Source organism: Cervus elaphus, chromosome 2 (genome assembly GCF_910594005.1).
Source record: "Cervus elaphus chromosome 2, mCerEla1.1, whole genome shotgun sequence".
NCBI lineage: Eukaryota > Metazoa > Chordata > Mammalia > Artiodactyla > Cervidae > Cervus > Cervus elaphus.
The window spans coordinates 27,884,126-28,028,304 of NC_057816.1; the positions used below are offsets into that span (position 1 = coordinate 27,884,126).

Sequence of the window (144,179 nt, forward strand, 5' to 3'; positions counted from 1 at the left end):
AGATGGGAATACCAGACCTCCTGACCTGCCTCTTGAGAAACCTGTATGCAGGTCAGGAAGCAACAGTTAGAACTCGACATGGAACAACAGACTGGTTCCAAATAGGAAAAGGAGTATGTCAAGGCTGTATATCATCACCCTACTTATTTAACTTTTATGCAGAGTACATCATGAGAAATGCGGGGCTGGAGGAAGCACAATCTGGAATCAAGATTGCCAGGAGAAATGTCAATAACCTCAGATATGCAAATGACACCACCCTTATGGCAGATAGTGAAGAAGAACTAAAGAGCCTCTTAATGAAAGTGAAAGAGGAGAGTGAAAAAGTTGGCGTAAAGCTCAGCCTTCAGAAAACTAAGATCATGGCATCTGGTCCCATCACCTCATGGGAAATAGATGGGCAAACAGTGGAAACAGTGTCAGACTTTATTTTTGGGGGCTCCAAAATCACTGCAGATGGTGACTGCAGCCATGAAATTAAAAGACGTTTACTCCTTGGAAGGAAAGTTATGATCAACCTAGACAGCATATTAAAAAGCAGAGACATTACTTTGCCAACAAAGATCTGTCTAGTCAAGGCTATGGTTTTTCCAGTGGTCATGTATGGATGTGAGAGTTGTACTATAAAGAAAGCTGAGCACCAAAGAAATGATGCTTTTGAACTGTGGTGTTGGAGAAGACTCTTGAGAGTCCCTTGGACTGCAAGGAGATCCAACCAGTCCATCCTAAAGGAGATCAGTCCTGGGTGTTCATTGGAAGGGCTGATGTTGAAGCTGAAACTCCAATACTTTGACCACCTGATGTGAAGAGCTGACTCATTTGAAAAGACCCTGATGCTGGGAAAGATTGAAGGCAGGAGGAGAAAGGGATGACAGAGGATGAGATGGTTGGATGGCATCACCGACACAATGGACACGGGTTTGGGTGGACTCTGGGAGCTGGTGATGGACAGGGAGGCCTGGTGTACTGCGGTTCATGGGGTCGCAAAGAGTTGGACATGACTGAGCGACTGAACTGAACTGAACTGAAGTTCTAGGACTTGGTTTTACTGAAACTCGAGTGTATGATTAACTCTGCATCAAGTTCCCTGACTAGGAGAGTTTGCCTGCTCGATGTGAGGCTAACCCAACAGCTGTTTACCCTAACCGACTGTCTGGTTTGCCTCGTATTGAGCAAGTTCCTGGAGACATAAGATTTTCAGTGGCAAACCGTGAACACCCTGGCCAAACCAAGTTGTACGTCTCTCTACCTCACCACTGTTGAGAATCAGTCACCACTGCAGGCCAAATCTGTTTCATTTCCTCCCTCAGTTGCATTAATGAAAGAGGTGCCAAAAGAACAACACAAAGAGGTTGTTGATACTTTAACCTGGTAACCTGGTAACCCGTGGGCACGTGTGCCCTAACTGATGTCTTACATTTCACATGGGGAATCAAGTCTCTTTTGAGGGAGGAGCAAGAAGGGAGGTGAAGCAAAGGAAGCAGGAGTTCTCCTTTAAATATCAGTTCAGTTCAGTTCAGTTCAGTCACTCAGTTGTGTCCAACTCTTTGCAACCCCATGAACTGCAGCACGCCAGACCTCCCTGTCCATCACCAACTCCCGGAGTCCACCCAAAGCCATGTGCATCAAGTTGGTGATGCCATCCAGCCATCTCATCCTCTGTCGTCCCCTTCTCCTCCTGCCTCCAATCCGTCCCAGCATCAGGGTCTTTTCCAATGAGTCAACTCTTCGCATGGGGCGGCCAAAGTATTGGAGTTTCAGCTTCAACAAATACATCTAAAAGTAGTGTATGTTTATAAATGAAACCATTTTTGTCTATATTCAGATATCATTCCCAGTTATTAAGCCCTGTTTTTTACTAAAAGAGAGAGAGAATCCATGTTTCCTGAGTCATTATACAAACAAAAGCCAGCATTGCAGTCTTACCTGTAGAGGATAATAGAACTGTGAAGTTGAAACTCAGCAGAAAAGATAAATCCTCAATGCCCTTCTTTTTTAAAAAAATTTTCTTTCTCACTTTATTTATTTATGTATTTTTTGTCTGGGCTTGGTCTTTGTTGCTTTGCATAGACTTTCTCTAGTTGCAGCAAGCAGGGCCCACCCTCAAGCTGCTGTGTGGAGGCCCCTCACTGCAGTGGATTCTCTTGTTGCAGAGCACAGACTCTAGGCATGTGGGCCTCAGTAGTTTTGGCACATAGGCTTAGTTGATCCTCAGCATGTGGCATCTTCCCAGACCAGGGATCGAACCCGTGTCTCCTGCACTGACAGGCGGATTCTCATCCTCTGAGCCACCAGGGAAGTCTTTCAATGCCCTTTTAGTCCCAGATTTGCCTGATGCTGCATCTTATCCTTCAGTGAAATAGTAGGTGAGCCAAGCACAGGGGAAAGAGGTCTGATACCTGTGGCATAGATCTAGCTTTGAATTCTGAATCCAAAATACCAAATTGCAGCGTGACCCTTGTCAAATCACCTAATCTCTCTTCTCCGCAGATTCATCATTTGTGAATTAAGCTATTTGAGCTAAATAATCTTTAATTTCTAAAAATATGTGCCCCACCCACCCCAAAAAAGTCATTTTTTTCAGTTTCCTCTATTTAAGGAAATATAAAATGACCTCAGGAAACAAACTGTCAGCCCCTCTAACCTCCAGAGAAAACTGAAAACCTGTATGATTCCTGATTCATTTTAAAAAGAAACTGACAATTCCACCAGCATTTCAAACCAGGTCAGTCTGATGGCAAAGGTGTATCACGAAATTATCTCCTCTGCTGTATAGGCAAGATGGACATAGCTACTACTTGCTCTTCAACGGGCGTGGTTATTCTATGAAGAGCGATATATTCTTAGGATAGTGAATAATTTTCTTTTTAATACTGAAGCTGCTTTTTATGTCCATACAATATTGGTTTTCCTCCCCTAAACTGTACAGAAGCACAGTAAAAGCTGCGAATTCCTGATGACTTTCTCTCCCTTCTCACACGACAGCATTGTCGCCTCCAGACACACTTCACCTGTTACGGACCTGGACTTAGCTGATCTTTTTTCACTGCCCTCCTGTCCTTGTCCATCTCCAAAAGACCACCCTGGGGCTAGAAACAAATTGGATTCTATGAACCTTTTTTTTTTTTGTTTTGAATTCTTGTTTTAATGGGATTGTAAAGGTTATAATGGAGGAAATTATTTGGGGCAGTGGTGTTAGGCACCTCTTCCCTTGGGCTTTCTACCTCGTTTGGTTAGAGAAAATCTCTAATAAGGACAAGGTCACTGGAACATATTAAATTGCTACGCTGTTCTGTGGCACAGGTTGAATTCTTAGATTTGACCAATAACCTGTCTCATTCATCCAGTGTTCATCCTCAACTAGATGCCAGGAACTGAAAATAATATTAATACTAAGCAGCAGTGTTTAGGCACTTGAATGTACCAGGTACAATGAACCGTGTTTTACATACAGGATTTCATTTGATCCATACAATTGCTTCATTCAAGTAATGCTATTAGAGCCATTTCATATGAGGAAACCGAGGCTTAAGCAGATTAAGGGACTTACTCAAGGAAGAAGAGGTAGGATTCATCCCAGGTATTCTGAGTCCGTATCAAACCAAAGAGAGTTCTCATTCCCACAGAGCATATACCTCCATGGGGAGCCAGCTACTAAAGTTTAATTGGCTAAAGTACATTCAATTACTATTTGATCATAATAATTAACCAGTCATTACACAATTGTGATCAAGAATGAGAAAGGGGATTGAGGACTATTAGAGTCTATGGAAATGTCAGAGAACACCCCTGAAGTGACACTTAAGTTGAGGCACAACTATTTAGAAGGAGTTAGTTAAGTAAAAAGCGTGAAGGTTGGTGAGCTTTCCAGATGAAGGGATCCATCCTGTAAAAGTAAAAATAAATAAGTAAAGGAAGAAGCCAACATTTATTGACTGATTCAAAACAATTAGACTATACTAAGTCCTTTATAAGACTTATCTGTTTTAATCCACATAGAAACATTTTAAGGTGGATATTATTTATCCTTATTTCACACAGAAGCTGAAACTTGTCATGGGTTGAACAGTGTTTCCACAAAACTCACTACTCAAACTTTGGAAGGTGACCTTATTTGGATCTTAAGATGAAATCATTCTGGATTTGGGCTGAGCCCTAAATCCAATGGCTGATGTTTTTGTAATAAGAGAGGACACGGAGACACAGAGAAGAAGGGAAAGGAAAGAGAGAGCACAGATTTGAGGAGCACATCTATCCTCTTCGTTGTTTAGTCATAAGTCGTATTCAACTCTTTGTGACCCCACGGACTGTAGCACTCGTTGTTTCCCTGTCCTTCACTACCTCCCAGAATTTTCACAACTCATGTGCATTGAGTCAGTGATGCGATCCAACCATCTTACCCTCTGCCACCCCCGTAAACACTAGGAACTAGCCAAGATATGAGGCCATTTTCCCCTCACAGGCAATCGGTGCTGACACTTTGAATTTGGACTTTGAGCCTCCTAAACAGTGAGAGAGTCAATTTCTGTTACTTTAGGCCACTCAATACGTGGTAATCATTTATGGCAGCCCAAGAGAAATAATGCAATACTCTGCCATATGGGAGCCTAGTAATAAAGTTTAGGAGGATTTATTTGTTTATTCAGCCTTGTTCACTGTTAATACTGTTTATCAGATATTTTGACATGAATTATGAAAGGTGCACCTGATGCAAATATGGGATCCCCTTTCAAAGACTGCAAAGCAGGAGCTGATAGGTGTCATATAAAAGTATAGATTAATGATAATAATAGTAATAATCACTCTCATGTATTAAATACATGTACCAGGCACTGTGAGTGATTACTTACATACATTATTTAATTTAACATGCAAAAGGTATATATAACTAATTGCATTCAGCAGATAAAGAAACTGAAGCATGATGAAGTTTAATTACCTTCTTCAGGGTTGTATATTTTTGCCAATGTCAGGGTGGGATCTCAATTTCCAGTGAGAGGATAAAGAAAGGAACTTACAGAGAGTACAAGCCATCAGCAGAAGCTTCTCCCAGGTCTTCAGATCTATGCTGTAGATGCCACCACTTATATCCTGGGTCATGAATGATGAGTGATGTTGGGCGTTGATGAATGAAAGGCAAGCAAAAGGACGTTGTGGGCATTAACAGTGAGCATAAAGGCAGAAAAACAGAAAATGGGCCTTTTGTTAATAACAGAGTGCTCCACTTTGTTGGGATGTGTGGTATACTGAAAAAGAAACATGGAAATTGATTTGGAATGGTAGATTCAGACCAGTTGTTGACCTATGAGCAAATGTCAGGAGAAGCTGGGAAATTATTCTTTGAAGAGACTGAAGTTCAGAAGGATTGTGCCAAGCCAAGCAGAATGATCCGATTGCTGCTTCAGGGAGATGAATCCCACAGGAGTGTGAAAAACAGACTGGCGACTGGCAGAGACCGGTGACCAGAGAACCATTTAGGAGCCAAATGTTCTAAGAGAGAGAGGGACAAAATGCATTCACATTCCTCAGAAAGCAACTCTTAGGCCGAACCCCAACTGCTCTTTTATTTGAAAACACCTGTTGAGACTTTCTGTGCTACCCAAGTAGGGATCCATATGAAAATGTCTAAGAGTCACATCATAACTTAACAGGAAACTTGTCTGGAGTGCTTGCTATCCTGCAGATGAAGGAGGAGGATTCTCCTTCTCAAATTTCTTGCAGCAGGAATATTCATAAGGGGCTTTCAAATACCTGTTACCTCTACAAAAGGAAATAAGTGATAGTGTTTACAGCATAAATCTGAAGACCTGGGAGAAGCTTCTGCTGATGGTTTGTATGATTATTGTCACTGAAAATCTGGCTGACATCAGCATCATCTCCTCTAGGAAAACTGGCTGTGGGGCTGGGCTGAAGTTTGCTGCTGCTGCCAGAGCCACTTTTTATTGCTGGCCACTTTGCTTCTGGAAACTTCACTAGTCAGATCCAGGGAGCCTTCCAGGAGCCATGCCTTCTAGTGGTTATTGATCCCAGGATTGACCACTACCGTCTTACAGAGCTGTCTCATGTTAACCTCCTTGCCATCATGCTATGTCAGACTCTGCACTTGGCAAACATGTCATCCTCTACAACAGTGGGTCTGATGTGATGGACACTGGCCCAGGAAGTTCTGCGCATGTGTGGAACCATGTGAGCACCCATGAGAGAGCATATCTCATCTCCACGTCTACAGAATCCTGAAGAGATTGAAAAGGAAGCAGAAGCTGCTGCTGGAAAGGCTGTGACCAGGAGGAATTTCAGGGTGAGTGTACCGCTTCAGCACCTCGGTTCACTGCACTTACAGCTCATCGTGAGGTTGGGCTCCCTAGGTGGCCTAGTGGTCAAGAATCTGCCCGCCAATGCAGGAGACACAGGAAACGCGAGCTTGATCCCTGGGTTGGGAAGATCCCCTTGAGGAGGTCGTGGCAACCCACCCCAGGATTCTTGACTGGGAAGTTCCATGGACAGAAGAACCTGCTGGGGTACAGTCTGTGGGGTCGCAGAGTTGGACACAACTGAAGCAACTTAGCATGCGTGTGTGCACAACCTGAGGTTACAGACCAGTCTGAAACCGCGGGCACTCTCTGTGTCCAGGGCAGACAGCAGGGCTGAGCCCCCGACAGGGGCTGGGCTGGAACTCCCACTGCTCAGGCCCTGAACGGGTAGGAATGACCACTGAGTGGTCTTCAGCTCTTCCTCCATGGGCTCCACACACAAAAAATGGAATACAGTTAGCTGAAAATATTCAATGATAAAAAGAAAAAACAAGGACCAGATTCCCTCCTAGAGCATTTAGAAGTATGCAGCCCAGCTGGCAGCTTGAATTTAGCTTCCTAAGGACTGTGTCTGACTTCTACAGAACTCTAAGATAAGATATTTCTGTTGTTTTAAGCCACTAAGATGTGTTCACTTATTACCACAGCAACAGGAAATGAAAACAGATAGTAAACTGAAAAAAAAAAAAAAAAGCCAAGATATTTGTGGGTAGTATTAGGATCTAGAGTGAAGAAAAAATTTGGAAGGATACTATGACAGTGAACCACTGAAAAGATTATAAAACCTGACCTGTATTCTTGTATGTAAGTGAAAGAATGATTAATAGTTAAGATGGAGATGAAAAGGTGGGCTTCATAAGAGAGGCAACACTAACATTCTTCATGAGCTCATCTAATCCTGATCTGAATGAGGACATTTAGAGCTGGTATAAGCTCAGACACTAAACTTTTTTCTGTGATGAATATTGTGGTTTTTTTCTATGCCTGAAAAAGAGAAACATGGGCCTGCTTAAAGTTTTACACAATAAAGGAAGGGTTTTTTTTTTTTTTTAATTTAGACTTTTTGTAAGAGAAGTTTAAGGTTCATGGCAAAATGAAGGAGAATTATATAGAGATCTCCCATATACTCCCTGCCCCCAATATGCGTAGCCTCCCCAATATCCACATTCCCCACCAGAGTGGTACATTTGTTAGAATTGATGAACCAACATTGGCACATTATAATCACTCAGTCTGTGTAGTTTCTTTAGGGTTTGTCCTCAGTCTCCTATATTCTATAGGTTTGGACAAATGTATAATGACTTGTATCCATCAATATGATATCATATTGTCACCGCCCTAAAAATCCTCTGTGCTTCAACTATTCACCCCTTCCCCACAAATCCACTCTGACCCTCATAACCAACGGCAACCATTGATGTTTTTACTGTCTTCATAATTTTGCCTTTTTCAGAATGTCATATAATTTAATTGCAGAAGGAAATGGCAACCCACTCCAGTGTTCTTGTCTGGAGAATCCCAGGGACGGTGGAGCCTGGTGGGCTGCTATCTACAGGGTCGCACAGAGTCCGACATGACTGAAGTGACTTAGCAGCAGCAGCAGCATATAGTTTAATACAATTTGAATCATACGGTCTGTAGCCTTTTCAGACTGACTTCTTTCACTTAGTTATAGTCATTTAATATGCCTCTCAAGTGGTAAAGATTCCACCTGCCACTGCAAGAGACACAAGAGATGTGGGTTTGATCCCTGCATCAGAAAGATCCCTTGGAGTAGTCAATAGCAACCCACTCCAGTATTCTTCCTTGGAAAATTGCATGGACAGAGGAGCCTAAAGGGCTACAGTTCATTGGGTCGCAAAGAGTTGGACATGACTGAGCCACTGAACATGCACACACATGTATATGTCTTTTTATGGCTTGATAGCTCATGTATGTTTAGTACTAAATAATATTACATTGACATAAATAATATTCCACAGTTTATTTATCCATTTACCTACTGAAGGACATCTTGATAACTTCCAAGTTCTGGTAATTATGAATCAGCTCAGTTCAGTTTAGTAGCTCAGTCGTGTCCGACTCTGCGACCCCACGGACCACAGCAAGCCAGGCCTCACTGTCCATCACCAACTGCTGGAGTTTACTCAAACTCATGTCTATTGCGTCGGTGGTGCCATCCAACCATCTAATCCTCTGTCATCCCCTTCTCCTCCTTCCTTCAATATTTCCCAGCATCAGGGTCTTTTCCAATGAGTCAGTTCTTTGCATCTGGTGGCCAAAGTATTGGAGTTTCAGCTTCAACATCAGTCCTTCCAATGAACACCCAGGACTGATCTCCTTTAGGATGGACTGGTTGGATCTCCTTGCAGTCCAAGGGACTCTCAAGAGTCTTCTCCAATACCACAGTTCAAAAGCATCAATTCTTCAGCGCTCAGCTTTCTTTATAGTCCAAATCTCACATCCATACATGACTACTGGAAAAACCATAGCCTTGACTAGACAGACATTTGTTGGCAAAGTAATGTCTCTGCTTGGTCATAACTTTCCTTCCAAGGAGTAACCATCTTTTTATTTCATGGCTGCAGTCACCATCTGCAGTGATTTTGGAGCCCCCAAAAATAAGTCAGCCACTGTTTCCCCATCTATTTGCCAAGAAGTGATTGGACCAGATGCCAAGATCTTAGTTTTCTGAATGTTGAGCTTTAAGTCAATTTTTTCACTCTCCTCTTTCACTTTCATCAAGAGGTTCTTTAGTTCTTCTTCACTTTCTGCCATAAGGGTGGTATCATCAGCATAGCTGAGGTTATTGATATTTCTCCCGGCAATCGTGATTCCAGCTTGTGCTTCCTCCAGCCCAGCGATTCTCATGATGTACTCTGCATATCAGTTAAATAAGCAGGGTGACAATATACAGCCTTGACGCACTTCTTTTCCTATTTGCAACCAGTCTGTTGTTTCATGTCCAGTTCTGTTAGTTATGAATAAAACTGCTAAAAATGTTCAAGTGCAGGTTTTTTTTTGTGGACATAAGTTTTCAACTGAGTTTTGTTTTAAATATAAAAGGGACACAGGCTTCCAATTAAATTGGGATAATTGAACATACCATTTGTGTTCAGTTTCTCCTAGTGGCTCACTAAAATGATAATGAAAAAGTTTTTTAAAAAGCCATAAAGCCACAAGGAAAAAGAGAATGGGACACCAGGCAACAATATTTAGAAGATGTTATCAAGCTTTCAGAAGATGGAAAGCTGATGGACAAGTGGAAAGTGACCTAGAGAGTGAGGAAGGGTGATCTCCAAATGCCTTCCAGTGGAAGCCAATCAGAAGTAATCTGATTCATGCACAAAGTGAGGAAAACTTGGGAGTTGAAATGAACAGACAACTCTGAAAGCAGGGTGGTTGGATCAGGGTTAAAAACAGGTGCTCTGCTGCAGTTGTATATAAAGAGGAGTTAGACCTACCCAGACAGGCACATGAACTCACCTATCATGAAAGGATATGGAAATGTATCTCTCCCAGGTGATCATATGGTTCCAGACCTCAAGGAGAGAGGTATAACTGAGGCCTAGGGTGAGATGAGATGCCTTACTGAAATCAAATGGAAAAATGAAAGTTTTCATACTGAATAGTAAGACTCGACCTCCAGCTCCTTTCTCTATTCAGCTTCCAGATGTGTGGAAGATGTGTGATCTTTTCCAGGAAAAATCTTAGAGGAAACCAATGTAGATAAGGAGGAGGGGAAGTCATCAGGAAGATTAAATAAGAATGTTTCCTGATTTGAGGACATGAAAGACTCTGTCTCTTAGTGACAAGCACAAAGAATACAAAATGTTCTTTATTAAATTTTCCAAACAATAGAGTACCATAATGTTTCCATAGAAAGATTAAAAAAAAAAAAAACACATGCACACATACTTCTTCAGGAATCAGAATGGAATTAATCTTCCCAATGGAAACACTATAAGATGGAAGTCAATGAGACAATATGATCAAAATTATCAGGGGAAAAAATGTTATACTTAAAACTCATAGAAACAAAACTATCAATCAAGTGTGGAGGTAGAAAACGTCAACTTTCATATTTGCGGAGTTTCAAATAACAAGCTTTGTATTAAATAAATAGCAGGCCCCTATTTATATATAAACAGACTCCTATTTCAGGAAACTATGGGAGTATGTAATCCATGAAGGATGCAGGATCCAGAAAGCAAGAAGGTGACACAGAAAAGAGTTGGAAAGACCCTTCAGAATGATGGTGACCAAGGACTCCAGGTTGGCATCTATATAAAAAATCTGGAAAGCATCTGGTGTAGATTGAAGTAGAAGGACTGAAAGCTCCAGGAGAAATGTTTTCATGGAAAAGCAGAATTGATAGATTACCTCATGAGCTTGAATATATCAAGAGAAATTCATTCTCTTGGCATGCTTTGAGATAGATTAATGACAGGAATATAGAAACATAATAAAACAATGTCAACACATAAAGGGTACAGTTTTGAACACTAGGGAAAAGGAACTAGTGTATAAGAGAAAGGAAATGAAAGCAAAGTAGCCCTGTGGCTTGGCTGGAGGGGCTTGAGTTGAAATTCTAACTTTGCCATTGAACCGTGTGATCATATGAGTGTTGCTTGCTATTATTATGTTGATTGTTGTGTTAACTTTACATTTTGATTTAAATAATATCAGTGAGAGGATGGGGGATATCAAGTGTGTGCAAGTAAGAGGGAGAAAGAGAGGGAGAGATGTGAAGCAGAATTAAATTTAATTCCTCATCTTTCAAAGGAGAGTGTCAAAGGACAAGTCAAAAGTTGAAAATCAGCCAACAGCAGTGTAATGATTTTAATAGCTGACACATATAGTGCTTACTTATTCTGTATGAAGATTATCCTTTAACACACATGCACACACACGCAATCACTCATTTAATCTTCTCCATAAAAGTGGTGTCGGCTAGTAGCAAGAATTGTCAGTAGGTGAAATGGGTCAAAGATGATGGTGATGGTTTAGTCACTAAGTTGTACCAACTTAAAAAATAAAGTCACAACCTGAAAGTTAGAGAGTTGTTTCATTCAGTAGGAATGTTTAGGACTTCAAGCCTGGGAGATAGCATCTCAAGTAGCCCTGAGACACTGCTCTGAGAAGATAGGTGAAGGAGTCAAGTTATATAGAAGTTTGCAACAAAGGGGCTGATCAGTTCAGTTCAGTTCAGTCATTCAGTCGTGTCCGACTCTTTGTAACCCCATAAATCGCAGCACACCAGGCCTCCCTGTCCATCACCAACTCCCAGAGTTTACTCAAACTCACGTCCATCGAGTTGGTGATGCCATCCAGCCATCTCATCCTCTGTTGTCCCCTTCTCCTCCTGCCTTCAATCCCTCTCAGCATCAGGGTCTTTTCCAATGAATCAATTCTTCACATGAGGTGGCCAAAGTATTGGAGTTTCAGCTTCAACATCAGTCCTTCCAATGAACACCCAGGACTGATCTCCTTTAGGATGGACTGGTTGGATCTCCTTGCAGTCCAAGGGACTCTCAAGAGTCTTCTCCAACACCACAGTTCAAAAGCATCAATTTTTCAGTGCTCAGCTTTTTCGCAGTCCAACTTCACATCCATACATGACCACTGGAAAAACCATAGCCTTGACCAGATGGACTTTTGTTGGCAAAGTAATGTCTCTGCTTTTTAATATGCTATCTAGGTTGGTCATAACTTTCCTTCCAAGGAGTAAGTGTCTTTTAATTTCATGGCTGCAGTCACCATCCACAGTGATTTTGGGGCCCCCAAAAATAAAGGCTGACACTGTTTCTACTGTCTCCCCATCTATTTCCCATGAGGTGATGGGACCAGATGCCATGATCTTAGTTTTCTGAATGTTGAGCTTTAAGCCAACTTTATCACTCTTCTCTTTCACTTTCATCAAGAAGCTCTTTAGTTCTTCTTCACTTTCTGTCATAAGGGTGGTGTCATCTACATAACTGAGTTTATTGATATTTCTCCCGGCAATCGTGATTCCAGCTTGTGCTTCCTCCAGCCCAGCATTTTTCATGATGTACTCTGCATATCAGTTAAATAAGCAGGGTGACAATATACAGCCTTGACATACTCCTTTTCCTATTTGGATCCAGTCTGTTGTTCCATGTCCAGTTCTAACTGTTGCTTCCTGACCTGCATACAGGTTTCTCAAGAGGCAGGTCAGGTGGTCGGGTATTCCTATCTCTTTCAGAATTTTCCACAGTTTATTGTGATCCACACAGTCGAAGGCTTTGGCGTAGTCAATAAAGCAGAAATAGATGTTTTTCTGGAATTCTCTTGCTTTTTTGATGATCCAGCGGATATTGGCAATTTGATCTCTGGTTCCTCTGCCTTTTCTAAAACCAGCTTGAACATCTGGAAGTTCTCAGTTCACATATTGCTGAAGCCTGGCTTGGAGAATTTTGAGCATTGCTTTACTAGCATGTGAGATGAGTGCAATTGTGTGGTAGTTTGAGCATTCTTTGGGATTGCCTTTCTTAGGGATTGGAATGAAAACTGACCTTTTCCAGTCCTGTGGCCACTGCTGAGTTTTCCAAATTTGTTGACATATTGAGTGCAGCACTTTCACAGCATCATTTTCAGGATTTGAAATAGCTCAACTGGAATTCCATCACATCCACTAGCTTTGTTCGTAGTGATGCTTTCTAAGGCCCACTTGACTTCACATTCCAGGATGTCTGGCTCTAGGTGAGTGATCATACCATTGTGATTATCTGGCTTGTGAAGATCTTTTTTGTACACTTCTTCTGTGTATTCTTGCCACGTCTTCTTAGTATCTTCTGCTTCTGTTAAGTCCATACCATTTCTGTCCTTTATCAAACCCATCTTTGCCTGAAATGTTCCCTTGGTATCTCTAATTTTCTTGAAGAGATCTCTAGTCTTTCCCATTCTGTTGTTTTCCTCTATTTCTTTGCATTGATCGCTGAGGAAGGCTTTCTTATCTCTCCTGGCTATTCTTTGGAACTCTGCATTCCAATGGGAATATCGTTCCTTTTCTCCTTTGCTTTTCGCTTCTCTTCTTTTCACAGCTATTTGTAAGGCCTCCTCAGACAACCATTTTGCCTTTTTGCATTTCTTTTCCATGGAGATGGTCTTGATCCCTGTCTCCTGTACAATGTCACGAATTTCTGTCCATAGTTCATCAGGCTCTCTGTCTATCAGATCTAGTCCCTTAAATCTATTTCTCACTTCCACTGTATAGTCATAACGGATTTGATTTAGGTCATACCTGAATGGTCTAGTGGTTTTCCCTACTTTCTTCAATTTACATCTGAATTTGGCAATAAGGAGTTCATGATCTGAGCCACAGTCATCTCCTGGTCTTGTTTATGCTGACTGTATAGAGCTTCTCCATCTTTGGTTGCAAAGAATATAATCAATATGATTTTGGTGTTGACCATCTGGTGATGTCCATGTGTAGAGTCTTCTCTTGTGTTGTTGAAAGGGTGTTTGCTATGACCAGTGCATTCTCTTGGCAAAACTCTATTAGCCTTTGCCCTGCTTCATCCTGTACTCCAAGGCCAAACTTGCCTGTTACTCCAGGTGTTTCTTGACTTCCTACTTTTGCATTCCAGTCCCCTATAATGAAAAGGACATCTTTTTGGGGTGTTAGTTCTAAAAGGTCTTGTAGGTCTTCATAGAACCGTTCAACTTCAGCTTCTTCAAAGGGGCTGATAGTCAATATCAAAAGTAGAAAATGTTAGTCGCTAAGTCGTGTCCGGCTCCTTGCCACCCCCTGGCCTGTCCATGGAATTCTCTCAGCAAGAATACTGGAGTGGATTGCCATTGCCTTCTCCAGAGTATCTTCCTGACTCAGGGATTGAATCGAGATCTCCTGCATTGAAGACAGATTCTTTACCATCTGAGCTACCAGGAAAGCAGTATCAAAGAATATCAAAGATTATTGTTAATTAAGGAAAATCAGATATCTCAAGGAATTTAGCACTCTTTTGTGTATGGAAAGATCCAAGTTTCTGGGCTCACTGAAATCATTTCCTTTATAGGCATCTCAGCTCCCTGGGGCCAGCATCTGCTTTTTCACATCCCCCATCTATAGGGAGTGGCTGTAGTCTGATGGCTATTAGATGGCAGGGATTTTCCTTCCTGAATTCCTTTAGGGCTTACCGCCTCACACCAGAGGGCTGCAATCCCTAATAACTGTGACATCTTTGTTTACTGATTTTGGCAGGAAATACTCCATTACACAATCTTGTCGACTTACTGCGACCCCATGGACTCTGTGTCCATGGGATTTCCCAAGCAAGAATACTGGATTGGGTTGCCATTTCCTTCTCCAGGGCATCTTTCCAATACAGGGATCAAACCCAGGTCTCCTGCATTATAGGCAGATTCTTTAATGAAAGCTAGACTAAATATAAAATGTATAACGCATTAGAGATGTTTTTATCTTGTCTTACTTGCTATGATAGAAAAGTGCTTTAATTTCTGTTATTACCCAAATTTTGCTTCCCATGGGGTCGCAGAGTCAGACACGACTGAGCAACTGAACACAAGGATAGGAACTAATGAGCTGTTGAAAATTGCTCTCCTCTCTCCACCTACCCTCTTCTGATCTATAGACTCTGAGGCAGGAAGTGCTGTAACAAAGCTGAGTTCCACTCAAATGGGGGAAACTTCTTTTACACACAACTTGCATGTTCTGCTGCTATTTCAAGACTCATTTCAACCCTGAGGACCTTCCCCAAAGGAAAAAGAACAAGGGGCCAATGAATGGGGGTTCATTTGCTCCCAAGTCATCTCAGTCTGAAAGGAATCAGCCACTTCAGATCCACTGTTAGCTACTTCTGTCCTGAGGATGAATTCTGTATATTGTCACCCTGCTTATTTAACTTATATGCAGAGTACATCATGAGAAATGCCGGGCTGGATAAAGCCCAAGCTGGACCCAAGATTGCCTGGAGAAATATCAATAACTTCAGATATGCAGATGACACCACCCTTATGGCAGAAAGTGAAGAAGAACTAAAGAACTTCTTGATGAAAGTGAAAGAGGAGAGTGAAAAAGTTGGCTTAAAACTCAACATTCAAAAAACTAAGATCATGGCATCCGGTCCCGTCACTTCATGACAACTAGATGGGGAAACAATGGAAACAGCGACAGACTTAATTTTCTTGGGATCCAAAATCACTGCAGATGGTGACTGCAGCTGTGAAATTAAAAGATGTTTGCTTCTTGGAAGCAAAGCTATGATCAACCTCTACAGTATATTAAAAAGCAGAGACATTAGTTTGCCGACAAAGGTCTGTCTAGTCAAAGCTATGGTTTTTCCAGCAGTCATGTATGGATGTGAGAGTTGGACTATAAAAAAAGCTGAGGGCCTAAGAATTGATGCTTTTGAATTATGGTGTTGGAGAAGACTCTTGAGAGTCCCTTGGACTGCAAGGAAATCCAACCAGTCTATCCCAAAGGACATCAGTCCTGAATGTTAATTGGAAGGACTGATGCTGAGGCTGAAACTCCAATACTTTGGCCACCTGATGTGAAGAACTGACTCATTGGAAACGTCCCCAATGCTGGGAAAGATTGAAGGTGGGAAAAGTGGATGACAGAGGATGAGATGGTTGGATGGCATCACCTACTCGATGGGCATGAGTTTGAGCAAGTTCCGGGAGTTGGTGATGGACAGGGAAGCCTGGCGTGCTGCAGTCCATAGGGTCACAATGAGTCAGACACGACTAAGCAACTGAACTGAACTGAACTGACAAGGGTAGAAAAGTAAGAGTTGTTAATGAATAGCATTTTCCTTTGGCATTTTCCTTTTCTCCATTCACTAAATGAAAGTGCTAATTTTTCTTTTTAATGTCTGGGATCATGCCAGGGTTGAAACAGGAGAGTGGGCTAGGGAGAAATAAAATATACTTTTTAGAAATTAAGTTATCTTACAGAAGCAATCTCCCAATGCCATTTGAGTCCACAATTTTCAAACTGATCTAAGCAAGTGTTCTAATGATGGCTGCTGTGTACTATATCTATGTGTCTATGGGTAATTTTTCCTCAATCCCTGAGTGAGTTAAAAGTCTGATGATGAAAGGGGAAAGGAGATTATTTTTTAAAAATATTTTATTGGCTCACACACAACTATTACAGCAGTTACTTTCTGATCCTTTTGTTCTATCCTCTCTCCATATACAATTCATCATACTGTTGCCTGATAAACTTCTAAGAACATTTCTGTGCTTGATAAAATCATAATTTTTTTCCAATTATTCATAAGAAAAAAAAATCTAAATTTCTTAATTAAAATCTGAGGTCTCTGAGAGTAAGAGAGTATGTGTCTTATTTATTTCTTCTTCTGTAGTATCCAGCAAAAGATGGACCACGTAATTAAGACAGCAATATTAACAAAGATTTCATTGAATTAACTTGAAATTTAAGGCTTTCTTTTGTCTTGCCCCATTCTGCTTTTCTAATATTTTGTTCTATAATTACTCTTATATGACTCTTCTCTCTTTCTAGTGTTTTAATTTGTATTTTAAACTTCAGATTTGTGTATCCATCCTTTTTTCATTCATCCGTTTATCCACTCATAGATATTTTCAAAGATGATAAATCAAAATACTCTAAGTTGCAAGTAATGGAAAATCTAACTCCAGTTGTCTTTAGTATTAATTAAATGGCATTGGTACCGAGTCCAAGCTCCCTCTGCTCACCGCAAGATAAGTCAATGAATCTCAGATGAAGTTTTGGGTTCATTAAGGGATCTGGCTGACCCAGAAGATGGCAGGCTAGCACCTCACAATAACCATCTTGTAGCGGCTGGGTTGCCAGGTTATTTTATGAGTCAGACTTCCCTAGTGGCTCAGACGGTAAAAGCGTCTGCCTACAATGCGGAAGACCTGGGTTCAATCCCTGGGTTGGGAAGATCCCCTGGAGAAGGCAATGGCACCCCACTCCAGTACTCTTGCCTGGAAAATCCCATGGATGGAGGAGCCTGATAGGCTACAGCCCATGGGGTCACAAGGAGTCGGACACGACTGTTCACTTTCTTTCACTTTTTGGGTCAGAGATAGGGAGAAGTTGAGGAAACAAAAGACTATTCAAGGGTAAGCCTCAGACAGGGAAAGATGTTAGTTTCACTTCCTTACAGTCCTTCACTGGTGGGATGCTCAGGTTATCTCCCTGGGCAGGCCATTATGTATGCCTACAGTAACAAAAACAATGACAAAAAAAAAACAAACAGCAGGATGAGGGTAAAGTCACCGGAAGCAGATCCAGCATAAATTCAAAATGAACCCTTCCCGGTTACAGGATTCATTGACTCAAAAATTTGGAAAATCACTCTAGTCAGTCAGAGCACAATGAATGACCGAAGGTATTGACACTCAGGGTCTCAGTGAATGATCACAGTCTCTTCAATTCACACAGTAAAACCTACCCATTATGGTTCTCACCAGGCTGTGATGGTCAATCTCCTGCTAGTACTCAGTAGTTAAGTCATGTCCAGTCACTAAGTCACATCCAGTTTCAAAGTCGTGTCCAACTCCTCGCAACCCCATGGACTGCAGCCTGCCAGGCTCTTCTGTCCATGGGATTTCCCAGGCAAGAAGACTGGAGGGGGTTGTCATTTCCTTCTCTAGGGATCTTCCTGACCTAGGGATTGAACCTGTGCCTCTTATGTCTCCTTCATTGCCAGGCAGATTCTTTACCACTGAGCCACCAAAGGTATTTTTACTATTATTATAATCCCACTAGCAGGCACAAAAAATTGTGTAGATGGCACAGGATTATTCAATTATGATTTATCAGTGCCCTGCTATTCTTCGCACTACGAGAAAAACCACACATATAAATATTATTTGAAACATGTTTTCCTATTGACTTTCAAAGAATTAAAATTAACCTCCTGGTGTGTGTTCATTGCTCAGTCATGTCCGACTTTCTGAGACCCCATAGACTGCAGCCTGCCAAGGTCCTCTGTCCACTGGATGTTCCAGGCAAGAATACTGGAGTTGAAGGAGGAAACAGACAGAACAGGATCTGTCTTGAAAGCAGGACTGCATCTTGGGCCGGACTGTGGACTTTGAGCTATAAGCCCAGTATCTATGGAAACCACGCAGCAACTGGAAAACCAGGCCCCCAGAAGGAAGAGCCCCAGGGCTCCTACCTAGACTCTCAGCCGCCTAAAAGAATACCCTGATTATCTGTGTAACCGAAAAGAATCATGCATTCTATTATGCTTATTGGGGTATGACCACAGGCCTAATGATAATTGTCCACTGTTAACTACCCAAGCTTAAAGCATATGAATCACGGGTTAACTTTGATTGCATCTTTTTCTTTGTTCAGACTAGTTTCAGGAAATTTGAGGAGGTGGGTTTGGGCACGTGCAATTAGGGTATATTAGATTTTCACAAAAACCGGTCGGGGTCCTTGGCTAAGAGGAGACTCTGCCTCGGGCTGCCGGTGTAATGAACTGCACTCCACTATCTGCATTGTCCTTCTGAGTGAGTTGGTTTCCCGGAATGCGTGTCTGCAACAGAGTAGGTTGCCATTTCCTTCTCCGACCTGCTGTTAGGTTAGCCCTTTTAGCGCAAAGAAAATTATCTATTTGACCACTAGAGGGCAGCAGTTAGAAAACATTAATAGCCGCCACTGCATTTCACTCCATTTTTGTTGTTTCTTCTCCAAAATTATGACCAGAGTATGCTTACAGCAGTTAAATATTGTATATTTTAAATATTCTATACTATTAGCAAACTGTGTATTCATATATTTACTTTAGAAAGTGTCACTTTAAGTATTCTAAAAGTGAAAGCTTTTCATCTTCTGTCTCTCATAACTTAACTTAGAAAGCAGAGTGAAGAAGTCAAACTGACAATCTCTGGGTGTGTGCAGCCAAGTGGGAGATTTCAATAATGTTACATGCTTTCCTCCAAGGAATATAATATCCCATAATCTGGAATGATAATGAAAGCAAAATAGCGTCCTTATAGGAGAGAGAGATTTCAATTAGGTAATATTTCATCAGATCATAAAAATATTCCATATTATAATACTTGTCACTTAGTCTATTTATTAATCTGTAAAATACATTAAGGCAGGGTGTTCTCTATTTAGCCTGCTTCATATTGAAGTATTTCTTTTATTCTCTTTACAAGTGGCACCTCTTATTAATTTTTTCCCAATATTTTCTTACTCAATCATACCTTTTACTTTAAGAAAAAACTTTTGAGAGTTTAAATAAGCTAGTGTTTTCAAAATCCTTTTGTATTATATCCCATTGCTCTATGTATATAGTATGGGATTCAAAACAAGGAATATGTTTCTGGGATTAGAAAAGCAATAGTTGGTCTTCATTCACTTTAACACTTGGATTTTTCCAAGGTACAATGCTGTGAAAGTGAATAAGGATTTTTTTCCCTTGGGTACACAAAGAAAGAAATGGCATAAAATGTATATATCTTTCTAATGGTAAGTTATTTATAGAGAGTAAGATGCACATAGAAAAGACTAATATGTATTTTGGTAGTTAATATATATATATATACTTGATTACAGTTTACATTTATTTAAAACTTCCTACTTCCAAATTTTTAATTGGACAGACCACAGGTAAATCAAAAAATAATTCATATTAGGCCATTAAATATAGAAGTGCAGAGTACTGAGTTACGTACACAGATGTGAGTAAGACAAACTAAATTATTTCTTCTATCTCTGGCTCTCAGAAATTGCACCATAATTTATTGGTAATGTCTCTAAAGCTAACACTGCAAAGTAAAGGCAAATAAAGCTGAACTAAAAACTGTCCGCTTAAAAACCCTTAGTAAGAAAAAAGTCACAGATGAATCCTTGGGCTTATTTGCATTGTCTCAGCTTGAAAGAAGTGTGTAATTAGAATGAACATTGATTAAAGAATGCAAAGTCAAATAAAGTCATACTATAAAAAAGCTTCTCAAAGCAGTTTTCTCTTTAAGAATATGCAAGCTGTATAACCTGTATAGAAAGCTATAGACTGCACTAAGTCCTCTAGTTTCCTATACCCCAGGAAAGCACCTCGCCCACAGTGGGTGCAATATCTGTTGAGTGAATATTTGTTGATAGTAAATAGAAAATATTGCATTCAAAACAGCCTCAGAATTAGTCTCCTTGAAATATTTTTCAAAATAAATTTGCTTTAAAAACACCTTACCAGTGATTGATAGATAACATTAATTATGATAAAAAGGAAACTTATCAAACATTACTATTTAAAAAAAAACTTATAGTTATCACAACTTATTCTATTGTGAGTAAAACCATTAGCCCATTTTTACCCCCATGATTGCCATGTCATTTCTAAATCTTAACAGAGTGAAGTATAATGACTCTTTCATTAACTTAGGAATTCCCAGACAAACAAATTATTTCTAAGGACATTTAGTACTTGGTCAGACAATTGCAAACATATTGCCCACAAAGGATACTTCATATTTTTAGGTGTAGATCTTAACAAGTACCAAAAAAGAAGAAGGAGGACATGGGAAAGGAAGAGTAGAGAAGAAAAGAAGGGACTTCCCTGGTGATTAAGATTTTGTGCTCCCAATGCAGGGAGCCAGGGTTTGATCCCTAGTCAAGGTTTTCCTGGTGGCTCAAACAGTAAAGCATCTACCTGCAATGCAGGAGGCCTGGGTTCGATCCCTGGGTAGGGAAGATCCCCTGGAGAAGGAAATGGCAACCCACTCCACTACTCTTGCTTGGAAAATCCCATGGACGGAGGAGCCTGGTAGGCTATAATCCATTGGGGTCGCAAAGAGTCGGACAGGACTGAGCGACTTCACTTTCACTTTTCTTTCAGGGAATTAGATCCCACATGCTCTAACTAAGACCTGGTGCGACCAAATAAATAAACTTTTTTTTTTTTTTCCTTAAAGAAAGAAGGAGGAGAGAAAAAAGGAAGGAAGGAAAGAAAGAAAACAGTTTTAATTATTAATACATAAAGACAATTGCTTCTAAAATGATAACATATCCTTCCACCAGAGGGCAACATTTGCAAGACAGTTAAATGATCTCTCAAAAGCATTTCCTAACACAAAAATAGAAATAAATGCAAACTTAATACACTGCTATTGGGTACTATCTTATGTAAATTTTGAAGAATACAAAATTGGGTGATGATGATAATTATTTAAACAGTTGCTTATAAAACAATAATAGTAAAACACAAGTAATAAATTGACTTCTTTAAAATATAAGAAGATAGAACTTTCAGAAAGGAATATATTGCTCTATGTCATTGGACTTTTTTTTCAGTTCATTATTAGCCTTGTAACTCAAATATAATAAAAAAAATTTAGGGTAGAAGAAATGAGAAAATACTGTTCAACATCAATGAATAAATTAATGAAAAAGTCATAGAATTTTACATGTGGAAGGGATGATAGAGATTATGTGCAAGCCTTCATTTTTTACAAATAAGAAAATCAGTTTATTAAAACTAAGTAACTGATTCAAAGTTGCAGGGATGATAATCAGCAGAACCAGGATCCAAACACAGTCAGCTGATTTCACATTTCTTACTCTACACCATTGATATTCAAATTGTGATTCAGGGGTGCAGCCCTGGAAACTTGTTAGAATTGCTGCACCTCAGTCTCCACTGCAGAACTATTGAGTTAGAATATGTATTTTAAGAAGATCCTAAATGGTGAAAAACTACTGTAATCCATGCTGCTTCTTCATCACAGGTTTCATGACTTCAGGCAAATCATTAACTCTCATTTCCCTCCTCAATAAACTGGAAATAAATTAAAAAACAAAAAACTGGGAATGAAATTAGTTTGAAGAATCATTATAAAGAATAAATGAGATCATGTAAATGAAAGTCATTCATAAATTACAACACTACACACATTAGTTGTAGTCAATGAAACCTCTGTTTATTGATAACAGTGCCTGGAAAAAGGGGACAATTCTCTTAGAAGAATTGTCTAATAATGCAATTTAAGGCTAAAATTGGATGGAAGATATTAAGGGAAGGTGTCCAGAGAATGAAAGACTTTTTCAGTGTTCCTAAATTGATACCATTTGTATAACTATGAATTATTTCCTTGCATGAACTGAAAACTGGTGATATTAAGGTCACAAAGGTACATATCTAATGTTTGGATTTGGGGAGCATGCATGAAGAAAATATGTCAGATTAGTAACTAATATCTGAATATATGTCTCTTATATTGGGTTTAGCTATTAACCTAAGAATAGCCTAAATGGTAGTCTAGTAACAATTCTTGTAATTTTCACATACAACATTTTCCCCTTGTTTATGAATTTGCTCAAGATGTCCCCTCAGCTAGAATCTCTCTAAGTGTCACCATCTTTCCCCACCCAATTTCCTGGCCTGTCATCATTTTTATAGGACTAAATTTCTCTTCAAGTATTAAAACAGACAAGGAAACATCACATCCTGAAATATTTTCTGTACACTTTCACTTTCAGGCTGGGTTACTTAACTTGTCCAGTTTCACCCATAAGTAGTTGTAATTGTATTTATGTGTGTATTTCCCATACAATTTGTGAGATCTTTCAGGGAACAGTCCCAGAAACTAGTGAAGTTTTGAGCAATAAATAATTATCTTTAAAATAAATAAATTAATATTAGAAGTAATTCTGATTAAACACTTACCCTTTCATCAAGAGAATGGAGAAGAGAGCCAAATGACAGAGATTTTAATGAGGTGAATGTAATTATTTTACACTACAAACAAGGCTTTTGTGTTGGATTTGTGTCTCATATATATGAGACTCAGCAATCAGGTTTGCCAGTGATTTAGATCTCTAGTCATTTGGGCTGAAACTTAGGCAGGAATTCTTAGAAAAATCATTTTTTATATCACCGTCTTAACTTCACAGATATTTATAGGACTTCTGTTTTGTATATAATTTTCTGGAATTTCAAGATTACTGAAATCCTTAAATGAATTAAATTTAATGAATTTGGTCATGAAAGATTTGGAAAACATAGATACTTTGAAAAGCACTAGATGAGTCAAGTCCTGATGAGCTGGAAGAAGGTAGTTTGTTTGGAAGAAGATAGTTTAATGTTTCCCCCCTTGTTTTTATAGTTGATCACTTTTGGGGATGGATACTGTTTTGAGGCATTCCAGAGTTTTAGGAAAATCTTGTTTAGTATACTAATAGGAGATATATATAATATATATAAATACACATCAAAATAAGAGAAAGATGCCCCCAGTATCCTTTTCTTTATTATAATTCATAATAAAATATATTTTGATAAATGTTAAATTTAATAATAGCAGATGGCTTCAGCTACTTTTGAAACTTCAGCTATTTTTCCACTATCCATTCAGTACATGCATGTTCATTGTATTATTTGGCCTATTTGGAGAATATTCTTACATGCTTCTGTATTTAGATCCATATTTCTGAGATTTGGTACCAGAATCCCTAAGAAAAATCTACTCCCCCTGTTGGTTTAAAGAAAATTCAAGGATTTTGACTTTGAGAATGTAGTTCAAGGACAATCTGTTTTGTAACTATTTGCCTGAATTACATCTAAGAGGTTTGTGATTCATGTCAAATGCATTAATAATTAACATTAATCTTGCATAGTTTCCTCACTTGGCTTAATGAAATAGATTCATTGGTGCTGTACTTACATACCTGAGAGCAAATGTCTTTCATGAATGTCTCTGTAATTCTGCTTCAGAAGAAGATGTTACAAAATTTTAAAAAAATTATATTTGACAAGATTGTAAGTTTAAATAAATCTTTAAAATATCATCAGCGATAATTTGTTAAAAAGCACAAGGTGTAGCCACAAATGTCCTCATATATTGATATTTTAGTAGTGTGTGTGCTGAAAATTAGCTAAAAGTAAAGAAGCATACAATTCCAAGGAATTTATATTAAACTGCTTGTTTTTTATTTAACCAAGATCACTGAGGAACAATTATTCTTCTTTAAAAAAATATATATTTCTCTACTCTCTCTCTCTCCCTCTCTGCCTTCTTCTGTCTCTATTATCCCTCTTTCTTGCTTCCTCCTTCTCTTTCTTCCTTTCTACCTTTTTGTTTTCTCTTACCTATCAGGGGTTAAAGCAAAACACATGAGCAATATAATTATGCAGTTTGTGTGCATATAATTTATATTCAAGGGAGCCCAGGTGCCCCAAATTCCACAAACATAAGTAAAATATGTTGTAATCTTCCTTCCCTGAAACAGTTTGAGTTGGCATCAGCATGCTGGGTAAAATGTAGCAAACTAGAAGTAACTTGTCAATTTTTAATAAAATCTTTCTCCCTTGTAGAGCTAAATGCACCATTCTCCCTGCAAACCCTGGCGATGATGACATCTTCTCACTTGGTTTCCATAGCATCCATTCCTGAATCTCCAGTACGGTCCTTGGTCAGGGCCATCCTTCCAGTTCCCTTCCCGTAGAAAGTTGGCAACCTGACCAGCCAAAAGAAACCGCCCCTTTCCCTGAGACTTACTCTGTCCGTGGTGCTGAACCATTTTGCCAAGAGGCGCCCAGACGGGCGCTGTCAGCGGTGCTGAAAAAAATCTTCCCTGACGCTGCCCAAATCAGAACAGTGTATCTGTTATTTACTCACGTCCTCAAAGAGCAGTAAGCTTTCTCCATCTTAATTCGACTCTACCGCAGAGCAGAGTTTGCGCCGGTGTGATGGGAGGAGATCATGGGCAAGAAGGAAAAACTAACGGCAGCATCGCTCACCTGAGACCTAAGATGCTCCCATGAGTTTCAGAAGTGCTCTGCTCCTTACAGCAAAGGCACCATTTTAAAAAGTACTATTCTTTTGACTTCGTCCTTACACAAGGGTTCTGTGATATTTCCACCTGCGTTAGAAAGGCAGAGGATTTGTCAGCAACAAGGCTTTTAAAACCAAGGATTTACATTGTTTTCGAGTGGACTGACTTCCAGAACAAGGACTCATCTGCACCCGCTCAAATACCATGGCACTGCGTGCGCCCTTTGCCACCGGATCCTCCCCTTCCAATGAGACTTTCTGATTGTGTCTACCAACTCTCCTATTAGGAAACCCGTGGGTTGCATGCAGCTATTCTGTTGTATTCCCGTTCTCACTCTCCCTCCCCTTTCTCACTCTCACTCTAGCAAGAGGCACGCCGATACCATTCTGCTGAGGAGGAAAAAAAAAAAAAAACCTACAACTACCTTAAGCGATTAAGACAATATGCGCAACTCTCGCCTTTCATAGCGATCTCTGTTTAAATCTGGCAAGAGCCGACACCAAGCTTTGCAAGAATGGAGTCGGTAAAACAAAGGATTTTGACCCCGGGAAAAGAGGGGCTAAAGAATTTTGCTGGAAAATCCCTCGGCCAGATCTACAGGTAAGGGAAAGCAAACCTATGTTTGCCTGGGACTCAGCATGAAAAAAAAATCTGCAGAGCTATTTCCTTAAACCCTGGTTGCTTAGAGATTGTAATATGATCGAAAAATCTTTCTTTTTGCTCATTGCTGAAGTGAGGCTGCTCTGGAAACCTACTTATTAATTCAGGAATGTTGCACTAAATTAACTTGTCTGCTGTTTGTGTGGATGTGTGTGTGATTTTTGTTTTGGTACCTGCAGATTCTCATCCTTTCCTACTGAGGATTTATCCTTTTTACAATTGAGAAATGACCTGCACCTGTTCAAAGAGCCTTTCTTTTGTTGCTTATAGTGACACCAAATTAAATTCCTTTAATGCAGAAAAAGGAATAAAGAACACAACCACCTTAAAAAATTAATAAAATTCTGAAGAGTAGTGGCAGAAAGAAAGCTGGGTCTTAGTTTCAAAACCACTTGAGTAGAGAATCCCCCAGTGGAATCTTCCTTCTGTACTGAAGGAAGAATCAAAATATATCAATAATTGATAGTGGAAGCAGTTCCTCTTTTTAAATCTGAAACAATGTATATGTATTTTTAATTATTTGACCTCTCTTAGATGTCTATTTCTTGTGTGGGAAATATCACAGTGCTTTTAAGAAGAGCCATAATAATAACCAGCCAAATGACTTTGGAAGTATTAGAAACGATTTAAAATTTTAAATCCTCTCTGTAGTCACTGTACTAGTTATTCTATAAATTCTACAACTTTAAATCTGTTCAAGAATATGACACAAATGCACCTTTTCTTAATAATAGGAGCAAAATCAAGAAGAAAGGGCAGAAACAAAAGGAGAAACGATTCTAAGAGAGTGCTAATCTTCAAACTTGGTAAATTGAAGCCTTTGGAAATGTAAAGAAAATGACCAATGCACGTCCCAGTTTTCCCAATCTTTCCAGCTCTGGTGGGCTTCTTGTAGGCACCATCATGCACCTATGCGGCAGTAAATACTGCAAGGGCCCTGCAGTTCCACGGATGCCCTGGAAAGAGCTATTCTTTCCCAGCCCAACCGCCATCAGTGGGGAGTTCAGGTGCAGAGTTTAACTTTGCATATATGAGCATATGAAGCCAATGTGAAAAAAAAAAGATCTCATTAATGGAATTTTACTCTCCTAGAATAAATACATTGCCATATGCTCTAATGCTGGAATTAGACTTTAGGAATAAGTACTAACATAGCTGCAGATAGCTTTATGATCTAGTCCCCAGTTTATATTTTGTAGAATTTGCAAGTCTGACTTTTTTTTTTCCTGGTAGCTTCAAATTGCTTGACAGCTCTCTCCCAAGCTAGGTATTCTTGAAATTGATCTATTTTTTGCTTTCCCTGTGTGTATGAAAATGATTCTGTGTGGCAAGATACATGGTGGATTGGAAAACATCTGCAAATTGTAAACAGAGAAGTTCTTTGTTTAAATATCCATCTCAAAGGTTCACGATGTGTTACCCTTCACATTCCTCTTCTTTTTAATAGAAATTTCACGGATATACTGTGGACCAGAACAGCACTACCAGCTTCTAGTTAAACCATTCCATCACTCTACTTTCCCCTTCCCCCAAGGACAAAGCCCAAAGCGATTGGATCAGAGGGGTGAAATCTTGTGAAACACTATACAAGTTAAAAACAAAACAAAACACAAACAGAAACATAAATCTGGTATCTTCTATCTTGATGTGGGACATCTTCCCAGAGTTGATTTGGGGGCGCGTTCGTGTATCTGGGAATCGCATTGTCTTCAGAAACGGGCCCAGGACATTTTTCGGTGTTTGTAACTGAGATAGTAATGACGCAAGATTGTGAATAATTAATTATTCATGTTCTGGCAGTAGGAAGCTTTGGTGTCGGCCATATGCGGCGGAGGCCTTTGTTTCAAACTCGAGTAAAAAGAGGGAAAAGAGTAAGCTGTGTCACAGGAGAGTAAACGTTGAACTGGCATCCTGGGGTTAGAGGAACGGGAAGGGAGAGGGCGTGACGCTCCCGGAGCGTTCGCAGACCTCCGCGTGGGCGCTGGACGGGACAGGCCTTGGTCCCCGGGGGCTCCCGGGCTCAGCCGGGGACGGCATCCCGGCGTCTTCCGTCCGGGGGGGTTTAACTTAGCCAGAAAGGAAGGGGTACGCGGGTGCAGGAGTGTGCCTGGGCCCGCCGCCGCCGAGCAGCCCTCGGGAGACTGGAGGCCTTAGGAAAGCGACTCGGGTAGAGCGCTGCGGTTGGGAGGCGTCCACACAGGTGCTGAGAAGACGCCGATCGGGTCACCCTTCCTTTCCAAACTGCAGACCCTGAAAGTCAGGCCCAGGCGGTGGGTGTGAATGAATCAAGGCACTGTGGAGTGAATCCCCGAGGGAAGGGGGATTGGCTGCCAGATGATAAAATATTGAAAGTTTAAGAGATGTGGCCGCGGGGAGGGAGCCCGCGAGTCCCTGAAGTCTGGTGTGGCCCCAGCTCCCTAACTCCTGAGGATGGGGAAGGCGGTCAGGGTCCCCCGCCCCCAGATCTGACGGGTTCCGGGAGCTGGGAATGGTCCAGGCGTCAGGGGGTGCCTAACCCCCCGCGCCCTTGCCTCCCCACGCTGTGCCGCGCAGGGTGCTGGAGAAGAAGCAGGACGCCGGGGAGACCATCGAGCTGACGGAGGATGGGAAGCCCCTGGAGGTGCCTGAGAAGAAGGCGCCCCTGTGTGACTGCACGTGCTTTGGCCTGCCGCGTCGCTACATCATCGCCATCATGAGCGGCCTGGGCTTCTGCATCTCCTTCGGCATCCGCTGCAACCTGGGCGTGGCCATCGTGGACATGGTCAACAACAGCACCATCCACCGCGGGGGCAAGGTCATCAAGGAGGTACGCGACGGCTGGCCCGGGGGGGTCGCAGACCCACTTCACCTGTTTGAGCCTCGCTCTCCCCGCCGAATGCGGAGGGCGTGGTTGCCCCTTCAAGGCCCCCTCTAGCCCTGCCCTTCTAGATGGGGCCGAGGCAATGTTATCGATCCCTGTTCACGTTGGAGCACGCCGCTTCCGTTCTGTGGGTCTTCTTTTTCTCCCCAGCAATGTGGAAAATAGTACCTAGCTCAATAGTTTTTTGAGGATAGAGATTTCATACAAGGAGTTGATTCTCAATACAGTCCGCAAAATCTAAATCGAACTATTTTTCTTTTACCGGAGGAATAGAGCAGCAGATCAGTTATTATTTCCCCCCACTCCCTGCAATTCTCGCCCAACATTCTTAATCCTCACAATGAAACAAAACCGAAAAACAAATCAAAGCAACTGTGCACACATATCGACAGTTTTAGCCGAGAGGTCTTTAGGAGCCGCCCTGACTGGCGGACAAAGAGGAGCTTGACAGGCTCAGGTCAACGGGAATCCAGTCCCGCCCGCCCGCAATCTTACGCTGTGCGTTGAGTGGTGCCTAAAGAGAGGGTGGGAAGAGGTCAAAGTCAAGGTCACAGAAGCCCGCGGGTCCGGAGACTTCCTGTAAGGAGACCTGAGCGAATTTAAGTCGGGCAGAGCAAGGGCTGGGGGTTGGGATGATAAATTCGGGATGGGCTGTGGATGGGATACTGTGAGAGCTGATGGGCCCTGGGTTATTCTTGGAGATCCTGCGAAGGGCGTTTGGTTTCAGAATTTTATTCAAAGGGGCAGAAAAAGGGTCTCCAGTTTCCCACACCGAATAAGGCCTCTTTCATCTTTCCGTGCGGATAGTTAGCCCCAGGTTACTGCAAGGTTCACCTCGGATGGCAAGTCACGCTGGCGAGGGCGGAGTTAGGCCCGGACCTTCAGACACACCCCTCTCCTGCTCTTCAGATTACCCCTGAGCGCCACCTCCGTCTCCACTGACTCCCCCTGTTTCCCTGGATTTTCTGAATCTTTCTGGCCCAGGCCCATCCCCACTTTGCAGGGATCCCCACCATCCTTCCCACTAGCTCCTCCGACTTCGGCGCGTTCCATCCCAAGCTCCCCACACCCTCTTCCCCAGCCTCTTCCCAGTTGGGTTCCATTCTCCCAGCGACTCCACCGCTGCAGCCGAACAGGTCGGCCTCGGCTACATGGACCCCGGCCAGGTGTCTCTGTCCCCCGCCAGCGAACAGCATCTCCTCGCGGAGAGTCCTCATTTCCCAAACTCAAGCCCTGCCGGCTCGTCGTTCATAGAGGCGATCCGACCTGCCAGGCAGTCGTCGGGGAGCAAAGTCAAGGCGCCCAGCTTCGCTATTAATCCATTTCAAACGAGCACGGTTTTTCAGTGAAAAGAGGCGTTTCTTCTCTTTAAGAAGGTATAGATTTAATTTTGTTAGGAAACGAACATTAAGCCATCCCCACGACCAGAAGTCAGGGAGTACCTCGGGCGGCGAGGGCCTTTCGGCGGAGAACTACTGATCGTGAATTTCCAGCCCAAAGCCCTGACTAAACGATCTTCCTCCACCTGTTTGTTTTTTCCCTACTCCCATAGAAAGCCAAATTCAACTGGGACCCGGAAACCGTAGGAATGATCCACGGTTCTTTCTTTTGGGGCTATATCATCACCCAGATTCCGGGCGGCTACATCGCTTCTCGGCTGGCAGCCAACAGGTAAAGCTCCGGGGCCCGACGTGGGCGCAGAGAGGTGGGACTTACACCCCCCGAGGGGCAGCGGAAGCTGGGGGCCGGGGCGACAGCTCCGCGGGACTGGGGAACTCCTGGACGAGGTCTCCTAGTCCCCTGGAATCCACGCTCGGGGCTGGAACACGGTGCCTCCTTCCAGAATAAGGCGCCCTCAAGGATGTGGGTGCAGGTTACCGCCGCCCCCTCCCAGCGCGGGCGTAACCGGCTTCTGGTGAAATGGTCGACGTGCCCCGAGGCCTGATAGGTGCTGAGGCCGGCCGGGGAGCCGGGCCGCGGAGACGGTGCCGCCCGGTGCACAAAGGATGGGGGCGTCACTGCGCGCCGCTCCGCTCATCCCTCGGGTACCACGGCTCGGTGACCTCCCGGCAGGGCGCATCGAAAGCCCGCCCAGATGGTGCTCTGGGTCTGCCGGATTTGTTTCTATGGAGCCAGGCGGGATTTCAGGCTCCCCGGGTGCGATTCCACCTGTTAATGAGCTCGGCGGAGTAGGGGCGGGGTGGGGAAGGCGCTCAGCTGCGTCCAGCGGCCTCCAGCCTGGCTGCAGCGGTGACGGCGGCCGGGGTCCTAGCGCCAGCCCTCAAGAGTGCCCCCGCCGGCACCTGCAGAGGCACCCGGAAATGCGAGGCACGACTGATGGGGTGGGGGTGTCAAGGAGCATAGCCTGGCCCTCCGACGGTGAGAAAGAGCTTCATTTGCTTCATTGTGTGCATAATGATAGACAAGACTAAGTACTCCTTAGATCTAAGTGTTAAGCTGAGAAAGAAGAGATGCCCTGGCATTTCCTGGCATTGTTGCATAGTGGTTGGTTGGTGGTTTAGTCGCCAAGTCTTGTCGGACTCTTGCAACTCCATGGGGTTAGCCCGCTAGGCTTCTCCATCCACGGCATTTCCCAGGCAAGAATTCTGGAATGGATTGCCATCCCCTTCTCCAGGGATCTTCCCAACCCAGGGATGGAACCCGGGTCTCTCATATTGCAGGCAGATTCTTTACCCTCTGAACCAACAGGGAAGTCCATTTGCTGCATAGAGACCCCAAATAAAGATTTGGGGTCTTCTTTCAGAGCCTATACCTAGGACTTCACCTCTCTCCCTCCCCACCAAAGGTTAAGTTTTCCTGGGAAGTAATCTAGAACTGGGCACCTCTCTGGTCTTGATCTCCTCTCTGCTTCCCTAAACTGGTCTCTCATCCCTCAGGGACATCTCCCAACCCCCTTCCCTGGCTTTTGTTACCTACTGTCCCATTCAGGAGAGGAGTTTTCCTGCCCCAAATTTCTCAGTCATCTTCAAGGCCTAGGGAGAGATTCTTGGGAATTTATTTTAGGCTTAATGCCCCTAGGGTGAGGATGTTTGTCCTCAAAAATGTTAAGAAGAGAGTGCAATAGACTAGAAATAATGCCTCTTGAATACTGTCTTTACCCTAACATTGTGATGGCTAACACTCAGGCCCAACAGGATAAAAAAAAAAAAAAAAACTTTTAAAAATGGTATCAGTTTAAACTGAAAATTGTTAACTGTGTAGAGAACCCTATTTTATGGATGGATGTATTGACATAGGCAGAAAATTTAAAGGAATATTTTCTTAAATATTACTGGCAATAAATATGTTACATTTTGACTTTTCTATCCCTAATGCAGTGCCAAGAATTTTTTTCCTAAAAATATTTTCCAAAACAAAATAAACTTCCCAGAAAGATACCCCAAACATACATATATAACATATTTTTCACTTCAGTGGAAAACCATGCGTCAATTGACCAAAAAAAAAAAAAAAAGGAAACTCAATAAAAGGTGAAATAAAAATATAATGGCTATGCCTTTAAGTTTTTTTCAGAGTCAAAACCTTCAGCTTGCCAAATGTTAAAATGCTAACATTTTCCTGCCAGGAAAAAACATCAGGGATGCTTTAGCTTTCACTCTTTCTAACACCGGGAGGTCAGTAAACAGGTTTTTCTAGGTTAAAAAAAATGCAAGCTTATTGCTATCACTTGTGTCCTGTCTAGTAAAGACAAGACTGGTGCTGACTCAGGTTCTAATTTATTTGAAGATTTTCCTCAAGAGAAGATGTCCTGAAGCTTAGAATTTTTATTTCGATCCAAAACCACATTATCTTTAAGTAGATATTTAGGAGAGAGAAACATATATATTTTCATATACAATGCTTTGTGTTCTCCAAGGCTGAGAAAACAAAGTCAAAATTCATTGTAAAATATTGTGAACAGAGAAGAAAGTGAACCTGTTCACTTTTTAAGATTTTGATTATCTGCTTTATTTTTAATATTTTTAAAAATATTATTAAAAGCATACAATGAGAAATAGACACTGGAAGCCTCTTGTGAAAACAGGTTTAAAAATGTATAACATTTCCTTTTCTGATTATAAAAGTGTTACATATCAAATAGAAAAAGTATACTAGAAAGAAAGGACAATAAAATTCATACATAACTTAATCACCCAGAAACACTTTGATTGACTAGTTTGGTAAATGTCCAATTAGTCCTGTACATGCTACATAGAATTTTATCTTAGAAGACTTTTTTTTAACATAAAGTTTTAGAAATTTTTTAAATTGGCTTGAAAGATATATGTTTCCATTTTCAAAACAGCAAAAGCAACACAGCAAGACCAATTTTCCACCTATAAGCATTGTGCACCCATTCTGCCTTCCCTACAGACCATTTAATAATAGAACAAGCTTTCCCTTGAGTGGGATGCTGGGGACAGAGTCCTTTCCCTCTTGGTGTAAAAAAAGCTCTCTTTGGAAGTGTTTGCCGTCACTGTTGTGGGTGGAACTGGAATAGAGGAACTGACTCGTGTGGAGACAGCTCCCCTAGAGAGAAGGGCTTCTGGTTACACCTCCTGGCACATTTCTCAATGAAAAACAAACAACAGTGATTTGGCTTCTCCATTTTATGAATTAAGCAAAAACAGCCCCACTCTTGGTCAGAATACAGATTTCTTGGTTCTTTTTCTGGTCTAATTCTCAGTATTCTTGTTTTCCTGCTCAATGAGAAGAGGAGATAGGGGAGTTGTGGGGGGAAGGAAACTGGGTCTCCAGGAAAGCTCCTGAATCATTATTTTCTTTACCTTTCCTTAAAGGGCTATTGCACACCCTGGACAGGAGAATTTAGTCAACTCCCTCTACAGAGGGCTTTAAAGTGGGGAATCAAAGGAAGATTTCTTACAAAATCTGTACTATTTTTCGCTGAGAAGATATTTAATACAGTGATTAAAAAGTACTGGGGGGAAATCAATTTTGTCTTTAAACAATAAGACCGTAGGGCTTATGGTAACTCAAATGCAAATGTGAAATTACTAAAAGCTATCTTGATCTTGCATTTAGAGAGTGATGAGGAGCCTGGTCAATGACTTAATGGAAGAAACAACAAAATTTTTGCAAAGGCATAACCAAAGAAGGTCAGATTTATCAAAGAAAGTTTGGTCAACATTATGTTTTTAGTGGATGATGTTGTATTCACAAAGACTATTCTTGCCTCTGTCTAGGTGGAAATATTATTTAAACTCCATTTAAAAACATTCCCTATTCTGCTCCTGGCCTCCTGATTTCCCAACTCTGCTTTTATTTTTTAGGTAGCACTACTGCCAGCTATCTTTACCAGTATTTTTCTTAGTGACCTATAACTAAGAAATAGCTGCTTTTCTACAATAAAATGTAAGCTCCGTGAGTGCAAGAAGTTTTGTCGTGTATTAACACCACTATATCTCTAGCATCTCAAAGAGCCTGGCTCATGATAGATACTTGTTGAGCAAATGAAATAAATATCTCAACAAAGTGTTTTGTACTTTAGCTATAGATTCTAAAGCCAATAGGTTTATGTTCAGACTCCTGAATGTACTACTTAATAACCAAATGGCATGAAACATTATTTAAGCTCTCTGAGCCTTGGTTTGTATTTCTGTAAAAGGAGTTAGTTAAACTATTTACCTGGTAGGAGTATCATGACAGCTAAATAAGAGAATATGTGTAAAATTCTTAAGCATGCCTGGTACTCAATAATTGTTGACTGTTATTTATTTCTCATAGCATTTTATATTCAGAAAAAAATGAAAGAAAAAAGCCCTGATCATTCAGTATCATTTGTGTTTAAATTTGCCTTAAGAATTAGTAATGCAAGAAGATTATTTGTCTTGTGATAAAAATAGCTCTTTTCTCATATTTCTGCCTTTAAAATTATTTTCCCATACACATTATTTATAGTTAAAATTATTGTTTGCTGAAAGGGCCATAAGTCTCAGGTAAAGGCTTGTAAACAGCTGTCTTAAAAAATACTTTTAGCCACCAGTGTAAGGGTTGTAGAATTTCAGTATATGGAATCTTTTTGAATTCTAGCCAGGCATTATAAATACACTTAGAGAAATCCATATGTTTGAGGTTAGACTTCTCTGATGAAAATTAAAGATTATTTCCCACACCCCTATTCTTTATTCAAAGAGAGTTCAGTTCCTAGTGGAACATTTTATCTTTTCAGATATTCTTGGGTTTCTAACTTGACTTTTGCTAAAGGGAAAACAGTTCTTTATTCAGATAACAAACTGACCATTACATGTATCTATAGCATATAGTGAACTCCCAATAACAGGAAGAACAGAAAGTGAAGAAGAACTAAAGAGCCTCTTGATGAAAATGAAAGAGGAGAGTGAAAAAGTTGGCTTAAAACTCAACATTCAGAAAACTAAGATCATGGCATCTGGTTCCATCACTTCATGGCAAATAGATGGGGAAACAATGAGAGACTTTATTTTTTTGGGCTCCAAAATTACTGCAGATTATGACTGCAGCCATGAAATTAAAAGACACTTGCTCCTTGGAAGAAAAGCTATGACCAACCTAGACAGCATATTAAAAAGCAGAGACAGTACTTTAGAGACAGGTTCATCTAGTCAAAGCTATGGTTTTTCCAGTGGTCATGTAAGGATGTGACAGTTGGACTATAAAGAAAGCTGAGTGCCAAAGAATTGATGCTTTTGAATTATGGTGTTAGAGAAGACTCTTGAGAGTCCCTTGGACTGCAAGGAGATCCAACCAGTCCATCCTAAAGGAAATCAGTCCTGAATATTCATTGGAAGGACTGATGCTGAAGTTGAAACTCCAATACTTTGGCCACCAGATGCAAAGAACTGACTCATTGGAAAAGACCCTGATGCTGGGAAAGATTTCAGGCAGGAGGAGAAGGGGATGACAGAGGATGAGGTGGTTGGATGCCTTCACCGATGTGATGGACATGAGTTTGAGTAGGCTCTGGGAGTTGGTGATGGACAGGGAAGACTGGCATGCTGCTGTTCATGGGGTCACAAAGAGTCAGACACGACTGAGCAACTGAACTGAACTGAACTGAGGGTTCAACTCATTTGATCCTCTCATTTTATCCATTGGTCAAGGAAATAGAAAATCAGGGAGGTGGTGACTTGTTCAAAGTCACAAAGAGATTGTGACTAAAACTCAGGTGTCCAGTAATACATGACCACAACCTCTCTCTACATTGAAAGTTGACATATTATATGGTTTATCACAAAATTGACTTTCAGTAGCAAGTTGAGCCCTCTACTCTCTGAATGAATGCCTACAATCTATCATGCCCTAAATCCAGGACAGAAATCCATGAATTAGAGAGAGAAGCCTTTAGCAGTCCCTAGGGATTCTTAGATTTTTGTGGCAGGAGAAACATACTGTATTTGCGTGTGTGTGTACTGGCTCCCAAATGATTTAGCCATAACACAAGTGATTCTGTTCTTTTCCCTGCAAAAGGCAAAATCCAAAGTTGATAACGACTTAGACAAATAGTGTGATTTTTCTGGAGGAAAAAAACCTGGTATTTGGAACTTTTTCTACTGATCCAGCCCTTTGGCAATTTAAGCTTCTAGAAGATTGTAGAGATTTGAGCATGACTGCGATAGTTTAGACCCTTTGTCTAGAAGAAAGAGGTTCTTGCTTGCAACTTTAATTGATACAGCCTAGTGTGTACTACTGCTATAAAGAAGAGAGGATTTATACTTAAAAATTAGCAAATTCTAATGTATGGATTATAGAACTGCTTACTAATGTGCATTTGCATTTATAAAAGTGGAATTGCATAAACTTTAGATAAATATTCCGGCTTGCCTGATTATGAAAACTCCTCTTGTGAGAATGATTTTCAGAAAGAGGAACAAAGATACTTTAAACACAATGCCTTCATAGTTTAAGCCCAGAGAGAAATAATTTTGCTGGTACTATTCTGTCATTTTCTTTCACAAAAATAAAATAATGAAGATATTTCTTATGATAAGCACTGGAAATAGATTCTTAAGTCTCATCACCACACTCTCTCTGTCTCACCTATCATCTTCTGTCCTCTACATTTACTTAGCCATTGCAACATTGATTGCATGCAGGGGTTTCTTACCTCTTCCAATGAGGAACATTTACAAATTCTTTTTGGTGAGAAAATAATTCAGACTGTGACTATAAAGCCTGCTGCAAAATACCACCATCTTGCTATGAGGGAACTGGTTCATAGTGATCCAGTCCTTTAGGGCCAGAGGTGACTATCTCTATTTCAGTCATCTGGCTGCCTATCAAACATCTAGCCATTTTCCCATTGTGGGCTCTATAGGTTTGGTATCTGGGGCAATGCAGAAAAGGCCTTCTTTTCTTCTGACAAAAGAAATACCCTTTCCAGGAGATGAATAGATGTATCGGGGAGGAGGGGTCCCTGAGGGTTTGCACGTGGTTTGCTGACACGGGCTTCTCTGGCCTTCCAGTCGCCTCTCCTCCCGCCCTTACTAGGTCTGGCTTCCGCTGCGGGTTGCCACGTCCTACTACGCAGTGCAGAAGCAGCCTCTGGGGGAGGGACATGATTTTGAGGGAGGAGAGTCAGGTGGGCAGCTGGTAGAATGATTCTCCTGCTGCCATATGCCACAGTTGGGGCTGTCTAATTTCTCTGTCATGAGTGATGAAGTCATTTTTACAACATAATGAGGTACCAAGGGACCCAGAGGGCTGGCTTGCGCTTGTGTATTCCTTTTTTAATTTGGGAATGGGAGCATCAGATGTGACAAAGGGAGGCACCCGAGCCCTGATTTGATTAGATTAAATCCATTAAACAGCCTGGCTCAGTCTATTCCTACAGATCCTCTCCAAGAGGATTAGTGCCCCCACCTGGGGTGAGAAACTGTAGATCCTTGTTAAGTGACAAGCCCCTGCCCAAATGGAAACTGATTGATTGATTGCAGGAAAATAGATATCATCTGTAGAAATGACAAGTCACCAGTGTTCCTGTCACCTCTTCCAGGCAAATACTTGTCGGGTGGGCTTGATATGTGAGGTTGTTTGTGGCTATGGGTCATAGAAAAAAGAAGATGACTGGGAATTTCACAGCGAACTCACTGTGGGTCACACTGAATGTTAATCATCAGGCAGGTTGTGATGCTGGTTTTCACCAACCGCATTTGCTTTTTCAGATGTTTCTGTAGCAGGGATACTGTATGTTTCTCCGTTCTGGTTATCTGTTTATAATAGAGAACATCTCTCTCTCTCACACACACACTTATACAGACACGCACACCTTTCCTCTTTTTTTGTCTTACAGTTTGAAATGATTATATTCTCTTACATATAATCACTTTAAGGGTATGTGTGTATGTATAACAGAGGAGAAACAAGTAAAATGAGGTTTTAACTTGAAAATAAGCAAATTGAATTCATCTTAGTATGTCATTTACTGCAAAGGAAATCATGAGGAAAACAATTTTAAGTAGCTTTCAAGCAGTTCATCATTTTGAAAAGCAATCTTAATAAGCAAATGCTGTCATTTCATTACACAGATATTTTAATGATGCTCTTTGATACATTTAGAGCATGAATTAGTTTCTAATCCCGGTCTCTAGGCATAGAAAAGTTAAGGATTTTTTATATTTACTTTTGCATATTTCTTTGCTTTTTTCCCTCAACCCAACAACACCAAAATTTACACCAGGAGTGGATATTTTTTAGGTAGCACCTTAGTTGCCAGTTATAAGGAGAAGGGCTTTAAACAGAATAAAATATAATTTTAGTTGAGGTTCCTCTTATTACTTTGAACTTCAAGTTCATCAATATTTATCTAATTAATGATGACATATTTTGACTATTAGATAAAGCAATGTTTTAGTTTAGTTCATTGCTACAAAATTAGTATAATTTGCTAGAAGTTGCATTGATTGCTTGTTTTTATATATAATACTGATATAAATATACTGATATAAATATACTGCCTGATATTACCTATACTGATATAAATATTGTTTGATATTATTGAGAATGTACATTTACAAGTCAGAAAATTAAGCAAGTTATTTTAAAATGAAAATATATTTATTTGGCAAATGTATTTCTACAATATATTTTTATGTAAAATATAATATTTACTTTTCTTCACATTATTCACCTTTATTTGGAAGCAGATGTGATCAGATCTTACATGAGTTTCTTAATTGAAATGGATTATAAAGCAAAAAACAAAACAAACGGAAAACTCAGGCTATAGATCAGAAACTGGATTAATTTTACAAATGTGTAATTGGTTAATTATATTGAATAAAATCTTAAATGTCTATTCTATAATCATCAATTCATTAAAATATTCTCAGATAAAATACATTTCTATTTACATTTTACAGTTTAACATTTAACCTATGGAGAGACATTGAAAACCCACCTGCGAAAAAGCTATAGTGGAATTTCAAAAGACAAAAGGGTTATAAAAATTAACCTGAAAAATAAATATTTTCTTTGAGCTCCTGAAGTCAAGCAGTAGCATGGCTGTTTAACTTATATGATACTGTAGGGGACAACCTTCTCCTAACCCATAGTTAAAATGAACCCAGAAACCTAGCTCTTATATTAAAATGGGGGAAAATAGAAAGCCAGCTCTACTGAGTAGCAACACAGAAGAGACACTCTAATCATGTAAAGTGGAGTGGGAGGTGAATGGTTATCAGAAGAGCTTTTCAATCAATGTGAGGTAGATCATTCAGGTATAAAGTTTCTTCTTCTCCCTAAATAGTACAAACAGTATATTTGTATTGGAGGTGGGAAGAAAAGGGATATGAAATATAAATTGTCTTCATAATTGCCTTTGTTCTCCATTTCAAGAGGCAGATGCCAATTGCAATTAGAATTAAACAAATTAATAAATATACATATAACTAAACTTTTTATATATCATCATTCTTCCTTACAGCAACTCTATCAGGCAGACATTCTTATATATTGAAAGACATTGTGTTACTGATCAGAGAACTGAACAGAATAGCAGAGGAACTTTCCCAAAGATCACTACCTGGTAAAAGGAAGACAAGTCTTTTGATCAGAGGATAAACTTGAAAAACAGATGATGGTGGGTATTATTTTCAAATGCAGTTGTGTGTCAAAGTAGAGACTAGTGCTAGGCAAATAAAACACACAAGAATAGTAAACGTTTCTTAGTACACAATCTATTTACTATTTCTTCAACTTCTTTATGTTCAATGCTTTTACTTTTTTTTTGTAACATCAAGCCAAACAAACATGATGACTGTCAAGCATGATACAACAAGCACAACTACATTAAATACTGATAACTAGAGAAATTCTTTAGGAGGGCAGTGTATCACCTCGGAAACATTACCACCTAATTTGATTTTGAAAGCAGAGCTTAAAGACAGTCATTTCAGGAGCTGAAATGAAGATGTGCTGAATAGAAAGTGTAACGGCCGTTGATTTTAGTATATCCCACAGTGTTGTTTGGAAGACTGAAGGATGAGGCCACACTGGGCCACGCACTTGCTATTTCAAGTGCAGATTTAGCCAGAGGAATATTCTCAATTCTATTAGTCCAGAACTACTATCCTGCAGTTATTCTAGGGAGTAACTCAGCTTTCTAGGATTGTTAGAATACCCAGAACAGTAGCTTGTGCCCATTAAAGACTCCAGAACAAATAAATGGTCAATTGATCTTAAAGGCTATTGGGATAAAGAAGGCTCAAGGAAGAAAGACTTGTCATCACCTACATAGAGGGAAGGCAAGATATCATTTCCCTGGATTTAAAATCTTTATACAAAAGGAGCTGGTGATTGTTTCTTAAGCACATGCCACATGCAAAGTATTCTGCTACCATCCAGGAATTTGAAGAAATAAAAGACGTAGACTGTGTTGTCCAAGAGACACAAATAATGTGGAGGATCTTGGGTTAAGTCTTTTGAAAGTGATCTACAGTGCTTTAGAAATATCTGAGAGAGACAGTTGGAAAAGAAAAGTATGTATGTGTGTGCGTGTGTGTGTGTATGGTGGGTAGGTATTGAAGGCAAGTGTGTAGAGGATACCAAGATAAGTAAAACTGATCTGAAGAAGACTGTCAGTTTTATTTGCTTGTTTCCTGTCAGATATTTAAAATAGGCTGTTGAGGCACAGATTGACAGACTGATGTATTTCAGTCCACACTATGTGCCCTCAGAATGGGAGCTAAGATTCAGGCACTTTAAGCTTCTAGAATTTCAGGATGATACAAGACAACTTTCAATCCATGGTCACAGGAATAGCATTATTAATTAGAGCAAAAACATTCTGGAGGAAAAAGACAGACAATAACAGTTCTCTGGAGAACTCTGTTGAATATTAGGGAGTTTCTATATCATGATAGCTGATATTATAAACCACTTACTGTTAACCAGATACTGTCTCCTTTCATAATTGATTCATTTAATCTTCATGATAATCCCTTAAAGTATGAAGATACATTATCTCCACTTAACAAATGAAGGTTAGGCTTAGAGAATTCAAGTAGTAACAACTGCACAAGATCAGATCTAGTAAGAAATTAGAGTTGGAAGTTGAATTCATACAGTGTAACCATAGAACGTGTATTCTTAACTAATGTTATGTCCTACTGTTTATATGTTCTGAAGAAAAATATGGCAGTCACTCGATCAGTTTGGTTAATGAAGTGAAGTGAAGTGAAAATCAGTCATGTCCGACTCTTTGAGACCCCCATGGACTATACAGACCATGGAATTCTCTAGGCCAGAATACTGGAGTAGGTAGCCTTTCCCTTCTCCAGGGGTTCACTTCACCCTTGCTGTTCCCCTCTATAGTAAAAGGTAAGGCTCTTATTTCAGCTATGACAAGCTCTGTTCTCTCTGGGCCTTTCCCTTGCCCCAGATCTGTCTATTCTGTGAAGGCTGGGGGGAATATCTAGCATAATACTGCTAAATCAGTTATTCTCATATCAAGAAAAGCAACATCAACACCACCATGGTACATGTTAGAAATACAAACTCTCAGGCACCACGCCAAGCTAGGATATCAGAAGCTCTGGCCCAGCCCTCTGTGTTTGAACACGCTCCCTAAAGTGATGTTCATACATGAGGAACTCTAGAAATCATAGTGCTAAACTATGCTACATTCCAGAACTTTTTTTCCATACTCAGTTTTCCTATTTCTTTGACTCCTTTTCTGAAGCTTAGATTTTGTTCATAGAAGGACAAAATCCTCCTCAAATGAGCTCTCTATTTAACTACTTACTTCAAATCAAACTACTAGGTATACATTAAATGTTACAAAGATGTAAAACACATCACAGGAAATATAGGCATTAGTTTATAATGACTTGGCATGAATTTTAGTCTATAAAATATTTAATCCCTATGTTGTACACCTGAAACTAGTATAATGTTGTAAGTCAACTGCACTAAATAAATAAGCAGACAAACCATAGGAGGGACAGAATAGAATTCTACTCTCACTCCCCACTGCTGTGATCATTCATCGTTCAATAACATTTTGGTCTTTCAGAGTTTTTGTTATTTTATCTGCTGCTGTTGGCACTATTAGGGCTAGTATCTGTTCTGCCACTATTGAAGTACAATATAGCTTAGGGGTTAAGTACTTAGAATCTACAACCAGACTGAGTCATTATAAGACATAGTTCTCCACTTAAAGTGCCTATGTGACTTCAGCAACTTATTTAACTCACCGGGACTTGGTTATTTTATCCATGAAATGAGAATGGTAGTGGTAGTCCTCTAATATAGTTGTTAGTTTAAAATGAGAATCTGGAATAGGGCCTGGCACACAACTAGCACGATACCATTGACTGTGATTATTTCTCCCTGACTGACTCACATTTATGGATTTATTTTTATGTGCCAGGCACCAGTCTAAGCCTTTTAGGTATATCGTTTCATTTAGCCTCACAACAACCCTATGAAGTGTGATAGACTAATACAATCATTGATCAACTCCTAACACCTTTTATTTTATTTTATTTTTTCTCCTAACACCTTTTAAATGCTTAGGATATGTCAGACATTCTTCTGGGTCCTTAACTGGTAATAAATCATAGGTTCTATAAATATCCCTGTTTTGTAGATGAGGATTGAAGCATAGAGAATAAAGTGCCCTGTTCAAGATCACTCAAGTAGTAAGTGACAGAAATGGACTTTGAATCTCAGATGCCTGGCCATAGTACACATGATCTAGACCATTACATTCCTCTTTATAGACAAGAAATCAGAAGCCTAATGAGGTTAAGTAACTTTCCAGTCACATAGTTATTAACCAGCAAAGCTAGAATCTTACAAAAATTTCTGTACAATATTGATGTCACCTTTTCTTCCTCTCCCACTTTAGTGACTTTGACCACTTTACTCCCCTGCAAGCCTTCCTCTTATCTGAACTTACTTGCATGCTTCTCACCTTCTGTCTCCCTGACTTCATCATTTCCTACCCCCTCAATTTCAGTAAGCTTTTCATGTTTACTTAACTTCAGGGGCATAATTGCATTCCCTCTGTGGTCACCCTAAACTCGACCATCTCCAAGATGCCATGGACTTATGATTTCTTCTCTTGCCTTCCCTGTTGTCTCTACACCTACGTAAACCCTCGTTACAATTTCCCTGTTCATCGTCTCACTCCTAATGTTCTACTCACGTGTATCACTATGTTCAGCCATTTTCAATTCTGCCTTTGTTTGGATATGTAATGTAATCTCTTCCATGTTTTGAAACTTTGCTGACTCATTTCCTCTTTGGAATGTCTTCATCCTTTTTCATATTAATCTTCCAAAACCCAACTTTAAAGTTCCCTCCTGAAGGACTTGTTTCCTTGTCATGCCAGCTGGAATGGACTTTCCCCTCCTTTGCTTTCCATGTGCACTCCCGTTATGGCCTTTAGTGTATGTTGTTTTTTGGCTAGTTATCTTTCTTTGGCTCTTCTACTACACATAGAGCATCTTTGTCTTTTTCTAGGTGCCTAGTTGCATCATGTGGGCTCTCTTGGTGGGTCAGCAGTAAAGAATCTGCCTGCCAATGCAGGAGACACAGATTTGATCCTGGGGTTGGGAAGATCCCCTGGAGAAGGAAATGGTAACCCACTCCAGTATCTTGCCTGGGAAATCTCATGGACAGAGGAGCCAGGTGGGCTGCAGGCCATGGGGTCCCAAAGAGTCAGACACGATTTAGCCACTAAACAACAATAACAACAAGTTGCATCTTGTAGATAAAAGAGCAGAGATTTACAGAGGTTAGATTTACATGGAGAGATTTACTCTCCATGTCAGAGAAATGTTTGGAATTCAGATATCAGCTCTATTGCTTGCTTTTTTCTCTTACAAAGTCTGTCTGTAGTCTCTGATTTGTAAAATGAAAGGAAGGTGTAACTCAGAGTTGTTGTGAGGATTAAATGAATTAATGTAGGTGGAGAAAGTATAGTAAGTGCTCTGTAAATTTTGGCTCCCTTTTCCTCCTCAACATAGTACCCTAAATATAGTCTCATAGAGGTTTGGAGTGTGAAAGCATAAATCAATGTTGAATGAAGTGGCTGTCTCAATTTTGACTATCTGTAGTACATTAAGAAAAATGTAAAGACTTTCCATATTGGTCAAGAATTTTGATAATCATAATTTTAATTACTTGGATATTGATTTAGATATCATTTTCATAAAATTAGAAAAAAAACAGATTCTGAAAAGTTTTATGAATTATATTCTTAAATAGTTAGAAAAAGTCAATCCACTTTTATAATGCAATGGCCACTAATAATAAAAAGGATGGCTAAACAAATTAAGAAAATTAAAACTAGGAAGCATTTAGAAATGTCACATATTATATAATTAGAAACACTATTCAGGGTAAGAATGGAAAATAAACATTGAAAGTAATCTACTGACATTTTTAATCTCAGGAATAGTGTGATGTCAAGTAACTTTGTGAAGATGAGTGTTTAAATTTGCAATTAAATTCTGAAACACATTACTGACTGTATATTATGTGCATAATTAGTTGTAAATCCCAGCAGCAAAACCCACTGAACTTGGAATTATATAGACTAGATTTGAAGCAAGATCCCTCTACTTAGAGCTGCTTAACAACTTGGGCAAGTGATATCACTTACTTACTTCATCTAGAAAATGGGTATATTAATAATGCCATGTCATTGGGTTGTTAGATTTTTGGTATGTGAAGTATAAGCATGATGTCTCACCAGTTGAATAACCACTCATTAAATTTAGTTCTGACTACAGTATGCGTTGAGTAACGAATAGTTCATGATTGATTCAGCTTTACTGGCAGACGATTGTGTCCCCCAAGGGACATTTTGTGATTTCTGGGGACATTTTTGGTTGTCACTGTCTGAAGGCATGTGCTACTGGCATCTCGTGCATAAAGGTTGGGGTGCTGTTTACATCATCATACAATGCACAGGAATACATCCCACAATAAAGAATTTTACCCATCTCAGAGTATCAAGTGTGGAGGTTGAGAAACCCTAAACTAAAAAAAGATAAAATTAATCTCTCTCCAGTTTATCTAGAGATAGCAGTGTTTTAAACTCTTTCAAATAGGCAGAAAGAAACTGATGATTGAAAGCTATAAAATAAATGCCATGCATCATTCTTTCAAAATAAGTATTATAAAAGAAGACATATATTAGATAAGCCTGTTAAAAAAACATATATATATATATATATATACACACACACACATACATATATATATATATATTTGCAAACCTTAGCATGCACATGCAAAATTATCACCTGGACTGCTTATTACAACAGATTTCCAGGCTTCACTCTTAGCACATTCTGTTTTGGAAAGTCTGGAGTAAGAAGTCTGCATTTTTAATAAGCACTCCAGGGAATTCTAATGCATCTGGTTCATGGACAACAGTTTGAAGGAATTCTTCCAAAGAGCTGAATGGGGTAGTTGGATGTATAACTCATATAAACACTTTTGAAACTCCTTTAGCATTATGTAGCTCTGGTTCTCTTTATCCTTGATGTCTTAAGTAGCCTCAGTCTCATTTTTATTGAGCATGATAAGGAAAGTAAGATGGAGCTACAGAAACAACAGTGGTTTTCCAATATACAGAAACCTACCCATAAACCCAAACCTCCTGTGTCATCTTCTCTCTCTGCTTTCACCCTTTCTGGCGCACAGGTTCAACATTCAAACTCGCAGAACGGGGGAAAGACTTTGGCTTTGGGGATTGGGTACCATTTACCACTAGGTCCAGGAAACTTGCTACATACACTCCCTTGTATCTAGTTCTTCTCAGCCCTAAAGGAAACCTCCAAAATGTTCTGGAGTTTCCACATAAGAGCATGTGGATTTCAGTCTTGAGATAGGTGAAAATTCAACTGAAAATAATGAAGGATAAAAATACATTTTTGATCAATTTTAATAACAATTTTGAGTTTTTATATTTTAAAGACAGGATATGGGATTTTTGCATTTAATTTCTAGAAAGTAAATCCATAGTTGGCAGAAGTTTAATATCGCCTGGCATTTTAATGGGGATAATCATTTCTAGAAATAAAAAGTTTCTATTTTGTGCCACACATTTAGGAAATAAGTTACTCTGACTCAGAGCCAAAGATACCTATTCAGGAAACAGCACACAGGAAGAACAGAAGAGAATATTCACCTCTTGAGTGACTGTTTACCTCGGTGAAGAAAAGCCATTGAGGACAGGTGGATTATTGAGCTATAGCAAGTAAACAAAACTTTGTGGCCCAGTCTATGATTCATAGAAAAAAGCTGATCCACTTCAGCCCTTCATAAAGTCCTTTCTCAAATTTCAGTAGCAGATTAATAATGATCAAGGCTCTTTCAGAAACTCATGTCTTTAACAGTTATATTTAAACATGCTCCTAGAAAAATGAGAACTTCTATGATGCAGCCAATTTTGACTGAAGTCAAGGTTCAATGTTTGCCTTGAAAAAAATTTCTGAGAACACACAGCTTAGCTCACTAAAGATAATGTGTCCTCAAATTTCTCTGCAAGACAAATTTCTAAAGTTACGTGGTTAAGGGGATATTTTTCTTGCTTCAGTTCAGTTCAGTTGCTCAGTCATGTCCAACTCTTTGCGACCCCATGAACCGCAGCACACCAGGCCTCCCTGTCCATCACCAACTCCCAGAGTCCACCCAAACACATGTCCATTGAGTTGGGGATGCCATCCAACCATCTCATCCTCTGTCGTCCACTTCTCCTTCCTTCAATCTTTCCCAGCATCAGGGTCTTTATGAAAGATTTTTTTGGTTAATAATGGAATATAATTTTTACTTGTAGATGGATAAATGTGTTAGCAATTCTATTTTGAATTGTTTATTTGTATGCAAAGAGATGTGTACCCAGAACCCCTCCACTCAACCACCTACACAGAAAAAAAAAAGCAAACCTGAGGTAGATATATGAAGTGTTAATTATTTCTATTTTAAAAATATGTCCTATGGGAGCTGCTCATGAGATCTGGGGAGCATTTACATATGATTCCCTTCATAAAATTTTATGAATGGTGTTATAATTTCCATATGTCAAGGCATCACGCTAGACACAACTCTGTTTAGGCACTTACTATTTCTTCAGCAGCTGTCCAGTGAGTATCTCCTATGTATCAGGCACTGTGCTAGGCATTAGGGATACAACAGTGTATCTGAAAAGCAAGCTCTTGCCCTTCAGCAGCTTACATTGTAGAAGATTTATAGACTCAAACCATATACAGTGCTTGATTAACTATTTACAATTTGTAGTTATATCTATGAAGAAAGTGACTAAAATTAAGTATAAACAGATTTATTTAGTTTAGTTCAGTTGCTCAGTTGTGTCCGACTCTGAGACCCCATGGACTGCAGCACACCATGCTTCCCTGTCCATCACCAACTCCTGGAGCTTGCTCAAACTCATATCCACCAAGTCGGTGATGCCATCCAACCACCTCATTCTCTGTCATCCCCTTCTCCTCCTGCCTGCAGTCTTTCCCAGCATCAGGGTCTTTTCCAAGGAGTCAGTTCTTCACATCATGTGGCCAAAGGATTGGAGTTTCAGCTTCAGCATCAGTCCTTCCAATGAATATTCAGGACTGATTTCCTTTAGGATGGACTGGTTGGATCTTCTTGCAGTCCAAGGGACTCTCAAGAGTCTTCTCCAACACCACAGTTCAAAAGCATCAATTCTTCGGCACTCAACTTTCTTTATAGCCCAACTCTCACATCCATACATGACTACTGGAAAAACCATAGCTTTGACTAGACGGACCTTTGTTGCCAAAGTAATGTCTCTGCTTTTTAACATGCTATCTAGGTTGGTTATAGCTTTTCTTCCAATGAGCAAATGTCTTTTAATTTCATGGCTGCAGTCACCATCTGCAGTGATTTTGGAGCCCCCCCAAAATAAAGCCTCTCACTGTTTCCATTGTTTCCCCATCTATTTTCCATGAATTGATGGGACAAGATGCCATGATCTTTATTTTTTGAAATTTGAGTTTTGTGCTTCAAATAATGTAGCAGTTCAAGATAGTCCAATATCTATTTGCAATGGCTAGCCAATCCAGTTCAGAACATTCTTATTCTTTTAGAAAGAAAAAAACAAAAACCAAAACAAAACACAGTCTATCTTGAAATTGCTTGTAATTAACTTGATCTGAGAAATGTAGATCTGTTAACTCCTTTTATTTTTCAGGGTTTTCGGAGCTGCCATACTTCTTACCTCTACCCTGAATATGTTAATCCCATCAGCAGCCAGAGTGCATTATGGGTGTGTCATCTTTGTTAGGATACTGCAGGGACTTGTTGAGGTATGGAACTACAGGATGACATCATTTTAAGGTTGGCATGCTGATAAGAATCAGAAGATTATCTTTGTTTTGACCTACAAATACATTGTATTGGGTTGTGTCTACATGGTGCTAAAAAAATTGGAAAAGTTAGAAATCAAGTATCTTTAAATGATGACAAACTACCACTGTGACTGTGTATCCCACTTCTTTAGAACTGAGTGATATTGAAGTGTTTAGTGACTGACTTTAAAAAAAAAAAACAAGCAGGTGTTTTTGTTAATGTGCTGTGATAAAAATTTTGAGCCCATCCTCCAAATTTAATACATTTGGAGAGTTTTATAACAAGTCCCTGCTGGCTTTACATCATCATCTGAATTTTCACTAAAAAAAAAAAAAATTTCATCAAATGTACTCTGTGGGCATCAACTCTAGTGATTGAATTTTGCTCCATCAACCTGTAGCGTTTGAAAGAATATCATTTAAAACTTGAGAATGACATACCCTTTCTCTTTCCGTGAAATACAGTGGCAGTAGATAAGTCAGATAAAGTATTAAAGCACTGAAAACAGTTTCCTGTCTTTCCAAAAAGAAAGAAAAAAATGATAGGATCAAAACAATAAAAAAAAAGAATAAAGATTTTAAATTTTAGACGCTAATTTCAGGAAGTATAACAACCTTCAAGGATCTAAGCTGCACCTTCTTCTTTTGGGGATTCCTTTTATTTGGGAATCACTAAGCTTAACCCCTTACAAAAATGTCTCTCAAATTGTTCAGAATTGCAGATGAACTGAATAATAGAGGATCTTTTCTTTGGCCTTAATCAGAAGAAAACTGAGGTAAAAGGAAGTTTTTGAAGGGTGGGGATAATTTGAACAAGTGACTAAAAGATGTCATGTCTTACCTGGTCTGGGCTGAAAGTTTTTAAAATGGAATTTTATGGAATCAGCAAAGAAAGGCCTCACATGGCAACTGGGGACCCTGTGCCCATTCTAAGAAAACAGCATCACATCAGAGAAGTGAATGGACTTATTTTCCTATGTTCCAAGATTCTAAACAGCGCTGATATATCTCTTTCCATCACAGGGTGTCACCTACCCAGCATGTCATGGGATATGGAGCAAATGGGCTCCCCCTTTAGAGAGGAGTCGGTTGGCAACCACCTCCTTTTGTGGTGCGTATTATGTGCAGATACAGTTATGTGCATAAACGCTTAGGAACAACTTTTGTAAGAATTAGAAGTTGGTAAAACTCACCTGTAAAACCATTTGAGGTGTGTTTGTATGTGTACATGAGGAAAGGTTTTTGACCCACCATTTCAATTTCTTTAATTATATTTGGTCTACTCAAATCTTCTACTCCCTCTTACATGTATTTTTCTGGGAGTTTATTCATTTATCCTGGATTTTCAAATATATTCACTAATTATTTTTATTTTAGTTTTTAGAATTTGTTTTTTATTATAGTGTTGTACTATTTTTATATCTCTGGCTTGGGTGTGTAGGTTATATTCACTTGTGTAGTCTTGTACTGCTGGATATGTGAAGTATATGGATGAGAATGCATATACATCCAAGTGTGCAAGGATGTGTTTGTAAGATCCAGCCAAGGAAAATGAGATGAAGTCAAGAATTTCTATTGACTTCACTTACCTTTCTTTCATTTTCTCTTCTACTTCAGGTTCCTATGCTGGAGCTGTGATTGCAATGCCTTTAGCTGGCATTCTTGTGCAGTATACTGGCTGGTCTTCCGTATTCTATGTCTATGGTATGTTGCATTTCCTTACAATAGAGTTAAAAGAAATGTGCATAAACTAAAACAGTGTGATAGATCAATGAATATACTTCTGTGTTTACTCATTATTGTTATTTCATTGATTCTTTTCTTTATAATCTAAGATCAAGGGGAATATTCTCTCTCTGTGATTTTCTCTGCAATGTTATTTATTATTTTTAAAAGCAATCACATTGCTAATGGAAACTTTGTAATGTACAGTATGTGTCGCCCTTGATTATGAAAAATTTAAATTAGCTCTTGATTCAAAGCTGATTAAAAGGAAGAAGCTAGGCAGTACCAACTTCTCTTTTTGATTCTTGCTTTCTTGGTCATTTCCCTGATTCAATTTCCTTGAGACTCAATAGGGTAGGAAGCTGAAAGGCCATATTAGTGTTAATGCAAACATTCAATCTTGTGATGAAATATTAGCAGTCACTGCAGGGGCAGCACATTTTAGTCCACATTTCTCCAGAATTAAAGAAGATTAAGCCCCCAAGTGGAAATAAAAATGACAGGAAGCCCAAAGTCCAAACTCCCTTTCTATTCACTTTCTAAGCAGAATATGGAATCTTACTTCTTGAAAGTATCCCATAGTCTCTCGCTAAGATACACTTTTTTAATAAAGAGGAAAGAAGAAAGATAAGAGATCTGGATTCCAACTGATGTTGTCACTGATTAATACCAGTTTCGGACATGGGCAGGAGAATCTGAAAGATTAATGAAGTCATGTGGGAGAATAGAACAGAATTTGGCTGCTTCCAAATGTGCTATGATCCATTTTCATTTTGAAATGTTCTCATCAAAGCAAATTCTTATATTTGTAGAATATAAATAGTGGAGGATCTTATCCTGGTTCAAAAGCCATGGTTGGGTTTTGGATTCATGAATACCCTAAATGGTGAGCTATATATGCAGTTGAACATATTTTTGTTTTCTAGAGAAATTTTTTTAACAGATTTTAATCCATAGCTTTTGTTTTATTTTATTTTAAAGCCCATAATTCAAAGATATTTAAAACACTTACTTACAAGGTATATAGTAAAGTTGGTATGGCCATCCATTAAATTCTCTGATTTGTGCCTTAGTCCATTATTTAACTGATGATGTGATGTGACTTTAAGAATATGAATTTTCCACAAAGGACCCAAGAAAACCTACCTCATTATTTCAAGTTATATCTCATTTAATACTTATCATTGAATGGCTTCCCAGGTGGCACCGTGGTAAAGAACCCGCCTGTTAATGCAGGAGACATAAGAGATGTGGGTTCAATCCCTGAGTCAGGAAGATCCTCTGCAGGAGGGCATGGCAACCCACTCCAGCTTTCTTGCCTGGACTTGCATGGACAGCGGAGCCTGGTGGGCAACAGTCCATAGGGTCGCAGAGTCGTACACAATGACTGATGTGACTTAACACGCATGCACAATTTGAAAATATAAAAATAATAGTACTTGCTTACTTGCTGTATATGACAAAAGATTGGTCTTTGAGCCACACATTCAATACTCATTTTTTAAAAATTAGTGAGATAAGACCCATATGGCAGCTTAAGTTTTAAAAAGATAATGCATATACTTCAATTAGCTGAGTGTCTAGCACTTCAGATGTATTCAGTTAGTGGAAATTAAAATTATGACTCAATTACAAGAGTTCTCATTTATTGAGTGCTTATCTTGTGCCATCCACTATACTGGTTTCTTTACGTTTTGCCTTCTTTAACTTCTGTTTGCAAAAATCTTATTAAAAAATGAATTACCTCATTTGGCAGTAGAGATTTTCAGAGATTTAGTTACTGATTAGAAGATGTAGCTAATGAGTGACACAGCTGCGATTTGAATATGGAAGAACCATATTCCACAACCACTACACTCTACCAAATTGTCACACACCATCTGATTCCAAATTGTGTTTGCTATCACATTCAGTAATTAAAAGGGCACAGTACATCAGAAGTTATGATATTAACAAGCACTTAGAGACTGACTAGACCCCCACCAAAAAAAAAATATATATATATATAGTACTTTAGAGATCAGGGATTAGATTGTTACCCAGGGGAGAAATAGAACAGGATGAGGGAAAAATGAAATGGCCAGTTGATGAGAATCAGGATACATTATGTGACTTTTTTCTGCTACTGATGCATGAGATTTATATTGCACAGTAAGGGCATATTTTAATGGTGCAAGTGCTAAATAAAGGGATGAAATAGAACTTGCAGTAGCATGTTTATTGTATTGGGATTTATAACTTTCATCTGTCCAGACAATGATCAATAGGAAATAGTATATGCTGTGGTATACAGTCACATAAACTGTTAGATATTACCACATTAATTACAGAAGCCCATTTTTCATGTACAGTATCTATTCAGGCTAAAATATTCTTCTGAAAATTGAAAGTGAAAGTCACTCAGTTGTGTCCAACTCTTTTGTGACGCTATGGACTAGTCCATGGACTTGTCCAGGCCAGAATACTGGAGTGGGTAGCCTTTCCCTTCTCCAGGGGAACTTCCCAATCCAAGGATTGAACTCAGGTATGCCTCATTGCCAGCGGATTCTTTACCAGCTGAATCACAAGGGAAGCCCACCAACACTGGAGTGGGCAGCCTATCCCTTCTCCAGGGAATCTTCCCAACCCAGGAACTAAACTGGGGTCTCCTGCATTGCGGGCCAGTTCTTTACCAACTGAACTATGAGAGAAGCCCAAAAATATTCTTCTAGATTTTATTTAACAGTTTGTTTACTAGATCTGGGAATTCCATGGACAGAGGAGCCTAGTCGGCTATCATCTATGGGGTTGCAAAGAGTCGGACACGACTGAGCAACTAACACATTACTAGATCTGAAAGTGCTAACAGGAGAGGGGAAAAAGCATTCCTTTTCCCTGGAAATGCAGACCACTACCCATATTAAAGACAGACACAAATAAAAGGATTTAGTCCCAGCAAAATTTTTTGAGGACAGGAATTTTCTCCTGTTTATCATATTTCTCTCATTCAGCAGAGTACCCGGAAAAGTAACAGTTCAGTAAATATTTGTTGAATGTACAAACATGTTCCAAACTATACCATTCAATAATTATTTATTGTGAGTTTCCTGTGTTTCAGCATTGTTTAACAGTGACAAAGATTAAATTACAGCATCAGTCTTCAGATTGCATGAAGTCTAGTGACAAAAGACAAATAGAGATGGCTAGATTTCATTTGGAGATGCATAAGCTCAAATTCACATTTTATCATCCTGTCACAAGATTACTGTAGTTTTATCCCAGCTACTGACTGTTAAACGGAAATAGTTAGGGGAGTATGCCTTTACTTGACTTCCTCCTTTTGAACTCCTACTTTCAGGAAGCTTTGGAATGATCTGGTACATGTTTTGGCTTTTGGTGTCCTACGAGAGTCCTGCAAAACATCCTACTATTACAGATGAAGAACGTAGGTACATAGAAGAAAGCATTGGAGAGAGTGCAAATCTTTTAGGTGCAATGGAAGTAAGAACTTTATTATGGTGTATATTCCTATTCTTGTTCTCCATCTCACCTCTCTTCGACCAAGCAGATTGTTTTATGTGTCCCTATTCAGCAAAACTAATTTGGTATCAGTCATGATTGATTTTTTTTTTAACTCCATGCATATTCCCTGACTTAGAAATGATTGCGCCTTCTTCCATCTATGATTTCTTTTTTTCTTTAACTTTTCTTAAGCACCTTCAAATTTTAACTGGACTATAGCTATAATACTGTAGCTGTAAACCTCAGTAAATTTTTAAAAATAGCTCAACATAGCTAATTGAAACAAAATTCAACCAATATTTGTTAAATTTAGATTACAGGAAATCACCTAACACAGTCATGAAAGGAGATATTTTTACTCATTGAATATTCTAAATCTAAGTTTTATACATGTGTATTTCTATACAATTTAGTAAATACTAAAACATTAGCATGCCAACCATAGGTAGCTAATCTGAAAAATATTCTTAATAATAACCCTTTTATTGATAAAATATTACCATTTTTAGGATTATCATATGAAGATAAAGTGTTATAATGTTGTAAAGCCTTTTTCTGATTATAATTTAGTTTCTTGGGCAGGATTTGCTGACAGAAAAAAATGCAGTTCTATAACAGTAATACAAATATTTTAGTACACATATTAATATATCATAAATAGCAACCAATGAATACTCATCTGATGCTATAAAAATAAAATATAACCCTTAAGCAAAAATATTGTAGACAGTTTCGGTAATTCAGGACCTAATCAACTCAATTTCTTTATGCTAAGAGTTGAAAGTTATGGTGCATTGGTTGAGGAAGCAGTATCTCTTATGCATTATGCTTCCCCCAACTTCAGTTGTATTTGATTTTAGCTCTGATTCTCTACTGCATTTGTTAGGAAAGGCCTGTCCCTGACATCTCATTCTAGGAAAAAAGGTCTGTCACCCATTGTTGCTGAGGGCATCTTGGCCTTTAATGAATAAGAAAATGCCATATTGGGTAACATTCGAAATTAAGCCAGTACTTAAAAAAAAAATCTTACATTGTAGTTGTTCCATTAGCTAAATAGGCTAGCATTAGAATGCTCCCCTTCCTGTTTTCTTCTGTAAATAGACTGATAATTTTTTTCTGATGGTAGCTACTCAAGAAACAAGTGATGATGTGGGGGCGGGTTCATACTTAGCTTCAAGTTCTAGTCCAAAATATTCTGATTAGCCCATATCATCATTGATAAACTATGCTTATTTTATTTACCAGTTCTTGAGAGATTGTGTGTTGAGGTGAGATGTATATTTTTTTTAAAACAGCAAGAAATTTAGTCTAAGTGAAAACCAATTTCTGGAAATGACTCAAAAGAGAATAATCAGTAGATTGAGAAAACAGTATAGGCAAGCTCAAACTCCCATTTCTTAGATCTTATTGTTTTAGCTAAACACAATGTTTTACTTCTTACTGGTTTTTTCTGTTTACTTTCCTGAAGAAAATTTAAAAATGAGATCAAGTGGGAATAGGCCTTGTATTTTAGTTATTTTTAACTTTTATTGTGATCAAGTTCAACATATAACAGAAAGAATAAGTAACAGGAATATCCATATATCCACTGCATAGAAACAAAAGTTTTTAACATCTTGCCTTATTTATTTCACTTTTCTTTTTGTTGAACAATTTTAAAGTAAATGAGATATCATAATATTTTACCCACAAATACATGCTTCTCTAGAAAAATAATATTCTCCTTTATAATCTAAGTACTATCATCATACCTAACACAACTAAAAGTAATTCTCTAACATTATCCAATACTGGATCATATTGAAATTTCAGATGCTCAGTTCAATCCTAATATCTAATCAATATTCACGTCTTTTGTAGCCATTGTTTGTGGAGTTTGGATCAAATTAAGGATCACATATTGTAGTTGATTCTTATGTCTTTTAAATCTATTATTTTTCTCTACAAAATAATTAACTATGCAAACAGAAAAATGCAAAAATCATAAGCAAATAACTTGCTGAATTTTTACAAACTAAACACTCCTATGAAGCAAACAACCAGTTCAGTAAATAGAATTTTATCAAAATACTATAAGCCCCACTACCAGCCATCAACAATTTTTTAAGAGAGATGACTAGACACTTTCTTTTACATTTGAAGAAGTGCTTTGAGGCCTGAAGAAAAAGTACTTAATGAAGATGATCCTTGTATAAATTAAAAACAACAGCTTCTCAGCAAGAAAAAGTTATTTTCTTCTTAAAATCTTCTGAAGTTATTACTTATTAAAATACAGTGCTATAATAGATGTTCCTGTATTTGGTCATTTTTATTATCTTTGAAATAAGTATATTCATTTGGCACCATTTTTCTAGAACTTATCAGGAAAAAATTCTTTTGAGCTTGCACTTTTTGAATCCCTCTATGATGGTGTCACTAGAAACTTTTAGCTAAAGCCAAAATACTCACTATTTATTATCAGGACAGGTTTTTGTTTTTTAATTTGTTCCCTGTGATCACCACAATGTATCTTCCTATTATATCTCTTTAAAGTGATCTGTAAAAAGTTTCATTAGATTCACAACCACTGCTAGTAATTATGAGGCTCTACACCCAGCAATAATGACTAAATCTTGTAAAAAAAACTGTTTGCCACCTCTTTTACTAACTTATCAGGTTGAGAATCCAAGACAGGGCTTCCCTGGTGGCTCAGAGGGAAAGAATTCACCTGCCAATGCAGGAGACACGGATTCGATCCCTGATCCGGGAAGATCCTGCATGCTGGGGAGCAGCTAAGCTCACAGTCCTCACCCAGAGAAGCCGTCTCAATGAGAAGCCCGTCCACTACAGCTAGAGAAGGCCCTACTCATCACAACTAGAGAAAGCATGCGCAACAACGAAGACCCAGAACAGCCTAAATAAACAAATAACATTAAAATAAACAAAGCCAAAATAAATAGATAATACTAAAAAAAAATCCAAAACTAGTGATAAACATTTATATTAGGTGATTGTTCCTTCACCAAAGAGTATTTCTGTGTTCAAAACAAAGAACTGAGAAAGTGTTTGGAACTATGAGAAATTTTTTAAGGTGTAGAAATATTAATCTTGAGGGAAGATAATTGCTTTGTATTTGGGCATACACAGCATCTTTAAATATACTGGGTGTAATTTTTTAATGAGTGTCATAAGCAAAGCCAATCATATTTAAGTTAATTTGAATGTCTTGCATATCATAAATAACTAGTTATGGTGTGCTGGATGGCCAAATGCTTAACCCAGATGTATACGATGTGAATTTTAAAGAGCCTTGCACTTTTGTGTCACAGAATTTATACTGATATCCATTGGCTAACAAGAGAATTTGTAGTTAGGTAATGTTATTATTAACTTTTGATGGGGTCTAGAATACTGCACATTCTTCTTATTTTCTTCTCCTAACTGCATTGAATTTTCAGCATTTTAAATAAAATATGTCAGATACCAATGAGGTCATTGATTTGGCAGCGAGTTTTAGCGGAGGCCTGATCTATCACTGCCAAAACAAAATAAAACAAAAATCTTGGAAACTAGGGTCTATGCATTTGGAATTACTTTTTGAGAAAAATAGAATCTTATATATTTCTAAAACTGAAACAACTTAATCAGAAGGAGCCGTGTCTTCTTTTCTTCTTCCAACAATTATTTATGCAGCTAAGGTTAACTGGACTGTTGCAATTAACAACTCACCACCTCTTGCCTATCTCCTACTCATGCTTATGCACACACATCCTAAAAATGCAAAAGTATCTATGATTCTCCTTTAAGTTAGGAAATATTTAAAGTGATCAGAATGGCTCTTTTTTTGGAATTTCAGAAATTCAAGACTCCATGGAGAAAATTTTTTACATCTATGCCAGTCTATGCAATAATTGTTGCAAACTTCTGCAGAAGCTGGACTTTTTATTTATTGCTGATTAGTCAGCCAGCATATTTTGAGGAAGTCTTTGGATTTGAAATCAGCAAGGTATGTAAAAGTTATTCTTCTTTAAATAGAGCATTACTTTTGTACTTTAGTGACTATTAAGTTCCTTTGCCAATATTTTATCTCCTAAATTTTATCTTGAAAGTTAGAATTACAAATGAATTCTAGTAAACATAGACTAAGTTAGGCATCTGAGTGCCTACTACATTTAAATACCTGCTAAAACTGTTGCTGGGATATAAACAAAACAGACCTAGTCTTTGCCCTCACAGAATTTACCTCTTGGTCGGGACGGGCAACAGCATACCTTTTTCTTGTAAACAAGCATAATTCCCTTTAAGTTTCAGGTCAAAGGCAATATATCAGTGAACAAAAAAATATTTCAGTTAAATGGAATTGTATTTATATAATTATCAATCTAACTCTGCTTCAACACCCTCAGAAATCTGTCTGGCTAAAAGATTTGAGGATAGCAGAAATATCTGAAAACATTCTTGTATCTTATTTATCCAGTTTAATCATTTGGCAAGCATTTGTTGAACATGATATGTGAAGATTTATGTGTTATATTGAGAAATAAAAATGTGGTTCCTCAAGTGTTCACAGCTTGGTGGTGTAGACAAAAATAAAACATTTCCAACTATAGCACAGCATGCTCAATGCTACAGGCATTTATTTGTAGGTATGAAAATATAATCATTTGAAGATTCTTGTAAGGCTTAAATGAACATAAAATACTACAATATATTGAAATTTACAAGGTCTTCTTATATTCATGAATAACCTGTATGGTCAACCAACTGAATAACTATCATCATTTCTATTGAAATGATGGAGAAACAGAAGCTAGGGAAAGTATTTAAATTATCAAAGGCCAAGCTAACAATAAGCGACAGAATTAAGTTTAAGCCCATATCCTTTGATTTATGTTTCAATTCCCTTTACTATGCCATTCAAATTCAGGAAAACCATAATTCGTTTCAACATGAAGCAAGTATTTGCTCAATGCCACCTCTGTGCCAAGGGCTTTGCTGAATACATTTGTCTGCATTGGCCATGGACTTGCCATTTCTCTTCATGTCATTACATAAGTCCAGCTGGGCTCGCTATTCATATTATGCCTCTTTGAATGACTATCTGAGGCCTGAAACTGAAGAAAACCTGAGTTTAGGAGTAGCTATTCTGAGAGCTCTTTTGTAATCCCTGTTTCTAAGCAACTGCTTCCTCCATGCCTGAGAAGAATGACTGCTTTAGACAGGGCTCTTCTCTCTGGAGCTGATCAAACATTGCAGGGTAGCCTTTGGGAGCTCTGAGAGGTGTTATACGTCTCAACAAAGGCTGCTGGAGGTGTGAGTCCATTTTCACAATCTAGGACAAGTATGACACTGAGAGGCTATTAATAAAGTCAGGTCTCATCGGGGAGAGTGAGGGAGCCAGCTGATGTTAATGAAACTGTGTGATCATTCTGGCTCTTAGCTCCAATTAACGGAAAATGCCCAAGTAAATGATATTTTGCAAAACCTAAATATAATCACCATCTATGTTGATCTAATTCACTTATTATATTTTAATTACAATTTTGATAAATTCTACACATACACATCGGCCTGAAGATTTTGATTATACTGGTTTAAAAAAATGACTGACTTATCTAAAGTATGTGAGAAGGAGATGATGGAGGCAACAAAACATGAGATTTGGATCCAGGCTGACATGGTCCTAAATCCAAGCTTCACAAGACAGTATTGATATATAACCTTGGTTCTGTTCTTGAATAATTGTCTCCTCAGTTTTCTGACCTGTAAATAAGTGTTAAGACTGTCTTTCACCACAGTGCATTAAGTAGAGTTCCCTGTGCTATATAGTAACACAATATCGTAAAGCAACTATACCCCAGTAAAAATTAATTTTAAAAAAAGACCATGCTTCAGAAATGCAGGAAATTTTAAGTCAACTAAAGTATACTATTTATACAGAGGATTGTTTTAATAAACCTTAATTAAACTGAGTATCCTACGGTTAAAATCACAAATGCAATGACTTTTTCATATGTGTGTATAGATATACACACAGACACACACATACAGAGTCTCAGCCTATACTCATATATGAAACTTCTCAACCTCTTGAAAATGGCATAATCCTTTTAAGTCATAGTTTCTTCATCACTGCAATGAAGATAATAATATTAAAAGTTTCTGTTTGGAGTGAAAGAAAGAATAAAATTGCTTGGATATTTAAGCTATTTAGAGTCATTTAATATCTCAATTAGTTATTAATCATCCCAAGTCCATGATCTTGACACCACAGTATACAGCATTGTAAAATAAAACAGAATCTTTTCTTAATCCTTCAGTAATCTAGTTTGAAAGGACACATTTATACAAATAATGAACATTTATCTAGTATTTACTATTTTCTAGGAATTGTTCTTCAAAGTATGCTTAGTAAAAATCTTCCTTATATATTGATGTATATGAAATTTACTAAGTCCATATGTGTGGTAATACACAATAAAAATACATTTTATTCACAATTTCTGCCCCCATGATGCCCAGAGGACAGTGTTTTACACATAATTGTTGATCAAAAAAATGTTTGTTGAATTGATGCTGTCAGGTTAGGTTTTAGATTGGGCCATTTAGTATGAAATTAGTTCAGAAACTAAGTATGCTATGTGACAGTGTAACCAAATATTGGTATTTGACATGGAAAATGCCTAAAACTGAGAATTGATCTGTATTTTTTGAGCTCTTAATTATAGAAACTAAATATAAAACTCATAAGAAATGTATATTTAACATGCAATTAAGGTTTTATCTTTATTATGAATTGAAAACAAATTTTAAAATAGTCTCTTCAAGGTTTGTCAAATGTATTTATCTTCTCTCTGATTCTGTCTCTCTCTCTCTTTTCCTCTGTTGCTAATGATGAATTTCTACAAACATATTTAAGACTATAAAATAAACACATAAATGTGAATCATTCTGTGATAAAATTCAGGATAGTTTACTCAGAAACTCAAGATTTACTGACTCATAGCAGAAAAGAAGTGTTATCTTCTAGAAGAGAAAAAAGAATCAAAGTAAATTTACTTAGCTTTTCTCATTTATTCTATGGAAGTTATTGCTTACTCTGAGAATGAGTAAGTGGTCATTTACAGACAGTAGTTTTTCCTTCCTTTGTCCATAAAGAGCTTACAAGACCATTAAATTGCCCACATTACTTATTTCTCTCCTTTTTGTTTTTCTACTTTGGTATTTCTCTCCTTCTTGTTTTTCATCAAGGTTGGCATGCTATCTGCTGTGCCACACTTAGTAATGACAATTATTGTACCTATTGGAGGGCAGATTGCAGATTTTCTAAGAAGCAAGCAAATTCTTTCAACTACTACAGTAAGGAAGATCATGAATTGTGGTGGTAAGTATGTTAAGAACATGTTTTACTTCACAAAGTTCGAATTGACATGAATCAGCTTTTTCTATGCATATCACCTATGCTATTAAATTTGTACCTTCAATGTTCATTCAGAATCAGTCTCCCATCTTCAAATATTCATAACTTCTAGTTTTAGATAATTGCATAACTAACTTGACCCTTCCCACTATTGAAACTGAAGGTTGTTTTTGTTGTTTTTCTTAAAACACAAAGAAGGCTTCAGTAACTTCTGTGAATAAATTACTGTTATTATTTTTTTTAAGTTTACAAAGAAGTTTTATTTAAAAAGAACATACAATGAACGTGTCCATTTCCATCATTTTTTTAGATTCCACATATAAGTGATATAATACGATATGTCTTTCTCTGACATACTTCACATTGTTCAGTCTCTAGATCCATGCATGTTGTTGCAAATTACATTATTTCATTCTTTTTATGGCTGAGTAATAATTCCATCATATATCTTTTTTATCCATTCATCTGTAGATGGACATTTAGACTGCTTCCATATCTTTATTGTAAATAGTGCTGTTACGAATATTGGGGTGCATGTATCTTACTTCTGGACATATATCTGTTATTATTATTTTGAAGATAGAATTCCTGCAGCGTTTTGCTAGGTCAAATAAGCTTGTTCATTTTTAATAGTTTTGACTCAGTGGAAACATTTACATAAATTTCTGAAGTATTTTCATATGTCTGTTTCTGAAGGCTTTGGCATGGAGGCAACGCTGCTTCTGGTTGTTGGTTATTCTCACACTAGAGGGGTAGCGATCTCATTCTTGGTACTTGCAGTGGGATTCAGTGGATTTGCTATTTCTGGTAAGATACTTTTAAAAAAAAAAACTAATTAGCCTCCAACTCATAAAAATAAATGGAAAAAATATATACTTGTAACATTCTGATTTTTGCTAGTGATAAAAAGAAATTTATATTCTACTTTCCTCTTTAACATTTTGATGGTTGAGAAAGTTTACTCAATATATTTCCACTAGAAAATAACAACGATGAAAGTAGCTCAGACGGTAAAGCATCTGCCTGCAATGCAGGAGACCTGGGTTCGATCCTTGGGTCGGAAAGATCCTCTGGAGAAGGAAATGGCAGCCCACTTCAGTATTCTTACCTGGAGAATTCCATGGACAGAGGAGCCTAGTGTGCTATCGTCTATAGTGTCGCAAAGGGTCAGACATGACTGAGCAACTAACACACTGGGATTTGTTACTATTCACTACTTACTTACTCCCTGCTTATCTTTTTTTTTTTTTTAAATGAGCATCTTCTCTTCTCTATGGAGTAAATATCACGTGTTAAGTATTGGATAACAAATCATACCTCTTTCTATTCTCATTATATCCCTGAGCTAAATTATCAAAAATAGTTATTAAGCACATGCTATGAACCTGGTGTCTTTTAAGGAGGTTGGTGAGGGTGGTGGAGGATATTCTGTAGTCACCTACTTCTGCAAGGTTTGGGATTCTCTGAGTCACATCTTCTGTGTGTATTTCAGGTTTCAATGTCAACCACTTGGATATTGCTCCAAGATATGCCAGTATCTTAATGGGCATTTCTAATGGTGTTGGCACATTGTCAGGAATGGTTTGCCCTATTATTGTTGGTGCAATGACAAAGAATAAGGTAAGACAGAGCAAGAAATGTTCAATTTGTAGAATATTCTCTCTCATGATTAGGAAAAGCATCTGTATGTGTTCTTTGGCATTCTGCCTGTGGTCCAGTCACCACATCTCTGAGTAGGGGAGATAACAGGCTCAGAAGAGAATCTCTTTCTGAACTCTGAGGAAGCCTGCTTCTCCAACCAATAAAGGTTATACTTTCAACACCTTCTAATATTTCTGGTATCCCTGGTGTGGCGAAACAACAACATCCTAGCTCATTTGAATAGACAAATGGAAATCTTCTCAGCTTTATTTGTAAACATCAATTTAAACTTATCTGTAGTAATTGATGGACGAATATTGCTATCAGTATTTGTCTTTATGGGTAGAGTTTCTAAATTAGGGCTTCTCTGATGGCAAGAATATTGTTATCAGTATTTGTCTTTGTAGGTAGACCTTTTAAATTATGGTTTGCCAAAAGGAAATAAAAAGAAGTGGGAGAAAAAAAACTAAGTAACTCAATGGAATTGAAAGAGAGATTATGAATATTTACAAAATTAGCTGACCATAGATATCTTTGAAGTTCTATTTCAGAACTTTAGATTAAAAAGCTTTGAATAATGAAAGTCACAGTATTACAGAACATTTCTCTCACGGTGTTTGTTTAATATAATCAGAACAAGGGTTTCCCCTGAAGATAGCATTTTAGGAAACGCTTAATGGTGGAACATTCGGAGAAGATGTTAGGCTTTTCAGACCCAGGGAGTCTGTTCTCACAGTGCCACTTTTTGTCACTGCAGTCACGTGAAGAGTGGCAGTATGTCTTCCTGATCGCTGCCCTAGTCCACTATGGTGGCGTTATATTTTATGCAATATTCGCCTCAGGAGAGAAGCAACCCTGGGCAGACCCTGAGGAAACAAGTGAAGAAAAATGTGGATTTATCCATGAAGATGAGCTCGATGAAGAAACAGGGGACATTACTCAGAATTATATAAATTACGGTACCACCAAGTCTTATGGCGCCACAACACAGGCTAATGGAGGTTGGCCCAATGGTTGGGAAAAGAGAGAGGAATTTGTACAAGAAGACGTACAAGGGTCATACAACTACAAGGACAGAGATGATTATTCATAACAAAGCTAATTGCTGGATTTATTTTTAGTGTTTGTGATTAAATTAATTGTGATTGCACAAAAATTTTACAAGATGTGGTGTAAACATGTACACATATCAACCAGGCAAGTCTTGCTGTAAAAATGAAATCAAAACAAACTCATGAAGTTACCATCAAGTGCAATCTATAGAAGTTGTGAGATTCCATCATTTCCATTCAAGTCATCCATTCTTGCATTTGTGATTTAAAGGTTGGCTGGTCAAAATTGTAGAAGCAAGTAGTTACTCATTAGATTCATATGAGTTAAAACTCATCACCATTTAATAAAGCACAACTAAAACAGTTGGCACATGCCATCCTGCAAAGGTTAGGAAGCCAAAGCTACTTGATCATGCAAAATGCACTTACATATTTGTTACACTGTATTGCAAGATATTGTGCAGAAGTCCTGTTAAAAAAAGGTGAAGTTGTCATGTTGGTTGCATCAGGTGTTGGCAACATTTATTGAGTATAAATCATAGAGTTTGAGCTATCTCTCATGTAGAGAAGAATGTTGTGGGCTAGCAACTAGCAAGGTGTACTAAATAATTATTGTTATTACACAATGTAGACTATTTTGTTGATTCTCAAGAGGAATATCTTGCAGTGTTTTATATGAAATGCTTGGGCACAAACACTTTTATCTGTGAAAAAGAAGTTGTAGAGTGAGGGGTATGCTTCATGTTCTTCCATTCATTTACCTAACAGTATAAAACACTTCACACTTCAATAAAATCTGACTTTTCATGTAGCATATCATGTAACTTTTTTGCAAAAATGTTAAAAATAAATAGACTTCAATGTATTTTTTATTACAACTTTGTACTGGTTGTAACTTGCATTAGGAAAAAAAAAAGATGCATACACCATAAAGAATCTAATAAGAAATTTACTATGGAGATACAGCCCTTAAAATGCAATATTAACAGCAAAAGAAATAGACGTGATAGAGATCTCTTTCTTCCTTACTGATTAAATATATATGAAACTTGTGCCACAGAGCTATATATAATATGAAAAGGTAAATTAATAGAGATATTATAAGTAGATGATTTTATTATTTAAATTCCCACTAAAATATTTGTCTTAAATATATAGGACAATAAATTATATAAAATTATATCTATATATATCTGTATATCTTATGCATATCCATACACATATACATAATAAATGATCTTCACAAAAAACCAAAAATAGCATACACCTAATGTTGGGTTAGGGAACTGCAATTTCTACTTTCATAGAGTCATAGAATTTTAGATGGGGCAGAGGCATTTTGCTTGTCATTTCTTAATATAACTCAACAGAAATTGCAACATTTGTGTACCGAGCAATAAGTGCAATGCATAAAATTTCCTGTCTGTATATTATCTTCATTTTGCTTGCGGTAGCTGTTTGGGTGGTTGGAATGATTTTCTTCCTTTAAAAAGTTAACATCAGACCTCTTTATAATGTTTGAAAATGACAATGATACATTTCCCAATTCAACTTAAAATATTATTGATGTGTTTAATTGTCTATTCTGGATATTTGATCTGTTCATTGTATTGTGCTAGTGACTGGAGGCCCTGCTACTGCAAATATAAAACATAAAGTTTGTTTTAAAAACACAAACCATTCTTGACCTTAAGATAATAAAAATATCTTTTGCTTTGTGTCTCAAAGTGATGTAATGTGATCATCGCTTTTACTGTGTTGAATGAAAAGATATGGACTATCATTTTGTTGCTGCAAAAACAAAAGTGTTAATAAAATGCTCTATTTATCCTTTTGCACAAAAACAATACGTTAATTTGGGGTCATTTTTTTTTGTTGTTGTAGCTTAACTTTGTATAGTTTAGCTTGTGTACACCCCAGTGAAGTCAAATGTAGGCTCAAGAAGATTAGCCTTTTCAGCCACTTGAGATTTAATGGAAGAATACGGCATTCTTTAGATTGTGTGGGATGTGATTCTGCAGAGAGTTTTATATCAAGAAATAGGTCTCTAAGTCAAATTCTATCTTTCAATGCCTGGTTTCTCACAACTAGCGCTATGTTCTGAAAATTAGGGAAAAAACTTGAAACTTGTCAGGTCAGTGACGCTACTAAATTTTCATTGTACACGTACCTGGAACTGCTTTAATCATTTTGTGTCGAGTATTTTATGCAACGCCACAAAGACCACTCCCCCCCAAATTGGGTACTCTTTTTATGCCCGGATTACAAATGAAGGAACCGAAGCTCTAAAAGGTTAAATAACTTTCCCAAAGTTAAATTGAGTCATGACATGTTAGCATAATGTGTCAGCCAAATCAGCAAACATTGAGCAAGATTTCTCAGCAAAGCCAGAGCAATGTCTGTGTCACTGAAAAGGTGATAATTTGCTCCGATTCCCTATTTTACAGATATGTATGAAGGGATGACCATCATTTTTACAGATATGTAGGAAGGGATGATCATCATTACAAAAGACTGGTAACTGAGACTCATAGAACTTACTATTTAAAGGGACTTATGGGATGCCTTAGCTGGTACCTCTTATTTAACAAATGAGGACCCTGAAGGTCAACAAGGGAAGTGGACTTAATCAAGAGGACACAGAGGATATTATGAATTTGGAAAGAAGTTGTTATGATTAGTTATGCTTTTGCTTTTATTTTTTAGGCAGGTTTTTACTTAAGGAATTAAATAAGAATATTTATTGATTCACCCACTACCTTATATTCACTACTCCCATAACCTCTGAGTGGGAGGTGAGGGAGTATTTTTCTCTTCCTGTAATCTTGTGCGTAATGAAACAACAGGCAGAGACCTAGTTTAATTTTTAAGGAGGCCCACATGCCATCTTTATACAACTTGATGGCAGGAATGAAAATATCATAATCTAACACTCTGTATAATTTTTTCAGTTCCCATAAGAAAATTGTTCTAATGATATCTATAAATGTTACCACGGGCTACACTCATTTACTCTGATCTCAAAGGTGTGAAGTCATCTTCCCTTTCATTTTCCACATCATCCCAGTGCCCTTCCCCATCTATACTGTTCTATGCACCTAGTATTTTGCAGTTTGCAGAATGGTTTTCCATGCATTCGCTCATTCCATCCACACATGTGCTTTGTAAAATTGAAAGGCCACATATCAGTATTAGTATTTCTAATCTCCAAGTAAAGTAACTGGGTCTAAGCACTATAATTTCCTAAAGAGTCCCCAGGCAGAATTGGAACAAGAATACATACTATCTGACTATAGCAGGAGAGTAATTTACTTTTTGCTCTTAAATCACTTGATTACTCTTCTGATTATGAATATAAGATAAGGGGAAGGGATCTTCATTAAAGAAAGAGCAGTATTAAAAACAGTGAAAATAGAAATCAAAAGTCCTACTATCCAGAGATAAGCACTCTTAACATTTTAGGCTATTTTCAGTAAAAAATACATAGAAAATGCCCATATACTTTGTGATTTGCAAATTTGAAGTCATACTTGATCTACTATTGCCAACTATTTATTTCATTTAATAGTATGGCATGCATATTTTCCTATTTGAATGCTAGAGTTCTATAGTTAATATTCTATTACATAACATGGGCTATATTTACTCTATTTATTTATGCAATACATTCTTCATTATGAATGTTTCATTTTTGCACCCCTTTCCCTTTGTCCGCCTGCTCCGGTGGTGTTTTGGGGAAACATGAAATACTATACACCTATATTAATACTTTTAACTTCTATAAGTGTGATAGATATTGTTTCTGTGTCTGTGATAGATATTGTGATTTTCTGTGATAGATATTGTTTCTGGCAATTAGCTTTTCTGGGGTTCCTTTACTAGTTCACTTATTTACTCAACAAGTATCTATTAAGCAACTGCACTGTGCAGTCAGGGTAGGATACAATGGGAAGAAAACTGGTCCTCTCTCTTGGACCCTAAAATCCAGTTCCCCTTCTGGAGGTATTAGTGGTACCCCAGTTGCCCAGTCTGGCACAGAAGCTCCTGGATACTAGAAACTTACTAACCTCCCTCAGAAAGGTTTTTTTCTTAAAACTCCCAAAGACCTAAACCGTGAGCTGCTTTCAATGTGTTCCCTGTGTCTTTTCTTTTTTTTTCTTCCAAGTTTCTGGTAAGAAAGATTTTCTCATCTTTTTTTTTCTCCAAATTTTTTTTGTTTGTGCTTCTCCCCTGGGTTTCTAAGGACCTATATATTTTCTCTTTTCATTTTTTTCCCTCTTTATTAACATAGTGCTTCTCTAATTTCTAACTGAACACAGTGGCTATTGACATTTAATTCTGCTGTAGTGTCATAATTAGCATTTTTCCTGCTTTTTTCTCCATCCTCATGCAAGACCTCAAACCTCAATTCTCGTTCAGCAGCTGTCAAAAGCACTTTCCTTGTGAAGGTTGGTCTATGCTATACAGTCCCTTAAAATGCTCCAGCTTCTTCAAGCTTTCCCCTGAGGGCAGCAGGCACCTGAAAGCCACATCATCTGGACTGTCACCCTGACCCTTGTCCAAATTCAGCAGCTTTTTATTGAATGAAACCCTCGGCTTTCATCAAGAGCAAACAAAATGAAGAAACCTCTCCAGTTTTGTTAAATCACTTTTGCGGGCACGTTTTAATACCCTGTTTAGCATGCTTTAGATAAAGATCCTTGCATTTCTAAGGGTTTGAGGGATTCCTTTTCTAATGCATTAGAGCGCTGTCAACACTTAGGAAAGAACCTGGGACCCCTCTCCCCACCCCCCATGGCACCTCTGTCTGCTTCTCAAGGAACTTAAAGACGTATTTGTTGGCTCAATTGCTGCTTATATCTCCTTTCCTCATTTTCATTTGGTTTTCATCTTTTACTGTTTGTTGGTTTGTTTTGGTGTTACTACATTTGATTTTATTTTGAAGGAGGAGGTGAATGAGTGGTCAGATATAACAATTATGATACGCATGCCTGTGTGCTCAGCTTTGCAACCCCACGGACTAGAGTTAGCCCGACTCTTTTGTGCCTGGAATTTTCCAGGCAAGAATACTAGAGCAGGGTGCCATTTCCTACTCAAGGGGATCTTCCTAACTCAGGGATTGAACTCTGTCTCTTGAATCTCCTGCATTGGCAGATGGACTCTTAACCCCTGGGCCCCCTGGGAAGCCCAATAATTGTAATAGGAATTATTTATAGTTCATGAAATGCCAGACACTAATCTCAGGGTTTATGTATTAAAACCCTGTGAACATTATGACATAATGTTCACAATACCCTTTTGTGGTAGATATTACTATCAGCCCCATTTATAAACAAGGGAACTTTGGCACAGAGAAGTTAAGTAACTTATCTGTGGTCATGCAACTAATGGAGAGAAGTCAGAGGTGAACTCAAGGCATATGGCTCTAGATTTGTGCTCTTCATCACTACTGTTCATTGCCTCTGAACAGTTGTGTGACTTTGGGAAGTTACTTGACTCCTCTGAGGCTCAATTTTTTCATTTGTAAAATGACAATTTAATACCTTATTAGTAGCTGGTTTTGCAATCTAAACAGATAACAGAGCTTATTAGCAGAGCAAGCTGCACATATAAAGAGTTTAACAAATATCCTTTCCCCTTTCTCATTATACTAAATAAATACTAGACATTAACTCTTCAACTGTAACATCAATGCAAGCTTCATCAAAATGGACCATTTTGGAAACTAGAGAAATTTTTTTTTACCATAACTAAATTACTCAGATTTGTTCCCTAAATTATTTTTTTGTATTGTATTTATCAATTATGTGACACAAAACAAGTGCAGAAAACTAAACTCCATTGCTAATTATGTAAAATATAATGTATACTTATGCAAATTTAAGAAACTATATACTGTGTATAGTAAAAGGTTAAATGCATAAGTTGGAAAGATATAAAAGTCTTCATTAAGGTTGTATGTGGAGAGCCAGAAAGAAAATGGATCTGGGAAAAGCATAAAAGAAATTTGTAATTGTCATTTTTTAATTTCAAAGAAGATCTGAATCATGTATGAGAAAATATCAGTATCTATTTTCAGAATTCATGTGTGGCTTTTTATTATATTTTTCATGGTAATTTTCTTTATTTTGAAGTACTAAAGCAAGAAAACCAGATAAGATATAATTCCCAGAGAACACTAGTCTTATTTCTCTCCAGTTTTTTTTTTTTTTTTTTCCTATATCTGGGCTGCCAATGAAGATATTGTCATGATCTTCAAGAGCATTTGACAATTTTCTGAAGCCACAGGATTTAATACAATAGCTTTGGGAGAATGTTTTTATTCTATAAAGTCAAGGTAAAGGTAGAATTATACACATTTATGAACAGATTTATGAATCCAAATGAAGTTCTTTTGCACAAAGCCAACAAAAATGTGCATGAGAATAAATGTCACAGATGAAAGCCATCATTCTGACAGATCTCATCATATTCTACCGGACTGCTTCTCAAAGATTAAAAAAAGGAGTGTGGTGGGTGGGTGGAGGAGTATGTCTCTCTCCATGAATTCAGGGTGGAAATTAGTACATCACCATTCAAAAGGTTCATTGACCCTTTCAATTCCAGTTGCAATCGGATCGCAGCAAAAAAAAAAAAAAAAATTGTTTGGATTCAAACACTTTAGGACTGACCCCTTTATATAACCCAAGGCAAGTCATGTTGCTTCAACGGGCTTGGGCTTTCTCATCTGGAGGATAAAGGGATAGGTTATCTTGTATGGTTTTTGAAGTTCCTCCTAGCTCTGAAGCTCTGAAATTTTCTGACTTCATTCTTACTGACAAACAGCTGAGTTCCTCAAGTTAACTTGGTGAAATATTATAATTGTTCTGAAAATTGTGCTAAATAGAAGACTAAATGTTTATTTTCTGCTTACCTTTCTAGTGACTTTTAAAAAAATTAGCCACCCATCTCAATAGCCAAAAGGAGGGACACTATTGAAAGTTTGCTTCATCCTGGTGGCCTTGATTCTGTGGTTCTCCTTTCATCCTAATCTGAGATTTGAGAGTTTCATGAAACCACTCATTATCTAAAAGCCCTACAGTGAGTTGAAATATTTGTATGAAAAACATGAGTTTAAGTTCCCATAATAGGTCATACTCACCTTTTACTGGTTTAATGGAATATGTTATAGAGTCCTGGCACTGGAAAAGATGGAAATGCATACTCAAATCCCTTCTTTCTATAGTTAGGGAAGTTGGGAGTAGAAAAGTGAAGAGACAGGCTCTAACTATCTAACGAGTTAGTGGTAGAAGGGTAACTTGGACTCATATCTTGGGATTCACAACTGGGCTCTTGAGATTAAAAAATCACTCTTTCATTAAGTTAGTATTTCAAGTAATAAATATTTATTGATAATGTATTACATGGCTGGTCCTAGGAATATAGGGGGAGGAAATGACTAAATGAATCCTGCCTTCATAGAACCTAATACAATGGAGTGGCAGATGGTAAAAATAATGAACAGAAAAATCTATTACAATTGTGATAGATGTTATGAAATAGAAGTATAGGTGCTCTGAGGATTTCAAATGAGGGACTTGATCTATCTAGTCAATGTGTTGAGGGAAATTTCTTCAGTGATGTGACATACAGTGTGAGACATCAGAGGTGAGATGAAGTTAGCCTGGCAGAGCAATATTGGAAGAAAGATTCAAAAAGAGGAAATGGCACGTGCAAAGACTCCAAGAAGGAAAGATCTTGGTAAGTATTTTAATATTTAGTGTTAGCACTCCTTAAAAGTTAATAGTGTACCTGGGATTTAACTAATATGTAGAAATGCTAATCAACTAAAGGTTAAATCTAGCATGCTAAAACATGTTTTTTTCAAGAGCTACAGTGTTTACCTGTTCATTACCTCATCCAACATCTATTAAGCTATGTGCAGGCCTATATTACACTATGAGGATACAAGAATAAATTAAACATGGTCTCTGCTCTTGAGAAATTCATGGTTTAGAGGTGAAGAATGATGCACATAGAAATAGGTATACAATGTCTTCAGATCAAATGAAAGAGAACTTATGTATATATAATCTTTCATTTGGGAAGCAAATCCTGCATATCAAAAGATATTCACAATTATTCCTTATACCATTTAAAGTTTTCAGAACACTTTTATGTATGATTTATCACAATTTGCCCTTAGAAGTGTGTTTGTTTATAACTTTAGTATGTATGTCTACTAAGCCATTAATGTTATGAAGCATATCTTTTGTTCTCTATACTATATCCAAGGTCTAACATAAATAAAGACTTCAACTAATAATGAATGGAGAAGTGAATGATCATATTTGATATGCACAGAAAATTATACAGGTAGGCAGAATATTGTGCTCATTAAATTAATTCTCCTTTCCAGAAAGGAAGTTGGAGAGAGAAGACATAGAACTAGACTTTGAAAGTACAATAGTTATTTGCTCACCTTATAAATGGCTTCCCAGGTGACTCAGTGGTAAAGAATTTGCCCGCCAATGCAGAAGATGCAAGAGACGTGGGTTTGATCCCTGATTCAGGAAAATGCCCTGGAATAAGAAATGGCTACCCACTCCTGTATTCTTGCCTGGGAAATTCCAGGTAAGTAGTTTGGATAGAGGAGCCTAGCAGGCTACAGTTTGTGGCATCACAAAGAGTTGGACGTGACTGACTGAACACACACACACACACAGCCTTATAAATGGAGAACAGGCATAGAGACAGAGGCCCCAACATTAGCAGATGCTGGGGATGTATCTACCATGGCATGTGTCTGGAGGAATGAGTATGATTGACTATCAAGTGTGGGAGATATGAAGATAGACAGGGCATTAAGCTGGCTCTGCAGTGCCATAGGTGCTGGGGTATGGTGTTCAGATGCTATCTTATAGTTGAGGGAATTTTAAGTGGGGCCTGAGTGATTAGTGATGACTCCATCTGGTAAGATGTTGCAGAGGAGAGACTGGAAGCAGGTTCCCTACAAGAGTGCCAAGGAAGATATGGGAGGGAGGGAGGTGGTGTGGAGAGATGGCATGACCTGGGGACTGTGGCGTATTTATGGATATCAAGACAAAAACTTGGTATGTTCATTTCCATATCTATCCACTCACAACTCAAACCACAGGGCAACATGTGGATAATGAAAATATATTAACAAATATGCAATTCACACTTTCTGCACCTTGAATGATGTTTCCAGGCCAGGGTGATCCACTTGTCCCTGGCTTCCATAACTAGATAGAAAGAAGCATGCATAATATTTAAGAGAAAATACTTTCTTGTTCTTTTTCAGAATTCTGTATGAAACTAAAGGTTTATACACATTCTCTCTCATGTCAAGGGGCATATTTATTCCAGAAGTTTCTCAAGTTAGTCTCTTTCCTCAAGGAAATTGATGCGTTCAACCAAGGGAACGATAGACTCACTCGCTTTAAGGGTATATTCACCTTAAGCTTTGGCTGTATCCCCATCATTTTGTTGTGCTTTTTCTCTTGATAGGGCACAGTTATTTATGATGTGTCTAGAAACATAAATGAAAACTTGATGTATCACTAGAGAGCTTTCAAGGTCAAAATCACATTTCTTCATCAGTAACGATGGACATTATTGTTGCAAGTATTGGGATTTACTTTAAAAAAAAGAAAAAAAAAAGGCATAGGAAGGGCTGGGTGATCCAAAATATCCCCCTGACTAGGGGTTGCCAAGTACAACAAGGCAAGTATTGGACTTGCCTCCACATCACACCTTTAATCAGATATAAGCAAACCACTTCATTTCTCTGAACTCAGTATCCTCATTTGCAAAATGGGGGTCACAGTGCATATTTCACTGAACTCTAATAAACGTTATGAGAGGTGGTTGATCTGCATGTTTTGTAAATTTTTATAAGGTGTCAAGCAACGGCAGGAATTTCAAGGTTTCTCCATTTGAATGATAACACCCAGAGGCTCCCAGTAAAAGGAAAGTCTTAACTGGATGCAAATATATCAGACCACTAGTAACTATGAATATTTTATGGTATATTACTGGTGTTCCAAGTGTCTCCAGACATTCTCTCTTATTGATCCTCACTCCAGTGATGTAAGGTAGAATGGAGAAAGATCGTTATCCCCCTTCCCCACTTTCTTTCCAAATTTCAAAAGAGAAATTAGGACTCAGAGAGTATTTGATTTGTCCATCTGGGATTAGAACCCTGGACTAGTACTAATTCAGATACACCACAGTACTCATTCTTAGACAGGACAGATTCAAGGGAAATAAGTTCCAGGAGGGCTGGTCATTGGGAAGAGCTGCTCTCCAGGAAAAGCAGATTCAGTAGGGAGACCCTTGAGTGGGGGTGGGCAGGAGCAGCCAAGCGACTGCATGGGATCCCCATGTGGAGCGAGGGGAAAAGGAGCGCTGAGAAGGAAGGGAAGTGGGCTGGTACATCACTCTTTCCTCTGCCCACTGACGGCAAGTTACTTTTATTTCCATGTAGCCCTTATTTATCATTGTCTCATTGTCTGTGCCTAAATTAGTGTTCCTCAGTGAACTCACTGAAGGTAGGAATCATGTTTTATTTCTTTTCATATATTCCCACATTATGCAAAACTATGCCTCCCACCTAAGATACAGAATTGAGATGCAGGGACCTCAGAACACCTCTGCACTAGTTTCTTTGGGCTCTTGTGATGAAGTACCACAAGCTGGGTGGCTTAGAACAGCAGCAGTTTATTGGCTCACAATTCTCGAGGTCAGAAATCTGAAATCAAGGTGTTTTTGAAGTCAACAGGACCATGTGCTTCCCGAAGGCGCTAGGGGATGATCTGTTCCAGGCTTTTGTCCTAGTCTGGCGTATTTCCTGTGTTTATTGGCAGCATAACTCCAATCTTCACATGGCATTCTTCTCCCTGTGTGTCTGTCTCTTCATGGGAATTCCTTTTCTAAAGATACCAGTCACATCGGATTGGAGACCCCCCTAGTCCAGTATGATGTCATCTTTATTCAACTAGTTACATCAACAATGGTCCTATTTCCCAATAAACTCACATTCTGAAGTACCAGAGGTTAGGACTTTTGCCTGTGAATTCAATCTATAACAACCTCTGTCTGGTCTTAAAAGAGTCTACCAGGCTGTTTGTTTTTCAGAGCTTGTTCAATTAGTGATCACAAAGCAGTTATTTTTAATACTCTCTTTCCTATGGGTAACATGTCTCTTGCAAAATATTGTTGCCGTTGGCTTCTTATGGTCATTGATTTCCCAGCATTTTCTCCAAGACATGCAGGACTATGACCATTTGATCCCACCGCTAAAATGGCCAGAAATGGGAGAGTGAGCACGCATTCTGGACAGCGAGGAAAACATCACAGAGACACTGCATGGCCATTCTGCTGACAAGGAATCTGTCTGACAAGACATGTTGTCGATCCCCTCAAGGATCAGATGGCAGACGTCCTAGATGAAAGGGCAAGAAATAAAATGAGCGCTGAAGACAAGAGCATGAAACAAGCATACTTGGCTGTGTGACTGGTGTTTCAAACCATTCGAGACGCTGATTTCTTCCATTTGGCAGTACGTGTCTTACTCTATGCTTAACCTCGCTCAGAAAATTCAGTAAAGCTACTCAATGGCAACAGCAGTCACTGCAGGAGTAGACTAATTATTTGGTGCAAGTATTTATTTAAGAATCAACATCTGTGTATATCTCAGTGTGAGACATCCAGAATATATGAACCTTAAAATCAAATAAAACCGGAATACCTATAGGTCGTTCTCTTTCTGGGGTCGAATGAGGTCACATAACAGTTACACCTGAAGTTCCCTTCTGACTCAGCATCCAACTTTTTTGAGGGGAGCTTCCCTTTGGCTCCTATATGTATCTGAGTCACTGAAAGGACCTCTACTGTTTTTGGTACCAGGGAGCTGATCCACCCATGGGTCACTGCCAGTGCTTCTTCTGGAAGTTTCAGCAGAAGAAGTTTCAGCGTGCTACCCTCACGTTGGCCAGAGTGGGTATGGCTCACACACAGCTTCTATCTATGGCTTGCCCGTAGCGAGTGGATTACAAAAGGGCTGATGAGACTTGAAAGGGACATTGTTCCTACCAGTTTAGGTGGATTGATGTCAGGGTAGATTGCTTGGTACACAGGAGTCTAGCCTTTGTGCAGACTACACCTTGCACAAAGTTATGAGATGGTTCTACAAGCTCCTATTTATCACTCTAATCTAATCCTCACAGCACAGCACGAGACAAACTAAAGATTTTATTATACAAAGATTCATCCAAGAAAGGATCCAAGATTATAGATGAAGTTTTCAGTACAGAGATTTCCAACTGCTCACTACTGGGATTAGAAACTAAATAGGGACCAAGCATATTATGCAAAAGAAGGAGGGAGCTGAGTGTGGATACGGTGTGGATATGGTGACAGGGAAGACTCATGACCAGACAAAAGTGGGCAGAAGATCCTTAGTTGCAATAGACAGTGGTCACATGGGAATGATGCCATTTTTTTTTTCAAGAGACTGAAAATCCAGATATTTTTGTGACATGTCAATTGAAAAACAAAAAAGTGCAACCTAAATGTTGAGAGTTATGTTTTATTTGGCAGAAACTTGGAGGACATAAGTCCAGAAGGCAGGTACCTCAAATAAACCTGGAAGAACTGCTCCTAGGAGGCAAGGGAGGGAGCCAGTTTACACAGAAGTTTTGCAACAAAGCACAGGTGGTCTGAATGTTAAAAGATTACTGTAAATTAAGCCAAATATCAAGTAAAGGAATTTAGGGCTTTTTTTTCTGTATGAGAAGATTCAAGAGTCTGGGATAACTGAATTCATTCCTTTCATATGTACCTCAGCTCTCTGGGGCCAGTATCCTGTGTTTTCACTTTCTGAGTTTCCTCAGGGTTCGACCTTGGGGAGTAGTTGCAGTCTGATAGCTCCTAGAGGACAGGTATTCTTTTCCTTCCTGAGTTCCCTCGGGGCTCATCAGATCACCTTCCATGGTGGCTGTAATTGTTGATGACTGTGACCATCTTTTGTTTACTGCTGTGGCTGGAAATGTTCCATTTCTCAGAAATCTCATAATTTTTTCTAATGTTGGCAATCATAATGGCAGCTTAACAATCAATGTTAGCTCAGCAAAATGTCTCCAGATCAATTTGGCCCTCAGGCTCCCAGTTGGAAATTTCTGGGCTCATAGTTTTATTAGAGGCTACAAGGCTCAGAAATTCCTCAGGCATCTTCTAGGGTGCCCCACACTCATTATAAACCTGATTTGCTGGCAATAGCTAAGAATAACTCCCTGGCTTCCTCTTAGCTGATATCCCCGTGCAAAGATTACCTTTGTCCTTCAACTGCTTAAAAGCATCTACCCATCTCAGAATCCAGGTTTGAGAGATCAAAGTCCAGAAAGAGAAAGCATTTCCCTCCTCATCTAAGTCTAAAAGCCTGAATTCCATTTATCCAACAAATATTGACTATGTGGCCACACACTAGCAGGTATTGCTCCAAACATAGGTAGGTATGTCATAGAGTTTATTACATGTCTAGGTGACCAGATTTTTCTAAGTAAGTGAATTAAAAAAGATACTTTAAGAATGGTATGTGTTAGGGCAAAAATTAAGGAGGGTAATGAGATGGAGAATGGTGGGAAGGTGGCTGGCTGTCAAGAAAATCTGAGTGTGTGAGTGAAAGATGTTCAGTCATGTCCGACTCTTTGCGACCCTCTGGACTCTAGTCTGCCAGGCTCTCCTGTATCTCCAGGCAAGAATACTGGAGTGGATAGCCATTTCCTTCTCCAGGGGATCTTCCCAACCCAGGGATGGAACCCAGGTCTCCCTCATTGTAGGCAGGTTCTTTACCATCTGAGGCACCAGGGAAGCCCAAAGCTTCTGAGGAGGAATCTTAAATACAGTTTTTGTTGTTTTTTTTTTTTAAGTAAAGCCTGCAATGGGGATTCTTGGGTGATTTATTGGAAGTATACTTTCCCTCAAGGCAAGATTTCATCTAGGAAGTGACAGATAATACTCAAAGAAGGATTCAGACCCTTTTTAGGCAGGATATTTTCCTGGACCCTAAGAAAACCTTCTTTGGAGGGCCTGTGCTTTGGACCTGCCCTTTTATCCTTCAAATATGGACATTGATGGGAATTAGATTCCGTTCTTCTGTACATTTATCAACCCTGACTCTCCCCACTGAGTCAGATGTCTTCCCACTGGGTCTGCTGTTTCCTTCTGAAACAAATCCCCACTCCTTCCCCTTGCCATTTCACCCGTCTACTTGAATTTATCTCGGTGTGACCTTTTGATAAGCTTAAGAACCACAGCAATATGTGCTCTTTAAATACTAGAGAAGAGCATATATTTAAAAGAAAGATTTGATTAAGACAGACAGTTTAAAGTACAGCCATATTTCAAATCCACTTGATAAGAATGATACTGCCTATAAAATCATGATCAAGAGAAATTTCACAATTAGTCCTTTGGCTTACAAGGTACATTGTCTCTTCTTTGCAAAAACAACTGGAATAAAGAAGAGAAATACAGGTCCTGATGGAACAGGACTCTTTTCAAGCCAAGAGTTTCCACAGATTTCTCATTAGGATGAACTGAATTGATATTAGAATAGACGTATTAAACAAACATGTGTTGGACACCTTTTTAAGACCACAAAACAACACAGAATTTAAGTGCATTATCTCTTACAGTAAACAGATCTCCTTTACTAGCTCAGTAGTGTGAAATGAAATATTTCCTGCCATATTGGTTGGCAAGAAATGTCACAACTATCAGGGATTTCTGGCCTCCAAATGTGAATGCGGGCTTCCAAAAGGGAACACAATGCCTACATTCCAGCAAATGCCACCCCATCCCCAATGGTGATTGCTGAGGAGCTGGGAAGGGGGATGGAAGAAGCAGTCATTCACTACACCTGTCATCCCTCATGATGAACAAGGAATTAAGGATGTGAGCAATCAAGAAACAGGCTTCGGCCCCAGGTAGCTGAGGTGCTTATGAAAGGAACAAATTCAGTGAGCCCAGAGGCTTGCATCTTCCCATACACGGAAGAACACTAAACTCCTTAGCCTGATATCTGTTTTTTCTTTACTACTTAACAATAGTCTTTGATGTTCATACTGTGTGTCCCCTTTGACACAAACTTCTGTATAGCCTGAGCCCATCTCTTGCCTACTTGGAGCAATTTTCTCAGAGCTACTGAGATACTGCCTCCCGGGCTCATAGTCCTTAGCATTCCCACCAAATAAAATAACTATGTATGGATTGTGACTAATATTTTCTAGAGGCGGTGGCTTAAAAGTTGTGAGCTTGAGAAGAAAACCTGTTTGTTGCCTCCTAAACCTCATCTTGGGCTTCCCTGGTGGCTCGGGTGGTAAAGAATCCACCTGCAATAGAGGAGATTTAGGTTCGATCCCTGGGTCAGGAAGATCCTTTGGAGAAGGGAAGGGCTGCCCACTCCAGTATTCTAGTCTGGAGAACTCCATGGACAGAGGAGCCTGGCAGGTTACACAGTCCATGAGGTTGCAAAGAGACGGGCATGACAGAGTGACTAACACGCTTTCAAACCTTATCTATGAAGCAGAGATAGTCAGAAAAGTAGAGATAGTATCTACATACTAATGATAGTATCTACATGATAGCAGTTGTGAAGATTAAATGTGAGAGAATGCATAAAAAATTTAGGGCAGATCCTGACATACAGTAGGTACTCAATAAATGAAGCTTATTGGTATAAAATGGTGCTAAGATTGGAGATTTAATGATAAGTGTCAAGATTCTTGGCTTCAGGAGTCTTTGATGGGCCACTGTTAAGAGGATTCAAAGAGATAGGGAAGAATATTGAAATAAACAGGGCTTCCCAGGTGGCGCTAGTGGTAAAGAACCTGTCTGCCAGTGCAGGAGATGTGAGCAACTTGTTGATCCCTGGGTTGGGAAGATCCCCTGGAGGAGGGCATGGCAACCCACTCCAGTATTCCTGCTTGGAGAATCCCATGAACAGAGGAGCCTGGAGGGTTACATTCCATAGGGTCGCAAAGATTCAGACACAACTGAAGTGATGTAGCACGCCATTGAAATAAATTGTTCAAGATGGAATTTCAAGTTTTATCAGTTAATGAAATGTGAATGAGAAGCAAAGAACTGAGAGAAGATTTTGAGAAGAAAGCAGGATGTTAGGCATGTGATGGAAAGGTGGTAAGTCTGAGTTGAGAACAAACTCACAGTGTTTCTGAGGGACATACCTAGCTTGAATACAACAGATTTTGTCTTTTCCTTTCCCTGTTCTTTAAAATTCTAGGTGTGTAGTGGCAGAAATATGAAATTCAACTCTCTCTCTCTCTCTTTCCCCATAATTTATGGGGAAAATACTTAATTTACAAAAACAGTGGTTTTATAAATCAAATATTCTACACATAACAATATAGTTAGATAAAATATTTAAGCATGTGAGAAGTTTTACTCTTCTGAACAGTCCTTCTGATTAACAAGATGATGTATACATTATAACCTAATACTTAATCTCTTAATATGTCAGGACTAACTACAGATTGGCTTACTATTTGACTTCATTACAGATGGAAAGTATTTCTTGATAGTTGAATAATCAGTTTAAAATTTTGAGCTTATCCCTTACAATGTGGAAAGTCAAACTAATATCTGCATTTATTTAAGCAATAATTTCTAGATGATTCTATTTATTGCTTTAAATATATATATATACATGCATGTTGCTATAGTTTAGTTGCTAAGTCATGTCCGACTCTGCAACCCCATCAACTGTAGCCCACTAGGCTCCTCCGTCCATGGGATTTCCCAGGCAAGAATACTGGAGTGGGTTGCCATTTCCTTCTCCAGGAGATCTTCCTGGCCCAAGGAACCTGCATCTCCTGCTTGGCAGGCAGATTCTTTACCACTGAGCCACCTGGGAAGTCCCCCTCTCACGTCCCACATGTGTATACATCAGATATATTTTCAGTTTGGTTCCACACCACAGCAACAAAGTGACTATCACAATGGAGTAACATTTTTTTTTTTTTTTTTTGGTTTCCCAGTGCATATGAAAGTTGTGTTTACAATATTCTGTAGTCTGTTAAGTGTGCAATAGCATTGTCTAAAAGACAAAGTTCATATCTTAATTAAGAATACTTCATTGCTAAAAATTGCTGGCCATCATCTGAGCCTTCAGTGAGTTGTTATCTTTTTGCTGATGCGGGTGTGAAACATGACAAGAACCAGGAACAGAGACGCACAGTGAGCAAATGCTGTTGGGGAAATGGTGCTGATATGCTCGCTTGATGTAGGGTTGCTGCGGACCTTCAATTTGTAAAAAAAAAAAAAAAAAAAAAAAAAATCTGCTGAGAATAATAAAACAAAGTCAAGCCAATTTCACAACAGTAATTCTGCTTAACAAACAACTATATATTCTCAGTGCGATACAACAATAGACACTTTTATCTGGCTCACTGAAGATGCCCTGGAGAAGGAAATGGCAACTCACTTCTGTACTTTTGCCTGGAAATATCCCATGGATGGAAGAGCCTGGTAGGCTACAGTCCATGGGGTCGCAAAGAGTCAGTCATGACTTCACTTTCACAAGTCTATAAATGAACTGAGGCTGACCTTCTCCTGGTGTCTTTTATGCTTCCTCTGCAAACAGCAAGCTCACAGTGCTGGTAAAAAGTGCCAGAGGGCAAGCCAGGCTGCCCATTTAAACCCTATCAGATCTGCTAACAGTTCTTGGCTAAAATGAATCTTTAGCTGTTGCCAAAGATAAGGAGGATGGTTACTTCAACATTTGTGGGAGGAACTCCAAAGTTACATAGCGAAAGACACAAATACAGGACAAGGAGAAGAACGACAGCCAATAAGTCAATCTACTACATTTTACAATCTTCATCAGTAATATTTTTTTCTTGACATTTTACCAAATCTATGTAAATCTTATATAAGCAGATCAAAACAAATTGTGAACCTTACATGAAAGCCCATTTTACATAGAATTTTGAGTTACTATGGGCCAGGTGAAAAATTAGGTAAACTCTATGGTTCAAGTTAAAATGTTGGATTTTATGCTGAATTCAACAGGAACCATTGAAGGATTTTAAGTAAGATTTATGTTTTGAAATGATCAATGTGGCTGCTGCATTGGACATTTGTTTCAGTCTTAGTTCTAGAAGGTCTTGTAGGTCTTCATAGAACTATTCAACTTCAGCTTCTTCAGCATTATTGGTCAGGGCATAGACTTGGGTTACTGTGATATTGAATGGTTTGCCTGGAAATGAAGAGAGATCATTCTGTCGTTTTTGAGATTGCACCCAAATACTGCATTTCAGACTCTTTTTTTGACTATGATGGCTACTCCATTTCTTCTAAAGGATTCTTGCCCATAGTAGTAGATATAATGGTCATCTGAGTTAAATTCAACCATTCCAAATCATTTTATTTCGCTGATTCCTAAAATATCGATGTTCACTCTTGCTTTCTACTGTCTGACCACTTCCAATTTGCCTTGATTCATGGACCTAACATTCCAGGTTCCTCTGTAATATTGCTCTTTACAGCATCAGACTCTACCTCCATCACCAGTCACATCGACAACTGGGCAGTATTTTTCCTTTGGTTCCATATCTTCATTCTTTCTGGAGTTGAAAAGAACTAACATCCAAAAAATATGTCCTTTTCATTATAGGGGACTGGAATGCAAAAGTAGGAAGTCAAGAAATACTTGGAGTAACAGGTAAATTTGGCCTTGGAGTACAAAATGAAGCAGGGCAAAGGCTAACAGAGTTTTGTTAAGAGAACGCACTGGTCATAGCAAACACCCTCTTCCAACACAAGAGAAGACTCTACACATGAACATCACCAGATGATCAATACTGATTGACCGATCAATACAGATTGATTATATTCTTTACAGAAAAATGGAGAAGCTCTATATAGTCAGCAAAAATAAGACTGGGAGCTGAAAGTGGCTCAGATCATGAACTCCTATTACCAAATTCAGTATTAAGTTGAAGAAAGTAGAGGAAACCACTAGACCATTCAGGTGTGACCTAAATCAAATCCCTTATGATTATACAGTGGAAGTGACAAACAGATTCAAAGGATTAGATATGATAGACAGAGTGCCTGATGAACCATGGATGGAGGTTCGTGACATTGTACAGGAGGCAGTGATCAAGACCATCCCCAAGAAAAAGAAATGCAAAAAGGCAAAAGGCCAGGAAGAAATAGAAGATCTTAACAGACCCATCATAAGCAAGGAAATCGAAACTGTAATCAAAAATCTTCCAGCAAACAAAAGCCCAGGACCAGATGGCTTCACAGCTGAATTCTACCAAAAATTTAGAGAAGAGCTAACACCTATCTTACTCAAACTCTTCCAGAAAATTGCAGATGAAGGTAAGCTTCCAAACTCACTCTATGAGGCCACCATCACCCTAATTCCAAAACCAGACAAAGATGCCACAAAAAAAGAAAACTACAGGCCAATATCACTGATGAACATAGATGCAAAAGTCCTTAACAAAATTCTAGCAAACAGAATCCAACAACATATTAAAAAAAATCATACACCACGACCAAGTGGGCTTTATCCCAGGAATGCAAGGATTCTTTAATATCCGCAAATCAATCAATGTAATACACCACATTAACAAATTGAAAGATAAAAACCATATGATTATATCAATAGATGCAGAGAAAGCCTTTGACAAAATTCAACACTCATTTATGATTAAAACTCTCCAAAAAGCAGGAATAGAAGGAACATACCTCAACATAATAAAAGCTATATATGACAAACCCACAGCAAGCATCACCCTCAATGGTGAAAAATTGAAAGCATTTCCCCTGAAATCAGGAACAAGACAAGGGTGCCCACTCTCACCACTACTATTCAACATAGTGTTGGAAGTTTTGGCCACAGCAATCAGAGCAGAAAAAGAAGTAAAAGGAATCCAGATAGGAAAAGAAGAAGTGAAACTCTTACTGTTTGCAGATGACATGATCCTCTACATAGAAAACCCTAAAGACTCTACCAGAAAATTACTAGAGCTAATCAATGAATATAGTAAAGTTGCAGGATATAAAATTAACACACAGAAATCCCTTGCATTCCTATATACTAACAATGAAAAAACAGAAAGAGAAATTAAGGAAACAATACCATTCACCATTGCAACAAAAAGAATAAAATACTTAGGAGTATATCTACCTAAAGAAACAAAAGACCTATACATAGAAAACTATAAAACACTGATGAAAGAAATCAAAGAGGACACAAACAGATGGAGAAACATACCATGTTCATGGATTGGAAGAATCAATATTGTCAAAATGGCTATTCTACCCAAAGCAGTCTATAGATTGAATGCAATCCCCATCAAGCTACCAACGGTATTTTTCACAGAACTAGACCAAAGAATTTCACAATTTGTACGGAAATACAAAAAACCTCGAATAGCCAAAGTAATCTTGAGAAAGAAGAATGGAACTGGAGGAATCAACCTGCCTGACTTCAGACTCTACTACAAAGCCACAGTCATCAAGACAGTATGGTACTGGCACAAAGACAGAAATATAGATCAATGGAACAGAATAGAAAGCCCAGAGATAAATCCACGAACCTATGGACACCTTATCTTTGACAAAGGAGGCAAGGATATACAATGGAAAAAAGACAACCTCTTTAACAAGTGGTGCTGGGAAAACTGGTCAACCACTTGTAAAAGAATGAAACTAGAACACTTTCTGACACCGTACACAAAAGTAAACTCAAAATGGATTAAAGATCTAAATGTAAGACCAGAAACTATAAAACTCCTAGAGGAGAACATAGGCAAAACACTCTCTGACATAAATCACAGCAAGATCCTCTATGACCCACCTCCCAGAATATTGGAAATAAAAGCAAAACTAAACAAATGGGACCTAATGAAACTTAAAAGCTTTTGCACTACAAAGGAAACTATAAGTAAGGTGAAAAGACAGCCCTCAGATTGGGAGAAAATAATAGCAAATGAAGAAACAGACAAAGGATTAATCTCAAAAATATACAAGCAACTCCTGCAGCTCAATTCCAGAAAAATAAATGACCCAATCAAAAAATGGGCCAAAGAACTAAACAGACATTTCTCCAAAGAAGACATACAGATGTCTAACAAACACATGAAAAGATGCTCAACATCACTCATTATTAGAGAAATGCAAATCAAAACCACAATGAGGTACCATTACACGCCAGTCAGGATGGCTGCTATCCAAAAGTCTACAAGCAATAAATGCTGGAGAGGGTGTGGAGAAAAGGGAACCCTCTTACACTGTTGGTGGGAATGCAAACTAGTACAGTCACTATGGAAAACAGTGTGGAGATTTCTTAAAAACCTGGAAATAGAACTGCCATATGACCCAGCAATCCCACTTCTGGGCATACACACTGAGGAAACCAGATCTGAAAGAGACACGTGCACCCCCATGTTCATCGCAGCACTGTTTATAATAGCCAGGACATGGAAGCAACCTAGATGCCCATCAGCAGACGAATGGATAAGGAAGCTGTGGTACATATACACCATGGAATATTACTCAGCCATTAAAAAGAATTCATTTGAATCAGTCCTAATGAGATGGATGAAGCTGGAGCCCCTTATACAGAGTGAAGTAAGCCAGAAAGATAAAGAACATTACAGCATACTAACGCATATATATGGAATTTAGAAAGGTGGTAACGATAACCCTATATGCAAAACAGAAAAAGAGACACAGAAATACAGAACAGACTTTTGAACTCTGTGGGAGAATGTGAGGGTGGGATATTTCAAAAGAACAGCATGTATACTATCTGTGGTGAAACAGATCACCAGCCCAGGTGGGATGCATGAGACAAGTGCTCGGGCCTGGTGCACTGGGAAGACCCAGAGGAATCGGGTGGAGAGGGAGGTGGGAGCGGGGATCGGGATGGGGAATACGTGTAAATCCATGGCTGATTCATATCAATGTATGACAAAACCCACTGAAATGTTGTGAAGTGATTGGCCTCCAACTAATAAAATAAATAAATTAATTAATTAATTAAAAAAAAAAAAAGAAAGTGCTGCACTCAAACTGCCAGCAAATTTTGAAAACCCAGCAGTAGCCACAGGACTGGAAAAGGTCAGTTTTTATTCCAATCCCAAAGAAAGGCAATGCCAAAGAATGTTCAAACTACCACACATGCACTCATCTCACACAGTAGCAAAGTAATGCCCAACATTCTTCAAGTCAGGCTTCAACAGTATGTGAACCGTGAACTTCCAGATATTCAAGCTGGATTTAGAAAAGGCAGAGAAATCAGCGATCAAACTGCCAACATCTGCTGGACCATCGAAAAAGCAAGAGAGTTCCAGAAAAACATCTATTTCTGCTTTATTGACTATGCCAAAGCCTTTGACTGTGTGGATCACCACAAGCTGTGGAAAATTCTGAAGGAGATGGGAATACCAGACCACCTGACCTGCCTCTTGAGAAATCTATATGCAGGTCAGGAAGCAACAGTTAGAACTGGACATGGAACAACAGACTCGTTCCAAATAGGAAAAGGAGTATGTCAAGGCTGTATATTGTCACCCTGCTTATTTAACTTATATGCAGAGTACATCATGAGAAATGCTGGGCTGGATGAAGCACAAGCTGGAGCCAGGATTGCCTGGAGAAATATCAATAACCTCAGATATGCAGATGACACCACCCTTATGGCAGAAAGCAAAGAAGGACTAAAGAGCCTCTCAATGAAAGTGAAAGAGGAGAGTGAAAAAGTTGGCTTAAAACTCAACATTCAGAAAACTTAAGATCATGGCATCTGGTCCCATCATTTCATGACAACTAGATGGGGAAACAATGGAAACAGTGACTGACTTTTTTGTCTTGGGCTCCAAAATCACTGCAGGTGGTGACTGCAGCCATGAAATCAAAAGACACTTGCTCTTTGGAAGAAAAGTTATGAGCAACCTAGAAAAAATATTAAAAAGCAGAGACATTACTTTGCCAACAAAGGTCTGTCTAGTCAAAGCTATGGTTTTTCCAGTAGTCATGTGTGGATGTGAGAGTTGGACTATAAAGAAAGCTGAGAGTAGAAGAATTGATGCTTTTGAACTGTGGTGTTGGAGAAGACTCTTGAGAGTCCCGTGGACTTCAAGGAGATACAATCAGTCCATCCTAAAGGAAATCAGTCCTGAATATTCATTGGAAGGACTGATACTGAAGCTGAAACTCCAATCCTTTGGCCATGTGATGTGAAGAATTGACTCATTTGAAAAGACTCTGATGCTGGGAAAGATTGAATGCAGGAGGAGAAGGGAGATGAGGAGAAGGAGAGGATGAGATGGTTGGATGGCATCACTGACTCAATGGACATGAGTTTGAGTAAACTCCGGGAGTTGGTGATGGACAGGGAGGCCTGGTGTGCTGCAGTCCATGGGGTCGCAAAGACATGGACTGAGTGACTGAACTGAACTGAACTGAACTGCATTGGAGGTAGGGAGGGACAGGAATGGATTATTATAGAGTAGCTGCAGTGTTGAAATGACTTTGTGGATGTGCCGTAGTGGAGGTTACAATTGTTTGAATATCTTTTTCTGGATCATTTAGTCCACTATTGGTTTCTTCTAATGTGCTTTTCACTTCAGTTACTGTGTTCTTCTTCTCTGTTTGGACATCCTTTATATTTTCTAACTTTTTGTTAGAAACATCTAACTTCTCCCTCTGTGCATCCATTTTTCTCCTGAAAATTCTTTGATAATCTTTACAAAGAGATGAACTCTGTTCATCTCTGAACTCTTTCTCAGGTAGACTGCCCATTTCCACTTCACTTAGTTCTTCTTTTGGGGTTTTGTCTTCTTCCTTCATCTGGAACATCTTCCTCCATTGCCTTATTTGGTCTAAGCTGCTATTCGCATTTTTTAAACATTTTTTTTTTTTTTTATATTGCAGTATAGTTGATTAACAATGTCCTGTTAGTTTCAGGTGGACAGCAAAGTGCTGGAAAAAAAATAGATACATGTATATGTATAACTGAATCACTTTGCTATTTTTATTTTTGTAGGTTAGTTACATTTCTGGATCTTGGAGAAGTGGCCCTATGTAGGCGGTGTCCTCTATGTCCCAGCAGTGCACTCCCCTTTCATTGCCTAAGCTACCTGCTCTAGGGTTCTCCCTAAGAGGGTAGCTTAGGTCCTTCTGTTGTGGTGGGCTGACTCTGTGTGTGGTCTGGTAGGCTTGGTTGGCTCCTAGTTGGGTTGGTTGCCATGCCCTGACTTGTGTGGATGCTGCTGGCTGTTTAGTGGCGCCTGTCACGAGGTGGCTGCAGAACCCTAGGGGACCCCAAGGCTAGTGCTTGCTCACTAGAGGACTGAGTCAGGGTCAAAGAGACTCTCGGGCTGTTGCTTACTCCCTAGCAGGTGAAGCCAGGCCTTGGTGTTAGTGCTGGACTACTGGCAGGCAAAGATGGCTCTTGGAATCTGGTTTCTGGGCCTGGGGATCCCAGAACTTATTTCAGGTTGTTGGTGGGTAGACACCTATTCTCGACACAGTTGGGTATTAGGTATGGGGTCCAGGATACCCTGAAGATTCTGTCAGCTTGCTAGAGGGCAGGGCCAGGGCCCACCTGGTTCCAGGGTCAGGTCTGGTCTATGACGAGAGATTGAGGTTTTCTTACTACTGGTGTCTGACCCCTGGTGGGTGAGGCTGGTCTAGAGGCTTGTGCAGGCTTCCTGGTGCCAAAGGCTAGTACCTCGCTACTCACGGGTGGAGCCATGTCTTGGCCTTCTGGTGGGCTCGGCCATGTCCAGGGTTGTATCTAGAGGCAGCTGCGGGCTCTTTAGTCTTTAGGCAGCTGGTCTGCTGATGGGTAAAGCTATGTCCCCAACCAGTTCGTTGTTTGTCCTGAGGTGTCCCAGTGGGGAGTCTACAGGCTGTTGGGTGGGGCCAAGTTTCCGTACTAACGAGCCAAGATGGCAGCCGCTGTCTTCACGCGGCTGAATATGCCCCAGTGTGTCTATTACTCATGACTACATGGCCAGGCTGAGCCACAGATACCCTTTCGCCTCTCCGGGAGACTCTGCAAGCCCAGCAGGTAGGTCTGGCCCAGGCTCCTATCAGATAACTCCTTTTGCTGTAAGTCTGGGTGTGTGTGAGTTTTTGTGTGTGCCCTTTAAGAATGAAGGCTGTATTTCTCCCAGTTCCGTGGGGCTCCTCCCACTGGCCTTCAAAGCCAAATGCTCTGGAGGATCTGGTACTGGACCGGGGATGGGGAGCTTGACGTCAGGCTCAGAACTTGCACTCCCGTGCGAGAGTCTCTGTGATATAATTATTCTCCAGTCTGTGGGTCACCTACCCAGGAGGTATGGAATTTGAGTATGTTGTGAGTCTGTTTTCCTCCTATCTATCTCATTGTGGTTACATCTTTATGTCTTTAGTTGTAGATCTTTCCTGCAAGGTTTCATCCATTTTCATTGCTAGTTTTTCTGGAGATAGTCATGACTTTGGTGTGTTCCTGACAGGATGTCAGCTTATGGTCATCATTAGTCATCAGGGAAATGCAAATTGAAACTACAATGAGATATCACTGCTTCACACCAGGATAGCTAAAAGTAAAATACCTAATAATGCCAAATACTGGTGAGTATGTGAGGCAACTGGACCTATTTCTTTGATGATTTGAATATGAATCTGTATAATCACTTTAAAAAATCACTTAATAATACCTGCTAAAGTTAATCAAAGATATTGTAAGACCTATCAATTCTACTCCAGAGTATATATCCAACAGAAAAGAGTGTTCATGTGTACCTAAAGATATGTACAAGAACATGCATAGCAGTATCAGTCATAATAGCTAAAAGTGGAAGCAACAAAAGAGTGCAAATAGTAGGCTGAATAAGTTAAATACAGTATATCCATACAATGGGATAATATACAGCAACAAAAGAATAAATATTACTATGTTCACTAATGTGATAACTAAATGTCTCATAAATAAGCCAGATCCAAATAGACAAATTGATGAGTGAAATAGGGCATATTGCCTAGAAACCTAGGCACACATATATAGTCAACTGGTTGACTACAAATTTGCCACTTTCAATTTAATAGAGAAAGGATTTTTTTTTTCAATAAGCAAAATGGGCAAATTGACTATCGGAATGGAAAATGCCAAAGTTTAAATAATAAAGTTTCTAGAAAAAGTACAGGAGAATTAAGCAAATGTTTCTTAAAGGGATACAAAAAACACTCATTGTAAAAGAAAGTGAAAGTGAAAGTCACTCAGTTGTGTCTGACTCTTTGGGATCCTATCGACTATAGCCCACAAGGTTCCTCTGTCCCTGGAATTCTCCAGGTTAGAATACTGGATTGGGTAGCCTTCTCCTTCTCTAGGAGATCTTCCCAACCCAGGGATCAAACCCAGGTCTCCTGCATTGCAGGTGGATTCTTCACCATCTGAGTCACCAGGGAAGCTCCATTATAAAAGAAAACATTGTTAACTGGATTTTATTAAAATTGGATGTTTTTGTTGTAGAGTTGCCAAGGGTTAATAACAATAGAGCTAAGTGTTGGGGAGATATCAAAGATTACTTTCAAGTTTCTGGCATAAGTCAGATAGAGGGTTCATTAACTGAGATGGGAACCCTGCAGAATAGCTGATTTGATGGGAAGATAAGTGCTGTCCTCTGATATCTTGTGTTCCTTGCTTTAGTCTCCTGTTTAATTAGATTGCCATAAATACACAGCAGAGGGATTTAAAAAAATCTCTTTGACACTTGCTCTTTGAAACTTCATGTATTTTAGGTAGATATTATGGAGTATACCCAAAACGCAGCCTTATCCCTGGGGCTGAAGCATCCCAAAATTCCAAGTACAAATTAGGACCTCAAATGACTTTCTTGGGCCTGGATATCACAGCTTATGGAGGGCTCAGGAAAGAAAACAAACATCACCAGATGCTGAGACACCCAAGGATACACATCAATATCCACTTGCATTTAATCTTAATAATACTTCATCTTCCTTAATGTGAGCCACAGACCTGAATTTAGAAAGAACTGCAGATCATATTTTAACTGAAGAAATGATATTAGACTCACCTCAGTGAAGTTCAACTCTTTCCAAGACTTTGGTACTTCAAGTTCTAGCTGCCCCAGCAGCTCACTCTTGCCTTCAGTCAAAGGCGTTTTTGTATTTTATTTAATTGGTCTGTGTAGGAAAAAAAAAGACAGAAATGGAAATACTCTCTGTCTTTTCCTCTAAACATTGGCAGCTCATCAGGAGAGGAGTTAGTCTGTAAAGATAAATTATGGGACAGGAAAATTTCTATGGAGCAGACAGTGAAGTTCTGGATGTTAGTGTGTGTGTGTTTGTTGAGGGCATCCATGTGATGATGGTCAACCCTACAAATTTGTTTAGAGTTCTATATAAGAAGTCATATGTTTATAAATCAGTTCTCCCAAATCCCAAAGAAATCTGGAAAACTCCAAAGAGTTCATCTTTTCCAAATTTAACCACAAATCATTTACACAGGTTGAATAATTTTAAGGGTCTCCCTCAAGAAAGAATGAAAAAAAAAAAAAAAAAAAGGAGCTTCTGAGTGATACAGTTTGGTTCCCAGGTGGGATTATACCATTTGGCTTTGAAGGTTACTGACTTAAGCCAACCAATTCACTTACATAGAACTCTACTGTTTATATCTCATAAAAATATTATTTTCACTATATATGTATCACATTATATTATGAATTATTTATTTAACTATCTCCTTTTCTGACCAAAGTTTCATGTTCTGTTTAGTTTACTGATACATCCCTAGTGCTTAAAACAATACTTAGATTTGGTTCTCAATAAGCATTTATTGAATGATGGATCTATCTGTCTCTCTTTACTAATATGACTGACCTTTTATTTATTTCTGACCTCTTTCAGTCAGTAATCAATCGGTTACTTCCATGCCTAATTTGTATAGCATACCACACTGTGTACTGAATTATAATGTCCTTAGTTGACCATATCTCTTTTTGTCCTCTTATCTTTTGTGATCAATGTTAAAACAATGGCCTCCCACTTTTATCTTGCAATGCAATTTGTGGTGTTGACTTAATGAATCCAAGATACCATAATATTTTCCTTGTCAGCAATCCTTTTATTAAAATTGACTTGAACGATAAGACCTTTAGAAAGAGGGCATTTGAGTGGCCATAGTTGGACTACATGACTTGACCTCATTGGACAGAATTGAATGTGTTAGGGTGGAAACCTTACCCAGGGGAAATCCAAACATGGGATTCATTCTCTATACCTCTGTCTCTTTATTTTCCTTTCTCCCATTCTTTCTGTCATTCCTGAATTTAGATACAGAGGTTTAGCCACTTACCATGTGATAGGCACTAACATTAACAGGTCATTGAGAGGTAGAACTAGTTTTTCCATCGCTAACAACAGCCTCCAGAGACATGGAAAACAAGAGACTTACAGGAGGAGCAGATCCTCAAAGAAGATAAAGGAACAGATGTGCAGAGAGAAGCTGAGGTCCCAGCCTCTCAATGGGAGAGGGACAGCATAATCAAGACTGGGCCCACAGTTTTGCTTTTAATTTTTTTTTTTTTTTTTTATTTTTTTTTAATTTTTTTATTAGTTGGAGGCTAATTGCTTCACAACATTTCAGTGGGTTTTGTCATACATTGATATGCTTTACATTCTGTTAGTTTCCACTTTCAGCAAAATGATTCAGCTTTATGTGCACACATATCTCCTCTCTTTTTGGGTTTTCCTCCCATTGGGGTCACCCAGAGAAATGAGCAGAGTTCCTTGACCTATATGTAGGTTCTCATTAATTGTCTATTTTATGCGTGTGTGTGTGCTGAGTCGCTTCAGTCATGTCCGACTCTTTGTGACCCCGTGGACTGTAGCCCACCAGGCTCCTCTGTCTGTGGGGTTCTCCAGGCCAGAATACTGGAGTGGGTTTTCACATTTTCCTCCAGGGGATCTTCTTGACTCAGGGATTGAACCCTTGTCTCTTACATCACCTGCATTGGCAGGTAGGTTCTTTACCCCTAGAGCCACCTGGGAAGACCTATCTATTTTACACACAGTATCAATAGTATATGCACGTCAACTCCAATTGCCCAATTCATCCCACCCCCTTTCTTTCCCCCTTGGTATCTGTATATTGGATTTCTATATCTATGTCTCTGTCTCTGCTTTGCAAATAAGATCATCTGTACCATTCTTCTAGATTCCACGTATATGCATCGTTTTTAATGTTTTTAAGCATCCGCCTCCTTTTTATTCTGCTGTACACCTAAGCAAGCTGGTAAGGAAGACCAGGTAGCCCCTCCTTTAGCATTGGTAGTAAGTCCAAAACATGCAAGGTCCAGTTTGAGAACCCTGGCTCCAGTCCCACCCTCCTGCTATAATAAACTCCACAGTTCTTTGCTCACCCTGCTTTCTCAAGTCATTTTTGGAACTTTCTGCAACTCTGCCCTGCTCTCCCCAGATAGCATTATTATGTGAAAAACAAATCTTTTCATAGTCTCCTGATGTGTGTGTGTGCAGTATTATCATTCTCAGCATTAAAACTTAATTGTAAATGTGGGTCCACTCTCCTTCCATGAAATGACCTCAAAAGAAAAAGCAGTTTCTGACAACATTTTAGTTACTCTAGGACATTTTCTTATCCTTAGGTGCTCATGAGACTGCTTCTTCTTTCTTTGTTCTGAACTCTGTTCTACCTAGATTTGCTTTAATGGGTTTCTGTTCTTGGCAAGCAAGTGACCTCTGCTTATGACACCTGATGACCCCTCCTTCACCATAACCCACAAACCTTGTAAAATATTGATGCCCCTTCCTACAGCTCCTAAGTGGTCTTGACTGATTTGATTTTTACTGAATTTGGCTTCTGGTAAACTCAAGGAATGACTAGTTTTTTTTTTGCAGACAGAAACGTATTATTTTTGGCTAGGTAAAAATAATAATTGCCCAGACTATAGATAAAGCTAAGTCACAGGAAATATCTGACTCATAAGTTCCTGGAGCCAAGAGTGTGAAAAATGTAGAGACTGTGTCACTGAGACTGAAACGGTGCAGCCCTCCTGGGGAAACATGGGAGAGTCATTCCTTCTGGCTGTCAGGGTTGCCGTTAATTTTGTCTGCAATTGCCAGCAAAGTGCGGGAAGATGTATGAGAATGAATTATTGATTTTCACTTGCATTCTGATTGGAGCAGTTCTGCCGCTCATTTCCAAGTAACTCTTTTCATCTTCACGGCGATAAATACAAACATCCATTCCATTTATCTCTTGGAGTTAGCACCTTTCATGATAAATTGTATTTGTAAACCAACTCACCCTTTCCTTATTATAATCAGCAAACGAAGAGCTACATTTAACAGATTTGTCCTTCACACCAAAACTTAGAAATGGTACCTTTCAGTGAAAAGAAAGATGAATGGAGGGTAAACAGCTAGTGGAAGTTTTAAACACAGTAAGTCTTCTGGACTTGAGAACTAAAAAGCTTCCTGTGGAAAAGAGTTTTGACAGCGATTGGTGAATATGTTTCTTGACTAAAACTCGAGTCTCCAGGTTATAAGAGCTTTGGTCTAATTACATAAACCCTCTGTGCGTCTTTGACTTCTTTCTTTCCCCCATCCCCTGATTCTGCAGGAAGAAAGACAGCATCCCATGTGGTGTGGAGCTAAGCTACCCCACCCTGAAAGCACTCACCTACCTGTCTCCTTGTTTGCTCCGGCCTCTGGAGTGCTCAAGAGCTCTTGTCCCCTTCTTTCTATTTTGCTGGGGAGACAATGCTTTCAAAGCACAATTTGGATGGCGATTGGCCACGAAGTCTGCTCCTCACCGCTCAGCAGCTGTTTGAAAGCTACTGGTCCCAACTTGCATGAGGGTTTGATCTTTCAGGATTTTATTTAATGAGGATCCTGGCAGACTCAGAGCTTCTGAACGGTTCACCTATCCAAAATAGGCAATTTCAGCAGAAGTTCTAATGATTCAAACACCATTTTCAGTATGGTCTCTTAAAAAAAGGCACTCTCTTCTCATCAAGCTGACGCGTGAGACTTGCCAAGTTGAATACGAAAAAAATTAAAAAGCTTCATATCTGAAAAGTCATTTTAGCATCCATTTCAATGTTTTTTTCTTTTTTCTTTTTTTGCTTGAGAACATTTCTGAGGAGAAAAGTTTAATTAGGTGCAGACCATGCTCCTTAAACATGTATCTTCTTGAGTATTATTCTTGAACCTTTCCATATAGTGCTTGATTTAATTTTGAGAAACCTTTGATAATATTGTAAATATTTTAGGTTTTAGTTATTTTATTTAAAATATACATTCTCTTTCGGTGTGTGTGTGTACGTGTGTATGTACATGCTATGTTTATGCATACATTTCCTTGGATGTTAAGAAAAGTATTTTTGATATTCTAAAATAAAAATGAAAAACAATAGCTCTATCCTTGAAAATTACAAGGACAACAGGACTGAATTTAAAGCCAGAAATTATGTGACAATCATTAGCCCCAAATACATTTTTCCATGCTGCAGAACTGCTGTGAGGTGACTCAGAATGTTTCAAATTATCTTTATTTGTCCCTTTCATGCTCACCTTCCAATTAGAGCAGAACTGCAAAGCTTCAGGGAATTGGGCGGGGAGTGGGAGAGGGGGATGTAAGCAAGATGATCTGTATTATTTTATTAGCTAGGAGGTCTTCCCAGGTGGTGCAGCGGTAAAGAATCCACCTGCCACTGCAGGAAACACAAGAGACTCGGATTCGATTCCTGGGTCGGGAAGATCCCCTGGAATAGGAAATGGCAACTCAATCCTGTATTTGTGCCTGGAAAATTCCATGGACAGAGGAGCCTGGTAGGCTACAGTCCCTGGGATCACAAAGAGTGGGACATGCTTGAGCACATAACACTTAGCTAGGAGCTAAGTGTTCCTCATTAGCTAGGAGCATCCAGACCAAGAAAACAAGGTTCTGACCATTGGGCTGATCTTCTGTATGAGAAAGTGATTGACTCCCCCAGTTGCATCACTTTGGTGACATGGAAGTCTCCCCTTCTTCCTCCTCTATGTATATATTTTATTCATTCAGTTAAAAATACAGGAGCTTCCCTGGTGGTCTAGTGGTTAAGAATCCATCTGCCAATGCAGGGGACACAGGTTTGATCCGCAGTTCAAGAAGATCCCACGTGCTTCACAATAACTAAGCCAGTGTGCCCCAACTACTGAGACTCACTCACCTAGAACCCCTGATCTCCAACAAGAGAAGCTACCACAAAGAGAAACCTGTGCTCAGCAATGAAGACCTCGCTCAACCATAAAAAAATAAATACTGCATTGCTCAGTCATTTCAGTCATGTCCAACTCTTTGAAACCCCCTGGACTGTAACCCACCAGGCTCCTCTGTCCATGGGATTCTCCAGGCAAGAATACTGTTGTGGGTTGCCATGCTCTCCTCCATCAATTACTTAATTAATTAAAAAAAAAAAGGCATGTATACTTTTTGCCAGGGGCTGTTCCTGGTATGAGATACAAAGATGGAAAAGAGACCTCTCCTATTTTTAGATAGTTTATGATATAGAGGAACATACAGAGAGGAAGATAGACATTCAGAATACAAGGAGATATATATCATGATCATGGGAAGAACAGAGGCTCTGGATCATCAAATGGAAACATTCACCCAGTCCTTGGAATCAAGGACTTTCCTGAAAAAATGACTGGCACCTGATGGACCAAGAGAAGTTAGATGAAGGAAAAGAGGTGAACAAAATGAATAGGCAGGAACGTGACGGATGGAAGGGGGAAGCAGGAATAAAAAGTCTGGAGGCACATCCCATTCTGGTTCCACCATTTATTAGTGGTTTGACCTTGGACAACCACGTATCTTTCTCTGAGCCTCAGTTTTTTTATCTGTAAAATGTGGATAATAGCACTTATCTCAGCGTTACTGAAAAACAAGATAATACATATATAAAGTGCTGCCATTATTAGCAAAGATAGAAACTCAGCTTTAGCCAGTTTAAGTAGAAAGGGCACATTATTGGGATATGCCATTGACCATGAAGAACTTATGAAGTACATGGATATGATGCATCTCAGAACCAACCACAGTCAGAAATTCAAATGCCATTAGGACGTTATTGCTTCTCATATCTATTTCCATTTGGAAGTGGATTTTATATCCCCCTACAGCTGAACACCAGCTTTTTATTCAGCATAGATGATCATGACTTTCTAAGAAGCCAGCTTCTGAGTTGTTTTTTTATCTTTGGTAGATGTGACTCAAAGAGAGTTAGCTTCTCTCAGTTTTAGTTCCAAAATTCTCAAAAAAGTACTCGTCAGTTGCCCACCCCTACATCATCAACAGTGGCCAGGGAGTGAGGTCATAATGTATTCACATGATGGCTTCTGAAGTGACTTTGATGGTGGAAAAGCTTCCAGAAAGGAATGGGAGTTAGAGAGGCCATTAAGTTACTGATTCTTAAAAATACTAATTATAGAGTACTCAGTAATAAACCACCTTTGGTGCACATTGACTAGGAGACGTGCACAATGCAACAAACTTTAGATGAAATATCTAATTAACTCTTAACCTAATGAGGTAGTTAGTATTATTATCTTCATAGAGGGAGAAATTAAGTTACACTGAAGGGGCAACTTGCCCAGGCTCCATACAGTTAGCAAGGTATATGAAAGTCAGGATTCCAAACCAAGAATTCCCAGCTCAGGGTTTGAGCCATTGCCTATTATGGAGATTTAATTTAATAAAAGTCTCTTTTCAGTTACAGACCAGACTTCTACTTCCCTTCACTGAAGAATTCTGATCTCTGGTGAGGTGGGAAACAGCTCATTTCTCTATCTTTTCAGTGTTCAAGGCCAGCCAGAGGTTGCAAGCAATTCTTCCATGAACATGAAAACCAGAGCAGAACTCAAAGACCAGAGTTCTTTAGATGTTGTAGGTCACACAGCTTTGATGTGATTTTGTTACCAAGGTCTATATCATCTTCTTCTTTCCAACAGAGTATAAAATATCACACCTTTCATGCTAAAAGTGACTTTCACACATGGATGCTGACTTTTCATAAACTTTGGTGGTTTAGTCATCAGCTAAACCTATAGATCTCACTAGAAATTAAAGAGATGTGATTCTATGATTCTAAAAATGGATGTGGGGAGATTCAACTGATTACAGTTTTAAAAAGACAGAGGCATTCAGCACCTGCAAGCTGGTCATAGATTAAGGAGCAGACCAAGCTTGAGTTGATTCAAGGTTTCCCAGTAGGGTTTTAAAATAACCGAATGTATACCCCAATAAAGTTCTTTGACATTCTTGATAGATCCAAACATCCACCTTAAGTTTCTTCACTTAAATCTGCAGGGTGTGTTCATTTATTGGTGTTTTAGTAAAGCAGAGGATGGAAACTAGAGAGTTGTTGGGTAGATGACATTTCATTACTTGTTAATTTTCCAAATTTAAAGTAAAATGATAGTGAATAAATAATATGATTAGGTCATAAAATGCAAGGACACAGATAAGGTAAACAAGAGCCCAGAATAGAAGTCAGGTTTAGGAATCAGTCCTGATTCTACCGTTGAGATGTGTCTTGGACACGTTACTCATTAAGACTGAGTCTCAGTCTCTAATTTGTAAAAAGAGGGCCCTTAACTAGATCTCTAACATAGTCTGTTTCTTTATATTTTCTTCTCTCTCTAGAAGATACTTTTAATAGAACAAGTTTTCTGTATGATAATCTTATACTTACACAAAAGTAGATGCTAGCTAGAATTTTCTATTATTAACTGTTTGATTCTTCTCAATATTCCTTAAATTCTGCTTTGCTTGACCTTTGGGCTATAATTTTTTGTATTACACACCTTCCCTGTTGGCTCAAACGGTAAAGAATCCACCTGCAATTCAGGAGACCCAGGTTTGATCCCTGGGTCGGGAAGATTCCCTGGAAAAGGGAATGGCAACCCACTCTGGTATTCTTGCTGAGAAAATCCCATGAAGACAGAGGAGCCTGGAGGGCTACAGTCCATGGAGTCACAAAGAGTTGGACACAGCTGAGCAACTGAGAAGGAAAGGGGGCGAAGATATTATTGCAATTGTATCTGTTCATTTATTCAACAAATATTTATTGAGGTGAAAAGAAATGTGCCTGAGAAGGGTATACCATGGTGGCTTAACTTTTATCTAGTAGTATTTTATTTTAAAAAATTGAAAAAAATTGGCAAAATATTAAAATTTGTTCAAAGCTTGTTGTAGGTACATGCACATTTGTTTTAAAGCCAAGTATCTTAATTTTAACATATAATATTTGGTTGGGAATGAGGACTAAGAGAAAAAGAAATGTGTTTTCGTTCCCATAAGTACTGAAATCACTCCACTTTGCTTCAATTTTTTTTTAGTGTTCAATTATCACTTCATGCCCATAAATACTAATGTGCCAGCACCATGTGAGTTTCAAGCCTTCAGGTACATCACACAGTACATTGCTTCTTTGTGTTCTGTGTTTGGTCAAGAGTCGTGATGGTACACTTTGGCATTACAAATTAAAAAGGCACATCAAACTTTTTATGAGGATGATGAGGATGGTACAGACCTCTCAGAAATGCCTTTCTTCAACCCAAAATAGAAACTTCCCATTTGAAATGTTTCCTGGTGTACTTAGCATAAAGAGCATTAAACATGAGGTATAATTTAGCCTAGATTTTTGCACTGCTCCATCCTAAGCTCCAAGACATGAGGCAAGTCATTCTCCTAAATCTCATTTCCTTCATATATTAGTTGGGAAAAAAATAATAGTACTATTCTCATAGTTTGTTATAAGAAGAACTGGCTTTACCATGACACAAATAAAAGATAAGTTTCAAGTCATCATTTGTGCAGATTTTCTCCAAATTGAGTACCTGATTTTGTATTTGTAATTTTGTATTGCCAAGCGAAATATTTAAGTAAATAGAAAACATTATAGGAATGTATCTTCTATGAAGGAGAGAGACAGAGGCTTTAAGGAACTAGCTTACATGACTGGAAGCTGTCTGATCCAAGATTTGCAGAGTAGAACAGCAAACTAGAAATTCGAGGAAAAATTGATGCTATAATCTTCAGTCTGAATTCTGACTGGTACGCAGGAAATTCAGGCAGGGATTCCATGTTATGGTCTGGATGCAGAATTCCTTCTCTCCTAGCGAACCTCAGTTTTTGCTTTTAAGGCCTTCAGCTAATTGAATGAGGCCCATTTGCATAATCAAGGGTAATCTTCTTAAAGTCAACTAATTTTAAATATTAAATTATAGCTACCGCAAACCTTCCTAGCAATATCCAGACTAGTGTTTGGCCAAGTGACCAGGCACCATACATTCATCAAGTTAACACATAAATTTAACTACTACACAGAGTGAGTGTTCAACGAATCAAAGTGTCCAAAAGGTTCTAATTAATTTTTCCTCCTCTTCTTTTCTTTCTCCTTCCCCTCCTCTTCCTCTTTTCTGCTTCTCCTCCTTCTTTTTCTTCTTCTCTTTCTTCTTTTTTCTCCTCCTTCTTCTTTGCCTTCTGATAGTCTAGTTTTCTAGAACAGTACCTGGAATTTGAAAGGTTCTCAAAAAACTTTTTGAGGAGATGAGTATGTCAAGAAATGCAAGAAGGAATGAAGGAATAAAAAGGTCATTGAGAGCAAACAGCTGATATACAGACCCTTCAAAATGGCCAGCATAGTCAGGTCCAAAAAATTTGGCTGGATGCCACAACAAATAATGACAAATGGAGGCTGGTATATATCCTGTATTTTTGTCCTAGTTCACAAGCTCGGGTCCTAACACATGGTTATGCTAAATATTACAATTTTTGTATAACTATTTTACTTACTCAAGCCAAAAATAGACTTAACATATCCAACATCTATGCCTTCTTAATTACTATTCCCTGGATTACAGCTGGATTTAAAGATCATAAATATTTTCCTTCTAATCTGAACTATCCATAATATAAGGCAGCATTCAGTCATAATCCTTATATTATTCTTTCTTTTTCCCATGTTCAAAATGTCAGTCCAGTTTTCACCCCTTTCTCACTCTTGCCTGTTTCTTAATTCAAAAGGTGTTCTTTCTTCAAAAGAGAGTCACAGAATGGGAGGCAGCAGAAGAATTATGTTCTAAAATTCAGTAAACACTTCTCTCTTGTGCTGGGGAAGCCTGTAGGCTTGCCATAGAGAGATGAGGTTAATGGATTAAAACCAATCCACTTTCCTGTCCTGTGATTCTGCTTCAACACCCATGCGAACATCAGGAATCAAATCATTCCATTTCCCTACACCCTTAATAAATCAGGCTTCCCTGGAGGTCAAAGGTGAAAGAGGTGTTTATTTGCATCTCAGTTTAAATCTCTACTCAGTAGCATGCTTCAAAATGGTTCTTCCTGAGAACATATGTATTTTTATCAAAATGCCAATTACATTTGTTCCCTCAGTGTTATCAGACTGGCCCCATTTTGTGAGTGATTTGTGTATGGAACTTGTAATTTACACAGATCAGACACCGGCTCACCCCAAGGACTCTGGCGTGTGAAGTCTCACTAGTGACTGAAACTAAGGCAAACTTGCCCCCTCAACCTCTCAATGTACTTTCCACTCTTTGAATGGGATGTGTTTACTATACATTGAGCTTACGAGGCTTGAGAGGTAGATGAATTTGTACATTCCTTCATTTCTCCATTTTTTCTGGGAATAGCTGAATTAACTGAGCATTCATAAAGTTTTCTTAGTTGGTACAAATTTTAGAGATGTTCTAGTATACTCTTTCATTTATAAATGAAGTAGTATATATATTTATGTCATTTCATGTTCCTTGAACGCTGATTTATTAAACATTTATTGGACACCCTCTATGGTCCTGGCATATGTCAGTAAGTGAACAGTCATGGAGCCTCATGGAATTTTCACTTGTGGCAAGTGAAAATTGTAACCCTAAACCAAAATATAATGCCAAAAATTTGCGTAATTACAAGTTACATTAAAAGCTATGAAGAAAAATGCAGAGTAATTTGTGAGTATAAATAAAATAGGGGACCTAAGTTTTTTGGGGTGGCAGGAATCAGAGGTTTCCCCAGGGAGTTACTACTCTTAGTTGAGACTGGAGGGATTAGTAATGTTATTACGAAGTCTCTCTGTGCCTCAATTTCCTCATCTGTGATATGAAGGAATTGGACTGAATTCTCTTCTAGCTCTAAAATGAATTATTCCCCAAATTTACAGATAGGGGATTTAAGTTTGACTGGAAAACAGATGTGACTATTATTCAGGAAGTTGCTGGTTTTTACATTTATGTGGATTGTTTATTATATATTTCGGTAAGAAAAGATACTTAAGACTGGTATTTGGGCACCCAATCTTTTCTCAATATGCTCAAATCAAATCCTCTACCTTGGGCTGAGCTCCCGTGGGATTTCCATGGTATCTTTTAATCAAAACCTGAGCATAGACTGTATAAAGGCCCCAGATTTCTCTTTCAATATACACACGGGGACCGAGAGAGTTATTTCCTTTTCCATATAAAATCATCTCCCCAATGGAAAATATGGTTCAAATTAGGCACCGATTCCATGAATGAGTGCAGTTTGAATGTTCTATGTCAACATTTAAAAGACTATCAAAAATGAGAAATGTACATTGTATGTATTTATGTTAAACTCTGGATTTATTCTCTTTGGAAACATTAGCATCTCAATCCCCACCTGGGTAAAACCATCTTATTTTAACTTGCAGATCATTTAAAGGAAAAAAGTAGGAAGAACGGTTGCTGTAGAGGCTGGTTTTGGGCTGTGAGCACAGTTGGTTCTGAAATTACGCTGGTCTGGCCCTTGGGAGCTCAGTGAACTAAACTGGAACATTCTGTTTCCAAAATGAGCAATGATTTTCTGAGACAAGGATTGGCTCAAGTTGTTAAAATTCTCCCATATATATTTCTAAATATTTTATATTTTCTATAGTTTGTCTTTAAAAACAGGAGTGATTGAGGAACAAACATGAAGAGAAACTGAGAAATGGAAATTCATTGCTATGACTTCTTGTCTTCCCCCCTCCCCACCCTAGGACACCCATGGTTGTGACTATATGGCACACACATAATAGAGTCATAATTTTTGCTAAAAATTATGTCTAGCTCATATGACATAACTTACTATATAAATATTTCATAGCATTACGCACATATGTGCATGACTCACTAAAGTCCCAGCAAGACTCCTTGGTGTTCCCCCAAATGAAATAGGAGTGAGCCATCATTTTAGTATATAGAGTTCTTTTAAATTCTGTTTTAATGTTCCGTGAACAAGTTAATCTAGGGATTTTTCTTCTTTTTCTCTTTTAGGAGATAGCTGTTCTTATAATCAGTTTTATAGATAGTGACATGAAGACACAAAAGATAACCATCTTGCTTTTGCACATAGGCAAGTATTCAATGTAAGGATTAGAATTCAGGAAATGCTGAGAACACAAATTTTCCCCATGAAAAGTTCACTGTTAATTGCCTGTCATTCAATGTTAGCTAAGAGTCAACTGGGATCCTATGAGAAAAGACCGATCCCATATTTATGAAGGTAAAAAGGAATAACAAACTTGTCAAAATTTTGCCTGTCTAATCTCTCTGTGCTTCCATTCTCCCTGGAAGAAGCTGGTATGTGTTTTTGTGTCTGTGTGGGAGGGGTTGTTTCAGGCAAAGAAAGACTCTCCCAATTGAAGTAGAGTCTCCTCCATAGGCAACAGGGGATGTTAAAGTTAAGGGGGGACTTCAGCCAAAACCCTTCCTGATTACTGAAGTCCTCAGTGTCAGGGACAAGAGTCTGAAAGGTTATAAAATGGGAGGGGACAAAATATGATATCAAGTCAGGATCTCAAAACAAGAGTTGGGATTTGGTTGATAAAAATAGTAGAAGTGAATTGGGAAAATATAAGCATGAGATCATTGGCTTAGCCTTCAAACATGATCTTTGGCCTAAGTCAACCTAAATATTGCTGAATGTGAAAGTGGCTCAGTCATGTCCGACTCTTTGCGACCCCATGGACTATATCGTCCGTGGAATTCTCCAGGCCAGAATACTGGAGTGGGTAGCTTTTCCCTTCTCCAGGGGATCTTCCCAACCCAGAGATCCAACCCAGGTCTCCCACATTGCAGGCCGATTCTTTACCAGCTGAGCAAGAGAAACCTATTGCTGACATACTTGTTAAATTCAATGCATCAGGGTGACAATATCAAAGATTAAGATAACTAGAAAATCATTGAGTATAATCTCTATAATTTCTTCTAAAATAAGCATTGCCCTCCCCTAGGTCGGATCAGTACTTGGGATCACAACAGTGACAACACTATGTAATAAGTTCCCTAGTATTTGAAACACATTAAAAGATGTTGAAGTAAAGTATTAAAAGATGTTGAAGCATCCTACTGATGACAACCAATGGGGACCCACTATATCCCCAACCATCATAATATCCAAAACTATTTCATCAAGAAAAATTATGCTATGTTTAGTGATTTTTCATGCATTTGTGATATGATAGTTCTTTGCTAACATTTATGGTGTAGATAATCTCTTAAACAGATTGCTTAAGCAGAACATTCTATCATACAGTAAACTTTTATTACACTTAAGAAAATAAGTTTTAGTTTTCCAGACTACCAAGTGATTGATTGTTTAATTCATCATCAGGCATTTATTGGGTACTTAATGTATTCCAGGCACTGGCCAGGGACTGAAATTTAAAGACAAATAAATTCAGTGTCTAGACTCAAGAATCTGCCCTTTAGTGGCAGGAAGAACTGAGCCACCAACATAATACATACTGAAATGTCCTGTGTTAGAGGCAGACACAGAATACTTTGGAAATCTGCAGAAGGTAGGGAGTGTTTAGTTGATCCATGGTGAAGGGCTAGCTAAGGAAAGATTTAACTAGTCATTTTCCTTGAAATGATTAAGCAAAAATAGAAGCTGTGGAGGAAGAGTATTTTGAGCAGAGAAAAAAAAAATCTTTGTAAACTTCAGTAAACATAACATATAAATAATTCATGGTGTATTAAAGGAACAAGGTGCAGGGAAGAAAAAAAGGAGGCTAAGAAGTAAGCGGGGAAAAAAAAAAAAAAAAGAAGTAAGCGGGGGTAGACTGGATGAATCTTGTATCCTTAGAAAAATGGGAATTTTAGGGTGTGTTTGTGTGTGTGTTTATGTTTGTGAAAAAGTTCAGAATACCCCTCACCATGTTCATTTAATTGAAAAATAATATTTATTAGTCAGGATTTATGTATATATATAATTACCTACTTCTTGCCCCCAGTTAAGACTGAAAGATTTCATTTCAGAAAGCTGACAGAGCATTATAGGGTGAAAAAAAAGAAGAAAAACCTTGATGTTTGGAATCAGATGGATCTGAGTTTGAATTTTGACTTTTTTAACCTCTTGACTCTGTAACCTTGAGAAAAGCCACTAAGTTGTCAGTAGAGATGCAAGGTTGCTGTGAATTTTGAATAAAATAAAACACAGAAGGATTTTATCCTAGGGTTTGCAATATGCAACAATAGTTAATTATGTGTTTTCCACAGGTGTGCTCTTTATCTTCCTTACTACACTTATTAGAAATAATAATGTGGATTAAAATAGGAGAGGAGTAATCAACTTGGCACTCAGTATCTAACTTCAAATAAATATGGATTTAGGACCAATGACAATAAAACTTACCTCCCCTCACAGACTACCCCAACATATATCCATACCCTCTGACTTCATCGTCTCCATCATTCAGTGTCCTTGGGCAAATCTGGACATCTAAAATCTCTCCTATGTGATACCTCCTGGTTTCCTGCCCCCTCAGAATAAGACTGTATTTTCCAGGATTATTCAACCCTCATTAAGAGCTAGTACCCCATTAATTTTTCTTGGTGAACTCACTGTTAAAGAAACTTGACAATGTGCAGTCCTTCACAGCTTAAATATTTTCATCCTGACAGGAAAATATCAATTAGATCTTGTTATGGATCAAGCAGTAGAAACCAACTTTGGCTGACTTTTCTTTCTTTCTTTCTTTTTTTAGAGAAGGGCCTTTATTGGAATGCAAGTCATGTACAAAATAACCTACCAATTCACAGTGCATGGTTAAATGTTTTTGATATATTCACAGATTTGTTCAACCAAACCATCACCATAATCAATTTTAGAATTTGGCTTGCTTGAAATAGAACTGCCATATGACCCAGCAATCCCACTCCTGGGCATACACACCAAGGAAACCAGATCTGAAAGAGACACGTGCACCCCAATGTTCATCACAGCACTGTTTATAATAGCCAGGACATGGAAGCAACCTAGATGCCCATCAGCAGACAATAGATAAGGAAGCTGTGGTACATATACACTGTGGAATATTACTCAGCCATTAAAAAGAAATTCATCTGAATCAGTTCTAATGAGATGGATGAAACTGGAGCCCATTATACACAGTGAAGTAAGCCAGAAAGATAAAGACCAATACAGTATACTAACGCATATATATAGAATTTAGAAAGATGGTAACGATAACCCTGTATGCAAAACAAAAAAGAGACACAGATGTACAGAACAGACTTTTGGACTCTGTGGGAGAAGGTGAGGGTGGGATGTTTTGAGAGAACAGCATTGAAACAAGTATACTATCAAGGGTGAAATAGATCACCAGCCCAGGTTGGATGCATGAGACAAGTGCTCAGGGCTGGTGCACTGGGAAGACCCAGAGGGATGGGATGGGGAGGGAGGTGGGAGGGGGGATCGGGATGGGGAACACATGTAAATCCATGGCTGATTCATGTCAATGTATGGCAAAAACCACTACAATATTGTAAAGTAATTAGCCTCCGACTAATAAAAATAAATGGAAAAAATAAATAAAAGTAAATAAAAAGGAAACCATACTAGAAAAATATTGAGAATGCCACAAAATGATGAGATCAGGCTTGGAATTAGTCTAGATTCAAGATAGCTCTGTGTGGTGTGGACATGGTTTCATAACTAGAAGAGTCTAGTAGGGTACCACTGCAGCAATGACAATCTCAAATGGGCTTCTTGGGTTCTTAAATACCTAGCTAAAGTTCAGTGTCCTGGAGAAACTATCTAATTGGCTATGATAACCATCTGATTGTACTGAGTCTTCAAGAGTGCTCGTGTGTGGTTTTGCGTGCGTTAGTTGCTCAGTAGTGTCCATTCTGCAACCCATGGACTGTAGCCCACAAGGCTCTGTTACCCGTGGGATTCTCTAGGCAAGAATACCAGAGTAGGAAGTGGCAACTAATTTTACCATCCACATTGCCTATACCCAATGTGTGAGGAAGTTGTTCCACAATAGACAAATAAATCGCTAGGGAAGAGGCCTAGGTGCGGGGACCCAAATGACAAATGCCTACAACCAAGATTGTTAGATATTAATAAAAAACTGAAAGCATATATTAAAGATGATATTTCGGAGTAAAAGGACAATTTAGGGGGGATTTAGGGATAGTGGATTTTAGAGACAGCTCATTGTACTGGGAACATTGATTATTGAGTATTTGGCTACCAACTAAGATAAAAATATCTTGAGGATCTAGTTCCCTGATAGAATCACAATGGCTGTCATAGATCTTGAAAATGTGAAATTCCCTTCTCTTCCTTGTTTTTTCTTTAATTTGGATCCTGCTGAAATTGTTACTTTTGTGCATATATGAGTCTATTACACCATGAGAGAAGAAGAGAAGGGGTAGTAATCCACAAGATGTTAACTGTCACCAGATATTTTCAACCTCCTTTCACAGTTATTGCAAAATAGATTCCCAATTGGGTGAGTTACATTAAATACTTTATGGCCCCTTCAATTTTGAGATCTTAGGATTTTTCAACTTTTTTTTTTTAAATTTCCCAATTTTTTAGTGAATTTTTACAGATAGAAAGAAAACTCCACAAGGAGTCACTAGACATCTTTGCAAAACTTCAGAAAAGAGCCTTTAGTTAAAAATGCAATAGCACTATAACAAAAGCTAGAGTTTTCCTTGGTGGTCAAATGAGCCTAGAAATAGCCAAGCCTCAATGTGTATAATCAGAAGATAGGAAATATTTGGAGGTGACATTAATTTTATTTCACTCCTGGGTTTTTGATACTTTCTTAAAGGCATTTTTTGGCATTCCATGAGGACACACTGCATTCTCTGAGAAACGTGGTCACAAATAAACCCAGAAGTCCAAAACAAAGTTCAAACCAGACCCTCAAAGTGAATCAAAGGTATATTTATTTTCATCTTATGTATTTATTTATTTTTAGATTCATCCCCAAACTGGGATAGCTTAATAAAAATGCAAGAATATCCGTGCTGTGCTGTGCTTAGTCATTCAGTTGTGCCCGACTCTTTGCGATCCAGTGGACTGCAGCCAACCAGGCTCCTCTGTCCATGGGGTATTCTCAAGGCAAGAATACTGGAGGGCCATGCCCTCCTCCAGGAGATCTTCCCAACCCAGAGATTGAACCCAGGTTTCCTGCATTGCAGGAGGACCATAAGATGATGCAAATGGTAGTGATCAAACAGAAACATTGTGTTAAACATTCATTATGTTTCAATTTTAATGTATAAGCACTCAGTTCAGTTCAGTCACTCAGTCATGTCCAACTCTTTGTGACCCCATGAATTGCAGCATGCCAGGCCTCCCTGTCCATCACCAACTACCAGAGTTTACACAAACTCATGTCCGTCAAGTTGGTGATGCCATCCAGCCATCTCATCCTCTGTCATCCCCTTCTCCTCCTGCCCCCAATCCCTCCCAGCATCAGGGTCTTTTCCAATGAGTCAACTCTTCACATCAGGTGGCCAAAGTATTGGAGTTTCAGCTTCAGCATCAGTCCTTCCAATGAACACCCAGGACTGATCTCCTTTAGGATGGACTGGTTGGATCTCCTTGCAGTCCAAGGGACTCTCAAGAGGCTTCTCCAACACCACAGTTCAAAATCATCAATTTTTTGGCGCTCAGCTTTCTTCACAGTCCAACTCTCACATCCATACATGACCACTGGAAAAACCATAGCCTTGACCAGACGGACCTTTGTTGGCAAAGTAATGTCTCTGCTTTTTAATATGCTGTCTAGGTCGGTCATAACTTTTCTTCCAAGGAGTAAGCATCTTTTAATTTCATGAAACTCATGGTCTGTTGGTATCAGTGCTTCACAGTCCTACTAGTGACCTCACTAAAACCAGAACAAATAATCTTTGCCTGTTGAAGAACACTGATACCAACAGACCATGAGTTTCCTGCTTATCTTGGCTCAGATTGTGAGGAAAAGAAGTGTGAACTACCTGGAGCAGAAATATCTGGTGACATTTTCAGACTGCTGGCTATAGAGCCTCATCAAAGTGAAACTCCTTTCTGGTTACATGCTGAGCCGTAAACCCTTTATGACTCAGTTATCCTCTTGTTCCACCTTTTTGGGGCCCTTTATCCAAAAGGAATAGCTCAAAATTGTCAAAATAAATATCCAATAATATCTTAATAGGTTTGCCTAACAGTTTTCCTTCCATCCCTAAGGATAGGTCCACATTGGACATAAGAAAGAAATTATTATTTATTTGGCTGCTCTGGGTCTTAGTCGCAGCATGTGGGATCATCCATCTTCATTGCAGCAGCAGAACTCTTAGAGCAGCATGTGGGATCCAGTTCCTTGACCAGGGATTGAACCTGGGCCCTCTGCACTGGGAGCATGGAGTCTTAGCCACTGGACCACCAGGGAAGTCCCAACATTGAACACTTAAGAGCCCAGCAAGGCAAAGATTGTACTTTGGGAGCAAAGTTGACATGACACTGGTTTTTGGCTGCTAGTCTGGTGTTCATCTATACAACGCCTACTCTAAAGGAGAGAGAGTGGCTGTCATGATGGGAAACCAACTGAAGACCACATATTCGGGCCAGCAGAACTCTATGGTATTCTTTGTAATCATTCATTCATAGATCAATTATTAAGAACTTTCTGTATGTCAGATACTATGGGAGGCATTGGCAATTTAAAGAGTAACAGATATTTGAATCCTGGCTTTGAAGGACTCACATCAGTGGTGGAAGTAGTAAATAAATATGCCTTATAGCATATTAACTAATAAATAATAACCATAACTAATCTATAACTAATCCATAACTAATAACCATAACTAAGGTACATATAGGAACAGAGAGGAAATTCCTCAAGTCTGATTGAGGAAGAGTTTTCAGAGGCAATACATTACATCTGTATTTTGAAAGAAGAATTTGAGTTTGGCTAAGGGGAAGGGACTCCTATAGAGAGGGAAGAACTGAGACTAAGGCAGAGAATCAGTGAAGCTAGTCCCTGATTTGACAAACAGTATACATTATTTGGGTGATGGTATAACAGTTAAGAGCCAGAGCCAAGCTTCCTGCGTTTATATCCTAATGCTTATTAACTCTGGATGGTGCGATGGGCTACCTTCTCAGTGCCTTAGTTTATTCATTTGTAAAATGGGAAGAATACTCTTAGAGTCATGCTTGCTCCATAGGTTTGCTGAGAGAACTAGAACAAAGTCAAGAATGTAATAAGTCAGTTTGTTAAGTTGTGTTAGCTGCCGTTGTCTCACTACATCCGAGCTCAGAAGGTGGAAAAGGCAGAGTTGGGAGCGGGTGCTCTGCTGGTTGGCAGCGACCAGGCAATAAAGATTTTTCAAGTCTGAAAAGCTTGGCTAACATTTATGGACTGATGGGCTAACATTCATGGACTGCCAATTAGAGAGTCATATGGTCGACCGTTTCTCCATTTATAAATGAGAGGTTTAAGGAAAATCAGACCAGAATCCAGAGTATGTGTACACTCTGAGAATGCATAGAATGTGCTTATTAGGCAACCTTTAACTTGACTTCATCTTTTCAATGTTGTAAACAGATGTGCTCAGTTGACTGGGGTCTTATCTGCTCTAACAATTAGGTTGCAGAGAAAGTCATGGTCCAAGTACTTTAGTCCAGAGGAATGGATACATGAGGTGGGTAATGTGACTGAAGGCAGTGTATCATCCTCTAATTACTGAACTAATAAAATGTATGCTTTGAAAGTGTTTCCAGGTGACTGCAAATGCATGTTTAAAAGTCATCAGAGCCTATAGTACCTTTCCCTTCCCTCTAATAAAATCACATTTTCCCCATTAATACCTTCTTAATAATTCCTTAACCATGAAAAGCATATTTTAATGGACTTATTAAAGATGTTAAAATAAAAATAACTGCTAATACCTAATTTTGTATTTGAGCTTCTACTCCCAATTATGTATATAACATTAAATATAGTGTGTGATATGAAATATTTTATAAAAATGAAGTCACATTGTACATTCTATATTTCACATGCCTCTTTCCACTTAACACTGCCCTGAGCTGTTCCTGCTTCACTGAATATTCTTTCCTGTCTTCAGGCTTAATGGCAACATACAGCTTTATCATTCAGCTGCAATGTGATTTCTTTAACTCTTGGACATTTATGTGGATTCTAAGATTTTACTGTTATAAACTAGTATAACAACAAACATTCTTGTGGCTATATCTTTGCCCATGTCTATGATTTATTTTCCTCAGGATTATTCACAAGGAACAGTTCACAAGCTTTAACTGGTTTCATTGCAACCATTGGTCAGGCCTGGGTTCTTCCTTAGAAACGAGGTGGTTTGAGTGCACTTCTGCAGGGCTGCTCACATCAGATGCACTCTCCCCAGGGTGAGAAGAGAGCAGTTTCCCTGGAAGATCATGTGGTTGTGTGTGAATGAGATGATGGGCGGTTCCCTGCTGTTCTGCAGCCTGGGTGCAGCGACCACAGAGAAGGCTATTTTGAAAGATTCTGCTTTGTGTACAATCTGGCACTGGAGACAGGCCTCACATCATCACTCATGAATTTCCACTTTAAACCCACAACTGCTTTTCAATTTGCAATTCTATAGCCAGAGAACAAGAACAAAATGAAAGTCTTAATCCTTAATGAAGATGTATGACACTAAAATGTTTTTGAGTATTCCTTAATGTCATTATGCTCTCAGTGGAAACTCATTTTTGTTTCCTTTGGTAGAACCTAAAGAATTGAAGAAATATTTCCTTTCCAAATCAGATGCAAGTGCTCAGATATCTGAGGGGGCAGGGGCAGGGAACAAATGACTAGAGTAATCCAGATCTCTTTTCTCTATTAAAATCTACTTTCCTTTGAGGAAAATATATTTAACTATAGCCTAGGTGTAAGTAGGTTATAATTATATTATTATAAATATTTATATTTATTTACTTATAAAACATCAGACAAAACATGTTTGGTTTTTTAAAATTGTTATATATAAAAATATAAAATAATATGAAAATATATAAAATATATAAAAGTTTAAAAAATGCCTGCCACTGTCAGAGAGTAAGGAACAAGATAAAGTCATCTGTAATTTCACCACCCAGAGATAACAATTGTTAACATTTTCCTTATTAAATACATTTAAATAAAACAAAGTTAGACCAAATTAATTACTGTTTAATATATACTTTTCATTTAGCAATAAATCATTAAAAAAAACCTTCCAAGGAACTAGGTATTCTTTTATTTCATTTTTAAAACATACACAATATCGCATTGTATTGATTTCTTTATCCAATCCTCGGTGTAGGTTTAGCTGGATTAAAAAAAATACATCATAAACGTTTTTGCTATGAGCAACTTGTAGCTATATTTTGTTCACAGCTCTAATTATTTCTTGAAAAAAACTGCCTCCAGGAAGATTGTATCAGTTTACACCATTCACTAAGCCTGTATATGAGTTTTGCCACCGCTTGTCAACACTGGCTATTATTAAAAACAGACAAACAAAAAAGAATCCTTACTAAATAGCACATTTTACTAAATAGTTATAATTTGCATTTCTTTGATCAGTTTTGTCCTAAAGGGTCATTATTTTCAATTACTCACAATTAAAAGAAATACTCGCTTATCAATTTAATTTCCAGAATGCCATTTCACTGGGCATTCTGATAGGCTGAAGCTAGACAGAATATTGTTATCTTCAAACATTTATAGGTGCAAGAGGGAGAGGGTTTTCCTATAATTATCAATATATAATATAAATTATAATAACTATATCTAAATTATTAATGATCTATATCTTTTAAAACTGAGGCCTCCAAACGGTAACGTGGTTCCAAGATTAGTGTCAGGAAATTGGGGTTGAAGTTGACTCCTGCCCCCAGTAATTCTGTTGCACTTCCTTGGAGGAGAATGATCAGATGCACCGACACGTTTGACCCAGGAGTGGAGGGGAGAACGTTTGAAAAGCACGGGTAGGTTTTTCTAACTGCAAGAAGCAATCAGTTGTGCAAAGAACAATAGTTAGGAAACTAAGCCCTCGGAGGGCTGCTTTAACTTGCGCAGTAACAAGTTCAGAGACGCCCTGTGTCTCAGCGGTTCAATAAGGAGAGAGGGGGGCGGAAAAGGAGGTTGCTATGGCGATGCCTAGCCGCACGTGCCGCGCGGAGGCGGGCGGTGCTGGGGTGACCTTCCGCAGAGTTAAATGAAGGCGCGAGTGGCCTCGCCTTGGCCTTGGGAGGTGCCCCAGATGCGTGGCACCTTGGCCGCGTCTCACCTGCTGCTGGGAGGCGGACGCTCACTGGCGGCAGGGCAGCCTGGGAGGGCAGCCTGTCCTTGGCTTTTAGCATCCCTCCTCCGGCAGCCGCGACGCCGGCAGCCATTTTAGGCGGCTCTGATTCCTGGGCCCCTTACGGGCCAGGGCTCAGTGGTACCCAGGTCGTCCAAGCCCCGCGATGGGAGGCGGGCGCCCCGCAGAGCCGGCTCACCCCCGCGCGCCCTTGACCCTTCTCATCTCCCGCGCAGCTTCGCTCCCCGCGGGCTTGCTTTTTTTGCTGGTTGGTTTGGTGCCGGGAGGGGATCTGGAAATTGAATTCCCGGCAGACTGGGATGCGATTTCACATCTCGCTGTGGCTGTGGGTACGCTAGAGGAAAGGAGACGCAGATGTGATATGAAAGTGAAGGCTGCAGTTTCACTTGGCGAGGGCTTTTTTATTACATACATCATTTGCATTTTGCTGCAGTGAATTCGGAAGGCAAGCCTCCGCGGACCTGCCTAGAATTAAGAGGGATAATTCACACACTTTAAAGGGTGGCAAGCAGATACTAATTTGCACAAAAAGGAGAAAACACTCGTGTCATTCCGCCGCTGTGGGAGATGCAAAGCAGGTCCTGGGTGAAAGTTTGCTTTATTAAATTCGGTCACAGTGCCTGCTTTAGGAATTTCATTTTCCACCTGATGGATGGAGTGACAGTAAACCGTGGCATTTTGTTGGTCTGCACAGCGTTTTTATGTCTGCTGTATGACATAGTTTAGTCCAAGAGTGGTCTGAGTTTTTGACACTGGAAGCAGTGACTTCTGTAATTATGGTGATGTAATCTAATGTTGAATCCTTTGGGAGGCAGAAGCTTAGGCGGATAAAGATTGTTAAAGACGGTGATGATGTGGGTTGGAAGAATAAAAAAGATGACAAAGCAAAAAGATTTCCACTGCCTTCAAACTAGAGGCAAAGCTCGTCTATAATTCTCCTAGTTACAGAATCTGAGAGCTAAAAAAAGGTTCAGTGAGGTCATCCTATCTTGCCCTGTCGTTTTGCAAATGGAGAAATACAGATTTGAAAAGGTCAATCATTAATTTCCCAAGGTCACAGTGGCCTGAGAATATAGACCTGCTTATCTAGTTTGACTACACTAGGTCAAATAGCACTATATGGGATTTACTGCATTATTAAATCAGTGATTCTCAAACTTTTGATCTCAGGTTCCTTCACACTCTTAAAATATTCTTGAAGATCCCAAAGAGCTTTTGCTTTTCTGATATATCTGTCAATGTTTATCTTATTGGTGGTTTAGTTCTTCAGTTGTGTCCGACTCTTGCACCCGTATGGACAGTAGCCCACCAGGCTCCTCTGTCCAAAGGACTTTCCAGGCAAGAATACTGGAGTGGGTTGCCATTTCCTTCGTTTATCATATTAGAATAAGTATAAATGAATCCATTTAGTATATAAATGAAAAAATACATTATTACATTAACTATTAAAAACAAAAAAGTCAACTGAGAAAATTATAAAGATCTTTACTGGCTTTATTTAGTGATCGATTTGTGAATCAGCCAACATTCAACCTAGCAGATAGAAAGGCATTCTGACCAGGTATACAAGGTAAAGATTTTTTTTAGGTCGAAGTGAGCAAGAATAAGGGGATTGCACTGGGCAAAAAAGCAGGTTGATTATTGCAAAGTTACTTTATTATTGTAGGGGTTTATCAGGCAAATTGCCTCATTAATGCTGATCAGGAGGTTCCTGATTGACTGGTTTAAGATTTTATTTTTGTGGGAACTGAAACTGTAATTAGGTCTTCACTTGGGGAAGTGGAGTTTAGCATAAGCAACTCCATTTTGGGCTTATTATTTTGTCTTCAGCATAAGACAACACTTTTTTATGAAAAAAAAAATCTAGTGAGAAGAAGGTGTAATTTTACATTAAAAAAATTGCTTTAATATCTAGCTTATAGTTGGAATTGCATATCTGTTTCTGCATTCAGTCTGTTCAAATCTTTGTTTCGGTTAACATTTATGTAGAAAATCTGTTCTCTCACATCAAGGAGGAGGATTTGGTAGACCACCTGAAAGAGTATTATGAATGCTCAGGAAGTAGTGTGATAGTAAATATTATGATAACCAGCTCATCAAGGAGGAATGAAAAGCCCTATTGGTAACATTTGCCAATATTTCTGCTGTAAATCTTCCCAGAATGAATGATAATGAAAAGTTGGGAAGAAATGCATAGTAGCACACTGTTAGATGTTTCTACATAGAAATACAGTAGGTTTAATAACCTCAAGAACTTAGAAATAATGAAACGCAGTAAGATATTTAGGAAATTATGGTTTCTGAGTACTTATTACCTTTATTTTTATATAAGTTAATTGCAAATTTTTATAATTTAATTTTTAATAACTGTCATATTTAACAGCTGGCTCATAAAATTCTCACAAATGTGATAGTTGTTGCTTGTGAGATGACAGAAGTTTCTCCAGCACATCACGATCTCAAGGGGTTCTCAGACCATACTCAGAGAACCATTGTATCAAATTAATTCAACAAACATTTATGAAACATTTATTTGGTGCTTGTGTCTGGATGTAACATAGATTGAAATCTAGAAATAAAACAAGTAATATCAAAGTTAGAGAAAATAATTAGCAAACATATTAATTGGAATCATTTTAAGCCTCAATTAATCTGAGTCATGTATCTGGTTTCTTTATTATTCTCCCTTACTCCTACCCCAAATGATAATATGTTTGCATTTCCTCTAGAAGAGGTAGATGCTACTATTTTATATTTTGTAGTAGGACTATAGGCTAAGTCAATATTTTCATCTGACAGCTGTGATCTGGATATCAGATCTCTCTAAAGGTAAAATATTATCATCTTTACGGGCAGAAGTATATGAACCGCCATGATTTTATGAATTTAACCTTCTTTGCAACAGACAATAGGAATTGTTTGGTGTTCAGTACAACCATAGTGTTTCCAGATTAAAGGATGCCTACTCATGGTGAATGTGTGAAATATATACTGGCAGTGTAGAAAATTAGTCATTTAATGATCATTTATTGATCATCTGCTCTGGGCTAGGAGCTGGTGATCTTGCCACGCTAAGTTGCCATTCACAGCTTAAGGTCAACATTGATGAAGCACTCTAGCATTCTCTGAGCACTAGAATTGGTGTCTGATGATACTGCCCTGATCACCATGTGAGCAGAGAGTAGGAGTGCATGGGGCTGTTTTTCATTCTATTCTCCAGCTTCCCAGCTGCGTTACCTGAGAAGACACACATCCTTTTTAGGGAGAACTTGAGTTGCATTTGATTTGGTTGCTGCCATGCAGCATCTGAAATAATTTAGCAATAAAATATTTTGTTGTTGGTTTAAATGTCATCTAGAAATGGAAAGTAATTACATTGCAAGAGAGACCTGGCAAGAACCTTTCTAAAGGTCCTTGTTCTCTAAAAACTTGGGCTCTGTGCTTCTGCCAAGCACTGGAATTGCCAGAATGTGCTTCCATTTTAGTGGCTTCAACCTCTCAACAGTGGCCCTTGTTGGTGTAGCTGGTCACCATTTATCAAAGTGTACTTCTGAAAGATGTGTGAGTTAGTTATCAGCTATGGAAAAGTATCTACTGTGGTTAGAAAGTTAAAGTCCTCAGTTTAGCATTCCAGGCCCCCTTTCTTTTGTGCCTTTCCTCATCATCTGGGATTCTAGAAAAGAAAGAGCCAAGGATGAAGTTGGAGAAGTGAAAACTGTTTCATGCAACTTCCATGACCTCAGTTCCACACCTACCCATGGAATTGGATGGAAGCCCAGGGCTGTTTTTCAGAATAACTAACTCTGGGTCAGTCTATGAGAAGTTGGATTAAAATACTATTTTCCTATAGTTCTAAAATAAGTTCATATCAAACATGAGAGGCTATAAAAGTTCACAAAAGCTCAGAGTTTGTTGATATTAAAGCTAGGTATCTGTCTGACAAGACCTCTCCACATCTTCATTGGAGAGGCAGTTTGGTGGAGGAACTTAATTAAGAACATGAGCTTTGCAGTTGGACAGAAATGAATTCCTCCTCAGTCACTTAGTAGATCTGTGACCTTGGGTACATAACACTATGTCTTTAAGACTAAATTCCTTCAACTTTAAAATGGGAATTTATTCATGCAACTAAATATCTATCATCCACCTAGTATGTGCCAGGCATTCTCTTAAGCACAGGAGATACCAATGAATAAGATGGATGGAGACCATATTCTTATGGTTAATAACTGATGGTTGGAGACAGACAGACAATAGCAATAATTACAAATATGTAGTAGAATGTAAAAAAGGAATAAAAATTGGCAAGTGGCAGCTTCTTAAATGTTAATTGCAATGTAGAATCCAAAGTCATATCAATAAACTTTTCATATTCTGTTACAACAATAACCTTGGTCTGTCTTTTACTTTCAATGGATTTTTTTTATCTATACATGATTTTATAACATTATGCATTGGTCACTTGGAAAACATTGGTTCCCTGAGTTATGTGTACTGACAACATAAAAAATCACACTTGTTACTATCACCACAGTTATTATGAGAAAAGTCTTCAAGTATCTGGAAACTTTCAAGCTCATGGTGGCACATATAAATTTTTAAAATTCTGAGTTTTTCTGGAAAACTCAAATTTTAGTGCTGGCAACAAATATTGTCAGTTGTTTTTATTGCAGTGACAGATTCATTTGGTTTACTTTTAGAAAATGTCTGCCAAATACCCAAGTTTCTAGGTTGTGCTTTTGAATAGAAATGCTGTTCCATGAAAAAAAAAGCTAATTCTGTGCTCAGTTCAGTCATCCTAGTGCTTTTCTTTGAGAAAAATCACACTTTGTATGCAACAAAAGTGTTTTATGCGTACTACCCATTCCATTGAGAAAGTGTATACTCAAGAGTAGAGGCTTCATAAAATTAATACATTTTATTACTTTATCAAGGATATCCTTAAGCTTATTTTTTTTGTATTTATTATTGTCTCTGTGTCCTGTGGTTGCATGGCACTAAGGAATACAATGACCAATGGTTTAGTTAGTGCCAGTGACTTGATTCATACTAAGGCACTAAGAATTGTATCTTCCGCTGCTTTTGCACTGTTAGTACAAATGTCAATACAGTGAAAAAGGCAAATAGCATCTTAGTGTTATTATGCAAATATTTTCTCCTCATGGACTCCCTAAAGGGGTCTCAGAGGTCCCCCATTGGACTGCAGAGGACATTTTGAGAACCTCTGCTATAAGGAAGTTACATCGGGAGGAAGTGGTAGAGAGTAGCTTGGAAGAGTAGGCAACAACTTCAACTTGGATAATCAGGAAAAGCATCTTTGAGAAGGTGAAAATTTAAGCTGATGCCTGAAGGATGAGAAGGAATCAGCCAAAGAAAGACTCTTAAGGAATAGAGTGCAGATGGAGGAAACAGCTCATCCCAGAAGCTCTGAGGTGGGAAATTCAAGGACTGGAACAGTCATATGGCTGGGACAAAGTAAGCAAAGGAAGATTTCAATAAGATGAGCTTGATGGATTAAAATAATTACAGTATCTAAATCACAGAATTGGTATTTAAATGAATTAGTGCTTATAAAGTGCTTTGCTCAATGTCTCTCCTCTAATTAGCACCCATTATATGGTAGGCTGTGTTCCTCATGAATGTGGTAAAGTTGATGTGCTCTATAAACCTTTAAGTCTGTTTTCTCTGACCTGTACAAGTCTTGAGGCATAAACTTGAGGTTACTGTCTTCCTTTTAAGGAAAACATTGTCAAGGCTCACATGAAACTCACAATATTCTAACATTCAGTTACCAAATCTATAGCCCAAACAATTGAGCTAAGGAATACTATTTTTCTTATCCAAAGTTTTAAAAAATTTTAACATATATATGTTTCTTAAACTAAATGTTTAGCTTAGTAAGTATAGAGACATTTGAGATCCTCAGATGCTAGAAACTAGTAGAGGACATAAAATGAGATATATTCCTGAAGGACGAGGGATATTAATTCTCTTTCTTGCTCAGCCCAGATTTTGTGTGTGTTACATTTATCAGATAACCTGTTTTTCATGATTGCCTCAGATCTTTCAGACATTAAATAAGCAGAATGCAGCCTGCTGGCCATGCTTTGCTCAGTATCATGTTGTGACAAGACCCGATGTCTTTGTTCATTTGATTATCAGTTCATTCAACCACCATTAATTGAAGTTCATCATAGACTCAAAATTGTTCTGTAAGTGGGAGATATAATAGAGATGCAAGATATAACTTGTATATTAAGGAACTCCCATTCTGGTAGACGAGACAGATAAATAAAAAGAAACACGGTTTTTATTAAGTGTGTACCAACTGTGGAAGTTTAGAAGAAAGACAACCAAATCTTTGTTGTAGACTGGAGGAAGGAAGCCTGGAGATAATTAAGGAAGTCTTCCTAAAAAAGGTGGTGTTTAAGCTCTCTTCAAAGGATAAATGACAATTACCAAATGATGAAGCAAAAATTGTACCAACGTTAAGCAGGCATGGATGACTTTACTCAAGGCTTTTACAATTAAAGAGAGGCAAGAATTCAGTCTGAACTCAACCCCACTGAAATAAAAAGCAGCAGAGTTTTTAAGTTCCAGGCTGAGATAGTGGAAAGGGATTTGCTTACTGTAGGAGATATAAAATATAGCCCAAGGTGTTTGAAATTTATACTGAAAGTGAGGCCCATTGTTGAAAGATTTTAAAAGCAAGACAGAGAAATGATGAAAATTTAGTTTTAGGTAAACCATTCTGGAAGCAGTTGAATGGAGGAGTGCTTCACCAGAGGCAGGGAATCTATTATGAAGGTTTTTAGTAGCCTAGGTATAGAGGGAAAAAAAGCCTAGGAAGAGAGAGAGATGGGGACAAATCTCAGAGATATTTAGAAAGTTGAGTGAATGGCACCTGGTTATGGTACAAAGTAGAGAAGAAAGACATCTGGCGTGACAGTGACTCCCCTTAGATAGTGGCGCCATTAACCGAGCCTTGCAGTTTGGGGAGGGGGAGAAGTGTGTGTAGTAGAAGAAAATTTGAACTCAGTTGCTGATACAATGAGTCTCAAGTTTCTGTGGGACATTCAAAGAGAAATTGTCAAAAGGCAGATTGGATATACATGCCCGGACCTCAAGGAAGTGGATAAAGATAGATGTTTGGGAGTCTTCAACATTTAGGTGGGCAGATGGCCAAAACTGGGATAAAGGAAGAAGAGCATCAGAACATCTGGATGGAATTCTACTTTACACTGGGTGGAGAGAAGGAAAGGAGCCTGTGAAGGAGGATCCAGAGCAGCAGATGGCCAATCAGGAAACGGCGATGTCTTAGACCAACAAACTGGACAGCTAAGCTAGAAGCCAGTGCTTCCCATCCTTTAATATGTTTCTGAGTCACCTTCTGGTTTAAATGCAAGTTCTCATTCAGTAGCTCAGAGTTGGGAAGTGCATTGCTAACAAGTTCCCAGCTAATACCAGTGCTGCTGACTCACACTTTGAGTAGCAAGGTTCTAGGACACAGAAAATTCAAAAAGATTTATGTTGGTAGTTTTCTGCTTAGGGAAAGGCAGAGGAATCAGTGGCTATGAAGCAAAGCAAGCCAATAAAGCTGAGACAACACTCCTTTTTCGAGCATATTTAATGAACTCTTAAGCGCAGGGCCACTTTCTCTGAAATTTAAAATATGCTAGGTCTAGAACAGTGCCATGAGATTTAGCAATATAGAGGTTGATGGTCTTAGTGAGAGTACTTTGATATAGCACTGGAGTTGACACTTGACTCCAGCTGGTTGATGGAAGAAAGATACAAACATGTTAATTTATTTTGAGAGACTGATTTTTTTCCCCAACATTTTGTTATGACAATTTTCAAAACTACAGCAAAGTCAAAAGGATTATACAGTGAACTTTTGTGTATACTTCATCTTCATTCTAGGGCTTCCTAGGTGGCTCAGTGGTAAAGAATCCGCCTGCCAATGCAGGAGATCTGGGTTTGATTCCTGGGTCTGGAAGATCCTCTGGAGAAGGAAATGGCAACCCACTTGAATATTCTTGCCTGGGAAATCCCATGGACTGAGGAGACTGGTGCGCGACGTGACTAAGTTGGATATGACTTTGCCATTAAGCAACAAAAACATCTTCCCTCTGCCATAAACACTCCCCAACTCACCTTATCACGTATCTATCACTATCTGCCCTTCTAGCCATCTATCAATTACTTTTCAAAGCACTTAAAAGTACATCAATGTACTTCCTTCAATATTCAGCATACATATTACTAAATAGAGATCACTATTTGCTTACAGATTTTTTTTTCCTTTCAAATAGTCTCCATATGTAAAATGCACAAATCCCAAATATATATTCCCTGACTGTTGGCAAATGTACACACCTGTGTAATTCAAACCCCTGTCAGTACATAGAATATTATCATCACCCTGGAAATTTCTCTCATGCCTCTTCACTACCAACCCCAAAAGACAAACTCCTTTCTGATTTTATACCTGTTTATATTAGTTTTCCCTATTCTGGAATTGCACATAAATAAAATCAGAGAGTGCAGTTTTGTTTGGTAAGGCTTCTGTGATGGTTAATTTTTTGTGTCAAATTGGCTAGGCTATTGTACCCAGTTATGTGATGAAACACCAATCTGTGTGTTGCTATGAAGGCATTTTGGAAATGTGGTTAACATTCACAATTATCCTTCAGTAAAGCAAATTTCCCTTGATAATGTCAGAAGGCCTTGTCCAATCAGTTGCAAGCCTGAGGAGCAAAAACTGAGGTATATTGAAGAAGAAGAAATTCTGCCTGAAGGCTGCAGTCTATGCTTCCAGCTTGCCAGCTAGCTCTTGCCTCCCTCAACAAATACATAAGCCAGTTCTTATAACCTCTTTATGTGTGTGTGTACATATTGGTCCTGTTCTGTTTCTCTGGAGATACTCGCCTGATAGATTTTTTTCACTCACCATAATATTTATGAGACTCATTTATGTTGTTGCATGTATATTGTTGAGTGGTATTCTATTGTATGAATATATCATGGCTTATTCTTTTTCCTGTTGATGGACTCCTGGACTGATTCTGGGATTCAGCCAATTATGAATAAAGCTGCTGTAAACGATCTATGGCAAGGTATTTTGTGAACATATGTTTCTATTTATCTTGGGTAATTCTTGGGGTAGAATTGAGGGGTCATAGAATATATGTGTGTTAAGTTTTATAAGAAGTGATCATAATTTTTCCCAAAGTTATCGAATCATTTTATGTTCCCATCACAATGTATGAGGGTCCTAGTTGCTTCACATTCTCACCAACACTTAGTGTAGTCAGTCCTGTAGATTTTGGCCATTCTTGAGGGTGAGGGGAATGGTATCACATTGTGGGTTAGATTACATTCCCCAGTGAACAATTCCTTCTTGTGCTTATTGTCCATTCATATATCCTTCCTTGTGATGTATCTGTTCAAAGCACCTGTCCACTCCTCCATTGTTCTTTGCATCTTCCTTGATATCAGCGCCTTGCCATACCTGTACCTTGAGAATATCCTCTCTCAGGCAAGACAAACTTTCATTAGTATATTATTTGGTTGCTGATTAAGTCACTCTCTTCTACAAGGAGCTTTCTAAGAAGGAGAGATCAGAGATTCAAAGATAAGATTGCAAAGCATTTTTTGAAAACATTATGTCCTTTCTCTCTGAATTCTAGAGTGGTTTTATGGTGTAAGGTGAGTTGAATTACAATGTGTAACCCTGTATACACTTTATTGGGCCACAATCAGAGAACACATAATTTCAGTTAGTAACTGAAATTGACATCTCTTTTCTCAGTGGGGTCAACACTTCAGCCTGTTATTTGCCCTCACTTTTTCTGAGTTGTATTTTCTTACATGAAATATTCCAGTCACCTGTTTATTGCTTCTATTTCCTATTTCTGCAGCAGCATAGAAACTTCCAGCCAGCATCTCTGGAAAAATTATTTGTGCCAAAGAAAATGACAAAGATCCTAATATGTAAGCACTACAGACTTACTCTGACCTCATTCAGCCTTACTCTGATTATTGTTGCCTTACTCTAGTGATGAAAATATATTCTTGAAAAATAATTCCAGTTCTCTATGCTAGAAATATAAAGAGAATTCTTTCTTTATCTTTCTTTATTGATCAGCTTTACAGGTATACTTTTCCCTTAATTTCTCTTTCCTAGGTACAGAAAAAGTTTTTATTTTGAGAAACTGTCTTTGCTGGTCTCAAAGATTGAGAACCTTTATGAAATGTGTGGGTTCAGTAAAAGGTCTCATTAGGGATACAGGCATGCTCATCTTGTTGTTGTTGAGACCTTGAGAAGTCTCTCCCATTTCTACCAGAAGTACATGGCATTTCTCAACAGTCATTTTACTTCTTCAGGTTATATTAAAACTGAAAATTATATAGAAAGGAAAAAAGCATAACTTCCTCCATTCTTACATGTTTTTAAGAACCAGGGACTTACCAGCTGGTTGATTATATCTAAAAAGGCAGGAAACTCTTTGGTCTCTTGTCTCTTTGAAACTTACAGACCTTGATACAGACCTTGCTCCTCCCACCAACTGGAAATCAGTGCACTGGCGAGTGGCCAATCTAAGGCACCTGACTACTTAGAGAGTCATTGAAAGATGAGACAGAAAACCTACCCTTCCCTGGCATTGTTGATCTGAAGCTTATTTCATAATAATTGTGGAATTTTGTGGGAGTGGAGAGTTAAACATAGGAGACTCTAGCCAGGTGTGCACCTCTCTGAAGCTATGGAATAGGCAGGCTTGCAGAGGTCGTTGTGATTTCATTCACCTGGTTTGGGTTGGAATAGGTGGGCCCAAAGTTTGTGGAACTTCCCAGGGTTCCTCATTGTCCAGAAACTATGCCGTTGTTTGATCTTTACCAAGAATGTCTCTAGTTGTTGGCATACCATAACAAGCCAGTACCATAAAAGTCAACTGTAGCAACAAAATACAGAAAGTTCATACACTCTCTCAAAGAAAAAAAGAAATGTCAGATTAGACCTCCATTTATTTCTTGATTAAATATTTATTGAGCGCCTACAATGTTCCATATGTTTCCGCCCGTTGCTGGAGTACATTGCTCATGTCTAGCGGGGAAAGACAGTGATGTACACAGTTAGTTACAATTCCTTAGATGTTAGATATAGGCATAGAGGTGTGCAAAGAGACCCATGGATGCTTATAGGAGGATCTACTTGTGTACATGGGTGTGTTAGTATATATGTGTGTGTGTGTATCCTGGTTGGGGAACTTGCCTAAAAAATTTGATGGCATCAGCTAAACAAAGAAAGGATGGGTGAGCCAGGTAAGTAGGATAGAAAGAGTATTTAAGGTAGAAGGGAAAACATTGGCAATGACAGAAAGGTATGTAAGTACTTGGCCCTTGAAGAAGGTCAAGTAGCTTAGTCAGATTGGCATTTAAGGTTCAGTGGGGAAGAATGGAGAGAGATAAAATGTGAGAGGTTTGCCAAATTGTGAAGGTTGCAGGATGCTGTGCTAAGGGGTAACAAGTGGACCATCGAAGAGCTTTAAGCAGGGGAATGTCATAAGATTTAGAGATATCACTTTGCAAGGTAATGAATGGATTTAAAAGTGGCACAGTGAATAACAACAGAAAACATTTGGCCAGCAGTCAGTATGTTCCATCATTACAATAGTTTTATGTATTGATTCCTATTATTATTCCCATAAGACACAAAAAGAAATGGAAGAAGAGATCAACAAAGTAACTTGTCCAGTTTCACTCAGATACTGAATGGCAAAGTAAGAATCCATGCACTTACCACTCAGCTTACTATTACCCTTATTTTAAAGATGATATAATTGTAAGGAGACAGATTAAATGATTTGTCAAATATAACCCATCAAGTAAGTAACAGAGGTGGGATTCAAATGCTCTGAGGTTTAGAATTAAGTCTGAAATAAGAACCTGACCTCTCCACCTCTGTATTATGTGGATTGTTTATGAGGGTATTGAAATACTCAAGGCAGAAATTGCAGTGGTCTGAACTAAGAGTGATAGTGAAGGTGTAGGAAATAGATCAAGGCATAGCAAAGAAGTGGATTTTATGGGATTTTAAGAGATTATTGAAAGAACAGTGAGGAGTGAGAGGGAGAAATTAAGGATGAACTGGGTCGTGGGAGCACCATTTATTAAAGTGGGAAATAAAGCAGAAAATATATTTTGCAAGAAGGTCTATAAGGTTAGTCTTGGGTCATTGTCACTTTCAGATGCTCATGGGACATTCAAGTGGGATGGCTGATGGTCAGTTAAATTTTGAGATAAGTCTAGGAATGTGCCCTTGGAACTATAAGAATAGGTGGAGGTAATTATCAGTATGGACATAGGCATACTCCCCAGGGAGAAACAAGTGAAAAGAGAAACAAGCCAAGGATGGAACCTTGAGAAACACCAATTTCAAGCATTTATTATCTCACAGTTGCTGTAGGTCAGGAATCTGGGTGAGGCGTTGGCTGGGTGCCTCTAGCTCAGAGTCTTTCAGGTTGCTGTCCAGTTTGGTTGGCTGTGCCTGGTCTCATCTGAAAGTCTGTCTGGCCAAGTATCTTCTTTCAAGTTCACTCACCTGGGTTTTGAGGTCTCTATCCCTCTTCATACAGGCCTATCCTTATAACAACTGGCTTATCCATGTTGAACCTTCCAAGAGAGGGCAAGAGAGAACCATTTCAAGATGGAAGCCGCAGTCCTCTGAGACTATAGCCTACTCAGCCCTGAGGTCTGCAGTCTTCTGTTCCTTAGAAGTAAGTCAGTAAGTCCAGTCCACCAGTCCAGCCTCAAGAGAAAGGGATCATACGAGGAAGATGAATACCATGGGGTATTTACATTTTGTGGTAAGTCTAGGATGTGCATTTAAAAATTATTAGAGTAGGGGAAGGTGATTACCAATATGGATGTAGACATGATTCCCCAAGGAGAATGGGTATGGTGAAAAGAGAAACTGGCCAAAGTTGGAACCTTGAGTAACATCAACATTTAGAACATTTGGTGGCTTTCAAACTATTGTTTAGTTGTAGAAATAGCTGTTCAAGTAAAATTTGTATATGGAAAATCACAAGGAATATGATTACTCTTAGGCAGAGATCCCTGAGGGCCATTTTCGAGGCTGCCTATCAAAATCCTTATCCCCGTGGCATCCTCTCATTAGGGATTCATAATGTTCCATTTGATAGTCATTGACTTAAATTATAAACAGAGAAAACAGTACTCAAAAAAGAAACTGGGACACAAGAAACTATGGAGGTATGAAGGAAACCAAAAAGGGGTGATGTTCTCCAAACCATCAAGACAGTGAGTGTCAAGAAGATCATCATCAAACACAACACTAGAAGCCACCCTCTGATTTAGCACTGATCATCAAGGAGGGGCAAATGCAGTACAATATTGGGGGTGGGAGACAGATTACTGTGGATAGAGGAACACATTCAAGAAGTGAGAAGAGGAGACTTAAAAAAAGACCCTATTGTATAGGACGGGGGAGGAAATGGCAACCCACCCAGTATTCTTCCAGGGACAGAGGGACCTGGTAGGCTACTGTCCATGGTGATGCAAGGAGTAAAATACCACTTAGTGACTAAGCACACATGCCTGGATTTTCTTAGTTAAAAATAGTACCACCAAGTAGTTCTAGTGTAGTGGTTAATGTCACAGGCTCTGGAGCTAGACTGTCTAGGTTCTCTTTCTAGCTTGCCCATTGATTAGCTGTGTGATCATTGCCCATTAAGCAAAGTGTTTAACCTCTCTGTGCCTCTTTTATCGCTTTGCAAAAGGGTGAACAATTTATCACCTGTAAAATGGTAGACTATTTCTTGTCACTAGGATTATTATAAGCATGAATGAAGTACTAGAAGTTAGAAAGTGGAAGTGTTAGTTGCTCAGTTGTGTCCAATTCTTTGCGATCCCATGGACTGTAGCATTCCAGGCTCCTCTGTCCATGGAATTCTCCTGGCAAGAACACTGGAGTGGGTAACCATTCCCTTCTCCAGGGGATCTTCCCAACCCAGGGATCAAATCTGGGTCTCCTTCCTTGCAGGTGGATTCTTTACTGCCTGAGCCACCATTGCTGCCTGGAAGTTAGAAAAGTGCCTAGCATAACAGAAGCACTTATCAAATGCTGGGTGCTGTCATCTCGTTACCATATTCTTATCACTTCCATTGGAAACCTGAGTTGTCCTTGATCCCTCCCTCTTCCTCCATCCTTCTGTGTTTGACTGGTTGCTTAGTCTACGCTACTTTTGAAGTAGATAGTGAACTTGTCTTTACTAGGAAGATTTTAATTAGACACAGATCTTGCCTCCTTGAAGCTGTGATAGATTATCTGACCCTTTGGATATGAACCTCAAAAGTGGTACATGACATCAATCTCTGTACTGAGTTGAGCAGTGTTCCCTTCAGATTCATGTAAACCTGGAACCTCAAAATGTGATTTTATTTGGAAATACTGTTTTCCAGATATAACTAGTCAAGATGAAGTCCTCCTGGATCACAGTGGGCCCTAATCTAGTGACTGGTGTCCTTATAAGAAGAGAAAACAGAGATAGGCTCAGAGCAGACAGCCATGAAAAGAAAGGCAGAATTTGAGCATTTTAGCTATAAGCAAAGGAATGTCCAGACTTGCTGGCTAGGGATAGGCAACGAAGAATTCTTTCCTGGAGCTTCAGAGAGATTGCAATCCTGACACCTTAATTTTGGACTTCAGAACTGTGGGAGTATAAATTCCTATTGTTTATAGTCGATAAATTTATGTTAATTTGCTATAGCAGCCTTATTGAACACAGTTACTAATGGACTTTTCCAAACTCTTTAGCATGGCATCCAGGGATCTGACTTCTTGTGCTCTGACCAGATTCTCCTTCCACGTTCAAACCATTTGTGCATCCCTCACGCTGTTCATTCACCCCAGTAGGTCTGTCCCCCGACACTGCCCCACTGATACTCTTAGTACAAGACTTGAATAAATCCCACATCTCCCTATCAGAATTACCTTCTCTCTGGTTTCTAAACACAGTATGTTGCTTTTACTGCTATCGTATATTTTATATCTTTGTGCTTTGTTTACATGCTTATCCGTTTTGCCAGACTCCAAGTTTCTTTAAATCAGGGTCTGTGCCTTTTTGGTCTCCCGTGTTATATGGACATGGATAGATGGGGTCAATAATGAACACAGTGGTCTGCTTATTGGAGTTCATAACATGTTTGTTATGTGAATGAATGAGTGAATGAATGAATGAACCTGGGGGAACACATAGTACTCTCAGTTTATAATTTGCAGGCAGACCTCCCTACTCCTTCTATCAATCAATCACTCTGAGTCTAGAAAGCCCAGATTCATCATTTTGGATTATCAGGATTCTCATGATCTCTTTAGAAGCTGCAGCTTGGGAAAGTTTAAGCCATTAAATCCAAAACATTTTCCTGAGAATGTATTTATCAAATCAAAGACAAAGAGGAAATGAAAGAACTGGACTACTAGGAAGAAAAGGAGCCGGAAGGATGATATAGTTTTTTACTTAGGGATGAACCTCTTTGTAAGATTTAGACAACTGACATCATCCATCACCTGGCATCAATGACTCAATGGACATGAGTTTGAGTAAACTCCAGGAGACAGTGAAAGATAGAGAAGTCTGGAGTGCTGCAATCCGTGGGATCACAGAGAATTGGACACAACTTAGCTACTGAACAACAAGACAACTGAGGAGGCAAGAAAGAGGCTCCAACCACATTTTTCCTTAAATCACATTTTTGATATGGTAGGCAGATCCTTAGTTGTTGAGCCATTGTTGTTGTTGTTTAGTTGCTAAGTCATGTCCGACTCTTTTGCAACACCTTGGACTGGAGCCCACCAGGCCCCTGTCCATAGGGTTTCCCAGGCGAGAATACTGGAGTGGGTAGCCATTTCCTTCTCCAGCGGGTCTCCCCGAGCCCGGGATCGAACTCGGGTCTTCTGCATTGGCAGGCGGATTCTTTACCACTGAGCCACCAGGGAAGCCCACTCATTGTGTGGTCACTTCTATTTGACGAATAGTACCTTTGTGAGTATGGATGTCCTGTTTCTGGAGGAGCGGGGTGACACCAAAAGTCAGCAGTGAAGGGAGTCCTGTGGCGTCCAGGCTCAGCTTTCTGTTTCCTTCTGTGTACCAGTTGGTGGCTCCCTCTGTATTTCACTCCTCCAAGGAAGCTGATACAGTAGCTTCCAAGTCATTATTTTCCCAAGTCCTGTTTATCCTAGTTCCACCTCCTGTTTGGTGGGGAAGCAGCTCTCAGGCTGAGTTCTACGATTATTTATGTTTGCTGAGGCAGAGAGGACTTTGATGAGCTGAGCTGCTCCTGTTCTGTGGCTGAGAGAGAGCCTGTGGGGCCTCTGTTCTCCGTGGGGGTGAGCAAGAGAGCATAAGGCTTTCTGGAGAGGCTCTTTGACTGAAAAAGCAGAGGGTTTGTCTGCCCTCATCATTAGACTTGGAACCCTCAAGGCAACATTTGGAATGCGTGCTCCCCACCTGTGTCTACCAGTATGCTCCCTGGGGCGTGACTCAAAATTATTCACATGCTAACAGTGTTCAGGCCTAGGCCAAAATGTTTGAAAATAATTTATGTTCCAATTACACTTCATTACTTTTTAAACTAAAGATCTCATTTTACTCCGGTGACAAACCTAATATGATTTGGCTGATTTCAAAGCAGCCACAGAGAATCTGCATTTGGGGGCCATATTTCAAGAAAGATACAGGCCATACCATTGGGACCTTCGCCAGTTTGTGGGATAAAGTTCTTCAGTGAAGTTCAGAGATCAAATCTGGAGTTGCTATTAAGCAATAAATAATAAATATTTATTTAAGAAATTCACTGAGCTTTTCCTTTTTTTTTTTTAAGAATTCAAAGTTGTTTTTATTGGTGAGCATTTTTAAGACTGTACTAAATCAGTTACATTTTATTTATTTTTTTCCAGACTTTAAACTTTTCATTTTGTATTGGGGTATAGCCGATTAACAATTTTGTGGTAGCTTTAGGTGAACGGTGGAGGGACTCAGCCATGCACATACAAGTATCCATTCTCCCACAACCGCCCCTCCCATCCAGGCTGGCACATAACATTGAGCAAAGTTCCATGTGCTATAGAGTTGGTCCTTGTTGGTTATCCATTTTAAATATAGTGATATGTACATGACCAGCCCAAACTCCCTAACTATCCCTTCCCCCCCCAGTAGCCATAAGATTGTTCTCCAAGTCTGTGAGCCTCTTCCTGTTTTGCAAGTTCATTTGTATCATTTCTTTTTAGGGATGTCATACGCTATTTCTCCTCTATCTGACTTCGCTCTCTGAGCTTTTTAAAATCAGTTTCTGGCAACATTCATGTAGTAGCTTACATTTTTTTTGTTTGTTTTTCCAAATTTCTTTCAAGCAGCTTTTACTCCTTTCCTCCAGCTCAGATTAAATCCAAAGGGTGCTGCAGTAGACCTGTACTCCTACAATTTCAAAGCTATCACTCTGACTACTGGGGTTTTGTTAGCACCTCCAGCACCAGTCAAAATAAATTGTTTCAAAGCAGAGAAGTATCATCAGTGGCTTAACAACAAGCTCAGGGAGTCGGATGTCTTCCCCCTCATTTCAGGTTGAAATATCGCTTTTGGCCAAAGCCTTTTCCCTAAGGAAAAGCAGTGTGTCGTGAGGTCATCACTGCCAAGTTTTCAGCCAGAGAACTTAGTTTTCACAGAGGACTGTAGGATCCTGGTTCAGAAAACCAGCAGAGAGGGTTTGTCCTTATATTCCCACAAGATGTTATGTCTTGACTTTCATCTTGGTTGGGAATTTTTTTTTTTTTTTTAGCTTTTCTGATGAGTGCTTCTTTGTTTTACCTCTCTGTGGACCAAGGGTGACCTGATGTTGATTTTAATTTATATGGTATGGTGGTGTGGGTGCTTCCACTGGACTAGTTCTTTAGAGACTCATGTAAAAGGTGAGAAAATTAGATTCACCTGTGAAACCACCCCAGTTTGCCAGGTCCGGGAGGCGGACTTCAGGCATCAGTTCCTCTGTCTGCCACTTAACTGACCACGTCCCTGAGGATGACCTTGGAGAATACTTCATTCCTTAGAGCTTTGTTTGACTGTTTTATAAACTGCAGAGTATGGACCAAAGATGTTCTCCCTAATTGCCCTACGGAATACCACGATCTTTGACATGGTAACCAGTCTTCTGCATGACATACAAACAAAACTGTGGTAGAATGAGTATGAGAAATGCTCCCAATATATTCTTCTTGTGAAGATTCGGATTTCCTATTAGCATTTAAGCCTTTAACAGTTCAGTAGTAAAAAGACCTGTTTATTCAAACTTAACTGATCATTGTGTTTGGTAGGACAGAGTAGGTTATGCTGAGAGAAAAAACACATCCAAATCTCATAGGCTTCAAGTAAGGAAGGTTCACTATCTCTCCGTGCATCCGTTTCTCTCTCTCTCCCTCTTTCTCTTCTGATTTCCTCTCATTACATTTCCAATATGGTTTAATGGCAATGGAGAGGGGCTTTTTCTTATAATCACTCAGGGATGCAGCTGATGGAATAGACATCATCATGAAAACTGCAGGTCGTTGTGCCAGAAAGAAATGAGGAAATTTAGGAGGGTCTCAAACCAGCCATTTGAATGTTACAGCCCAAATATAATGCACACAATTTCCACACACAATTCATTAGCCAAAACTTGTCATATGACCTTAGTCAACTACAATGGAAACTGCATATAGGAGAGAACTGGATGGGGTGTTGAGCAGAACTAATGACCACTATGATATTGGAACCCTTTCTTACTGCAAAAGCTTCACCCAGTAGAATTACATTCTGGGAAACTCTGTTCTGGATGAATTTTCTAAGAGCCCTTACAATTCTGAAGGTCTGTAATTCTATGATCCAGTTTCAGAAAACTTTCCCTGTCTCTGACTAGTATGTGTGACTCTCTGAAAGAAAATGCCTTTTAATTTTTTTCTTTGTTTATTGTGGTAAAACTTATATAACAGAAAACACCTTATTTTATGAGCCAAAACTTTAAGGAATGAACCTTCTAATTAGCTGTAGGATTTCTTGTTAGGGTAGCTGGTTCATATCAAAGTTGATTTTCACACCAATCATTGGACAAAAGAGACCACGTGTATTTTTTAGTCCACCTGTATAAGAAAGAAAGAAAGGAAGAAAGCGAAGTCTCTCACTTTTCTTTGAAGTGCAAGGGCTCTCATGTCCGACTCTTTGCAACCCCATGGACTGTAGCCCACCAGGCTCCTCCGTCCATGGGATTCTCCAGTCAAGGGTACTGGAGTGGGCTGCCATTTCCTTCTCCAGGGGATCTTCCCGACCCAGGGATCGAACCCGGGTCTCCCGCATTGCAGGCAGACACGTTAAACTCTGAACCACCAGGGAAGCCCGACTGTATAACTTTGAATTAAAAGAGAAAATGAGATTTGCCTGTGACCAAATCCTGTTGAAAACTGGAATCTGGACAGTTAATTTCTGGGAGAGGGGGCCAGTTCAGAGCAAGTTTATGAGCCCTTTGCTTGGGGAGTCTATTTCTATTTCCTTCTTGCTGCCAGTTAAGATACCAAAGAGAAGGGAAAGAATTCACCTTCCAGAACACCATCTGCTGTGTGCGTGCTTAGTAGCTCAGTTGCGTCTGACTCTTGGACTGTAGCCCACCAGATTCCTCTGTCCATGGGGTTTTTCAGGCAAGAACACTGGAGTGGTTTGCCATTTCCTTCTCCAAGGGGTCTTCCCAACCCAGGGATCGAACTCACATCTCCTGTGTCTCCTGCATTGCAGGCAGATTCCCTATCTGCTGAGCCATCATGGAACGCCCCAGAGCAGAATATGTATATTTACTTTTAAATTAATCTATTAATATATATGTAATTAATCTAAACTCACCTCCAAGATGATAAGGCTAGGAATTAGGTAGTGTTGCCCCCATCTCTCATCTACCTGTCTCCTGATTTTCTTTTTGCCATAAAACCTCTTTGTCTTCTAATGAAATCATAAGACTGCAGTTATACAGAAATAAAAGGCCTCCCTTTCACATAGAGTAATTTTTTTTTTTTTTCTAGCGTGGTGGATTCAGTTTATAATATTTGGGTGAGCTGCTGACTTGTCTCCAAAAAGAGAGGTTCAATCTATCTACAGTTCATTCTGACCAACTGCTGGTAGGGACCTCGGCAGCCAGGGTGATATATTTAATTTGTCACTGAACAGCCTGAGGCTGTGCTAAATTCATAACCTCTGCCTCTCTCCCCTCAATACACATGCGATTTGTTGATGTGTTTATATACCATTCTGGGAATGAAGGCAGATTTATAAACATTTTGTAATGCAAAATGGAGTTAAGCACAGAACTATGCATCGTCATGGTTTGTGAATTACTAATAGGCCACAAGTCTGGCTTAAATATACATCACATCCTGAGACATTAATCAATTCCTAGAGCCGAGAGAATACGAGGCTTGTCCTTCAGGGACACACAATGCCTATTTTGAAGAAAGGAATTATAATAAGAAGCACATAGGCATTCTAGACCTTGAAGCTCAGCAGTAGCACATCTTTTGTTTCATTTTTGAATGAAAATCATTTACAAGACGATACATGTGATAGATTTCAGCCCGACTTTTTAAAAAAGAATAAACATTGTGGCTTTTCATCTATAGGAAATATCCAATTGTTTGGTGATTCATTGAGTCCCAAAAATGCCTCTCATATGTGAAATCTCTTCAAGGCTGAGCCCATCATGAAAAATTAATGGATTTATGAGTGGAAGAAAACAAATCTTCTTTTCTCCTCTCTTTGCTTTTCTGTCACTTACTGCTAAAACAATGATACTTTCTTTCCCTTTGCCTGTTTCTGAAGTGCAGGATCCTTTTATTTTTCTGTTAAAATATATTTGAAGCCCTTAGAGATGTCATACTCACACACAGAGTACCTTCAAAGTGTGTTTACATATATCCTTTAGTGATCTGGCCAGCATCATATGAACCTCCTTAGGCAACCTGGCAACTTCTGCCTTCTAAAGATGTGATAACTGAGGTTTAGTTTAAATGACTGGTCAAGAATATTTAGATAGAAAAGGGTTGAGTTTGGACTGAAAGTCAGATCTTCAGGTATAAAACTGATTGTGATCATTGATCACACAATTATTTCCCTGGTTGGTAAATATATAGATATTACTTGTTCATGCAGTAATTCTTAGGCTTTCAGAAGGTGATAAACTCCCCAATACAAATGTAAAAAAAATGAAGCTACATCACCAAAACAAACAGAACATGTTACGGAGTCTGTACCATATTATAACCTAGGGAGTTTAAGAACTTTCAAATTGATCTTTTGTGTCTCTATTTCCAGACCTTACATTCTGGCCTGGAGTTTGAACAGAATTTCTCTGTGAAGTCCCTCTAATGGGGAAATACTTCTCTCCAGGTCTAGCTATTTCCTTCTGGGTGACAGGAGCTCCTCTGGTCTGCCTCTTCCTTACTCTGACCCAGAGGAGAAAGTGACTCACCTGATCCATACACTCAAGAGGCGTGACTGGGACATAAGGGTACTCTGCTCAGCCACTGCCTTCTATTTTTTGGACAGAGTCTTTCTGCTCTGCTCATGAGCTGTGGGTTCTGCCCTTTAAGGTCAGAGTGGGAGGCTCACCCCAATTCGGTGTGGCTGTGACTGGGGGTGGGGGGCATCTGCCTAATTCCCTGGTACACATGCTAACTGACTTGGTGTAACTTTTGTCTGTCAGAATGTGATAATTGGTCATCCCTCTTCCAGTTCTTGGCCTTATTTATTAATTTTTTTGTTTGCTTGTTCAGCTCCTGGGTTGATCACAGATGTGCCATTTTACTGAGCATACCTAATAATCTCAGTAGCCTGAATTTTTATATCTTTTTAAAAATTGTATTTATTTATTTATTTGGCTGTGCTGGATCTTCGTTACAGGACACAGGCTTCTCTAGTTGTGGCGTGCGGGCTCAGTAGTGGCCCCACGGCATGTGGGATCTTAGTTTCCCGACTAGGGACTGAAGCCCATGTCCCCTGCACTGGACGGCAGATACTTAACCACTGGACCATCAGAGAAGTCCCTGTATCTTTTAAACTACACATTCATTTTTAACTTTGGAACATTTGCTGGAAATATGAATGTCTAAAGCCTGAAACGTGGTTAACAATAAAAATGTTAATAATGTTTGCAGCTGTACTCTGATACTATGCTAAATGCTTTACTTGCTTTGTCTCATTTAATCCTCATTATAATAATTTCGGTGAACCTACATATTTTTAGCTATCAGATAAGCTTTGGATTCAGTATCCTTGAGTTAGAACATCTCCCTTTATTGATGTAGCAGCATAAAATCTGTACTGTCCAAAGCAGCAAAGGATGATTAGAGAAGGGAGAGGATTCTGTGCCCTGTGCCCAAGATCTATCTTTAGAAATGGGGAACTTACTGAGCTTGGGAGGCTCTGGCTGTCAGCCCTCAGCTGTTTGCTGTCTGGGGGGTCAGGCAGCAGGAGCTGGGCAATACACAGTCCTTTTCCCATCCTTGCTCCGGAGAGTGCAGAGCCCTGAAAGGCTTTGCACAAAACTGTGAGGCCATTTTTCTCTCTGCCTCGGCAGCGACCTTTGCCCACACCACTCTTTGCCCTCTTTAATGTTCAGCCCCACATTTCCTCATTCATTTATTCATTCTTTCCTTCCTTCGTCATCCTTTTCGCTCTCTCCCTCCCTCCCTCCTTCTTCCCTCTCTCCTTCCCTCTCCCTTCCCCTGCCCCTTCTCATCTATTATTTATTTGATTAATATCTTGCTGACATTTTTTCCTCGCCTGTTACTGGAGCTGTGATCCGGATCACTGCCTCTTGCCCCTTCTGCTTTGACTTACTCACCAACTGCAATTTTATCCCCTAGTAAATTAAACTTAAACCGTAGTTGGCAGAAAAGCAGCTCTTAAATGACAGTGTAAGTCATTTCTCGATGGGGCTGTCCCCCCACCCCACTGCTCACATTTATGAGATAATTGGAAATAAATCTGAGACTATGAAAAACAGAGAGGGTGAAACAGATACGAAGATCATTTCACACCAGACTATGTAGACCCTTGGACTCAGAACTTTTAATGGTCCTGGCTGAATAAACTGAACAAATGGTCAAATTACTTAAATATTTTTATATTTTAAAAATTATTCCTCTGGAATTGATGTTGTTTGAGAAGGAACGACAACCGATACAGCAAAATATTGTAGACTTATATTTTCCTGTCACAATGGATTCTAATTCATGAGCAGTAAATTCTTAATTAGGGCTTCCCTGGTGGCTCAGACGGTAGAGTCTGCCTGCCAAGCAGGAGACCAAGGCTTAATCCCTTGTCAGGAAGATCCCCTGGAGGAGGGAGTGGCTACCCATGCAGTATTCTTGCCTGGAGATTCCCACGGACAGAGGAGCCTGGCGGTCTACAGTCCATGGGGTTGCAATGAGTCGGACATGACTAAGTGACTAACTTTTTGACATTGTCAGAGATTGATATATTCTGCTTAATCTAAGATGTTTTATTTACTAAGGCATTGTCAAATACTCTGTATATAGAGTATTAATTTAAAATAAAATTATTAAGACTTTCACCAAAGGGAATTCATCTTTCTTTTTTTTTCCATAATTCAAAATGTTTTGGTTCTCAATTCACACTGGCTGGCTTAAAATCCCAGAATTACCCCATCCCTAAGTGAGTATCTTAAATTTTCCAAGCCTCTGAGAAATGGAAGATATAATAATTCCTAATTGAAGAGGATTATGGCACATACTACATAGGAATAATTTACACTGCATACTCAGAATAATTTTCAGCATATTAAGGAAGATGGTGTTAAAATAAATCCACACATCTTTTGATTTCCTCTTTTCAACAGGTAGAGCTCAATTCCCATCCTGTGAATAGCAAACTGGACTTAGTGATTTACTTTCAATGAGTAGATTGCAGAGGAAGTGATGGGCCGTTTCCCTGATACTTGGCACTGTGTCAGTTGCTGACCTGTATCTCTGGCTTCTGGCAGAAGCCAACTGCCACATTGCTAAGACATGTAAACTACCAATGGTGAAGTACATGTGGTGAGTAACTAAGGCTTTCAGCAAAAAGCAAACAAGACCCTGAATTCTTCTGTCAGCAACCAAGGGAAAGACCTGATAGGCATATCCTCCAGGCCATCTCTTGACTGAGACCTTGGGCCAGAACTACCCAGATCACAGCTTCTGGATTTTTGACCCTCAAACAAATGCACATATAACTAATATGGACCTACTGTATAGCACAAGGAACTCTCCTCAATTCCTGTGATGACCTATATGGGAAAACAACCTAAAAAGGAGTGGATATATGTATAACTAATCCACTTTGTTGTACATCAGAAAACTAACACAACCTTGTAAATCAGCTATATTCTAATAAATGTTTTTAATGTGTGAGATAATAAATACTTGCTGCATTAAGTGTTGAGGTAGTTTGTTATACAGCAGTAGATTAATACAATAAGCACGCAAGAAATGTTAGCTGTTGTTATATTTATTCACCTTCAGTGGTTGTGGCAGTCAGTCCCTTTGAGGTACCTGAGCATTTCCATCTCATAATTGGAGTCCATAATGCTCCCCAGTTGGCAGTAGTAGGAAAAATTTCATGTTACTGCTTTAACCTGGTTCTGAGGTGGTTTCTAAAATCAGAACCAGCTATGAGTTAAATTCTCTCACTTTATAAAAAAGCAGCTTGGTAGCTTTATTTTCTAGAACAGGATGATAATTTTAAAGAAAGTGACTGAAGATACCACTGTTCAAGCTCACTGATGTCTAAATTAAAGTTGTGACCATGTGTGCACTTGTTATATATAACACATCTCACATGTTGTAGGTCTATTTATTTCCCTAGATCAGGTGAGAAAACCAAAGCTCAGGGTGTAGCTTATTTCCTAAAATGGCTAAGGAATGAGACCGTAGCATATGAACTTGACCCTGATTGTACCTGACTTCAAACCCAGTGATTTTGTTACCTGATGTCCTTGAGCAAGCAAAGATGGGATCAGAGCCCAGGTTCAAACTTCATCACACGATTCTCTGATGGAGACTACTTTGCTGATGAAGTGGGGAACCTAGGCTTGTTCCCAGTGGAGAACACACACGCACACACACACACACACACACTCATGCACACGAATATTAAATTACAGCTAGAAACAGCATGCTTGATCCCAGTGAAATTCCTTCCAAAGATATGGGAGGTTCTGGGTGAGGAATAGGAGAGGCCAGATAAGGTTATGGGTGACTCAGCATGGACTATCATGATGGTTAGACAGGTAGGAAATCTAATTCTACAACCTGCCTTGCTGAGAATGAGTCAGTTTTTCCTTCTCTTCCCTAACACTTCACAGATTTACCTGAAGTAATAGAGGTTGTCACAGGGAATGAAAAAGCGTAAAGAATAATGGAAAGTGTCCAAGAAAAGTATTCTGGTATCCATTAAATGTATGGATTTAATGTCATTTCACCATATCCTCCATGAAATAAGATTTTCCAAAAAAATATCACTTCAGTGGGTAAGGAGGCAAACATATAAGCTGAACTTCTATGTATGTCTGTTTTGCAGGGAGGGAAGGGGCTCTAAACCAGTTGTTTTCAGTATCATAGACATTTTAAATTTCTTTCTATTTACTCAGGACTTTGAATGATTCTTTTCCCTCTCTAGCAAATGACTTGAGATCTCAAATGTATGGATTTTTTTCCTTAATAAAGCAGCCATCTCAGCCACCGGTCACTTACACAAAACTAATTATATTATTTCTTGGCAAATTGATAGTTGTTATAATAAAGATGATAATTAAGTTCCAACTGCTGTCCAGTTATTGGAGGTCTGGTGTCTAACCTTTAGCATGTGACAAAAAAGGGAACTCAGAGGCTAGTGATCATGTGGTGATTTGATTCCAGAAATGCAAGCTAAGAACCTTGTTTGGGTTAATTTTACAGTCCTGAAGGAATAGAGGACTACTGCTCAAGTGACTCTTAGCTACTCCTTGGTCAATCTGACCATGAGATAGCTTGTTTGAGCAATAAGTAACAGTCTAAGGAGATGTCAAAGTCAGCTGTCGCCTGGATCTCAAGCATCAGGAAAATACTGGGGTTGGTTCCAGATAACTCAACCTTTTTGGGAATCATGAAAAGGAACAGTTGGTAATAGATAGTTCAAAGTACATGTATTATCCAAGGAACAGGGAATTTAGGAGAACTGAGCATTTCTAGTCTTATGTCTTGGCTGAGAGGCCCATGTGTATGCTTAGTCGCTCAGTTGTGTCCGACTCTTTGTGACCCTTTGGACTGTAGCCGGCCAGGCTCCTCTGTCCATGGGTATTTTCAAGGAAGAATACTGGAGTGGGTTGCCATTTCCTCCTCCAGGAGATCTCAACCCAGGGATTGAACCCACATCTCCGGTGTATCCTGCATTGCAGGCAAATTCTTTACCTACAGAGCCATTGGGGAAGCCCTCAATTTGGGGGTGTGTAAACAGAGCCTGCCATTAACGCTGTATGACCAGAAATAAGCCACTCTCTCTCTAAGGCTTAATACCTCTTCTGAGAATCATGGTGATACTGATACCAACCTCAGGGCATAAGGATTTAGCAAAAGTATATGTAAAATGATTAAAATAAAACCTAGTACTTGTTCATCACTCAGTATGCATGAGCAGTTAATAAATGATGACACAACTATTATATCAACAACTAGTGCCATTTTCCATAAAAAGCCCATTTCAGGCTTTTCAGAAGATGGGCAAGGTGAATATGCCATTCTTTATATTTAGAATGACAAACGTCTGTGTGTGTGTGTGTGTGGTGAAGGAGAGAGGAAGTGCTTGTAGACATTTTAACACATCCGCTGACTACCGTCCAGTCACCTGCCCATGCTGAATTAAGAGGCTTTGCAGAAAGGCTCTGCTGGCCCCTTATAATTGGCTCAGGCTGCCACATGTATCTGCATGTGCATTGCATGACTCCGGGGTCCATGAGCTCACACTGACCATGATGAGAATATGGTGTCCCTGGTTGATACTCTTGAATGACCACAGTTAGAAACAGACTCCCAGTCATTCAATGAGAATTGAGTAAGTTCTACCACATTTAGTTTCTCAGCTATATTTGGCATAGTCTATCATGCACTGCTTCTTGAAACACTGTTTCAATTTGACTTCTGGGACATGTTATCTCTTGGTTTTCTTCCCCTCTCACTAATCACTACTTCATCTCTACCTGGTTCCCCTTCATTATTTTAATGTCAGATTCTCAGACTTCCCCAAGGCTCAGTTTTTGGGTCACTTTTCTATTTACATTCATTTCTTTGATGTTCTGACCCATTCCCATATAATTAAATCCATTCTCTATCCTGATCATTCCAAAATGTATATCTAACCCAGAACTCATTTATGAATTCCAAGTTCTTACTCAAGTGCCCACTTCATATATCCACTTGGATGTTTAAAAGGCACTTGCAAAATTGCCAGCATGACAAGTTGTTTCAGTTGTGTCTGACTCTGTGTGACGATGTGGACTGTAGTCCACCAGGGATTCTCCAGGCATGAATACTGGAGTGTGTTGACATGCCCTCCTCCACGGGACCTTCCTGACCCAGGGATCTAACCTACATCTCTTACGTCTCCTGCATTGGCAGGCGGGTTCCTTACCACTAGCGCCACCTAGGAAACCCAAATCTAAACTTCTGAATATTCCTGCCAGCCTGAACCTGCTTCTTCTGTTCCTGCTACAATTTTCTCAGAGTGCCAACTCTTTCTCCTTTCTGAGGCTGCGAACAAGTCTTTAACTCCCTTTTGTGCCAGTCTGCACATGATTAACTATGGAGAAATGCTAACAGTTCTACCTTCAAGATAAAAATGAATCAAACAACTTCTCACCACCTCCACTGCTTCTGCCCCAGTCCAAGTCATCTACAGTTTATTTGTAGATTATTGTAATAGCCTTCTATCTATAGATTCCACTGACCACTCCTGTGTGTTCTCAATCAAGCTGTTTCAGTGCTCATTCCAAAATGTTGAATCAGATCTTGTCACTCTTTCTCTTTAGTTCCTCCAACAGCTCCTCATCACACTCTAAGTCAAGCACGTATAGTAGTCAAGTCAGCAAGGCCCTAGTAATTCATTTCTCCTACTCCAACCTCTTCAACTTCATTGAAGTATCTACAATGTCCAGGAAGCAAACTCAATGTCCATCAACAGAGGAACACATTAATCTGTTTTAAATTCTTCATTCCACAGCACTATCAGTGCCTGATTTGATAGAGATACACATATACATAGCCTTATACATATATATTAATATTTGTTGGTGTTTAGTTGCTAAGTCATATCCAACTCTTTGAGACCCCATGTACTGTAGTTTTTCTTTCTTTTGATTGTTTTGGCTATTTGGGGCTTTTTGTGTTTCCATACAAATTAAAAAGATTATCCTAGTTATGTGAAAAATGCCTTTGGTAATTTGGTATAGATAGCACTGACTATGTAGATTGCCTTGGGTAGTATAATCATTTTGACCATATGGATTCTTCCAACCCAAGAATATGATCTTTCCATTTGTGTCATTTTTTATTTCTTTCATTGGTGTCTTATAGTTTTCAGGGTACATGTCCTTTGCCTTCTTAGGTAGGTTTATTCCTAGGTATTTTATTCTTTTTGATGCAATGGTACATGGGATTGTTTTCTAAATTTCTCTTTCTGGTCTTCCATTGCTACTGTCTGTTAATAGAAATGTAATAGGTTTCTGTGTAATAATTTTGTATCCTGCAACTTTTCTGAATTCATTAATGAGCTCTAGTAGTTTTCTGATAGCATCTTTAGGATTTTTATGCAAAGTATCATGTCATTTGCAAACAGCGACACTTCTTTTCCAATTTGGATTCCTTTTGCTTCTTTTTCTTCTCTCGTTGCCATGTCTAGAACTTCCAAAACACTGAGACTTGCAGGATAGGTATAGAATGGTAGGTTGGTGCAAGGAACAGAGAGGGGAGGGAGAGCTAAGAAGACAGACTGAGGCCACATGGTGGTCAAATAAGCTTGAATCTATAACCATACTGAAGGAGAGGCTTTTTTTCCCTTTTGCTAAATCTCAAGGCCTTTAGTGCTACTTTGGTATTCCATTCCCTTTCTTCAGTTCAATTCAGTTCAGTCGTGTCTGCCTCTTTGCAATCCCATGAACCGCAGCACGCCAGGCCTCCCTGTTCATCACCAACTGCTGGAGTCTACCCAGACCCATGTCCATTGAGTTGGTGATGCCATCCAACCATCTCATCCTCTGTTGTCCCCTTCTCCTCCTGCCCTCAATCTTCCCCAACATCAGGGTCTTTTCAAACAAGTCAGTTCTTCGCATAAGGTGGCCAAAGTACTGGAGTTTCAGCTTCATCATCAGTCCTTCCAATGAATATTCAGGACTGATTTCCTTTAGGATGGACTGGTTGGATCTCCTTGCAGTCTCCAAGGGACTCTCAAGAGTCTTCTCCAACACCACAGTTCAAAAGCATCAATCCTTCGGCACTCAGCTTTCTTCACAGTCCAACTCTCACATCCATACATGACTACTGGAAAAACCATAGCCTTGAATAGATGGACCTTTGTTGACAAAGTAATGTCTCTGCTTTTTAATATACTGTCTAGGTTGGTCATAACTTTTCTTCCAAGGAGTAAGCATCTTTTAATTTCATGGCTGCAATCACCATCTGCAGTGACTTTGGAGCCCAAAAAAATAAAGTCAGCCACTGTTTCCACTGTTGCCCCATCTATTTGCCATGAAGTGATGGGACTGGAGTCGTGATCTTAATTAAGCCAACTTTTTCACTCTCCTCTTTCATTTTCATCAAGAGGCTCTTTAGTTCTTCTTCACTTTCTGCCAGATTCACTTTCTTAGAAATTAACATTTCTGTTATTTTCATGCCTAGATCCAAGCCATTTTCAGGTTCTTTTATTCTAAGGGAAAAAAATTAACAATTTTTTCATTAATACATGTGACATTCACAGACAGACTTCAGTAAGGCCAAAACCCAATTCTAATGTATAGACACATTGTGAGAAAAGATTGAAAAAAAAAATGTATACTATTACACATTCCAAGTTGTAATTCTTTTCAGAGAAGAGAAAATATACATACTTACATTTACACTCTGAGAGTGTTTTATTTATGTAATAAAAATCCCAGGTGAGGAGACTACAGTGCAATTTTAAAGTATTGAAGGGGAGTTAAGTTTACATGGTGTAAATTACGTCTAAGGAAAAGAGAAGTATTAGATTCATAAAACATAGTTTTCCTTTGCATTACCATGAAAATGAGGAAAACAATGACAGTGCCTAGAAAATTCTGGAAAACCAATGATTCTTTTTCATAGAAGATGAATGTTCCATGATATTGCTGTGATTAATCAAATAGATAATACCTTATGTGCATTTGTCTGGTAGGGTGCTGGAATTTTTTTTAGTAGATGTTTGTAAAGATAGGAACATGAAGTAGCCAGCAGCACTGCCTTCTTCCCTTGAGTCCACAAACAACCACAGAGAGAACAGTCAGAAACTGGAAGAGATCCGAGAAAGCAAATGGGTTCTGCCCTGAGAATGCACAGTCAACTTTAA

At 38.9% G+C, this 144,179-nt stretch overlaps 1 protein-coding gene and 1 pseudogene across 1 annotated transcript; both read left to right on the forward strand.

Annotated features, from left to right (window-relative positions):
* The first annotated feature begins 5,276 nt into the window (after positions 1-5,276).
* On the forward strand, positions 5,277-25,561 carry LOC122706395 (annotated as a pseudogene).
* Positions 25,419-65,600, forward strand: SLC17A6 (solute carrier family 17 member 6). Its single transcript, XM_043921033.1, has 12 exons — positions 25,419-25,680; positions 28,294-28,546; positions 30,153-30,271; positions 48,282-48,396; positions 49,462-49,549; positions 50,056-50,142; positions 53,501-53,643; positions 57,500-57,649; positions 60,895-61,027; positions 61,760-61,870; positions 62,556-62,683; positions 63,462-65,600. The coding sequence occupies exons 1-12, from the start codon at positions 25,595-25,597 to the stop codon at positions 63,795-63,797; spliced, it is 1,749 nt and encodes a 582-aa protein (XP_043776968.1). The 5' UTR covers positions 25,419-25,594; the 3' UTR covers positions 63,798-65,600.
* The last annotated feature ends 78,579 nt before the right edge of the window (positions 65,601-144,179 follow it).

Bases quoted from the DNA above. Each gene is read 5' to 3' on its own strand.
- SLC17A6 (XM_043921033.1), top strand. From the start codon at position 25,595: ATGGAGTCGGTAAAACAAAGGATTTTGACCCCGGGAAAAGAGGGGCTA. The intron at 53,644-57,499 runs GTAAGAACTTTA...TTGGAATTTCAG, and splicing joins ATCTTTTAGGTGCAATGGAA to AAATTCAAGACTCCATGGAG. The intron at 57,650-60,894 runs GTATGTAAAAGT...TTTTTCATCAAG, and splicing joins TTGGATTTGAAATCAGCAAG to GTTGGCATGCTATCTGCTGT.